Source organism: Martes martes (genome assembly GCF_963455335.1).
Source record: "Martes martes genome assembly, chromosome: 7".
Classification (NCBI taxonomy): Eukaryota; Metazoa; Chordata; class Mammalia; order Carnivora; family Mustelidae; genus Martes; species Martes martes.
In genome coordinates this window covers 130871713-131015095 of record NC_137894.1, presented here as the reverse complement: position 1 = coordinate 131015095, position 143383 = coordinate 130871713, and the positions used below count along the sequence as shown (strand labels likewise).

Genomic DNA, 143383 nt, shown 5'->3' with positions numbered 1-143383 from the left:
AAGTTGGAAGATTCATATTTCCCAAATTCAAAACTTACTACAAAAGCAACAATAATCAAGACAATGTGACACACACATAAGGATAGACATAAAGATCAACAGAATAGAAGAGTTCAGAAATGAACCCTCACATTTACAGTCAATTGAATTTCGACAAGGATGCCAAGAAAATTCAATGGGAGAAAGAATGATCTTTTCAACAAATGGTGTTGACACAACCAGATATCCACATGCAAAATAGTGAATTTGGATCCCTATGTCAAACCATACATAAATTGACTCAATTTATATGTATATATATATATATATATATATGTAGCTCTATACATAAAAGCTAAAATTACAGAACTCTTAGAAGAAAATACAGGAGTAGGGACACCTGGATGGCTCAGTTAGGTGGAGCATGCAACTCTTGATCTCCGGGTCACAAGTTCAAGCCCCACACTGGTCAGAGAGCTTACTTAAGAAAACAAAGACCAAAAAAAAAAAAAACCTAAAAACTTTTATGCATCAAAGGATACCATTGAAAAAAAAAATAGGGGCACCTGTCTGGCTCAGTCAGTAGAGCATGAAACTCTGTTGTTTTTTTTTTTTTTCTATCCAACAAGAAGCCATAACTTTATTAATGATAGAAACAGTACAAATTTCAAACCAAGCTGCAGTTCTTTTTTTTTTAAGACTTTATTTATTTACTTGACAGACAGAGACCACAAGCAGGCAGAGAGGCAGGTAGAGAGAGAGAGAAGGAAGCAGGCTCCCCGCTGAGCAGTGAGCCCGATGTGGGGCTCGATCCCAGGACCCTGAGATCATGACCTGAGCTGAAGTCAGAGGCCTTAACCCACTGAGCCACCCAAGTGCCCCTGCAGTTACTCTTTCCAAACACCAAATAAAGTCCTCCATTTCAGATGGTAACAATTACATTGTTAATTCCATAACAGCATTTACAATATCATTACTGTTGTTCTTCAGGGCTCAGATTACCTTTGCTCTGGACACATTTGCTTGTGTCATGATCAATCCTATGTCCTTAACCTCTACACCAGTTTCATCCACCTCTTCCTCCTCACTCGCCTTTTGTACGGCTGGAGTCTGTGTGTTTTCTTGAATGTCTGAGCCAGCTTCACCTTGAACTTTGACTTTCTCAGCAGCTGCTAGCTGTGCTCGCTGAGATAAATCCTGGATCTTGGCTTCCCCCCAAACCATGTAGGTATCAGAAGCTGGGCTCTTGTAGACATCTGGTTTTGTGACGACAGGGTATCCTTAGATTTCTGGATGGTAACTCTTGTAACCTCTGTTGCCTGTCGAAGACCCGTCTCGACATGGCCTTTTGTGCCTTCTTTTTGCTCTGGCTCTGCTCTGCTTTACTGACTGGTTCTTCATGGATTTCAGCGGCTGCTGCCAGCTGGGCTTGTTCTGTGGTTGCCTGTGTGGAATCCTGGGTTTTTTTTGTTTTTGTTTTTTTTAATGTTTATTTATTTATTTGACAGACAGAGATCACAAGGAGGCAGGGAGGCAGGCAGAGAGAGGGAGTGGAGGAAGCAGGCTTCCCTGCTGAACAGAGAGCCCAATGTGGGGCTCGATCCCAGGACCCTGGGATCATGACCTGAGCTGAAGGCAGAGGCTTTAACCCACTGAGCCACCCAGGTGCCCCTGGAATCCTGTTTTTTAAGCTCTGGTACTGATTCATCACTGTCAGATTCTGTTCCAGACCCTGTCTCAACCTGGGATGTGGCAACTCCTGCTCTGTAGCAGAGACAGTTTCTGTGGCTTCACCAGGCATTTTGTGCAGGGAATGTGGAACCAAGATGGCGGCAGAAAGTGAGCATGCGACTCTTACACTCAGGGTCGTGAGTTCAAGCTCCACACTGGGTGTGAAGCCTACTTTAAAAAAAAAAAATAAAAAATAATAAAAGGACAACTCACTGGGGCGCCTGGGTGGCTCAGTGGGTTAAAGCCTCTGCCTTTGGCTCAGGTCATGATCCCAGGGTCCTGGGATCGAGCCCCACATAGGGCTCTCTGCTCAGCAGGGAGCCTGCTTCCCTCTCTCTCTGCCTGCCTCTCTGCCTACTTGTGATCTCTCTCTGTGTGTCAAATAAATAAATAAGATCTTTTTTAAAAATTTTTTAATAAATAAATAAATAAATATTTTAAGAAATCCATGACAATCTTACAAAATGAAAAGAGTGCTATTTAAAGAATATGAGAATATGAAAAAAAATTAGAAATTCATATTAGAAAATATGAAGATTTCCTAGTAAAAAGCACAGAAGAAATGGGATAAGAATGAAGGAAACCACAGGCCAAATATGGGCAGACTACTCAAAAATGAACTGTTCAAAACAACCAACCAACCAAAAAAAAAAAACAAAAACTTTCTTAAAATGAACAAACACAGGGGTGCTTGGATGGTCCAGTTAGTTAAGAATCTGCCTTTGGCTGAGGTCATGATCCTGGGGTCCTGGGATTGAGCCCTGCATTGGGCTCCCTGCTCAAGGGGGTCAGTCTGCTTCTCCTTCTTCCCCTCCCCCTCCCCCTGCTCAAGTGTGCGCACACACACTCTCTCTCCCTCTCTCTCTCAAGTGAATAAAATCTTTTTTAAAAAAATGAACAAACACAAAGAGCAGGAAGGCTGTGTGTCCCAACTGCCTTGAGTAGGATTACTGTGTTAATTAGGTTGCACTAGGACTGAAATCTCAGTGGCTTAATATAACAAAGATTTATTTTTGTCACTGTCCTCATAATTTGAAGCAAGCTGGACTCCAATCTTCAAGCATTGACTTATGGATCCAGGCTTCTCCGATGTAGCCCTGCCATTTGGAACACCTAGGTTGGCTTCCAAAATTGCAATGGCAAGGAAAGAGAATAGGAAGTTGTTTTAGGACCAGCCCAGGGTGTATCATTTTAGCCCCCAACCCATTAGTAGAACTTAGTAATGCAAACCCAACAAAACTACAGAGGAGGCCGGGAAATACTGTTGTACTGTTTTCCAGAAGGAAGAGGAAATTCATCTGTAATGTTAGTTAATTTAAAAACGAGTTTCAGGATGGCTGTGGCACTGGGAACCAGTTCTGCAAACACCTGCTAACTGAGCTATAGGCCCTGAGGCAATGAACCTTTGGTGGCACTTGAGATCCATCCAATAAAATGTGAAGAATTGGCCAGGGAAGGTTTGAGTTATAAATATAGAGGCTTCAAAATCTCCATGGCAGACAGAGCAAGGGGCAGAAAAAAGAAAAAAGGCACCTCTGCCCAGGGGGGGCCTCTACTAAATACTCTTTCTTCCCCTCTCGCTGTTTAATAGATGTGTTACTACTCTTCGTTAAAATGTTGGTTACTTTTGTAATTTATTTATTTATTTGGCACACAGAGAGGGAGCACACAAGAGCATAAGCAGGAGGAGCAGCAGAAGGAGAGGGACAAGTCGACTTTTCCACTGAGCAGGGAGTCTGATGTGGGGCTTGGATTTCCGGACCCTGGGGTCATGACCTGAGCTGAAGGCAGACACTTAACCGACTGAGCCACCCAGGTACCCTACTTTTGTATTTTAAAATAAAACATTTAAGTCTTTATTTCTAGTTCCATTAAATCTATAACTTTCAAAGACAAAGACTTTAGTAACCCCTATGTTTTCCCGAATGCTTCCTTCCACTTTTCTTGTCTCCCAGAAAACTGTTAATGCTCCAAGAAGATAACTAATTTCTTATTAATTTCTGATTAAGCACCTTGCATACTGTTTAGAAAATAGAGTCTGCATCATTTCTACTCTTGGGACTTTACTGAACTTTTAAATCTTCTGCACATTGTCAACTTTTATACATATTCTGAGTATTTGAAAAAAATGTATTATCTATTGCAAGATTCTCTTCTCTTTCTCTGACTAATCAAATTTATTAATTATGTAATTTAAATCTACTATATCTTTCCTTATTGTTTATCTTAGATCTGTTAGTTTCTAGTAGGTCTCCTCTCCTAACCCTCTGTTTTTGAAAGGCAAAAGCCAATCAATCCCCATTTGCCAAAAAAGGAAATTTTCTCCATCCAACAGAGGGCAAGAAAGAAGTACAAAAGGCACACAGAGAAAGCACACAATAAAATGATAGAAATATCTGAATCTATCAGGAATCCATAATTATTGATGGATCAAACTTGCCTATTAACATAAATGGAATGCCAGGCTTGATTTTTTACTTTATTACAGTTATTTCTAGGGGACATACCAAATACTTAAAAGTATAAAAAAGGAAAAAAAAAAAGAAACAGATACACATGACAAATACTAACAAAAAAGAAAATTGATGTAGCTGTATTCATCAGTCCAAATAAATTCAAGATAAAACGAAAAAAAGTATTACTGTAAGTAAAGAAAAACATGATTTAAAAAAAAATTCAATTCACCAAGAATATATAACTCTAAACTTGTTGCATTTAATAAGATCACCTCAAAATGTAAATGATAATAGTATTTTAAGAAAATGCAGGAAGTTATTTTCCCACTCTGAGAGTATCTACATTTGAGTTTTCTCAAAAGCAGTCGCTGAACTACAAAATATTGTTGAAAGAAAATAAGGAAGACCTAAGTAAATAGAAAAACATCCCATCTCATGTATCAGAAGACTTAATATTAAGTCTTAATTAATTTAGTTTCTGTAACATGGCACTGTTCCCTGTTCTGGACTGAACTGTGGCTTCCCAGAATTCACGTGTTGAATTCTAATCCTCAGCACCTCAGAATGCGACTGTATTTATTTGGAGATAGGGCCTCTAAAGAGGTAGTTAAAGTAAATAAGGTCATATGAAGGGGCCCTAATCCAAGAGGACCGGTGTCCTTATAGAAAGAGATTAGGACACAAACATGCATGAGGGAAAACCATGTAAAGATACAAGAAGATGGTCATCCATAAGCCCAGAGAAAGTTCTGGAACAGATTCTTCCCTCCTGGTCCCCAGAAGAAAAGAACCCTGCTGACACCTTGTGATCTTGAATTTCTATCCTCCAGAACTATAGGAAATTAATTTCTGTTGTTCATGCCACCAGTCTCTGGGATTTGTTATAGTCACCCTGGCAGACTGCAAATTGATCTACAGACTCAATGCAATCTCTATCAAAATTCCAGCTGGCTTCTCGGCATAAATTGACAAGCTGATCCTAAAATTCCTATCGAAATTCAAGGGACCCAGAATCTTGAAAAAGAGTAAAGTTGGAAGATTCATATTTCCCAAATTCAAAACTTACTACAAAAGCAACAATAATCAAGACAATGTGACACACACATAAGGATAGACATAAAGATCAACAGAATAGAAGAGTCCAGAAATGAACCCTCACATTTACAGTCAATTGAATTTCGACAAGGATGCCAAGAAAATTCAATGGGAGAAAGAATGATCTTTTCAACAAATGGTGTTGACACAACCAGATATCCACATGCAAAATAGTGAATTTGGATCCCTATGTCAAACCATACATAAATTGACTCAATTTATATGTATATATATATATATATGTAGCTCTATACATAAAAGCTAAAATTACAGAACTCTTAGAAGAAAATACAGGAGTAGGGACACCTGGATGGCTCAGTTAGGTGGAGCATGCAACTCTTGATCTCCGGGTCACAAGTTCAAGCCCCACACTGGTCAGAGAGCTTACTTAAGAAAACAAAGACCAAAAAAAAAAAAACCTAAAAACTTTTATGCATCAAAGGATACCATTGAAAAAAAAATAGGGGCACCTGTCTGGCTCAGTCAGTAGAGCATGAAACTCTGTTGTTTTTTTTTTTTTTCTATCCAACAAGAAGCCATAACTTTATTAATGATAGAAACAGTACAAATTTCAAACCAAGCTGCAGTTATTTCTTTTTTTTTAAGACTTTATTTATTTACTTGACAGACAGAGACCACAAGCAGGCAGAGAGGCAGGTAGAGAGAGAGAGAAGGAAGCAGGCTCCCCGCTGAGCAGTGAGCCCGATGTGGGGCTCGATCCCAGGACCCTGAGATCATGACCTGAGCTGAAGTCAGAGGCCTTAACCCACTGAGCCACCCAAGTGCCCCTGCAGTTACTCTTTCCAAACACCAAATAAAGTCCTCCATTTCAGATGGTAACAATTACATTGTTAATTCCATAACAGCATTTACAATATCATTACTGTTGTTCTTCAGGGCTCAGATTACCTTTGCTCTGGACACATTTGCTTGTGTCATGATCAATCCTATGTCCTTAACCTCTACACCAGTTTCATCCACCTCTTCCTCCTCACTCGCCTTTTGTACGGCTGGAGTCTGTGTGTTTTCTTGAATGTCTGAGCCAGCTTCACCTTGAACTTTGACTTTCTCAGCAGCTGCTAGCTGTGCTCGCTGAGATAAATCCTGGATCTTGGCTTCCCCCCAAACCATGTAGGTATCAGAAGCTGGGCTCTTGCAGACATCTGGTTTTGTGACGACAGGGTATCCTTAGATTTCTGGATGGTAACTCTTGTAACCTCTGTTGCCTGTCGAAGACCCATCTCGACATGGCCTTTTGTGCCTTCTTTTTGCTCTGGCTCTGCTCTGCTTTACTGACTGGTTCTTCATGGATTTCAGCGGCTGCTGCCAGCTGGGCTTGTTCTGTGGTTGCCTGTGTGGAATCCTGGGTTTTTTTTGTTTTTGTTTTTTTTAATGTTTATTTATTTATTTGACAGACAGAGATCACAAGGAGGCAGGGAGGCAGGCAGAGAGAGGGAGTGGAGGAAGCAGGCTTCCCTGCTGAACAGAGAGCCCAATGTGGGGCTCGATCCCAGGACCCTGGGATCATGACCTGAGCTGAAGGCAGAGGCTTTAACCCACTGAGCCACCCAGGTGCCCCTGGAATCCTGTTTTTTAAGCTCTGGTACTGATTCATCACTGTCAGATTCTGTTCCAGACCCTGTCTCAACCTGGGATGTGGCAACTCCTGCTCTGTAGCAGAGACAGTTTCTGTGGCTTCACCAGGCATTTTGTGCAGGGAATGTGGAACCAAGATGGCGGCAGAAAGTGAGCATGCGACTCTTACACTCAGGGTCGTGAGTTCAAGCTCCACACTGGGTGTGAAGCCTACTTTAAAAAAAAAAAATAAAAAATAATAAAAGGACAACTCACTGGGGCGCCTGGGTGGCTCAGTGGGTTAAAGCCTCTGCCTTTGGCTCAGGTCATGATCCCAGGGTCCTGGGATCGAGCCCCACATAGGGCTCTCTGCTCAGCAGGGAGCCTGCTTCCCTCTCTCTCTGCCTGCCTCTCTGCCTACTTGTGATCTCTCTCTGTGTGTCAAATAAATAAATAAGATCTTTTTTAAAAATTTTTTAATAAATAAATAAATAAATATTTTAAGAAATCCATGACAATCTTACAAAATGAAAAGAGTGCTATTTAAAGAATATGAGAATATGAAAAAAAATTAGAAATTCATATTAGAAAATATGAAGATTTCCTAGTAAAAAGCACAGAAGAAATGGGATAAGAATGAAGGAAACCACAGGCCAAATATGGGCAGACTACTCAAAAATGAACTGTTCAAAACAACCAACCAACCAAAAAAAAAAAACAAAAACTTTCTTAAAATGAACAAACACAGGGGTGCTTGGATGGTCCAGTTAGTTAAGAATCTGCCTTTGGCTGAGGTCATGATCCTGGGGTCCTGGGATTGAGCCCTGCATTGGGCTCCCTGCTCAAGGGGGTCAGTCTGCTTCTCCTTCTTCCCCTCCCCCTCCCCCTGCTCAAGTGTGCGCACACACACTCTCTCTCCCTCTCTCTCTCAAGTGAATAAAATCTTTTTTAAAAAAATGAACAAACACAAAGAGCAGGAAGGCTGTGTGTCCCAACTGCCTTGAGTAGGATTACTATGTTATTTAGGTTGCACTAGGACTGAAATCTCAGTGGCTTAATATAACAAAGATTTATTTTTGTCACTGTCCTCATAATTTGAAGCAAGCTGGACTCCAATCTTCAAGCATTGACTTATGGATCCAGGCTTCTCCGATGTAGCCCTGCCATTTGGAACACCTAGGTTGGCTTCCAAAATTGCAATGGCAAGGAAAGAGAATAGGAAGTTGTTTTAGGACCAGCCCAGGGTGTATCATTTTAGCCCCCAACCCATTAGTAGAACTTAGTAATGCAAACCCAACAAAACTACAGAGGAGGCCGGGAAATACTGTTGTACTGTTTTCCAGAAGGAAGAGGAAATTCATCTGTAATGTTAGTTAATTTAAAAACGAGTTTCAGGATGGCTGTGGCACTGGGAACCAGTTCTGCAAACACCTGCTAACTGAGCTATAGGCCCTGAGGCAATGAACCTTTGGTGGCACTTGAGATCCATCCAATAAAATGTGAAGAATTGGCCAGGGAAGGTTTGAGTTATAAATATAGAGGCTTCAAAATCTCCATGGCAGACAGAGCAAGGGGCAGAAAAAAGAAAAAAGGCACCTCTGCCCAGGGGGGGCCTCTACTAAATACTCTTTCTTCCCCTCTCGCTGTTTAATAGATGTGTTACTACTCTTCGTTAAAATGTTGGTTACTTTTGTAATTTATTTATTTATTTGGCACACAGAGAGGGAGCACACAAGAGCATAAGCAGGAGGAGCAGCAGAAGGAGAGGGACAAGTCGACTTTTCCACTGAGCAGGGAGTCTGATGTGGGGCTTGGATTTCCGGACCCTGGGGTCATGACCTGAGCTGAAGGCAGACACTTAACCGACTGAGCCACCCAGGTACCCTACTTTTGTATTTTAAAATAAAACATTTAAGTCTTTATTTCTAGTTCCATTAAATCTATAACTTTCAAAGACAAAGACTTTAGTAACCCCTATGTTTTCCCGAATGCTTCCTTCCACTTTTCTTGTCTCCCAGAAAACTGTTAATGCTCCAAGAAGATAACTAATTTCTTATTAATTTCTGATTAAGCACCTTGCATACTGTTTAGAAAATAGAGTCTGCATCATTTCTACTCTTGGGACTTTACTGAACTTTTAAATCTTCTGCACATTGTCAACTTTTATACATATTCGAGTATTTGAAAAAAATGTATTATCTATTGCAAGATTCTCTTCTCTTTCTCTGACTAATCAAATTTATTAATTATGTAATTTAAATCTACTATATCTTTCCTTATTGTTTATCTTAGATCTGTTAGTTTCTAGTAGGTCTCCTCTCCTAACCCTCTGTTTTTGAAAGGCAAAAGCCAATCAATCCCCATTTGCCAAAAAAGGAAATTTTCTCCATCCAAAAGAGGGCAAGAAAGAAGTACAAAAGGCACACAGAGAAAGCACACAATAAAATGATAGAAATATCTGAATCTATCAGGAATCCATAATTATTGATGGATCAAACTTGCCTATTAACATAAATGGAATGCCAGGCTTGATTTTTTACTTTATTACAGTTATTTCTAGGGGACATACCAAATACTTAAAAGTATAAAAAAGGAAAAAAAAAAAGAAACAGATACACATGACAAATACTAACAAAAAAGAAAATTGATGTAGCTGTATTCATCAGTCCAAATAAATTCAAGATAAAACGAAAAAAAGTATTACTGTAAGTAAAGAAAAACATGATTTAAAAAAAAATTCAATTCACCAAGAATATATAACTCTAAACTTGTTGCATTTAATAAGATCACCTCAAAATGTAAATGATAATAGTATTTTAAGAAAATGCAGGAAGTTATTTTCCCACTCTGAGAGTATCTACATTTGAGTTTTCTCAAAAGCAGTCGCTGAACTACAAAATATTGTTGAAAGAAAATAAGGAAGACCTAAGTAAATAGAAAAACATCCCATCTCATGTATCAGAAGACTTAATATTAAGTCTTAATTAATTTAGTTTCTGTAACATGGCACTGTTCCCTGTTCTGGACTGAACTGTGGCTTCCCAGAATTCACGTGTTGAATTCTAATCCTCAGCACCTCAGAATGCGACTGTATTTATTTGGAGATAGGGCCTCTAAAGAGGTAGTTAAAGTAAATAAGGTCATATGAAGGGGCCCTAATCCAAGAGGACCGGTGTCCTTATAGAAAGAGATTAGGACACAAACATGCATGAGGGAAAACCATGTAAAGATACAAGAAGATGGTCATCCATAAGCCCAGAGAAAGTTCTGGAACAGATTCTTCCCTCCTGGTCCCCAGAAGAAAAGAACCCTGCTGACACCTTGTGATCTTGAATTTCTATCCTCCAGAACTATAGGAAATTAATTTCTGTTGTTCATGCCACCAGTCTCTGGGATTTGTTATAGTCACCCTGGCAGACTGCAAATTGATCTACAGACTCAATGCAATCTCTATCAAAATTCCAGCTGGCTTCTCGGCATAAATTGACAAGCTGATCCTAAAATTCCTATCGAAATTCAAGGGACCCAGAATCTTGAAAAAGAGTAAAGTTGGAAGATTCATATTTCCCAAATTCAAAACTTACTACAAAAGCAACAATAATCAAGACAATGTGACACACACATAAGGATAGACATAAAGATCAACAGAATAGAAGAGTTCAGAAATGAACCCTCACATTTACAGTCAATTGAATTTCGACAAGGATGCCAAGAAAATTCAATGGGAGAAAGAATGATCTTTTCAACAAATGGTGTTGACACAACCAGATATCCACATGCAAAATAGTGAATTTGGATCCCTATGTCAAACCATACATAAATTGACTCAATTTATATGTATATATATATATATATATATGTAGCTCTATACATAAAAGCTAAAATTACAGAACTCTTAGAAGAAAATACAGGAGTAGGGACACCTGGATGGCTCAGTTAGGTGGAGCATGCAACTCTTGATCTCCGGGTCACAAGTTCAAGCCCCACACTGGTCAGAGAGCTTACTTAAGAAAACAAAGACCAAAAAAAAAAAAAACCTAAAAACTTTTATGCATCAAAGGATACCATTGAAAAAAAAAATAGGGGCACCTGTCTGGCTCAGTCAGTAGAGCATGAAACTCTGTTGTTGTTTTTTTTTTTTCTATCCAACAAGAAGCCATAACTTTATTAATGATAGAAACAGTACAAATTTCAAACCAAGCTGCAGTTCTTTTTTTTTTAAGACTTTATTTATTTACTTGACAGACAGAGACCACAAGCAGGCAGAGAGGCAGGTAGAGAGAGAGAGAAGGAAGCAGGCCCCCCGCTGAGCAGTGAGCCCGATGTGGGGCTCGATCCCAGGACCCTGAGATCATGACCTGAGCTGAAGTCAGAGGCCTTAACCCACTGAGCCACCCAAGTGCCCCTGCAGTTACTCTTTCCAAACACCAAATAAAGTCCTCCATTTCAGATGGTAACAATTACATTGTTAATTCCATAACAGCATTTACAATATCATTACTGTTGTTCTTCAGGGCTCAGATTACCTTTGCTCTGGACACATTTGCTTGTGTCATGATCAATCCTATGTCCTTAACCTCTACACCAGTTTCATCCACCTCTTCCTCCTCACTCGCCTTTTGTACGGCTGGAGTCTGTGTGTTTTCTTGAATGTCTGAGCCAGCTTCACCTTGAACTTTGACTTTCTCAGCAGCTGCTAGCTGTGCTCGCTGAGATAAATCCTGGATCTTGGCTTCCCCCCAAACCATGTAGGTATCAGAAGCTGGGCTCTTGTAGACATCTGGTTTTGTGACGACAGGGTATCCTTAGATTTCTGGATGGTAACTCTTGTAACCTCTGTTGCCTGTCGAAGACCCGTCTCGACATGGCCTTTTGTGCCTTCTTTTTGCTCTGGCTCTGCTCTGCTTTACTGACTGGTTCTTCATGGATTTCAGCGGCTGCTGCCAGCTGGGCTTGTTCTGTGGTTGCCTGTGTGGAATCCTGGGTTTTTTTTGTTTTTGTTTTTTTTAATGTTTATTTATTTATTTGACAGACAGAGATCACAAGGAGGCAGGGAGGCAGGCAGAGAGAGGGAGTGGAGGAAGCAGGCTTCCCTGCTGAACAGAGAGCCCAATGTGGGGCTCGATCCCAGGACCCTGGGATCATGACCTGAGCTGAAGGCAGAGGCTTTAACCCACTGAGCCACCCAGGTGCCCCTGGAATCCTGTTTTTTAAGCTCTGGTACTGATTCATCACTGTCAGATTCTGTTCCAGACCCTGTCTCAACCTGGGATGTGGCAACTCCTGCTCTGTAGCAGAGACAGTTTCTGTGGCTTCACCAGGCATTTTGTGCAGGGAATGTGGAACCAAGATGGCGGCAGAACGTGAGCATGCGACTCTTACACTCAGGGTCGTGAGTTCAAGCTCCACACTGGGTGTGAAGCCTACTTTAAAAAAAAAAAATAAAAAATAATAAAAGGACAACTCACTGGGGCGCCTGGGTGGCTCAGTGGGTTAAAGCCTCTGCCTTTGGCTCAGGTCATGATCCCAGGGTCCTGGGATCGAGCCCCACATAGGGCTCTCTGCTCAGCAGGGAGCCTGCTTCCCTCTCTCTCTGCCTGCCTCTCTGCCTACTTGTGATCTCTCTCTGTGTGTCAAATAAATAAATAAGATCTTTTTTAAAAATTTTTTAATAAATAAATAAATAAATATTTTAAGAAATCCATGACAATCTTACAAAATGAAAAGAGTGCTATTTAAAGAATATGAGAATATGAAAAAAAATTAGAAATTCATATTAGAAAATATGAAGATTTCCTAGTAAAAAGCACAGAAGAAATGGGATAAGAATGAAGGAAACCACAGGCCAAATATGGGCAGACTACTCAAAAATGAACTGTTCAAAACAACCAACCAACCAAAAAAAAAAAACAAAAACTTTCTTAAAATGAACAAACACAGGGGTGCTTGGATGGTCCAGTTAGTTAAGAATCTGCCTTTGGCTGAGGTCATGATCCTGGGGTCCTGGGATTGAGCCCTGCATTGGGCTCCCTGCTCAAGGGGGTCAGTCTGCTTCTCCTTCTTCCCCTCCCCCTCCCCCTGCTCAAGTGTGCGCACACACACTCTCTCTCCCTCTCTCTCTCAAGTGAATAAAATCTTTTTTAAAAAAATGAACAAACACAAAGAGCAGGAAGGCTGTGTGTCCCAACTGCCTTGAGTAGGATTACTGTGTTAATTAGGTTGCACTAGGACTGAAATCTCAGTGGCTTAATATAACAAAGATTTATTTTTGTCACTGTCCTCATAATTTGAAGCAAGCTGGACTCCAATCTTCAAGCATTGACTTATGGATCCAGGCTTCTCCGATGTAGCCCTGCCATTTGGAACACCTAGGTTGGCTTCCAAAATTGCAATGGCAAGGAAAGAGAATAGGAAGTTGTTTTAGGACCAGCCCAGGGTGTATCATTTTAGCCCCCAACCCATTAGTAGAACTTAGTAATGCAAACCCAACAAAACTACAGAGGAGGCCGGGAAATACTGTTGTACTGTTTTCCAGAAGGAAGAGGAAATTCATCTGTAATGTTAGTTAATTTAAAAACGAGTTTCAGGATGGCTGTGGCACTGGGAACCAGTTCTGCAAACACCTGCTAACTGAGCTATAGGCCCTGAGGCAATGAACCTTTGGTGGCACTTGAGATCCATCCAATAAAATGTGAAGAATTGGCCAGGGAAGGTTTGAGTTATAAATATAGAGGCTTCAAAATCTCCATGGCAGACAGAGCAAGGGGCAGAAAAAAGAAAAAAGGCACCTCTGCCCAGGGGGGGCCTCTACTAAATACTCTTTCTTCCCCTCTCGCTGTTTAATAGATGTGTTACTACTCTTCGTTAAAATGTTGGTTACTTTTGTAATTTATTTATTTATTTGGCACACAGAGAGGGAGCACACAAGAGCATAAGCAGGAGGAGCAGCAGAAGGAGAGGGACAAGTCGACTTTTCCACTGAGCAGGGAGTCTGATGTGGGGCTTGGATTTCCGGACCCTGGGGTCATGACCTGAGCTGAAGGCAGACACTTAACCGACTGAGCCACCCAGGTACCCTACTTTTGTATTTTAAAATAAAACATTTAAGTCTTTATTTCTAGTTCCATTAAATCTATAACTTTCAAAGACAAAGACTTTAGTAACCCCTATGTTTTCCCGAATGCTTCCTTCCACTTTTCTTGTCTCCCAGAAAACTGTTAATGCTCCAAGAAGATAACTAATTTCTTATTAATTTCTGATTAAGCACCTTGCATACTGTTTAGAAAATAGAGTCTGCATCATTTCTACTCTTGGGACTTTACTGAACTTTTAAATCTTCTGCACATTGTCAACTTTTATACATATTCGAGTATTTGAAAAAAATGTATTATCTATTGCAAGATTCTCTTCTCTTTCTCTGACTAATCAAATTTATTAATTATGTAATTTAAATCTACTATATCTTTCCTTATTGTTTATCTTAGATCTGTTAGTTTCTAGTAGGTCTCCTCTCCTAACCCTCTGTTTTTGAAAGGCAAAAGCCAATCAATCCCCATTTGCCAAAAAAGGAAATTTTCTCCATCCAACAGAGGGCAAGAAAGAAGTACAAAAGGCACACAGAGAAAGCACACAATAAAATGATAGAAATATCTGAATCTATCAGGAATCCATAATTATTGATGGATCAAACTTGCCTATTAACATAAATGGAATGCCAGGCTTGATTTTTTACTTTATTACAGTTATTTCTAGGGGACATACCAAATACTTAAAAGTATAAAAAAGGAAAAAAAAAAAGAAACAGATACACATGACAAATACTAACAAAAAAGAAAATTGATGTAGCTGTATTCATCAGTCCAAATAAATTCAAGATAAAACGAAAAAAAGTATTACTGTAAGTAAAGAAAAACATGATTTAAAAAAAAATTCAATTCACCAAGAATATATAACTCTAAACTTGTTGCATTTAATAAGATCACCTCAAAATGTAAATGATAATAGTATTTTAAGAAAATGCAGGAAGTTATTTTCCCACTCTGAGAGTATCTACATTTGAGTTTTCTCAAAAGCAGTCGCTGAACTACAAAATATTGTTGAAAGAAAATAAGGAAGACCTAAGTAAATAGAAAAACATCCCATCTCATGTATCAGAAGACTTAATATTAAGTCTTAATTAATTTAGTTTCTGTAACATGGCACTGTTCCCTGTTCTGGACTGAACTGTGGCTTCCCAGAATTCACGTGTTGAATTCTAATCCTCAGCACCTCAGAATGCGACTGTATTTATTTGGAGATAGGGCCTCTAAAGAGGTAGTTAAAGTAAATAAGGTCATATGAAGGGGCCCTAATCCAAGAGGACCGGTGTCCTTATAGAAAGAGATTAGGACACAAACATGCATGAGGGAAAACCATGTAAAGATACAAGAAGATGGTCATCCATAAGCCCAGAGAAAGTTCTGGAACAGATTCTTCCCTCCTGGTCCCCAGAAGAAAAGAACCCTGCTGACACCTTGTGATCTTGAATTTCTATCCTCCAGAACTATAGGAAATTAATTTCTGTTGTTCATGCCACCAGTCTCTGGGATTTGTTATAGTCACCCTGGCAGACTGCAAATTGATCTACAGACTCAATGCAATCTCTATCAAAATTCCAGCTGGCTTCTCGGCATAAATTGACAAGCTGATCCTAAAATTCCTATCGAAATTCAAGGGACCCAGAATCTTGAAAAAGAGTAAAGTTGGAAGATTCATATTTCCCAAATTCAAAACTTACTACAAAAGCAACAATAATCAAGACAATGTGACACACACATAAGGATAGACATAAAGATCAACAGAATAGAAGAGTTCAGAAATGAACCCTCACATTTACAGTCAATTGAATTTCGACAAGGATGCCAAGAAAATTCAATGGGAGAAAGAATGATCTTTTCAACAAATGGTGTTGACACAACCAGATATCCACATGCAAAATAGTGAATTTGGATCCCTATGTCAAACCATACATAAATTGACTCAATTTATATGTATATATATATATATATATATGTAGCTCTATACATAAAAGCTAAAATTACAGAACTCTTAGAAGAAAATACAGGAGTAGGGACACCTGGATGGCTCAGTTAGGTGGAGCATGCAACTCTTGATCTCCGGGTCACAAGTTCAAGCCCCACACTGGTCAGAGAGCTTACTTAAGAAAACAAAGACCAAAAAAAAAAAAAACCTAAAAACTTTTATGCATCAAAGGATACCATTGAAAAAAAAAATAGGGGCACCTGTCTGGCTCAGTCAGTAGAGCATGAAACTCTGTTGTTTTTTTTTTTTTTTCTATCCAACAAGAAGCCATAACTTTATTAATGATAGAAACAGTACAAATTTCAAACCAAGCTGCAGTTCTTTTTTTTTTAAGACTTTATTTATTTACTTGACAGACAGAGACCACAAGCAGGCAGAGAGGCAGGTAGAGAGAGAGAGAAGGAAGCAGGCCCCCCGCTGAGCAGTGAGCCCGATGTGGGGCTCGATCCCAGGACCCTGAGATCATGACCTGAGCTGAAGTCAGAGGCCTTAACCCACTGAGCCACCCAAGTGCCCCTGCAGTTACTCTTTCCAAACACCAAATAAAGTCCTCCATTTCAGATGGTAACAATTACATTGTTAATTCCATAACAGCATTTACAATATCATTACTGTTGTTCTTCAGGGCTCAGATTACCTTTGCTCTGGACACATTTGCTTGTGTCATGATCAATCCTATGTCCTTAACCTCTACACCAGTTTCATCCACCTCTTCCTCCTCACTCGCCTTTTGTACGGCTGGAGTCTGTGTGTTTTCTTGAATGTCTGAGCCAGCTTCACCTTGAACTTTGACTTTCTCAGCAGCTGCTAGCTGTGCTCGCTGAGATAAATCCTGGATCTTGGCTTCCCCCCAAACCATGTAGGTATCAGAAGCTGGGCTCTTGTAGACATCTGGTTTTGTGACGACAGGGTATCCTTAGATTTCTGGATGGTAACTCTTGTAACCTCTGTTGCCTGTCGAAGACCCGTCTCGACATGGCCTTTTGTGCCTTCTTTTTGCTCTGGCTCTGCTCTGCTTTACTGACTGGTTCTTCATGGATTTCAGCGGCTGCTGCCAGCTGGGCTTGTTCTGTGGTTGCCTGTGTGGAATCCTGGGTTTTTTTTGTTTTTGTTTTTTTTAATGTTTATTTATTTATTTGACAGACAGAGATCACAAGGAGGCAGGGAGGCAGGCAGAGAGAGGGAGTGGAGGAAGCAGGCTTCCCTGCTGAACAGAGAGCCCAATGTGGGGCTCGATCCCAGGACCCTGGGATCATGACCTGAGCTGAAGGCAGAGGCTTTAACCCACTGAGCCACCCAGGTGCCCCTGGAATCCTGTTTTTTAAGCTCTGGTACTGATTCATCACTGTCAGATTCTGTTCCAGACCCTGTCTCAACCTGGGATGTGGCAACTCCTGCTCTGTAGCAGAGACAGTTTCTGTGGCTTCACCAGGCATTTTGTGCAGGGAATGTGGAACCAAGATGGCGGCAGAACGTGAGCATGCGACTCTTACACTCAGGGTCGTGAGTTCAAGCTCCACACTGGGTGTGAAGCCTACTTTAAAAAAAAAAAATAAAAAATAATAAAAGGACAACTCACTGGGGCGCCTGGGTGGCTCAGTGGGTTAAAGCCTCTGCCTTTGGCTCAGGTCATGATCCCAGGGTCCTGGGATCGAGCCCCACATAGGGCTCTCTGCTCAGCAGGGAGCCTGCTTCCCTCTCTCTCTGCCTGCCTCTCTGCCTACTTGTGATCTCTCTCTGTGTGTCAAATAAATAAATAAGATCTTTTTTAAAAATTTTTTAATAAATAAATAAATAAATATTTTAAGAAATCCATGACAATCTTACAAAATGAAAAGAGTGCTATTTAAAGAATATGAGAATATGAAAAAAAATTAGAAATTCATATTAGAAAATATGAAGATTTCCTAGTAAAAAGCACAGAAGAAATGGGATAAGAATGAAGGAAACCACAGGCCAAATATGGGCAGACTACTCAAAAATGAACTGTTCAAAACAACCAACCAACCAAAAAAAAAAAACAAAAACTTTCTTAAAATGAACAAACACAGGGGTGCTTGGATGGTCCAGTTAGTTAAGAATCTGCCTTTGGCTGAGGTCATGATCCTGGGGTCCTGGGATTGAGCCCTGCATTGGGCTCCCTGCTCAAGGGGGTCAGTCTGCTTCTCCTTCTTCCCCTCCCCCTCCCCCTGCTCAAGTGTGCGCACACACACTCTCTCTCCCTCTCTCTCTCAAGTGAATAAAATCTTTTTTAAAAAAATGAACAAACACAAAGAGCAGGAAGGCTGTGTGTCCCAACTGCCTTGAGTAGGATTACTATGTTATTTAGGTTGCACTAGGACTGAAATCTCAGTGGCTTAATATAACAAAGATTTATTTTTGTCACTGTCCTCATAATTTGAAGCAAGTTGGACTCCAATCTTCAAGCATTGACTTATGGATCCAGGCTTCTCCGATGTAGCCCTGCCATTTGGAACACCTAGGTTGGCTTCCAAAATTGCAATGGCAAGGAAAGAGAATAGGAAGTTGTTTTAGGACCAGCCCAGGGTGTATCATTTTAGCCCCCAACCCATTAGTAGAACTTAGTAATGCAAACCCAACAAAACTACAGAGGAGGCCGGGAAATACTGTTGTACTGTTTTCCAGAAGGAAGAGGAAATTCATCTGTAATGTTAGTTAATTTAAAAACGAGTTTCAGGATGGCTGTGGCACTGGGAACCAGTTCTGCAAACACCTGCTAACTGAGCTATAGGCCCTGAGGCAATGAACCTTTGGTGGCACTTGAGATCCATCCAATAAAATGTGAAGAATTGGCCAGGGAAGGTTTGAGTTATAAATATAGAGGCTTCAAAATCTCCATGGCAGACAGAGCAAGGGGCAGAAAAAAGAAAAAAGGCACCTCTGCCCAGGGGGGGCCTCTACTAAATACTCTTTCTTCCCCTCTCGCTGTTTAATAGATGTGTTACTACTCTTCGTTAAAATGTTGGTTACTTTTGTAATTTATTTATTTATTTGGCACACAGAGAGGGAGCACACAAGAGCATAAGCAGGAGGAGCAGCAGAAGGAGAGGGACAAGTCGACTTTTCCACTGAGCAGGGAGTCTGATGTGGGGCTTGGATTTCCGGACCCTGGGGTCATGACCTGAGCTGAAGGCAGACACTTAACCGACTGAGCCACCCAGGTACCCTACTTTTGTATTTTAAAATAAAACATTTAAGTCTTTATTTCTAGTTCCATTAAATCTATAACTTTCAAAGACAAAGACTTTAGTAACCCCTATGTTTTCCCGAATGCTTCCTTCCACTTTTCTTGTCTCCCAGAAAACTGTTAATGCTCCAAGAAGATAACTAATTTCTTATTAATTTCTGATTAAGCACCTTGCATACTGTTTAGAAAATAGAGTCTGCATCATTTCTACTCTTGGGACTTTACTGAACTTTTAAATCTTCTGCACATTGTCAACTTTTATACATATTCTGAGTATTTGAAAAAAATGTATTATCTATTGCAAGATTCTCTTCTCTTTCTCTGACTAATCAAATTTATTAATTATGTAATTTAAATCTACTATATCTTTCCTTATTGTTTATCTTAGATCTGTTAGTTTCTAGTAGGTCTCCTCTCCTAACCCTCTGTTTTTGAAAGGCAAAAGCCAATCAATCCCCATTTGCCAAAAAAGGAAATTTTCTCCATCCAACAGAGGGCAAGAAAGAAGTACAAAAGGCACACAGAGAAAGCACACAATAAAATGATAGAAATATCTGAATCTATCAGGAATCCATAATTATTGATGGATCAAACTTGCCTATTAACATAAATGGAATGCCAGGCTTGATTTTTTACTTTATTACAGTTATTTCTAGGGGACATACCAAATACTTAAAAGTATAAAAAAGGAAAAAAAAAAAAGAAACAGATACACATGACAAATACTAACAAAAAAGAAAATTGATGTAGCTGTATTCATCAGTCCAAATAAATTCAAGATAAAACGAAAAAAAGTATTACTGTAAGTAAAGAAAAACATGACTTAAAAAAAAATTCAATTCACCAAGAATATATAACTCTAAACTTGTTGCATTTAATAAGATCACCTCAAAATGTAAATGATAATAGTATTTTAAGAAAATGCAGGAAGTTATTTTCCCACTCTGAGAGTATCTACATTTGAGTTTTCTCAAAAGCAGTCGCTGAACTACAAAATATTGTTGAAAGAAAATAAGGAAGACCTAAGTAAATAGAAAAACATCCCATCTCATGTATCAGAAGACTTAATATTAAGTCTTAATTAATTTAGTTTCTGTAACATGGCACTGTTCCCTGTTCTGGACTGAACTGTGGCTTCCCAGAATTCACGTGTTGAATTCTAATCCTCAGCACCTCAGAATGCGACTGTATTTATTTGGAGATAGGGCCTCTAAAGAGGTAGTTAAAGTAAATAAGGTCATATGAAGGGGCCCTAATCCAAGAGGACCGGTGTCCTTATAGAAAGAGATTAGGACACAAACATGCATGAGGGAAAACCATGTAAAGATACAAGAAGATGGTCATCCATAAGCCCAGAGAAAGTTCTGGAACAGATTCTTCCCTCCTGGTCCCCAGAAGAAAAGAACCCTGCTGACACCTTGTGATCTTGAATTTCTATCCTCCAGAACTATAGGAAATTAATTTCTGTTGTTCATGCCACCAGTCTCTGGGATTTGTTATAGTCACCCTGGCAGACTGCAAATTGATCTACAGACTCAATGCAATCTCTATCAAAATTCCAGCTGGCTTCTCGGCATAAATTGACAAGCTGATCCTAAAATTCCTATCGAAATTCAAGGGACCCAGAATCTTGAAAAAGAGTAAAGTTGGAAGATTCATATTTCCCAAATTCAAAACTTACTACAAAAGCAACAATAATCAAGACAATGTGACACACACATAAGGATAGACATAAAGATCAACAGAATAGAAGAGTTCAGAAATGAACCCTCACATTTACAGTCAATTGAATTTCGACAAGGATGCCAAGAAAATTCAATGGGAGAAAGAATGATCTTTTCAACAAATGGTGTTGACACAACCAGATATCCACATGCAAAATAGTGAATTTGGATCCCTATGTCAAACCATACATAAATTGACTCAATTTATATGTATATATATATATATATATATGTAGCTCTATACATAAAAGCTAAAATTACAGAACTCTTAGAAGAAAATACAGGAGTAGGGACACCTGGATGGCTCAGTTAGGTGGAGCATGCAACTCTTGATCTCCGGGTCACAAGTTCAAGCCCCACACTGGTCAGAGAGCTTACTTAAGAAAACAAAGACCAAAAAAAAAAAAAACCTAAAAACTTTTATGCATCAAAGGATACCATTGAAAAAAAAAATAGGGGCACCTGTCTGGCTCAGTCAGTAGAGCATGAAACTCTGTTGTTTTTTTTTTTTTTCTATCCAACAAGAAGCCATAACTTTATTAATGATAGAAACAGTACAAATTTCAAACCAAGCTGCAGTTCTTTTTTTTTTAAGACTTTATTTATTTACTTGACAGACAGAGACCACAAGCAGGCAGAGAGGCAGGTAGAGAGAGAGAGAGAAGGAAGCAGGCCCCCCGCTGAGCAGTGAGCCCGATGTGGGGCTCGATCCCAGGACCCTGAGATCATGACCTGAGCTGAAGTCAGAGGCCTTAACCCACTGAGCCACCCAAGTGCCCCTGCAGTTACTCTTTCCAAACACCAAATAAAGTCCTCCATTTCAGATGGTAACAATTACATTGTTAATTCCATAACAGCATTTACAATATCATTACTGTTGTTCTTCAGGGCTCAGATTACCTTTGCTCTGGACACATTTGCTTGTGTCATGATCAATCCTATGTCCTTAACCTCTACACCAGTTTCATCCACCTCTTCCTCCTCACTCGCCTTTTGTACGGCTGGAGTCTGTGTGTTTTCTTGAATGTCTGAGCCAGCTTCACCTTGAACTTTGACTTTCTCAGCAGCTGCTAGCTGTGCTCGCTGAGATAAATCCTGGATCTTGGCTTCCCCCCAAACCATGTAGGTATCAGAAGCTGGGCTCTTGTAGACATCTGGTTTTGTGACGACAGGGTATCCTTAGATTTCTGGATGGTAACTCTTGTAACCTCTGTTGCCTGTCGAAGACCCGTCTCGACATGGCCTTTTGTGCCTTCTTTTTGCTCTGGCTCTGCTCTGCTTTACTGACTGGTTCTTCATGGATTTCAGCGGCTGCTGCCAGCTGGGCTTGTTCTGTGGTTGCCTGTGTGGAATCCTGGGTTTTTTTTGTTTTTGTTTTTTTTAATGTTTATTTATTTATTTGACAGACAGAGATCACAAGGAGGCAGGGAGGCAGGCAGAGAGAGGGAGTGGAGGAAGCAGGCTTCCCTGCTGAACAGAGAGCCCAATGTGGGGCTCGATCCCAGGACCCTGGGATCATGACCTGAGCTGAAGGCAGAGGCTTTAACCCACTGAGCCACCCAGGTGCCCCTGGAATCCTGTTTTTTAAGCTCTGGTACTGATTCATCACTGTCAGATTCTGTTCCAGACCCTGTCTCAACCTGGGATGTGGCAACTCCTGCTCTGTAGCAGAGACAGTTTCTGTGGCTTCACCAGGCATTTTGTGCAGGGAATGTGGAACCAAGATGGCGGCAGAACGTGAGCATGCGACTCTTACACTCAGGGTCGTGAGTTCAAGCTCCACACTGGGTGTGAAGCCTACTTTAAAAAAAAAAAATAAAAAATAATAAAAGGACAACTCACTGGGGCGCCTGGGTGGCTCAGTGGGTTAAAGCCTCTGCCTTTGGCTCAGGTCATGATCCCAGGGTCCTGGGATCGAGCCCCACATAGGGCTCTCTGCTCAGCAGGGAGCCTGCTTCCCTCTCTCTCTGCCTGCCTCTCTGCCTACTTGTGATCTCTCTCTGTGTGTCAAATAAATAAATAAGATCTTTTTTAAAAATTTTTTAATAAATAAATAAATAAATATTTTAAGAAATCCATGACAATCTTACAAAATGAAAAGAGTGCTATTTAAAGAATATGAGAATATGAAAAAAAATTAGAAATTCATATTAGAAAATATGAAGATTTCCTAGTAAAAAGCACAGAAGAAATGGGATAAGAATGAAGGAAACCACAGGCCAAATATGGGCAGACTACTCAAAAATGAACTGTTCAAAACAACCAACCAACCAAAAAAAAAAAAACAAAAACTTTCTTAAAATGAACAAACACAGGGGTGCTTGGATGGTCCAGTTAGTTAAGAATCTGCCTTTGGCTGAGGTCATGATCCTGGGGTCCTGGGATTGAGCCCTGCATTGGGCTCCCTGCTCAAGGGGGTCAGTCTGCTTCTCCTTCTTCCCCTCCCCCTCCCCCTCCCCCTGCTCAAGTGTGCGCACACACACTCTCTCTCCCTCTCTCTCTCAAGTGAATAAAATCTTTTTTAAAAAAATGAACAAACACAAAGAGCAGGAAGGCTGTGTGTCCCAACTGCCTTGAGTAGGATTACTGTGTTAATTAGGTTGCACTAGGACTGAAATCTCAGTGGCTTAATATAACAAAGATTTATTTTTGTCACTGTCCTCATAATTTGAAGCAAGTTGGACTCCAATCTTCAAGCATTGACTTATGGATCCAGGCTTCTCCGATGTAGCCCTGCCATTTGGAACACCTAGGTTGGCTTCCAAAATTGCAATGGCAAGGAAAGAGAATAGGAAGTTGTTTTAGGACCAGCCCAGGGTGTATCATTTTAGCCCCCAACCCATTAGTAGAACTTAGTAATGCAAACCCAACAAAACTACAGAGGAGGCCGGGAAATACTGTTGTACTGTTTTCCAGAAGGAAGAGGAAATTCATCTGTAATGTTAGTTAATTTAAAAACGAGTTTCAGGATGGCTGTGGCACTGGGAACCAGTTCTGCAAACACCTGCTAACTGAGCTATAGGCCCTGAGGCAATGAACCTTTGGTGGCACTTGAGATCCATCCAATAAAATGTGAAGAATTGGCCAGGGAAGGTTTGAGTTATAAATATAGAGGCTTCAAAATCTCCATGGCAGACAGAGCAAGGGGCAGAAAAAAGAAAAAAGGCACCTCTGCCCAGGGGGGGCCTCTACTAAATACTCTTTCTTCCCCTCTCGCTGTTTAATAGATGTGTTACTACTCTTCGTTAAAATGTTGGTTACTTTTGTAATTTATTTATTTATTTGGCACACAGAGAGGGAGCACACAAGAGCATAAGCAGGAGGAGCAGCAGAAGGAGAGGGACAAGTCGACTTTTCCACTGAGCAGGGAGTCTGATGTGGGGCTTGGATTTCCGGACCCTGGGGTCATGACCTGAGCTGAAGGCAGACACTTAACCGACTGAGCCACCCAGGTACCCTACTTTTGTATTTTAAAATAAAACATTTAAGTCTTTATTTCTAGTTCCATTAAATCTATAACTTTCAAAGACAAAGACTTTAGTAACCCCTATGTTTTCCCGAATGCTTCCTTCCACTTTTCTTGTCTCCCAGAAAACTGTTAATGCTCCAAGAAGATAACTAATTTCTTATTAATTTCTGATTAAGCACCTTGCATACTGTTTAGAAAATAGAGTCTGCGTCATTTCTACTCTTGGGACTTTACTGAACTTTTAAATCTTCTGCACATTGTCAACTTTTATACATATTCGAGTATTTGAAAAAAATGTATTATCTATTGCAAGATTCTCTTCTCTTTCTCTGACTAATCAAATTTATTAATTATGTAATTTAAATCTACTATATCTTTCCTTATTGTTTATCTTAGATCTGTTAGTTTCTAGTAGGTCTCCTCTCCTAACCCTCTGTTTTTGAAAGGCAAAAGCCAATCAATCCCCATTTGCCAAAAAAGGAAATTTTCTCCATCCAACAGAGGGCAAGAAAGAAGTACAAAAGGCACACAGAGAAAGCACACAATAAAATGATAGAAATATCTGAATCTATCAGGAATCCATAATTATTGATGGATCAAACTTGCCTATTAACATAAATGGAATGCCAGGCTTGATTTTTTACTTTATTACAGTTATTTCTAGGGGACATACCAAATACTTAAAAGTATAAAAAAGGAAAAAAAAAAAGAAACAGATACACATGACAAATACTAACAAAAAAGAAAATTGATGTAGCTGTATTCATCAGTCCAAATAAATTCAAGATAAAACGAAAAAAAGTATTACTGTAAGTAAAGAAAAACATGATTTAAAAAAAAATTCAATTCACCAAGAATATATAACTCTAAACTTGTTGCATTTAATAAGATCACCTCAAAATGTAAATGATAATAGTATTTTAAGAAAATGCAGGAAGTTATTTTCCCACTCTGAGAGTATCTACATTTGAGTTTTCTCAAAAGCAGTCGCTGAACTACAAAATATTGTTGAAAGAAAATAAGGAAGACCTAAGTAAATAGAAAAACATCCCATCTCATGTATCAGAAGACTTAATATTAAGTCTTAATTAATTTAGTTTCTGTAACATGGCACTGTTCCCTGTTCTGGACTGAACTGTGGCTTCCCAGAATTCACGTGTTGAATTCTAATCCTCAGCACCTCAGAATGCGACTGTATTTATTTGGAGATAGGGCCTCTAAAGAGGTAGTTAAAGTAAATAAGGTCATATGAAGGGGCCCTAATCCAAGAGGACCGGTGTCCTTATAGAAAGAGATTAGGACACAAACATGCATGAGGGAAAACCATGTAAAGATACAAGAAGATGGTCATCCATAAGCCCAGAGAAAGTTCTGGAACAGATTCTTCCCTCCTGGTCCCCAGAAGAAAAGAACCCTGCTGACACCTTGTGATCTTGAATTTCTATCCTCCAGAACTATAGGAAATTAATTTCTGTTGTTCATGCCACCAGTCTCTGGGATTTGTTATAGTCACCCTGGCAGACTGCAAATTGATCTACAGACTCAATGCAATCTCTATCAAAATTCCAGCTGGCTTCTCGGCATAAATTGACAAGCTGATCCTAAAATTCCTATCGAAATTCAAGGGACCCAGAATCTTGAAAAAGAGTAAAGTTGGAAGATTCATATTTCCCAAATTCAAAACTTACTACAAAAGCAACAATAATCAAGACAATGTGACACACACATAAGGATAGACATAAAGATCAACAGAATAGAAGAGTCCAGAAATGAACCCTCACATTTACAGTCAATTGAATTTCGACAAGGATGCCAAGAAAATTCAATGGGAGAAAGAATGATCTTTTCAACAAATAGTGTTGACACAACCAGATATCCACATGCAAAATAGTGAATTTGGATCCCTATGTCAAACCATACATAAATTGACTCAATTTATATGTATATATATATATATATATATATATATATATATATATATATGTAGCTCTATACATAAAAGCTAAAATTACAGAACTCTTAGAAGAAAATACAGGAGTAGGGGCACCTGGATGGCTCAGTTAGGTGGAGCATGCAACTCTTGATCTCCGGGTCACAAGTTCAAGCCCCACACTGGTCAGAGAGCTTACTTAAGAAAACAAAGACCAAAAAAAAAAAAAAACCTAAAAACTTTTATGCATCAAAGGATACCATTGAAAAAAAAATAGGGGCACCTGTCTGGCTCAGTCAGTAGAGCATGAAACTCTGTTGTTTTTTTTTTTTTCTATCCAACAAGAAGCCATAACTTTATTAATGATAGAAACAGTACAAATTTCAAACCAAGCTGCAGTTATTTCTTTTTTTTTAAGACTTTATTTATTTACTTGACAGACAGAGACCACAAGCAGGCAGAGAGGCAGGTAGAGAGAGAGAGAAGGAAGCAGGCTCCCCGCTGAGCAGTGAGCCCGATGTGGGGCTCGATCCCAGGACCCTGAGATCATGACCTGAGCTGAAGTCAGAGGCCTTAACCCACTGAGCCACCCAAGTGCCCCTGCAGTTACTCTTTCCAAACACCAAATAAAGTCCTCCATTTCAGATGGTAACAATTACATTGTTAATTCCATAACAGCATTTACAATATCATTACTGTTGTTCTTCAGGGCTCAGATTACCTTTGCTCTGGACACATTTGCTTGTGTCATGATCAATCCTATGTCCTTAACCTCTACACCAGTTTCATCCACCTCTTCCTCCTCACTCACCTTTTGTACAGCTGGAGTCTGTGTTTTCTTGAATGTCTGAGCCAGCTTCACCTTGAACTTTGACTTTCTCAGCAGCTGCTAGCTGTGCTCGCTGAGATAAATCCTGGATCTTGGCTTCCCCCCAAACCACGTAGGTATCAGAAGCTGGGCTCTTGCAGACATCTGGTTTTGTGACGACAGGGTATCCTTAGATTTCTGGATGGTAACTCTTGTAACCTCTGTTGCCTGTCGAAGACCCGTCTCGACATGGCCTTTTGTGCCTTCTTTTTGCTCTGGCTCTGCTCTGCTTTACTGACTGGTTCTTCATGGATTTCAGCGGCTGCTGCCAGCTGGGCTTGTTCTGTGGTTGCCTGTGTGGAATCCTGGGGTTTTTTTTTTGTTTGTTTTGTTTTTTTAATGTTTATTTATTTATTTGACAGACAGAGATCACAAGGAGGCAGGGAGGCAGGCAGAGAGAGGGAGTGGAGGAAGCAGGCTTCCCTGCTGAACAGAGAGCCCAATGTGGGGCTCGATCCCAGGACCCTGGGATCATGACCTGAGCCGAAGGCAGAGGCTTTAACCCACTGAGCCACCCAGGTGCCCCTGGAATCCTGTTTTTTAAGCTCTGGTACTGATTCATCACTGTCAGATTCTGTTCCAGACCCTGTCTCAACCTGGGATGTGGCAACTCCTGCTCTGTAGCAGAGACAGTTTCTGTGGCTTCACCAGGCATTTTGTGCAGGGAATGTGGAACCAAGATGACGGCAGAAAGTGAGCATGCGACTCTTACACTCAGGGTCGTGAGTTCAAGCTCCACACTGGGTGTGAAGCCTACTTTAAAAAAAAAAATAATAAATAATAAAAGGACAACTCACTGGGGCGCCTGGGTGGCTCAGTTGGTTAAGCAACTGCCTTCCGCTCAGGTCATGATCCTGGAGTCCCGGGATCGAGTCCCACATCGGGCTCCCAGCTCTGCGGAGAGTCTGCTTCTCCCTCTGACCTTCTCCCTCTCATGCTCGTGCTCTCTCTCTCTCAAATAAATAAAATCTTAAAAAAAAAAAAATATTGGAGACTCTTCATTGTTGCTGCTTAAAAAAAAAAAAAAAAGTCTCCATTTGGGACACCTGGATGGCTAGTCAGTTGAGCGTCTGCCTTCGGCTCAGGTCCTGATCCCAGGGTTCTGGGATTGAGGCCCTCATGGGGCTCCTTGCTCAGCGGGGAGCCTGCTTCTCCCTCTGCCTCTGCTGCTCCCCCAGCTTGTGCGCGCTCTCTCACAAAATTTTTTTTAATTCTTAAAAAAAAAAAAAATCTCCATACATATGTCAGGAGTGAAAAGAGAGCCATAAGTATAAGCAACTTTGTTAAAGGTTAAATATTGGAACATTACAAGTGATTATTCTGTCTCCCTTCAGTGTTGACACCACTATCACTACTGTCAGGGAGTAAGAATTCCTGTCCCATCATAGGTCCTTCTAACTGGACTAGGAATCAAATTGACGAGAGACAGATTAACAGGAGAGAATCAAATCTGATAGCATATGCACAGGAAATCCACACAGACATGGAAATTCCCAAGACAGGCAAAACGAGGTATGAACATCATCCTGAACTAGGGAGAAAAGGTTAGGGGTCTAGGACTTCGAAGGGAAGGAATGCAGCTCACAGGGCAATAAGAAGAGAAGATGTTTGATAATTAGATGTTTGCCCTGCCATACAGATGTGTCACTCCGATATAGTTTATCTCTGTTAATAACCCTTATTCTGGGAAAGACCCTCAATTTAGATTCCTCCATGTAGTTAAGGGAAGGGCAAAAGTTGCTCTTGAGCCTGCAGGGTCTCAATTACCTTCAGCTCAAAATAATCTAGCCAAAGTGGCCCATCAGTCCCCAGGCTACCATCATCCTCCACAAAATCTCTGTGATGATTTTCATGTGTGTCTTTTCACATATTCTGCTTTAACATTCATATGTATACCAATAAAAAAATGTGTTTTGCTGCATAAATGTCATTTTATTTTATTTTACTTTTTTAAAAGATTTTATTTATTTATCTGACAGGCAGAGATCACAAGTAGGCAGAGAGAGAGAGGAGGAAGCAGGCTCCCTGCTGAACAGAGAACCTGATGCGGGGCTCCATCCCAGGACCCTGAGATCATGACCTGAACCAAAGGCAGGGGCTTTAACCCACTGAGCCACCCAGGAGCCCCATAAATATTTTAAAGATACTGATTTTACAAAACAAATAAGTGGTGGGAAGAGGCAGCTTTTACTTGACACAAATCTGATCCCACAGCAGCACATGGAAGTGACAGTGGTTTTAGTCCAAGAGGAAGGGGAGCAGTTGGGAAAGGAAATATGCTTCCAGGGCACCAATTTTATGCCACACATTTAATCCTCACAACTCTGGGAGGCAAATGAAAGAATATGTGCAAACACAGACCTTGTTCAAAGTTTTTTTCTTTTTTTTTTTTTTAAGATTTTATTTCTTTACTTGACAGACACAGCGAGAAAGGGAACACAAGCAGGGGGAGTGGGAGAAGGAGATTCAGGCTTTCCTCTGAGCAAGGAGCCTCATACAGGGCTATATCCAAGGACCCCGGGATCATGACCTTAACTAAGGCAGATGCTTAATGACTGAGCCACCCAGGAGCCCCTGTTCACACTGTTTTAAAGCAAATGTAATCTGCTGGAGTCAGTGATTAACACTTGTATAGCCAAAGAAAGATGACTGTGATAGCAGTCTGAAACACTTCTCCCTAACAATGAAAAGTCAGATATTTACATATTGGGCATTATACACTAGCAAGGTTGTTTCTCATAATTAAGTAGGAAGGCTTAGAAATTGATGGTTACATCCGTGGACCTTAAGATTAAACTTCCGGAGCGGAGATGTCTTCAAGGAAATATTTTCAAATAACATTTGGAAACATATTTACAAAATTATAGAAAAAGAACAGGAAGATTATTAAGATGTAAACATGGCAACTGGATCTTTTTTCTTAATATGGATTACGAGTTAACGTTATTTATATTTCCCTTCCTCTTCTGTTTTATCATTGAATTTTCTAAATCGCTACATTACAGAGAATCCTGCCTCAGATTGAGACTGCACCTAAGTAAATAAAATGTGATCTTAAGAAAAAGCTCTTAGAGGGGCGCCTGGGTGGCTCAGTGGGTTAAGCCTCTGACTTCAGCTCAGGTCATGATCTCAGGGTCCTGGGATCAAGCCCTGCATCGGGCTCTCTGCTCAGCAGGGAGCCTGCTTCCTCTTCTCTCTCTCTCTCTCTCTCTCTCTCTGCCTGTCTCTCTGCCTACTTGTGATCTCTCTCTGTCAAATAAATAAATAAAATCTTTAAAAAAAAGCTCTTAGTAAAGGTGCTAACTAGAGGGGCTTGTGGTCTCTCTGGCTCTGCCAAGCCAGGAGTAAACCAGAAGTCAATTTTTTGAGAGCCAAAAGAAAAAGGTATGAAAGAGTCGAAGATTGTTTGTTTTTACGTGAAGAAAATTTGGTGCCTATAGTTTCTAGTCTCCACACACCTCAGTGGGCTCAGGAATGCCTCCTCCGCCCTTGGCCAAAGGTAATAGCGGGCTCGGGGGTTTCTCTTTGTTTCTCTTTGTACCGCTGATTGTGCTTTCTGTATGCTTTCCTCAGCACAGGGACTAGAACCACCAGACTGGTTTAACGATACTCTCCAAGGTAATTTCTTCACTGTTTATCATGCTGGAATACTCAGTGTCCTCAGAGATCCTGGAGCAGGTTCCTGAGAGAACCTCAGGACAGAAACAAAAAGATGGTAAGAGTGTGGGTGACTGTGTCCCTTGTAGACTGGGCCTTGCAGCAGAAACAGGGAGGAGAGGAGCCCCTCCTTAATCCCTTCTGAAATAAGATGGATGTAGAAACAAATGGGGGAAATAACATTTTAGTGTAGAGGTAGAACAGAATAAAAGTGCCACAGGGACAGTATTATACAAGGATGGGACAAACCACATCTAACTTAGGTGGGGAGGACTTAAGAGAAGTGGCATTTCAGAAGGGAGCTGAAGTATAGGTAGGATTTAAAATTGGCTTATGGGGGCGCCTGGGTGGCTCAGAGGGTTAAAGCCTCTGCCTTTGGCTTGGGTCATGGTCCCGGGGTCCTGGAATCAAGCCTCGCATCAGGCTCTGTGCTTGGCAGGGACCCTGCTTCCCGCCCCCTCTCTCTGCCTGTCTCTCTGCCTACTTGTGATCTCTGTCTGTCAAATAAATAAATAAAATCTTTAAAAAATAAAAATAAAATAAATAGAAATATATTTATTTATATTTATTTATAAATATAAATTTATATATAAACATATATATTTATGTATTATATATTCTATATTTATGTATTACATATAAATATATAGTATATATAAATAAGTATAAATTTATAAATAAAAATTAAAAAATAAAATAGAATAAACATATTTAAGGAAATATATGTTTATTGTAGAAATTTAGAAAATATGGAAAAGTATAAAGAAGTCAAAAGGCAGGAAGCTATATTTAGTTACTCACTACCAAAATGTACAGTATGGAAAGGGGGACAGGAAATAACTCTAATGAAGAAGCGTAACAAACACTACCTTAGCCAGGTGAATATCAGGGATAAATTGTGTTGATGCCACGTAACCTTGGTATGACCGATGTGTTGAAAGTGGCACTTCACCTCTGCAATCTTCCTCCCAAGAACCCTTAATCCTAGTCTCGTCATGAGAAAAGCTTCAAGCAAGCCCAAATTAAGAGACATTCTGCAAAATACCTAACCACAATACTCACAACTGTCAAGGTCATGAAAAACAAAAAGTCTGAAAAACTGTCATAGCCAAGAAGAGCCTACGGAGACATGACTAACTGTAATATGATATCCTAGATGGGATACTTGAACAGAAAAAGGAAAATGGGGGAAACTAAGGAAACAGGACAGAATATGGAGTTTAGTTAATACTAATATATCAGTATTGGCTCATTAGTTGTGACAAATGAGCCAAACTACTGTAAGATACTAACAAAAGGGGAAAGTGGGTGCTGGGTATACAGAAACTGTAATTTTGCAACTTCTTTGTAAACTGAAAAGTATTTTAAAATAAAAGGTTTTGGGGCGCCTGGGTGGCTCAGTGGGTTAAGCCTCTGCCTTCGGCTCAGGTCATGATCCCAGGGTCCTGGGATCGAGCCCCGCATCGGGCTCTCTGCTCAGTGGAGAGCCTGCTTCCCCCTCTCTCTCTGCCTGCCTTTCCGCCTACTTGTGATCTCTATATGTCAAATAAATAAAAAATATTAAAAAAAAAATAAACGGTTTGGGGCATCTGGGTGGCTCAATCATTAAGTGTCTGCCTTTGGCTCAGGTCATGATCCCGGGGTCCTAGGATCCGCCTGCATGGGGTTTCCCACTCAGTGGGAAGTCTGCTTCTCCCTCTCACACTTACCCTGCTGGTGTTCTTTCTCTTACGGTCTCTCTCTCTGTCAAATAAATAAACAAAATCTTAAAAAAAAATAAAAGGTTTAAGTATTTAAAAGAGAAAGCATAATTAAAATTTTAGTATACTTCATTTTCTTCTTTTTTTCTATATATGTATGTGTATTCATATTTAACCTTGTATATAGATTTTTTTTAAAGATTTTATTTATTTATTTGACAGAGCACAAGTAGGCAGAGAGGCAGGCAGAGAGAGAAGGGAGGAAGCAGTCTCCCTGCTGAGCAGAGAGCCCGATGCGGGGCTCGATCCCAGGACCCTGGGATCATGACCTGAGCCCAAGGCAGAGGCTTTAACCCACTGAGCCACCCAGGCACCCCTTGTGTATAGATTTTTATCCTGCTTTTCTCTGACTTAACGTCATACACTGGGCATGATACCAAACTTTCTGAATGTTGACAGTATTTTATAATCCATAATTACTTAAGTGGTTTTCAATTTTTGGATATCTAGGTTATAAAAACAAGTTAGCTGTAATGATTAGAGTTGTGATGATTATCTTTGTAAATTCATTTCCATGTAGATCTCAGACTGTTTCCTTGGGATGTAGACTTCCCTGTTAACTCAAGAAAGAGTAAGGCTGGAAATATAAGTTTCTCCTTTAAGGATAATAAATAAGTTCTGTAGAGTTTAAAAGAAAATTCTAGTTCAGCAAGTTTATAGTTTAAAGGAAAAAAGTTGCACAGTTAATTTATTTCCTAGCATCTCTGTATAGGAAGCTATTGGTCACTACTTGACTAACATTTTGCTTTTATTTTTTTTTAAGTTATTTTTAAAAATTAATTAATTTGGCGGAGAGAGAGAGCGAACAATTTTTTTCTTTTTTTTTTTTTTAAGATTTTTATTTATTTATTTATTTGCAAGAAAGAGAGCCTGGCTCAGCGCGGTTGGGGGGGGAGGCAGGCGGTTGGGGAGGACAGAGTTATGGGGAGGGGCAGAGGCAGAGGAGAAGCAGAATCCCTGCCCCACCGAGCACGGAGCCCAATGTGGGGCTCTATTCCAGGACTCTGCAATATGACCTGAGCCAAAGCAGATGCTTGAGTAACTGACGCACTCAGGTGCCCCATGCCCCATCCCAATCATATACGTAATGCATATCTTGTTTGTTTAATCAGTATCTTTGACGATAATGGTACCTTGTAAATCTGACACAGTGTATGAAGTAGTCTCAGTGCCAAATTCTACAATCCTCAATAAAACTTATTTTTTAATTTCTATAAAGTGAGATTTTTCCCTGTGAGAACTGGCCCAAGTCTAGGTTTAAAAATCACAGTTCTTGGTGAGGGGAAGGTGGCAGACTAGAAGGACCCTGAGATCACTCTGTCTCAGGTTTACAACTATGTATCATTCACATCCAAATCACTAAACCAGAGGGCCATCAAAAGACTGGCAGAACAAACTCCGCAACCAAATATAGAGAAGCTGTACCCAGAAGGTTAGGGGGGCCAGATATGCAGAGGGAGGCTGCTTGCAGTAGGGAGGCAGCTGGGTGTGCAGAGCGGGTGGAGAAACAGGGCCTTGCACCATTCCCTGTAAGCTTTGGCTTTGAAAAGCAGAGGGGCTGAATTCTTTGAGTTTGTTTAATGAAGGGGACCTGGGGCCTGGAGTTTTAAAAGTCAGCTGACTCGGCACTTCCACCCAAGAGGCCAAGTGATAGCTGGGTTGCTGCCCCTAAAACACAGCCTGCACAGAGAGGCAACATAAAAACAGCATACTGTACAACGCCAGAGAGCAAATGGGGGACATACTGACTTCGCAGCATGTTGGGGGATCTGGAAAACAAGGAAGCTGGCGGGCACCATTTTCATCCCCCAGCCCCCGGCATAAACACAGGGCCATCTGCGGGAGGCAGGGCTGCGCAGAGCTGGTACCTCACCTGCTAGCAGTGTACCACACAGTCGCCTGCTCCAAGCCTACCCCCTTGGCCCCGAACTCGAGACAAATGTTAAAACTGCACACCGGTCCCGCTCAGCTGCAGGGTCCACAGCTGCTGCCCTGAGCTGCCTCCAGCTGGTGCGGGGCACCCAGCCCCTGCTGTGTGCTGTTTCCAGCTGTGCAAGCTGCCACCAGGCACCCCAAGCCAGCCTTGCCCACTGCCCCACTGGGAGCCAGTCTCTTACTCCTGGCCACGTCCACACCTGGCCGGTAGCCACAGCAGCGCTTCGGGGCACTTCAGGGGATCTTCCATAGGACTAGTGGCCCAGCACAAATTTTGCCACGACCTCCTCCAGCACTCAAGTTCCCTGGTGGGCACGCACCCTCGGAACTGGCCTGAGTCTCACTAACATTACACAGAGGAAGTGCAGCTCCAAACAGGCAGAGAGTCAGCGCAGATGACTGTATTGAAAGGACAAGTGACTCAACACAACAGCAGGGGGAAAGCCACACACATAGGATACGCTCCTTGCCGGGTTCTGCTGAACAGGGGACGCTGCACTGCAGGGCACTCCAGACCTCTTCTTCATGAAGTCACTACTTTCAAGAACAAAAGACATAGCTGACTTTCTTAACAGAGAAACAGACACAGAGAGGCAGCAAAATGAGAAGACAGAAATTTATCCCAAATGAAAGAAGAGGACAAGGGCCATGGTCAGAGATCTACATGAAATGGATATAAGTAACATGCCTGGTAGAGAATTTAAAGCAATGATCATAATGATACTCACTGGACTTGAGAAAAGAGTAGAAGATGTGAGCGATAAGGAATAACTTAGCAGAGTTAAAGAACTCAGTATACAAAATGAGGAGCTTGATTGATGGAATGGACAGCAGGATGGAAGAGGCAAAGGAAGGAATTAGTGACCTAAGGAGAGCGAGTAATGGAAAGTAACTAGGCGGAACAAAGGGAGAAAAAAGAATTACGCAAAAGGAGAATAGACTTAGGGAACTCAGTAACTCCATCAAACATAGTAACATTCGTATTCTAGGAGTCTCAGAAGAAAAGAGAAAAAAGGGGGCAGAAAACTTATTTGAAGAAATAATGGACGAAAACCTCCCTAATCTGGGGAAGGAAAGAGATATCCAGATCTAGGAGGCACAGAGATCTCCTATCAAAATCAACAAAAGCAGACCCACACCAAGATATAATTAAACTGGCAAAATACAGTGATGAAAGATTTTAAAAGCAGCAACGCAGGGACAACTGGGTGGCTCAGTCGGTTAAGCGCCTGCCTTCAGCTCAGATCATGATTCCGGGGTACTACGGGGAACAAACTGATGGTTACCAGAGGGGACGTGGGTGGGTGGGTGGGGGTAACTAGATGATGGGGATTAAGGAGTGCATCTGTCATGATGAGCACTGGGTGATGCATAGAATTGTACAATCACTATATTGAAAATAACACCGTACATTAACTAGCTGGAATTAAAATAAAAACTTTTTAAAAATAACAAAAATAGGGGTGCCTGGGTGACTCAGTGGGTTAAAGCCTCTACCTTCGGCTCAGGTCATGATCTCAGGGTCCTGGGATCGAGCCCCACAACAGGCTCTCTGCTCAGCAGGGAGCCTGCTTCTCTCTCTCTCTCTCTCTCTCTCTGTGTGTGTCTCTGCCTGCCTCTCTGCCTACTTGTGATCTGTCTGTCAAATAAATAAATATAAATAAAAATAAGAAAAATAAAAGAAATGATAGCTATCTTTCAGTTACAAAGACTGACAGAGCCCATATAAGGCGAGACAAAGAGAATGCAGGCATTAATGAAGGAATCTATTCAGATTTATGAACGAGAATCAGCCAGTCAGTTGAGCATGAATCAGTATAGGCTCAAACACTCAGAGCAAGGTGAGAGACTGCTCTTTTCCCCTACTACAGTAAAAAATACTTCTGGAGTATCTGACTGAGGAATAAGTTTATTTCCTGGATATCACATTATTAATTACATTAAAACCTCACTGAAGGGGGAGCCTGGGTGGCTCAGTGGGTTAAAGCCTCTGTCTTCAGCTCAGGTCATGATCCCGGGGTCCTGGGATCGAGCCCCGCATCAGGCTCTCTGCTCAGCAGGGAGCCTGCTTCCTCCTCTCTCTCTGCCCCCCACCCCCACCCCGTCTACTTGTGATCTCTGTCTGTCAAATACATAAATAAAATCTTTAAAAAAAAAGAAAAAAAGAAAACCTAACTGAAGTATGAGTAAAGTATGAATGGAGACACAGCTTCCTATTCTGACACAGTGTCCTTCAGGGTGACCTGGACTGAGCAGTTGTAACAGAGCCAGAGTTGCAAGCATACATGTAATTTTGATTTGAAAATTTTTTTCTTTTCTTTTTCTTTTCTTTTTCTGCAAAGTGAGTGACAATAAGTCAGATCTCAAAGTGGAGAAATACTACATGAGCAAAATGTGGTCTCATTTTTGGGCATCTGGGTGGCTCCGTGGGTTGAGCTTCTGCCTTCGGCTTGGGTCATGATCTCAGGGTCCTGGGATCGAGCCCCACATCTGGCTCTCTGCTCAGTGGGAAGCCTGCAACCCCCCCACCACCACCTCTCTGCCTACTTGTAATCTCGCTCTGTCAAATAAATAAATAAAAATCTTTTTTAAAAATGTGGTGTCATTTTTATATGTTAAAGTTCCATGCCATCCCCTAGCAAGTCCATGAAGTGACAAGAAGTTATATGTGTACGATGGGTTAGCAAGGAGATTCTCCACCAATAAACTTTGTTTCTGAGCTGGAATGTGATCCTCTGTGGCAGTACAGAAATTCTCTCAGAAATTCTTTGGGCAATAAACAGTGCTCCAGAGCAAAAACCCTTTTCTAGGAGAACTTCTATGTGGAAAAAGATTAGGTTCAGGGAAATTTATTTCTGCTTCAAAACTATTCTGACATAAAAAAAAACCCTGCACAAATATTTTCTTTTGATGTGTAAGCCTCACATGATTTGAGACATGGGAGAGATGGCTCCAAGAGGAAGCTTCTTTGTTTCTTTTTTTTTAAGATTTTATTTATTTGTATGTCACAGAGAGAGATCACAAGTAGGCAGAGAGGCAGGCAGAGAGAGAGGAGGAAGCAGGCTCCCCACTGAGCAGAGAGCCAGATGTGGGGCTTGATCCCAGGACCCTGAGATCATGACCCTAGCTGAAGGCAGAAGCCCAACCCACGGAGCCGCCCAGATGCCCCACTTCTTCTTCTTCTTCTTTTTTTTTAAGATTTTGTTTATTTGAGAGAGAGCGAGAGAGAGCATGAGCAGGGTGGAAGTACAAAGAGAGAGGGAGAAGCAGACTCCCCACTGACCAGGGAGCCTGATGCAAGACTTGATCCCAGGACCCCAGGATCATGACCTGAGCTGAAAGCAGAAGCTTAACCAACTGTGCCATCCAGGTGCCCAACCTATCTCTCTCTTCTTATAAAGAACCTTCTGTAAAGTTAAAAGAGAAAGAATCCATAATAACCACATAATCTCTATATAATTATAGATACATAAATAGATAATAGATAGACATAAATATTTGTCTCAATGTAAATTAAATTCTCCTAAAATTCTAAATGAAACAATAAAAAAGCAGTTCATATTTAAAAAGAATTGGGGCACCTGGCTGGCTCAGTGGGAAGAATGTGAGCCTCTTGATCTCGGGGTCATGAGTGTGAGCCCCACATTGGGTATAGAGATTACTTATATGAATAAAACTTAAAAAAAAAAGAAAAAGAAAAAGAAATGGGGCGCCTGGGTGGCTCAGTGGGTTGAAGCCTCTGTCTTCAGCTCAGGTCATGATCCCAGGATTCTGGGATCGAGCCCCACATTAGGCTCTCTGCATAGCAGAAAGCCTCCTTCCTCCTCTCTCTCTCTGCCTGCCTCTCTGCCTACTTGTGATCTCTGTGTGTCAAATAAATAAATAAAATCTTAAAAGAAAAAAAGAGTACATCTAGAAATGCATTTAAACCCTGGTCTTGATGTAGTAGTAAGGTTTTGAAGGAGCTGACAGCCTACTCAAAAAAGCCTACATCCTTCCCCTCGATTGTTAACAATGTGTAAGTAGAGGCGGGCGCCTGGGTGGCTCAGTGGGTTAAAGCCTCTACCTTCGGCTCAGGTCATGATCTCGGGGTCCTGGGATTGAGCCTGCTCAGCAGGAAGACTGCTTCCCTTCCTCTCTCTCTGCCTGCCTCTCTGCCCACTTGTGATCTCTGTCCGTCAAATGTATAAATAAAATCTTAAAAAAAACACAAAAACCGACGTGTAAGTAATTTGCCATTCTTCCCTTCCTTTTTCCTCTCTTTATTTCTCTCTTTCCACTATTTCCTATAAAGAGGATAAGTGGTAGTTAAGTTTGAGGGAGTCAAAGTAATATATGAAAAAAATAGTTATATGTGAAGTTTTGACTGCACCAGGGTTGGGGGCCCTGACCCCCATGTTGTTCAAGGGTCAACATGGGGGTCATAGATGTATGTGCATTAATATATATGTGTTTTAGGTCTGGCAAGATGGAGTTGATGAAGGAAGGTATAAAACAAGAGGAAATAAACATATTTGTCTCTGCTCTCCTGCTCCAGCACAAAGCTCCTAAACCCTTGAAAATCCCTAATAAAAGCACTAGGAGCATCTGTTGTTTTATTGAGGTGACTCTGGGTGGACTTCTGTATATAGACTGGCCACCAAAAAGACCAAGTCATGATTAGAAGCTTGGAATTTTCTGCCCCATCCCTCATCCTCCAGAGAGAAAGGGGCTAGAAATTGAGTTAAGTATTGACCATCCCGAGGTGAGGAAGTCTCCATAAAATCCCAATAGTACAAGATTTTTAGGGCTTCCAGGTCGGTGAACTCATCCATACTGGGAGTGGACACATATTCCAAACTCCTGTGCTCAGAATCCTCCCAGACCTCACCCCATGTACCTCATCATCTATCTGGCTATTCCTCTATCTCCTTTATCATATCCTATAATAAACTGGTAAATGCACATGTTTCCCTGAGTCCTGCTCTAGCAAATTAATTGAACCTGAGGAGGGGGTTGTGGGAATGTCCGATTTGTAGCCAAATCGGATAAAGTTGTGGGTAACCCGGGGCCCTACCACTTGGAATGGGCATCTGAAATTGGCCCAAGCTCCTAACCTATGAGATTCGACACTACCTCTAGGTGGCAGAATGAATTAAATTATAGGACACCCAGCTTGTATCACAGAAAATCACTTACTGCGGGGGAAAAACCTCTACACATTTAGACACCAGGAGTGTCAGAAGTGAAGTGCTCTGTGTGAGTCGTAAAGCAGATACACAGGAAAGGCAAGACATCGGATGAGAACTATAGGTTCTCATGTGCAAAAGGCATTTTAGGAAGTGGAAGTAACAGGCCTAGGGACTCCGTGGTGGAAAAAGTCAAGCACGTTCAAGTACAGGTAGTTCCTGGCAGAGTATAGGGTACAGATAACACAGCAGTATGTGAAAACTACAAAGGCAGGAGCATGCCGTGTGGCAGGCGGCCTTAAACGGATTGAATTAGGGAAAGGGAGACCTTAAGGATTTGCGAGGGAAATGGTATGGCTGACATTGTATTTTAGAAAATACAGTGTGCAGAGAGTGGACCTCTCAAGGAGAGTGGACCCTATCTTACACACTTTACGGGATCTCATACTTTCTTGGAACTTCCTAGTTAGACCCAAAAGACAGAGGGAAGGAGGAGGACTGTTCCCTTTCCTAAAAGAGATTTCTTCCTGAGCGGCAGCTGGAAGCCCATTCTGCATGGACATCAGGATGGATCTGGAGAGGCTCCAGGGCAGGCGCTAAAGTAAACCACATTCTAGGACGGGGCAGTGCTCTTCAGCCTTCTCCATCCCTTTAGAGGCCACTGACTGCACTACACGTAGCTAACTAGATCACCTGACTGAACACGCAGCACCAACCTCTCCCTGTCTGTGTCCCTGCCCCTACTTACGTACATAAGATCTCCCTTGAGCCAAGCGGCAGCACCTTTTGCTTAAAGACATTCACAGTCCTGTAGCAATAGGATACAGCAACACCTATGGTACAGAAATGGTTTGCTGAGATAAAGCTCATACATATTACTCCAATCCAGTGGTGAAACTTAACCATGTTTTGGTGCCATGCCTGTCCAAACTTCCCTGAGCATGCCCATACTGGGCACGGATCCCCATTTAGAATGCACAGGGTTCAGGGCTTGACAACCCTTACAGAGCACTCAGCCTGGGAAAGTTCCTCACAGCTGGCCAGGCAAAGGACCACAAGGCAGAAGCCATAAGGCAGGCCACAAGGCAGAGTTTCAACCTATGTTGTATTCTTTTGACCCTTGCCGTTATACAATGTATGGTTATCTTCAAAAAGTACAATACTTAAAGCTTGTTCTAAGTAAATGCCAAGTTCCAAACTTGAGTCAGTCAAAGCCCTCCTTATACCTTATGGGACCTATTCCCCACTTTCAGAAATTCGGTTTGATGAATGTTGAATTCCACGGTACCACAGGGGCTCAAATTACTTATTCACTTCCTGACTATCAATTAGTCTTTTTTTTTTTAAGATTTTTTTTTCAAAGATTTTACTTATTTATTTGAGCGAGAGAGAGAGAGAGAGAGCGAGCGCACAGGAGGAAGAGGGGCAGAGGGAGAGGGAGAAGCAGATTCCCTGCTGAGCAGGGAGCCCTGAAGATCTGGGGCTCCATCCCAGGACCCTGAGATCATGACCTGTGCTGAAGGCAGAGGCTTAACCCACTGAGTTACCCAGGTGCCCCTTAAGTTTTTTAAGTAATCTCTACGCCTAACTCGGGCCTCAAATGCAACCCCAACATCAAGTGTCACACGCTCCTCCAACTGAGCCAGCCAGGCCCCCCTCAATTACTCTTTATTAGCTATTTGATTAGTTAATACTATTTTTCATTTTCAACCTATGCAAAATATCAAAATGCGTTTTTCATTGTGAAATATACAGAAAAGTGCCTTAAACAAATATATCACTAATGAATACATTTAAAGAGAACATCCATGTAACCAACACCCATGATCAATATGTAGCTGTTTTTAAAATTCTGAACACCCTCTTTTCCTAAAAAAAAAAAAAAAAAAAAAAAAAAAAACAACTTACATTCAGCAGAATAATGCTGGAAAATCACTGAAAGAAAACTATCCATAGGGGCACCTGGGTGGCTCAGTGGGTTAAGCCTCTGCCTTTGGCTCGGGTCGTGATCTCAGGGTCCTGGGATCGAGCCCCACATCGGGCTCTCTGCTCAGCGGGGAGCCTGCTTCCCCCTCTCTCTCTGCCTGCTTCTCTGCCTATTTGTGATCTCTGTCTGTCAAATGGATAAATAAAATCTTTAAAAAAAAAAAGAAAAGAAAAGAAAACTCTCTATAAATAAACATTCCCTGCATCAAAAAATTCCAAGAATTACAAAGTCTATAGGAACTTGGCTAATCAAATAATATAGTACTAATTCAATCAGTATAAAATTGAAAGGTTTTTGAATCTATAATAATAAATTCACCCTCGTGGAACAGCAAACTTTAAAGGAGGCCACTAATTGAGAACTGTGGGGAAAAAATAGTGGGAGAGCTAAGCTCATTGGATTTTTAAGGATGTGTGAACTGTCAAACTGTTGTAATTTCTTGGATACTCATGGAAAACATTTTTTCTTACTTTTATAGTAAAGTTTGTCGCTATCCAATACTTTGTTTCTACATTTTATCGTAGTCTTGTGGTGATGATACCACAGAATTTTGAGTTTACTTCATTTCCTGACTATAAAGAAAAAATTAGATGATTCCATGACTGATATAGATAAGTGATTCTTCAGCCCCACAAGCGGCTGCCCAGCACTCTTGGATGGCTCTGCATCAGCTCTGCTGAGTGTGAGGACAGACTTACTGACAAGAATACAATACCTTCCATATACCTGTGTGGATTCATCTGGAATAGGTTCTAGGTTCTGGCCTCACTCCCCATTTCAGCAACATCTATTTGTTCGCGCTCTGTCTCAACACTCATTACTATTCCAGCAACAACAAAATTTCTGGGTTTACCTTATCTCACTTGTGAGGGAAGCACAACTTTACCTCTGCCCTCTTGGGGCTTCCACCCGAGCCTGAGAATTAAAGTGACTAAGACAGATTAACAAAAGAAAAGTGTATGGGGCACCTGGGTGGCTCAGTCCTTAAGTGTCTGCCTTGGGCTCAGGTCATGATCCCAGGGTTCTGGGATCCAGTCCTGCATTCAGCCCCGCATGGGGCTCCCTCCTCCGGGGGAAGCCTGTTCTCCCTCTCCCACTCCTCCTGCTTGTGTTCCCTCTCTCATTGTATCTCTGTCAAAAAAATAAATAAAATTGGGGCTCCTGGCGGCTCCGTGGGTTGAGCCTCTGCTTTGGCTCAGGTCATGATCTCAGGGTCCTGAGATTGAGCCCCACATTGGGCTGTCTGCTCAGCCTCCTCTCTCTCTGCCTGCCTCTCTGCCTATCTATGATCTCTTCTCTCTCTCTCTCTGTGTCAAATAAATAAAAAATAAAAATAAAAATTGTATAAACAATAAATAAATAAATAAGATCTTTTAAAAAAAAGAAAAGAAAAGCATACCAGTTTGATTTTTAAGGGTACAAGAAGTCTTTACAAGAAAAGGAAGACCCAAAGAAGTGGCAAAAGCCTAAGAACTTACACATAAGATTGAACAGAGTGCCAATTGTGAAAAAGTAAGATATATGAGGAAACTAAAGAAGGAGAAGTATTTTATTTTTTTTTAAAGATTTTATTTATTTATTTGTCAGAGAGAGTGAGCACAGGCAGACAGAGAGGCAGGCAGAGGCAGAGGGAGAAGCAGGCTCCCTGCTGAGCAAAGAGCCCGATGTGGGACTCGATCCCAGGACGCTGGGATCATGACCGGAGCCAAAGGCAGCCGCTTAACCAACTGAGCCACCCAGGCGTCCCAGAAGGAGAAGTATTTTAATCAAATCTCGTGCAGACTTCTCTCAGCCTTGCGTCCTGCCTCTGGTATTCAGACTGCTTCTTTCCCGCTGCTAAGGGAGGGTGATTCTCACCGAGGAGTTTCAGGGGAAAGAGGGGACGAGGGCCTTTCTTGCACCTGCTGCTTGTGCAGGCCGAGAAAATTAAGGCCATCCCACCTCAGGGTTAGCATTAGCGCAAGTACAGCCATCTTCGCTTTGACAGCCATCTCAGGCCCAAGGGCTGAACTTTCCCCTACTTTACTTTAGTTCCAGGGACCCCCACCCTGCTTTAGTTCTAAGAAAGTACCCCACCCTGCAACACCCCGGCAACAGCTAATCAGCTTACTGCAGAAAAGTGTGAAACTTCTCCTCCCCCGCCCCAAGCCTCTTGAAATGACCCATAAAAACCCCTGCCTTAACTAGCCTCGGGGTCCAAGTCCCTACTCTGCTGCCTCGGGTATACTTGGGCCCAAGCTTAAGCTTGTCAAATAAACCCTCATGTGATTACATCGGTGTTGGCTCCTTGGTGGTCTCTCAGACGCGAAAACTCGGGCATAACACTGCTTTTCCAGTGTCTTTAGCTCAAAATAAGCAATATATATTTGGGGAAAGCCTCCCATGATCCCCTTCTCTTGACTTATTTCCATAGTGTTTTCTCTCATCCGTATTCAATTTTGAGAACTGAGGATAAACTGAAGGAGAATTTTCATCTCGCAGTGAAATAGTGCTATGTGCTTAATTTCTTGTTTCCTAACATATTTTCTAACGTCAAATTCTCTGTTCAAATCTAAAAACACAAGTTTTCTCAAAGTCAACCTCCAAATGCCTTAATTAGTTCCATTAATAGTCGTAACTCTTATTAATCCCCTTTTCTTTTTCTAAATTAAAAAAATTTCCTTTTTTGCCTTAACTTCTAAAAGCCGTCAATACCATAATGGGTCTGCCCTCCATTGCTCTCAAGGATATTGTCAAGTACCTACCCAGCAAACACCACCCTTCTCCCTTTTATAAGAATTCCTGATCTTTATTCAGATATCATCCATTTGCCACAGCTATGGGCTTCAGGGAACTTTAACTCCACCCTGAATGCAAGAGCCATGATGATGATCCCTGTTTGGTTTAAGCCAATCTCAACATTCCATTCAGTGAACAGTATGTGATTTAGGTCACATACTTGCAGATCTGAATGTTCTCTCCCACTAAACAGGAACGAAGAAGTATGACGCCCCAAGCATTCGGGCAGCCACTTTATGACATGAATGGCAGAGCAGACACAAGAAAACAGTGCTTGTTGTCATCCTTGAGCTTCTAGATCAGTCAAATATGAAACCAGACCTATTCCTATTTCCCATACAATAACTTTCCTTATTTTGTTAAAAAAGAGTATTTTTTAAGATTTTTTAAAAATTATTATTTATTTGACAGAGATCACAAGTAGGCAGAGAGGCAGACAGAGAGAGAGAGAGAGAGGGAAGCAGGCCCCCCCACTGAGCAGAGACCCCGATGTGGGACTCGATCCCAGGACCCTGAGACCATGACCTGAGCCGAAGGCAGTGGCTTAACCCACTGAGCCACCCAGGTGCCCAAAAAAGAGTATTTTTAGAGCAGTTTTAGGTTCACAGTAAAACTGAAAAGAACATACAGAGATTTCCCATATGACCCCTGTGCCTATACAGCCTCCCCTAATACCAATAACCCCCACCAGTGTTCTGCGTTTGTTACCACTGATAAACTACACTGATCAGGGGCACCTGGGTGGCTCAGTCAGTAAAGCATCTGCCTTCAGCTCAGGTCATGCTCCCAGGGTCCTGGAATTGAGTCCAGCATGGGGCTCCTTGCTCAGCAGGGAGCCTGCTTCTCCTTCTGCCTGTGGCTGCCCCTGCTTGTACGTGCTCTCTCTCTCTCTCTCTCTCTCTCTCTGATAAATAAATAAATAAAATCTTAAAAAAAAAAAAAGGCAAAACTACATTGATCCATTACCCGAAGTCCTTAGTTTACATTAAGTTTGACCTTGGGTATTGTACAGTCTATGGCTTTAGACAACTGTACAATAACATGAGTCCACCATTACGGTATACAAAATAGTTCCACTGCCCTAAAAATCCTCTGTGCTTCACCTGTTCATTCCTCCCTCCCGTGCAACCCCTAGCAAGCACAGATCTTTTTGCCGTGTTTGCCTTTTCCGGGATGTCAGAGAGTTGGAATCATACTGATGAAGTCCTAGAACCTAGGTGAGTTTCGGTGGGGTGAGGTCCGGAGCCGATGACCAAGAAAGAATTCTTGAGACATCTTTGGTGCAAAATGGTGGTTTATTAAAGCATGGGGACAGGACCCGTGGGCAGGAAGAGCTGCTGCCCCAGGGATGTGAGGAGTGGCTGGTTATATACACAGGAGTTAGGTAGGTGAGGACAAAGGGGGTGTTCAGAAGGGCTATCAGGGTAAAGAAGACTATCAGGATATTGAAGTCCTGGTTACTATCAAGCCAAGGCCATTTTCCCTGTAATGAGGCACTAACATAAATACAATTGGGAGTCTCCTGGTGGAATGTCGCATTCCTGCTATCAAGCGTCCTTGTTAGTGAGATTTAGGTTTAGAAGAAATTTAACTTTATTTACTTATCCTTCTACCTCAGCCTCCTTCAGTTTTTATGGAGGGGAGGATGACGTTAGGGCTTGAGGAACTGAGTTCTGTGCCTCTGGAAATTGGGCTATTGATAAGGTAACTTCTTTGTTGTAAATCTCAAGGACATTTGTAAACCAAGGGAGACTCCTGCCTTGCAGGATTGTGATCTCTGCAAGTTAACTATTTGTTTCTCTTTTAGGGCAGTTAGAGGTGCCTGAGGAATGTCACATATATTACCGAGGGGAGGGGAGCGGGTGGAGAGGGGGTGCAAGGTGCCAGCTTTTGCTTTGTCCTCAGCCAGCCTCCTGCTCCCTCATCAATACTGTACATAGCCTTTTCAGATGGGCTTTTCATTTAGTTCTTCCATGTCTTTTCATAGGTTGGTAACTCGTTTCTTTTCTTTCTTTCTTTTTTTTTTTTTTTGCTGAGTAACATGTCATAGTCTGGAAGTACCAAAGTTTGTTTATCCCCTGACCTACTGAAGGACACCTTGGTTGCTTCAAACTTTGGCAAGTTATGCATCAAGCTAGTGTACACATCCATGGGCAGGTTTTTGTGTGGATGTAAGTTTTCATCATCTTTGGTTTTCATTATCATCCTCCTGATACCAGGAGGATCATATGGTAAAGTATGTCTAATTTTATAAGAGACTGCCAAATTATCTTCCTAGGTGTCTATACTACTTTTCATTCCCAGGAGTAATGAATGAGAGTTCTTGTATTCCACATCCGTGCTAGTGCTCGGTGGTGTGTGTGTTCTGCATCTTGGACATGCTAACAGATGTTGTAGGGGACCTGGACAGACTACCTCCCAATGTACCACAATGGCATACTGATTATTTCTAACTAAAACTATTTTATTTTTAAGATTTTATTTGTTTATTTGACAGAGAGCTAGATAGAGAGCCCAAGGAGGGGGAGCAGCAAATAGGTGGAGAGGGAGAAACAGGCTCCCGATCCCAGGACCCTGGGATCATGAGCTGAGCAAAAGGCTGATGCTTACCTGACTGCCACCCAGGCACCGCTCAGCAAAACTATTTAAAAAAAAAAAAAAACAGTCTGTGCCAGGAGGGCCCTCAGAATCGTCTCTGTCCCCCTGAAAGCAGGAAATAAATCACCCAGGTGAAAGGCACCCTCCCTGTACCAAGAAGTAAAGAAACATCCTTATAACCAGAGATAGGAAATTTAGAGCTGAGAAGGCTGTATAAACCAGCTGTGGGGTGCCTGGGTGGCTCAGTGGCCTAAAGCCTCTGCCTTCGGCTCGGGTCATGATCTCGGGGTCCTGGGATCGAGCCCCGCATCGGGCTCTCTCCTCCGTGGGGAGCCTGTTTCCTCCTCTCTCTGCCTCTCTGCCTACTTGTGGCCTCTATCTCTGTCAAATAAATCAATAAAATCTTAAAAAACAAAACAAAACAAAAAACCCAGCTGTATAGGCCACTTTTAGGCAATCAAATGGAGCAAAAAACACCTGAGCTGGAAGGGCCCAAGTGACTACGGGGCTGAAGGCAAACAGGCCTATCAGGTGACCCACCTCAAAATATCCATAAGCCCTAGCTGACCAAGGGGCTACTTACAACCAGGCACAGCTACCAAAAAAGGAAAATTGTGTACATTCTCCTTCAGTCCCCCACCTTAACTACAGCCCATGCCCCCACCCTGTCCTGGCAGACAGTCTCTCCCATGCTGACCCACTCTCTGCTTCTTTGACGTTTATTCAGTAAACTTCTGTCTCCTTTGTTCTGCCTGGGGTGAATTCCTTCACCCCTGTCTCTGGGTGGCTGGCCTCCACCCGATGAGACTGCCCCACACCACCTTTGTTATCATTTGCTAATTGACTACTTTAGCCTAAATTCTGTTCGGAACTTCTTCCTGATTTAAGCTCCCAAAGACAAGTTTTCTTTGTCCTGTCAATTCCTCACAAATGTGTTGTCTCTTTGCCTAAGATGTATAAAGACTGCTTGCCATAAAGATAATTTAAAAAAAAAAAAAAAAAGACAGCCTTGGGGCGCCTGGGTGGCTCAGTGGATTAAAGCCTCTGCCTTCGGCTCAGGTCATGATCCCAGGGTCCTGGGATCGAGCCCCCTATCGGGCTCTCTGCTTGGTGGGAAGCCTGCTTCTCCCTCTCCCACTCCGCCTGCTTGTGTTCCCTCTCTGGCTGTGTCTCTCTGTGTCAAATAAGTAAAATTTTTAAAAGTAAACAAATAAATAAACAAACCAGTTTGAGTGGATTTTGGTTACTTGCCATCAAAAGAAGCCCAAGTACTATAAATTCACGGACATGGCTATAGACTTCTTAAAAGACCAACTGGATTCTGGAGGGAATAAAAGTTTAACTGTTAAAAATAAAGCCATCCAAGTATAGCATTAGGGAAAAATAAAAGAGAGAAATTGTAATAATAATCATACATAGGAGAAGGTATTCCTTAGCATAACAAAATCCCGACTTGTTAAAAAGAAAAACACAGGCCTAAAACGGTGTCACTGAGTCACCAAACCTGGGGCTCAATACCTAACCTAACGGCAATTCCAACCTCTCCCAGCTAGCAGTCTCAACTGTTCAGTTGAAATTTTCTGAGCTTGTCAGCGAGGAGGAATCTGACATAAGGCCATCCCCCAAAGGAAGATGAGATAATCTGCAGCATAAAACTTCCTGATCTCCCCGCCAAGGAAGGGCCTGCCTGAAACAATCCTTTCTTTTCTTTGGCTAATATCTTCTTGTTCCACCCCCCTTCCTAGAAAAATCTTCCATTTGGTACAAATCCTCTGAGCTCCCCTCTACTTCTTAGATGAGATGCTGCCCAATTTATGGATTGTGCTCAGTAAAGTCACTTAGATCTTCAAGTTTCTGGGAGGCCTGGGGGGCTCCGTTGGTTAAGCCCCTGTCTTAAGCTTAGGTCGGGATCCCAGGGTTCTGGACTCAAGTCCTGCATCAGTCTGCTGCTTCCTCTGCTTGCCACTTGCCCGGCTTGCGCTTGCATGTTTTCTCTCTCTCTCTCTCTCTCTCTGAGAAACTAAACAAACAAATAAATAAAACCCTTTAAAAAGGGGGGGGTGTTAGATCTTCAAATTTCTTTGTTTGAATTTTGGTTTTTAACCAAAGGAAAAGACCAAGAGATTAAACATCATACAATGTGAAGATACGACAAAAGAAAATTTGAAAAATAAGTTACAGAATAGGAGAAAATACAACACAAAATCGACAGGTGACAGACAAAGGCCTTCTACAAGCCAATAAGAAATTTGGCCAAAAGATGTGAGGTGACGCTCTCTGAAGGTAAAATACAAATTAATAATAAAAGTAGGAAATAATACTGGCGCAACTTGATGGACCAAATTCATAACCTGTCTTCTCCCAAATTCCTTTAAAGGAAAGGAAAGACACTTTTTTAGAGATTGTATTTTTAAGTAATCTTTACACCCACTGTGGGGCTCAAATTCAAAACCCCAAGATCAAGGGCTGCACACGCCATCTTCTGAGCCAGCCATTAAGCAACACACTTTTGGTTTCAGCTCAGGTCATGATCTCAGGGTCATGAGATCTTGGGCTCCAAGCTCAGAGCAGTCTGCCTGAGATTCTCTCCCTCTCCCTCTGTCCCTCCTGCTTGGGCTCTCATGCTCACTCTAAAATAAATAAATAGGGCGCCTGGGTGGCTCAGTGGGTTAAGCCTCTGCGTTCGGCTCCCTCATCTGGCTCTCTGCTCAGCAGGGAGCCTGCTTCCCTCTCTCTCTGCCTGCCTCTCTGCCTACTTGTGATCTCTCTCTGTGTGTCAAATAAATAAATAAAATCTTTTTTAAAAAAATGAACAAACACAAAGAGCAGGAAGGCTGTGTGTCCCAACTGCCTTGAGTAGGATTACTGTGTTAATTAGGTTGCACTAGGACTGAAATCTCAGTGGCTTAATATAACAAAGATTTATTTTTGTCACTGTCCTCATAATTTGAAGCAAGTTGGACACCAATCTTCAAGCATTGACTTACGGATCCAGGCTTCTCCGATGTAGCCCTGCCATTTGGAACACCTAGGTTGGCTTCCAAAATTGCAATGGCAAGGAAAGAGAATAGGACGTTGTTTTAGGACCAGCCCAGGGTGTATCATTTTAGCCCCCAACCCATTAGTAGAACTTAGTAATGCAAACCCAACAAAACTACAGAGGAGGCCGGGAAATACTGTTGTACTGTTTTCCAGAAGGAAGAGGAAATTCATCTGTAATGTTAGTTAATTTAAAAACGAGTTTCAGGATGGCTGTGGCACTGGGAACCAGTTCTGCAAACACCTGCTAACTGAGCTATAGGCCCTGAGGCAATGAACCTTTGGTGGCACTTGAGATCCATCCAATAAAATGTGAAGAATTGGCCAGGGAAGGTTTGAGTTATAAATATAGAGGCTTCAAAATCTCCATGGCAGACAGAGCAAGGGGCAGAAAAAAGAAAAAAGGCACCTCTGCCCAGGGGGGGCCTCTACTAAATACTCTTTCTTCCCCTCTCGCTGTTTAATAGATGTGTTACTACTCTTCGTTAAAATGTTGGTTACTTTTGTAATTTATTTATTTATTTGGCACACAGAGAGGGAGCACACAAGAGCATAAGCAGGAGGAGCAGCAGAAGGAGAGGGACAAGTCGACTTTTCCACTGAGCAGGGAGTCTGATGTGGGGCTTGGATTTCCGGACCCTGGGGTCATGACCTGAGCTGAAGGCAGACACTTAACCGACTGAGCCACCCAGGTACCCTACTTTTGTATTTTAAAATAAAACATTTAAGTCTTTATTTCTAGTTCCATTAAATCTATAACTTTCAAAGACAAAGACTTTAGTAACCCCTATGTTTTCCCGAATGCTTCCTTCCACTTTTCTTGTCTCCCAGAAAACTGTTAATGCTCCAAGAAGATAACTAATTTCTTATTAATTTCTGATTAAGCACCTTGCATACTGTTTAGAAAATAGAGTCTGCATCATTTCTACTCTTGGGACTTTACTGAACTTTTAAATCTTCTGCACATTGTCAACTTTTATACATATTCTGAGTATTTGAAAAAAATGTATTATCTATTGCAAGATTCTCTTCTCTTTCTCTGACTAATCAAATTTATTAATTATGTAATTTAAATCTACTATATCTTTCCTTATTGTTTATCTTAGATCTGTTAGTTTCTAGTAGGTCTCCTCTCCTAACCCTCTGTTTTTGAAAGGCAAAAGCCAATCAATCCCCATTTGCCAAAAAAGGAAATTTTCTCCATCCAACAGAGGGCAAGAAAGAAGTACAAAAGGCACACAGAGAAAGCACACAATAAAATGATAGAAATATCTGAATCTATCAGGAATCCATAATTATTGATGGATCAAACTTGCCTATTAACATAAATGGAATGCCAGGCTTGATTTTTTACTTTATTACAGTTATTTCTAGGGGACATACCAAATACTTAAAAGTATAAAAAAGGAAAAAAAAAAAGAAACAGATACACATGACAAATACTAACAAAAAAGAAAATTGATGTAGCTGTATTCATCAGTCCAAATAAATTCAAGATAAAACGAAAAAAAGTATTACTGTAAGTAAAGAAAAACATGATTTAAAAAAAAATTCAATTCACCAAGAATATATAACTCTAAACTTGTTGCATTTAATAAGATCACCTCAAAATGTAAATGATAATAGTATTTTAAGAAAATGCAGGAAGTTATTTTCCCACTCTGAGAGTATCTACATTTGAGTTTTCTCAAAAGCAGTCGCTGAACTACAAAATATTGTTGAAAGAAAATAAGGAAGACCTAAGTAAATAGAAAAACATCCCATCTCATGTATCAGAAGACTTAATATTAAGTCTTAATTAATTTAGTTTCTGTAACATGGCACTGTTCCCTGTTCTGGACTGAACTGTGGCTTCCCAGAATTCACGTGTTGAATTCTAATCCTCAGCACCTCAGAATGCGACTGTATTTATTTGGAGATAGGGCCTCTAAAGAGGTAGTTAAAGTAAATAAGGTCATATGAAGGGGCCCTAATCCAAGAGGACCGGTGTCCTTATAGAAAGAGATTAGGACACAAACATGCATGAGGGAAAACCATGTAAAGATACAAGAAGATGGTCATCCATAAGCCCAGAGAAAGTTCTGGAACAGATTCTTCCCTCCTGGTCCCCAGAAGAAAAGAACCCTGCTGACACCTTGTGATCTTGAATTTCTATCCTCCAGAACTATAGGAAATTAATTTCTGTTGTTCATGCCACCAGTCTCTGGGATTTGTTATAGTCACCCTGGCAGACTGCAAATTGATCTACAGACTCAATGCAATCTCTATCAAAATTCCAGCTGGCTTCTCGGCATAAATTGACAAGCTGATCCTAAAATTCCTATCGAAATTCAAGGGACCCAGAATCTTGAAAAAGAGTAAAGTTGGAAGATTCATATTTCCCAAATTCAAAACTTACTACAAAAGCAACAATAATCAAGACAATGTGACACACACATAAGGATAGACATAAAGATCAACAGAATAGAAGAGTCCAGAAATGAACCCTCACATTTACAGTCAATTGAATTTCGACAAGGATGCCAAGAAAATTCAATGGGAGAAAGAATGATCTTTTCAACAAATGGTGTTGACACAACCAGATATCCACATGCAAAATAGTGAATTTGGATCCCTATGTCAAACCATACATAAATTGACTCAATTTATATGTATATATATATATATATATATATATATGTAGCTCTATACATAAAAGCTAAAATTACAGAACTCTTAGAAGAAAATACAGGAGTAGGGGCACCTGGATGGCTCAGTTAGGTGGAGCATGCAACTCTTGATCTCCGGGTCACAAGTTCAAGCCCCACAATGGTCAGAGAGCTTACTTAAGAAAACAAAGACCAAAAAAAAAAAAAAACCTAAAAACTTTTATGCATCAAAGGATACCATTGAAAAAAAAATAGGGGCACCTGTCTGGCTCAGTCAGTAGAGCATGAAACTCTGTTGTTGTTTTTTTTTTCTATCCAACAAGAAGCCATAACTTTATTAATGATAGAAACAGTACAAATTTCAAACCAAGCTGCAGTTATTTCTTTTTTTTTAAGACTTTATTTATTTACTTGACAGACAGAGACCACAAGCAGGCAGAGAGGCAGGTAGAGAGAGAGAGAAGGAAGCAGGCTCCCCGCTGAGCAGTGAGCCCGATGTGGGGCTCGATCCCAGGACCCTGAGATCATGACCTGAGCTGAAGTCAGAGGCCTTAACCCACTGAGCCACCCAAGTGCCCCTGCAGTTACTCTTTCCAAACACCAAATAAAGTCCTCCATTTCAGATGGTAACAATTACATTGTTAATTCCATAACAGCATTTACAATATCATTACTGTTGTTCTTCAGGGCTCAGATTACCTTTGCTCTGGACACATTTGCTTGTGTCATGATCAATCCTATGTCCTTAACCTCTACACCAGTTTCATCCACCTCTTCCTCCTCACTCACCTTTTGTACAGCTGGAGTCTGTGTGTTTTCTTGAATGTCTGAGCCAGCTTCACCTTGAACTTTGACTTTCTCAGCAGCTGCTAGCTGTGCTCGCTGAGATAAATCCTGGATCTTGGCTTCCCCCCAAACCATGTAGGTATCAGAAGCTGGGCTCTTGTAGACATCTGGTTTTGTGACGACAGGGTATCCTTAGATTTCTGGATGGTAACTCTTGTAACCTCTGTTGCCTGTCGAAGACCCGTCTCGACATGGCCTTTTGTGCCTTCTTTTTGCTCTGGCTCTGCTCTGCTTTACTGACTGGTTCTTCATGGATTTCAGCGGCTGCTGCCAGCTGGGCTTGTTCTGTGGTTGCCTGTGTGGAATCCTGGGGTTTTTTTTTTGTTTGTTTTGTTTTTTTGATGTTTATTTATTTATTTGACAGACAGAGATCACAAGGAGGCAGGGAGGCAGGCAGAGAGAGGGAGTGGAGGAAGCAGGCTTCCCTGCTGAACAGAGAGCCCAATGTGGGGCTCGATCCCAGGACCCTGGGATCATGACCTGAGCCGAAGGCAGAGGCTTTAACCCACTGAGCCACCCAGGTGCCCCTGGAATCCTGTTTTTTAAGCTCTGGTACTGATTCATCACTGTCAGATTCTGTTCCAGACCCTGTCTCAACCTGGGATGTGGCAACTCCTGCTCTGTAGCAGAGACAGTTTCTGTGGCTTCACCAGGCATTTTGTGCAGGGAATGTGGAACCAAGATGGCGGCAGAAAGTGAGCATGCGGCTCTTACACTCAGGGTCGTGAGTTCAAGCTCCACACTGGGTGTGAAGCCTACTTTAAAAAAAAAAAAATAATAAATAATAAAAGGACAACTCACTGGGGCGCCTGGGTGGCTCAGTGGGTTAAAGCCTCTGCCTTTGGCTCAGGTCATGATCCCAGGGTCCTGGGATCGAGCCCCATATCGGGCTCTCTGCTTAGCCTACTCTCCTCTCTCTCTGCCTACCTCTCTGTCTACTTGTGATCTCTTTCTGTCAAATAAATAAATAAAATCTTTAAAAAAATAAAGGACAACTCACAGAATGGGAGAAGATATTTGTCAATCATATATTTCATAAGAGACTTGTATGTACAATATATAAAGAACTCTTTTGACTCACTAATAGACAGTGAGTCACTGTCTTTTGACTCACTAAAAAGACAATCCAACTTAAAAAAAATAGGACAAGAATCTAAATAGACATTTCTCCAAAGATATACAACAGTCAAGAAGTACATGAAAGGCTACTCAACGTCATTAGCCACCAAGGAAATGCAAATCAAAACTACAAAGAGGGCGCCTGGGTGGCTCAGTGGGTTAAAGCCTCTGCTTTTGGCTCAGGTCATGATCTCAGGGTCCTGGGATCGAGTTCCGCATCGGGCTCTCTGCTCAGCAGGGAGCCTGCTTCCTCCTCTCTCTCTGCCTGCCTGTGGGCCTACTTGTGATCTCTCTCTGGCAAACAAATAAAAACTTTAAAAAAAAACTACAAAGAGACTATTCCTCACTAGGATGTCTAAAGACAGATAACCAGATAATAACCTGTGCTTGCAAAGATGTGGAGTAATTGGAACTCTTATAAACTGCTGTGGGATTTCAAATGGGACTTTGGGAAAAATGGTCTGGCAGCTCCTCAAAAGGTTTAACATAGAGTTGCCATAAGACCCATCCATTCTATTCCTCCATATACAGAAAAATGAAAACATAGGTCTGCAAGTTGCAGAACAGTACATTAGTATGTTCACACTCCCATATGCTTACATACTGCAAACACACAGGAAAAAATCAAGATGTGTGCACCTACCTCCAAGGGAAAAGGGGAACTGGAAAGAGAAGAGATTCTATCATTTCCCATTTTAAACTTTCAGTATTGCTTACCTCTGTTTCAAAAAATATGTATTTTTTTCTCTAAAAAATCTTTCTTTTGATTTTTCTTATACACAGCAGTTTAAAAAGCAATATGCAAAACTAGGGCAATTATCTGGAGACCATGAGAAATGAAACACGTGGGCTTTGACTCTGGCCATTCCCTTTTGCTTCACATACTTAAGACTTCCGTATACGCTATCATGTTTGATCCTCTATGAGAGACTTCTACTGTGTTACAAACAAGAACTCTGAAACCCAGAGGAAAAAAACAAAAAAACAAAAAAACACTTGTTGGAGGCTACAGAACTGGTTAATAAAGCCAGAGGTAGAACTCTGATTACACCTTGCCACAATGCTGCTGCTCACCCCTGAGTTCCACATTTGGAGTCAGTCGAGGCTCTGTCACTTATTAGATCACTTCAGAGCTTAATATTCTCCAAGCCTCAAGATCCTCCTCAGCCATATTCGAAAAAGACTCCCAGCTTTTGGTGAACGTATTGAATTTTGTAGGTAAAGCATTTGGTACTGATAAAAGAGTAGCTATTATTGTTGTATGTATAAATAAAACACCGGGCATCTCTTAACATTATATCTATACTGCTTCTAGGGTCACATTCAAAAGGTTGACTTTTAGTGTCTACTAAGGCTAAACACATGCATTCCCTATTATACGGCAATCCCGCTCTCAGATAAATACCCCAACTGAAATGCACACTTATGTTCATCAAAAGAAGGTTCTTTTTTTTAATTTTTTTTATTTTAATAAACATATATTTTTATCCCCAGGGGTACAGGTCTGTGAATCGCCGGGTTTACACATTTCACAGCACTCATCATAGCACATACCCTCCCCAATGTCCATTTCCCCACCACCCTCTCCCGTCCCCCCTCCCCCCAGCAACCCTCAGTCTGTTTCTTGAGATTGAGTCTTTTATGGTTTGTCTCCCTCCCAATCCCATCTTTTCATTTTTTCTTTTCCTACCTCCCCCCAACCCCCGCCCCGCCTTGCATCTCCACTTCCTCATATCGAAGAGATCATATGATAGTTGTCTTTCTCCGATTGACTTATTTAAAAGAAGGTTCTTGAATGTTCATAGCACTATAGTCCCAATCTGAGAACTGTCAAATGCCCATTGGTAGTGAAGTTGACAAACACTTGCCTTATCACAAAATGGAACACCACTTAGCAATGATAATAAATGATACACAACTATACCCAACAATACACAGGAATCTCAGAAACAATGTCGAGGGAAGGCAGACAGACACCGAAGACGACGCACCGAAGGACTCAGTCCCATAAAATACTTCATTTTGTTGGAAGAGGACAGAGTAACTTTGGGGACAGGGGAAATGCCCGGAGCAGAAATGAGGGTGGCTGCTGGCGAGCTGGGAATGAGGTTTCTGGGTTCCTGTGCTTGATTACAAAAGTATGTTCCCATTGTAAAAATTCATTGGACTGCACGCTTAGGGTCTGCGCACTTTTTGTACGTATGTTATAAATCACTAAAAGTTAAAAAAAAAATCTGCCCTTTTCCGTGGAGGCCAAATTCTTGGAATTCTGCCTAAACTCATTTAGTTCTCGTTTTACCACGAATCGACTACTCAGAATCGATTACCCAACTTTGACTCCCAAGGCAGACAACCGCTAGAGGGAGGGCAGCGTTCCGGAAGCGGGTTCAGGGCCACGCCCAGTTTCCAGCTCGCCCCGCACGCCCCACGCGAGCTGGAAAGATGACCCGCTGCTTTAACTTCAGGCGAGTCCCGGCTGCGCAGGCCCCGGGATCGGAAGCGCCCGGACGCGGTTCCACCACCCACCGTTCCTGCGCCAGTGGACGCCTGACCCGGTCGGGCCTGCGAAGCGCACTCGGCCGCCCCGGACCAGACTTCGGCCGGGAGCGACCTGCGCCTTTCTTGCTCCAGGTCCGGACGGCAGCCGCGCGCAGCCGGGATGGTGACGGTGGTCCTGGAGCCCGCGGGCCGCTGCAGCTGGGACGAGCCCGTGCGCATCACTGTGCGCGGCCTGGCCCCGCGACAGCCCGTCACGCTGCGCGCGTCCCTGCGCGACGAGAAGGGCGCGCTCTTCCGGGCCCACGCGCGGTACGAAGCCGACGCCGGCGGCCTCCTGGACCTGGCGCGCGCGCCCGCGCTGGGCGGCAGCTTCGTGGGGCTCGAGCCCATGGGTCTATTCTGGGCCATGGAGCCGGATAAGCCGCTTTGGCGGTTTGTGAAGCGGGACGTGCAGACGCCCTTCGCCGTGGAGCTGGAGGTGCTCGACGGCCACGAGCCCGACGCGGAGCGTGTCTTGGGCCGGACGGTGCACGAGCGCCACTTTCTACGGCCGGGCGTGCGGCGGGAGCCGGTGCGCGCGGGCCGGGTGCGCGCCACGCTCTTCTTGCCCCCTGGTGAGTTTGGGGTCCTAGGGGGCGCGGGGCTGGCTGCCCTGGCATCCAGTGATTTCCGGTACAGGCAGAATTAGGACAGAGACGCTGACAATGAGGAAGCCAGTAGCCAAACAACCAAAATGGAGTATTTTGACGTGTTGGCCTCTGTTATGCGTTTTGCTTGCATTATATCGTTTAATCTCCATAATATCTCAATGAGGTGAGTACTGTTATTCCGCAGGCTAAAGAAAAGGGGTGTCAGGATGGGTAGGTATGTGGGCCACTTTGTTACCAATAAACTACAGATCTCATCAGCCCTATCAATCAAGAAAGCTATTGCCTTGTCACCCCTCTATAGTGCCCTGGGTACACTGGGCCTCCTCTCCACTTCTTCATGCCTCACTGTACCACGGATTACACTTCAGACTCTACCGACTTTCTCACCTGAAGCCATCTCTGGATATTTATTTTTCTTTCCTCTCTCTAAATAGACATCTGAAATATTGGTAGACACACACACAAAACCAAGGGTCAATGCAACACAACCTAAAGCTTTATTTCAAGATTCCTGGTTTTATGTCCAGTCCCCTAACAGAACGCTATGAATCAACACCATCTAAAACGTGAAATCCCTCCTTCCATGATGTAGTCAATAATGAAAGACTTAATTACTCTCCTTGATAACTGAACAGTCTTAGAACCTTGTAGATAATTTATAGAATCATATGGAGGATAAATTCATTGATGTGAAGGTACCTTGTAGATTTTCCTTCTAAGGTATTTGTATTCCTTTTGCATAGTAACTCAGGGAGCTGTGTCTTTTTCCCTTTGATTCATAGGAACCCACTAAATAGAAAGATCTCTAAAAGGAAAGCAAATGATTTAAATTCTATAATACCTTTCCTTTATATTGTTCTCTTCTCTAGGACCTGGACCTTTCCCAGGGATCATTGACATCTTTGGATTTGGAGGGGGCCTGTTGGAATATCGAGCAAGCCTTTTGGCTGGTCATGGTTTTGCCACGTTGGCTCTAGCTTATTATAACTTTGAAGATCTCTCCAAGGAAATTGACAGCATACACCTGGAGTACTTCGAAGAAGCCCTGGGCTACATGCTTCAACACTCCAAGGTTCTTCTAATGTCCTTTATTGTATCATTCTCTCTAGAAATACATCCAGAGAGGGTGTCACTTTGCACTCACCTGTGCCAGGTCCCCTGTTGCTGCTCGACTCTTCCTTCACAGAGATTTCTTTTGGAGATTTCCTTGGCTTTAAGTGCCTAATCACACTTTCTGTCAGATGGCTTAGTAAGGCAGAATTAATCATAAAAATCCATGTGAGGTTTTATTTAAAGGAATTATTCGGGAATTTGCATTTGTTATGCAAAATGACTTTCTAATTCATTAGTTTTACATGTCTTTTTAAGAAGATTTTATTTATTTGACACACAGAGAGCACAAGTAGGCAGAGTGGCAGGTAGAGGGAGAGGGAGAAGCAGGCTCCCCGCTGAGTAGGAAGCCTGATGTAGGACTCAGTCCTAGGACCCTGGGGTCATGACCTGAGCCAAAGGCAACCGCTTAACCGACTGAGCCACCCAGGCATCCCTTTACATGCCTTTTTAAAAAAAGATTGATTTATTCATTTGAGAGAGAAAACTTGAGCAGAGGGAAGAGGCAGAGAGAGAGGGAGAAGCAGACTCCTTGCTGAGCAGGGGAATCCCATCCCAGGACCCTGAGATCATTACCAGAGCTGAAGGCAGACACTTAACAGGCTACCCAGGCACCCCTACATGTTTTTAAAATTTTTTAAATTTTATATTTATTTATTTATTTTTTATAAGATTTTATTTATTTATTTGACAGAGACAGCGAGAGAGGGAACACAAGCAGGGGGAGTGGGAGAAGGAGAAGCAGGCTTCCCACAGAGCAAGGAGCCCGATCTCAGGACTCTGGGATCATGACCAGAGCTGAAGGCAGATGCCTAACCAACTGAGCCACCCAGGAGCCCCTAATTTTTTAAATTTTAATTTCAGTATAGTTAACATACAGTGTCATATTACTTTCAGGTGTACAATATAGGGAGTCTACAGCTCATCACAAGTACAATCCTTAATCCCCATCACCTATTTAATCCATCCCCCATCCACCACCCCTCTGGGAATCATCAGTTTGTTCTCTAGAGTTAAGAGTCTGTTTCTTGATTTCTCTTTTTTTTCCTTTCTTCATTTGTTTTTTCTCTTAAATTCCACATATGAGTGAAATCATTATATTTGTCATTCTCTAACTTATTTCACTTAGCCTTATACTCTAGTTCTATCTTGTTGCAAATGGCAAGATTTCATTCTTTTTTATGGCTGAATAATATTCCTGTGTGTGTGTGATCTTTATCCATTCATCTGTTGATGCACACTCAGGCTGCTTCCATATCTTGGCTATTGTAAATAATGCTGCTATAAACATAGGGCTGTGTGCATCCCTTTGAGTTAGTGTTTTTGTATTTTGGGGGTAAATACCCAGTAGTGTGATTACTGGATTGGAGGGTAGTTCTATTTTTAACTTTTGAGGAACCTCTATACTGTTTTTCACAGTGGCTGCACCAGTTTGCATTCCTACCAACAGTACACGAGTGTTCCTTTTTCTCCACATCCTCGCCAACACTTGCTTCTTGTGTTGTTTATTTTAGCCATTCTGATGGGTGTGAGGCACTGTCTCATTGTAGTTTTGATTTGCATGTACCTGATGATGAGTAATGTTGAACATCTTTTTTTAAAGATTTTTTTTAAAAGTTGAGAGAGAGAGAGAGAGAGTGCATGCAAGAGTGGAATGAGCAGGGGGAGGGGCAAAGGGAGAGGGAGAAGCCGACTCCCCTCTGAGCAGGGAGCCTGAAGCAGGGCTCAATCCCAGGACCCTGAGATCATGACCTGAGCCAACATCAAGAGTTGGACACTTAACCCATTGAACCACCCAGGGGCCTTGGGTGTTGAGTTTTGTAAGTTCTTTTAAAATTTTGGATACTAACACTTTATCAGATACGTCATTTGCAAATATCTTTTCCCATTCCTTAGGTTGTCTTTTAGTTTTGTTGATTGTTTACTTTTCTGTGCAGACTCTGATTTTTTAATCTTTAATTTTTTTTTTTAGAGAGTTTATTTATTTATTTGACAGACAGAGATCACAGGCAGGCAGAGAGAGAGGTAGAAGCAGGCTCCCTGCCGAGCAGAGAGCCCGATGCGGGGCTCAATCCTAGGACCTGGGATCATGACCTGAGCCGAAGGCAGAGGCTTTAACCCACTGAGCCACCCAGGCGTCCCTAATCTTTAATTTTCTGATATCAGTGTGTTCTCAGATTTTGATCAGAACTTGCCCACACATTTCAGAAGCTAAGAACTACTTAATTTGATCTGAAGTCTTACTTGGTTTCTGTAATCATTTGCCAGTGTATGTAGATGGGGTCGGTGAGTCATTCACTTAGAACAGAACTTGGTTCTACACAGTTAGATACATTGGCACATTGAGACTCAGATCATGCCCACCTGAATGAAGACCTGAACTTGACAGGCTCCATGACTCAGCATTGGTTGATAGTGGTTGATAGTCTGGAACATTTGTAATAAATATCCAGACTTGCCAGTGAGTTCACAATTCATTTGCCATGTGTTCACTCAGATATTTTTTATGTGGGAAGAAACTCCTGTCGGCTGAGCTTGACACCCTTGTGGCCAATTCACAAATTAAAGTTAGCATCTCTAGTTATGTTAAAATGTTTTAATAGTTAATACCTTTATTTCATAATCCAAAATTAAGAGTCGTGTGTGCTACCAACTGAGCCAACCAGGAGCTCCGTATTTTTTTTCTGTCAGCCTCTAAAGGGACGGCTACTTCCCAGCCCCCATTTTCCCTCTACCCTCAGCTTAACTCAGACCCAAAGTATCAACACTCATTAGGTGAACTGATGTTGATGAAAAATATTCCCATCACTGTAGAACATTTTTCTATGAGATGTGTTCTTGACTCTTCTTTCTTCTTTCCTTCCAGGTAAAGGGCCCAGGCATTGGGCTTCTGGGCATTTCTTTAGGAGCTGATATTTGTCTTTCCATGGCCTCATATTTGAAAAACATCTCAGCCACAGTTTCCATCAACGGATCCGGGTTCAGTGGAAACAGACCCATACAGTACAAGCAGACTTATATCCCACCATTGAACCATGATTTTAGAAGACTCAAGGTAGCCTTCTCAGGCCTCCTGGACATTGTGGATATACGAAATGATGTTATAGGAAGGCATGAGAACCCCAGCATGATTCCAATAGAGAAGGCCCAGGGGCCCATCCTCTTCATCGTTGGTCAGGATGACCATAACTGGAGGAGTGAGTTATATGCCCAAATAGCCTCTGAACGGTTACAGGCCCGTGGAAAGGAAAAACCCCAGATCCTCTCTTATCCTGGGACTGGGCATAATATTGAGCCTCCTTACTTCCCCCTATGCCCCGCTTCTGTTCACAAATTACTGAACAAACCTATAATCTGGGGTGGGGAGCCCAGGGCTCATGCTAGGGCTCAGGAAGATTCTTGGAAACAAATTCTAACCTTTTTCTGCAAACATCTTGGAGGTACCCAGAATATAGCTTCCCCTAAATTGTAATGTGTTGGTCTGTTACTGACATGAGAAATTCAAGGTCAGATTCTGGTTTTCAGTAATCATATGTGAAGCAGTTGTCCCCTGGATGATGTTAAATTCATGTCGTGGGTATTAATGATGTACTTTAGGTTACATTTTTAATACATTATGTTCTCATTAATTTTACCAATGTAACACATGCCTATTATAGAAGATTCAGTGAGAGATATACAAAACAAAGAGTAAAAAGCATCCCATCTTTAAAATTTGTATTTTCTTCTAGATTTTACTGAACATTTTAAGCCATGGATGAAATTTAAAGTTGAACAAATGCTAGGTTACTTTTTTCTTTTTCTTTTTTTTTTTAAGAATCATTGTGGGAGGGCGCCTGGGTGGCTCAGTGGGTTAAGCCTCTGCCTTCGGCTCAGGTCATGATCTCAGGGTCCTGGGATGGAGTCCCACATTAGGCTCTCTCTGCTTATGGGGAGCCTGCTTCCCCCCCCCTGCCTACTTGTGATCTCTCTCTGTCAAATAAATAAATAAAAATCTTAAAAAAAAAAATCACTGTGGGAGAATTGCCATCCAGTGTTTGTTACTGGTTCGAATACTGGTAGCAGAGTAAAATTTTCATTGGTCAAATCTTACAGAGAAGTGTTGGTGTAAGGAAGCCAGGCTGACCTTTTCCTCATGGAGATCAGAGAAGAATGCTCTGAGAGGAGGGGTTGGGGTAAAGAAGGGGGAGCATCCCCAGAATAGTTAAGTCTAAACTCTGTTTCAGTGATGAATGACCATGACTATTTTCCTGCTTCCTGGGTTTAAGAATAGACTTTGGAAAACCATAGTGTGACAGTCTTAGAGGCCTCATTGCTCATTTTCTTTGAGGGCCACAAAGCATTGCGTAAGTGTATCTAAAGAGATAAAAGTGGACCGTTGTTCCAAAACTGACAAAGACATCAAGCCACATGAAATTCAAGAAGCACTATGTCTTAGCGTGGGCTGCTATAACAAAATACCATAGACTGCGTGGCTGAAACAACAGACATTTATTTTTTTCTGGAGGCTGGGAAGTCTAAGATCAAGATTCCGGCAGATTCAGTTCCTGGTAATGGACTTTTTCTGGTTTACAGATGGCTGCCTTCTCCCCATGTCCTCCTATGGCAAAGAAAGAGAGCGCTGGCTTCTCTTCCTCTTTTTATAAGGGCACTAATTCCATCATGGCGGGGGGCTCGTTCTCATGCCCTCGTGTAAACCTAATAACATCCCAAAGGCCCCACCTTCAAATGCCACCACATTGTGGGTTGGGATTTCAAAATACGAATTTTCAGGTAACGCATTCAGTTCATAACAACGATAAACTTAAAGCAAGTATAAAGAATAGTGTACCTATCACAGAAAAATTATTTGTAGCAGTTTGTAACACAGCCATGAACCCTTTGACATTTATTCCACCAAGAGGTGTCTTCTCTCAAGAAGAGAAATGTCTTCTCTCAAATCTGGATGTGCTTCCGTTTCAGTCAGTTGTGTGGAGCGTAACTAGTACTATGTCACTTCAGAGGCTAGATCATAAAATGCTATGAAGATCCCACCTTTTCAGGGTGCCTGGGTGGCTCAGAGGGTTAAAGCCTCTGCCTTCAGCTCAGGTCATGATCCCAGAATCCTGGGATCGAGCACCACATCAGGCTCTCTGCTCAGCAGGGAGCCTGCTCCCCCCCACCTCCCCCCCCCACCTGCCTCTCTGCCTACTTGTGATCTCTGTCAAATAAATAAATAAATAAGATCCTGCCTTTTCTGCTGGGAACATTTGCTTTTGGAGCCCTGAGGCACCTTAGGAAGTCTGACTACTTTGAGGCTGTGATAATGTGAGGAAGCCGAAAAATACATGGAGAGGCCAACTGTAGACATCTCCTGTGATACTCCCAGTGGAGCCCAGCCTTCGAGTTATTTCCACCCAGGCACCAGATATGTGAGTGAAAAACCTCCAGATTATTCTAGGTTCTAGCCATTTATAATCTTGCAAAGGCTTCAGATATCTGAAGCAGAGAAGAACTGTACCTGTCAAGCCCTGTCCAAACTGTGTATCTGTGAGCAAATGATTGTTACTTCAAAACATTGTGTGAGAATGTTTTGGGGTTATGTTTCAGTTAGCTATTGCTGTGAACAAACTACCTCAAAAACGTGGTGGCTTAAAACAGTAACCAGTTGGGATGCCTGGGTGTCTCAGTTGGTTGAGCACCCAACTCTTGATTTCAGCTCAAGTCCTGATCTCGGGGCCGTGAGACCGAGCAATTGTCCGACTCCACACCAAGCGTGGAACCTACTTAACATTCTCTCTTCCTCTCCCTCTGCCCCTCCCCACTGTGTTTGCATACTCTCTCTAAAAAAAGCTGGGTGGGGAGAGAAGGGAAATAGTAACTCTTTATTTTTCTCACTCACATGGCAAGGAGGTTGGTAGTGACTATCATCCGAGAATTCAGACAGTCCTGTGAGTTAGAAAGGTTTCCCAATTTCTCTCCACATGGGTTTTTTTCACTGGCTACTTGGGCTTGGACCCAAGAGTGAGCATCCCAAGAGAGCAAGGCAAAATTGCATGGCATTCTTTTGAACTAGTCTCGTAAGCTACATAGTATTGCTCTTGCCATAATCTATTGGTCAAGGCAGTCCCAGAGCCTCACCCAAGTTCAAGGAGAGCATAGAGTCCACCTCTTAAAGGAGAGTGGCAAGGTTCTAGGACAATATAGGATGGGGAACATTGTAATCATTTTTTGAAAATCTGCCTTCTGGCCACAGTGGTTCACGTTCCTCCCACAGACAGAATACACCCATTCCTCTTTCAAGACTCCTCAAAACTCTCATTCTGTGACAGTGTCATGCGCAGGCTCAAGGTCTAAGATTGTGTCATCTGTGTCACATCCAGGTACAGACGAGACTCCTCACATAGAGTTCTTGGGTATAGCTCCTCAAGTATCATTCTCAAAGTGAAAACCTGTTAACTAAAGAAACAACTACACACACACACACACACACACACACAGAATACAATGGTGGGAGAGGTGTAAGATAACTTACATTCTTGTTCAAAAATGGGGGAAGTGGGAGGCACATGGACAATAGTCACTGCCCCCTAGCGATTTTGAAATCAGAGAACATTTTGCCAATTTTTGGTGCTCATTAACCTTCTGTAAGTTGTTCTTTGTAGCTCTTGGTTCTGCCCTCTGAGTTAAAACCTTTATTTTCCATAAAACGAATGCGTAACTCCAAAGCCACCTCAGTCCGCTTCCTAGACGATAAAGATCAGGAGTCCAAAGTTCTGTTCTTCTCTGCACTCTTTGTATTTAGTTCAAATTTGTGGTGCTACCAGAACAATTCTCTTAAGAACTATGTGGGTTTTCTAAAAACCTTAGTGAGGTTCACTTTTATTACATAAAACACACCACTGTAAATCTATTTGAGGGGCACCTGGGTGGCTCAGTCATTAAGCGTCTGCCTTCAGCTCAGGTCATGATCCCAGGGTCCTGGGATCGAGGCCACATGGGGTTCCCTGCTCAGTGGGAAGCCTGCTTTTCCCTCTCCTACTTCCCTTGCTTGTCCTCCCTCTCTTACTATGTTTCTCTGTCAAATACATAAATAAAATCTTTAGCTAACTAACTAACTAACTAACTAAATATATATATCCGAGGCAAGAAATTCTCAACCTGGTGCTTCCTGTGAAGATGCTGAGGGTAACACCCTTAAGCTCCTGGGTGGCTCAGTCATTAAGCGTCTGCCTTCCGGGAAACTTTCCCTCTCCGATTCCCCCTGCTGGTGTTCCTGTTCTCACTCTCTTTGTCAAATAAATAAATAAAATCTTAAAAAAAAAAATTCTTTGAATCTATTATTTCATAGGATCTGCTGGGGACACCTTAAAATCTTCAGAGGGGCCTTTTCTTGGTTGGAAATGTTCTATGAAGCACAACCTTGAATCTTTCTGAGGTCTTCACAAAGGATCCCCCATAGACCCACCCTGGATTTGCCTTTGGTCTAAGACCTGTCTTAATTAAAGACTAATTTACCCTACGGGGAGGCTGGGAAAGAGAAATAGTATTATTGTCAAGTCCTGGTTCCTTCACATGTAAGAGTTCATTCTTTTTTTTTTTTTTTTTAAGATTTCATTTATTTATTTGACACACAGAGAGAGAGATCACAAGTAGGCAGAGAGGCAGGCAGAGGGAGAGGGGGAAGCAGACTCCCCGCCGAGCAGAAAGCCTGATGCGGGGCTCGATCCCAAGACCCTGGGATCATGACCTGAGCCGAAGGCAGAGGCTTAACCCACTGAGCCACCCAGGCGCCCCAAGAGTTCATTCTTTAATCCTTTCTCTTGCATTTTTATCATAGGCAGCAGCAGAAGCCAGATGGCACTCTCAGTATTCTGCTGGGAAATCCCCTCAGCCAGATTATTGAATGCATTTAGGTATATTTTCCATTTTTCACTTTATTGCCAAGTGTCAGTGTTGCATTCAGCTTCCAGTAAGTTTTTATTGCTTTCCTGTAGGCCCTCAATAATCACCTCCATGGGGTCCTCTAGGCTTTCACTAACAGTCTCCCAGAAGCCCTTCCAGCTTCCGCCTGCCACCTAGTCCTAAAGGCAACTGTGATTCCTGTGTACATGGGCATGGCCAGAGACTGCTTGAGTTTTCTCAAAGCATGGTGTCTGACTTTCAAGAATGAACATCCCGGGGCACCTGGGTGGCTCAGTGGGTTAAACCGCTGCCTTCAGCTCAGGTCATGATCCCAGGGTCCTAGGATCGAGCCCCACATTGGGCTTTCTGCTCAGCAGGGAGCCTGCTTTCCTTCCTCTCTCTGCCTGCCTCTCTACCTACTTGTGATCTCTGTCTGTCAAATAAATAAATAAAAAAAAAAAAAATCTAAAAAAAAAAAAAAAAAAAAAAAAAAAAAAAAAAAAAAGAATGAACATCCCAAGAGAGGATGGCAGAAACGCATGGCATTTTTTATGACCTCGCTTTGGAAGTCACATAGCATCACTTCAGCTGTACTCTCTTGTTTGAGGTAAACACAAAAAGGTGCAAGGAAAGTGGACTCTTACCCTCCTGATAAGGGAATTGCAAGATTCCCAGAAGAGCATCTGAGATGGGAGTTACTGTTGCAGTGATCTTTGCAATCTGTCCACAGAACTGTTTGTTCTGTAGGAACGCTACTGAAAAGAAAGCTAAAGATTAAAAAACCTTGCCAGCAGCCACAGAAAAAAGACAACCTTCAAAGGAACAACACTCAATCTAACAACGGACTTAAACACAGCAATAATGGAAATTATTGGAATACTGGAATACCTTCAAAGCGTTGACAGAAAATATGTGACAACCTAGAAGCCTATACTAGAAGAAGAGATGCTTAAGTATGAAAGCATTTATATTTCATAAAGGTTATTGAAAAAAGTTAATGAAATCAGAATTAAGTCATTTTCAGAAAAATATAAATTGAGATAATATAGCATATCTGCAATAAAGGAAAAACTAAAGAGTATTCTTCAAGCACAAGGAAAATGATTCCAGGGGAGAGCATACAGATGAAGGAAGAAATGGAATATAATGAAGAGGCTAAATATGTAGATAAGTCTAAACAAATATATATATATATTTTTTTAAATAATTTTATTTATTTTTTTATAAACATATAATGTATTATTAGCCCCAGGGGTACAGGTCTGTGAATCGCCAGATTTACACACTTCACAGCACTCACCATAGCACATACTCTCCCCAGTGTCCATAACCCCACCACCCTCTCCCTACCCCCCTCCCCCTGGCAACCCTCAGTTTGTTTTGTGAGATTAAGAGTCTCTTATGGTTGGGGTGCCTGGGTGGCTCAGCAGGTTAAAGCCTTTGCCATCGGCTCAGGTCATGATCCTGGGGTCCTGGGATTGGGCCCCCGCATCTGGCTCTCTGCTCGGTGGGGAGCCTGCTTCCTCCTCTCTCTTTGTCTGCCTGCCTCTCTGCCTACTTGTGATCTCTATCTGCCAGATGAATAAATAAAATCTTTAAAAAAAAAAAAAAGAGTCTCTTATGGTTAAACAAATATATTTTTAAAGATTTTATTTATTTATTTGAAAGAGGGAGTGGGCAGGGAGAGGGAGAAGCAGGCTCCCTGCTGAGCAGGGAGCCCAATATGGGGCTTGATCGCAGGACCCCAGGATCATGACCTGAGCCTAAGGCACTCTTCACCAACTGAGCCACCTAGGCGCCCCAATAAATATTTGCAAATAATATACTATGTAGTTTAAAATACACATAGAATTAAATTGCATATGTAGGAAGGAAATAAGTGGAGTGGAATCGTTCTAAGATCACTGCATTTTTCACAAGGTGGTAAAAATATTTTTATCTAATGTTAATAAATCAAGAGTTATTACCATAAGCTAATACAGGAGGTAAATGGAATAATTTTTAAAGTTTTTTTTTTTTAAGATTTTATTTATTTATTTGACAGACAGAGATCACAAGTAGGCAGAGAGGCAGGCAGAGAGGGAGAGGGAAACAGGCTCCCTGCTGAGCAGAGAGCCCAATGCGGGGCTCGATCCCAGGACCCTGGGATCATGACCGGAGCCGAAAGCAGAGGTCTTAACCCACTGAGCCACCCAGGCGCCTCTGGAATAATTTTTATATGAAGTTTTTATTTATTATTTAATTAGAGAAAGAGAGCACAGATGTGAGTAGGGAGAGGGGTAGAGGGAAAGGGAGAGAGAGATTCTCAACCAGACTCCACGGTGAGCACAGGGCTTGATGTGGGACTTGACCCCATGCCCTCGAGATCATGACCTGAGCTAAAATTAAGAGTTATCATTTAACAAACTGAGCCACCCAGGCACCCCGAATAATATTTATTTATTTATTTACTTTTAAAGATTTTTATTTGGGGCACCTGGGTGGCTCAGGGGTTAAGCCTCTGCCTTCGGCTGGGGTCATGATCTCAGGGTCCTGGAATCGAGTTCCACATCGGGCTCTCTGCTCCTCTGGGAGCTTGCTTCTCCCTCTCTCTCGGCCTGCCTCTCTGCCCACTTGTGATCTCTCTGTCAAATGAATATATAAAATCTTTAAAAAAAAAAAAAAAAGATTTTTATTTATTTATTTGAGAGAGAGAGATCACAAGTGGGCAGAGAGGCAGGCCGAGAGAGAGGGGGAAGCAGGTTCCCTGATAAGCAGAGAGCCTGATGTGGGGCTCAATCCCAGGACCCTGGGATCATGACCTAAGCTGAAGGCAGAGGCTTAACCTACTAAGCCACCCAGTCACCCCGAATAATTTTTAAAAAGCTAAAATAAGATTTTAAAAAATAGAATAAGCAGGGTAGAAAATATATAATAATTTAAACTCAAACGGATATATCAGTAATTACATTAAACATAAATGGACTATACATCCCAGTAGAGAACAAAATGTATCAGGCTGATTTTCCTAGTATGTTCAATTTTCTGCTCTAAAAAATGGGTTTAAATCATATATAGTATTGATTTCCTGTCAGAGAGTAAGAGATGGACACTTTAACCTCAAGTGAGAGTAGGTATATGTACAGGGTATAAAGTAAATGTATAAAATAACAGAATTATGACAGTTAAACCTTGTTCTAAGAATTTGTCATCAATGAATAATGAAATAAAATCTCACTGAAAATTAAAATCCGTTTAACCAATATGTTTAAACTCTGTATCTCCTATGTATATTCAAAATGGATTTATATTAGGTATTAATAATATGGCATTTACTTTGTCAAGGTGAAATAAATCTGCTGAGTACCTTGTTGAAAAGAACTCCAAAAGAAGCCTTTTATTTTCCGCTGTTGCCTTCAGTCACTCAACTTTACTCAAAAAATATTTACTGAAACGCTGCTACGTGGCAGGCAATGTTCTAAGCTCCTGGCAAAAATGAACAAAGATAACAAAATCTTTGCTATCAAGAGCATTTATTCCAGTTGGGAAGTGAGAAAATAAAACGATAAATGCTGTGAAGAATTAAAAAAATAAGATTAGAGCATGACGAGAGAGGTGATATTTTAAATAGACTGGTGAAGGAAGACATATTTGAATAGGTAGTCTTTGAGCAGACACCTGACTGATGAGGGAGTGAGTCAAACTTCAGGCAGACGGCATTTAAATAGGCAAGGCTTCTGAATAGTCCTTTCCCCAAAGAAAATATACAAATTGCTGATAAGCACATGAGAAGATGTTCAGTATCATCAGAAAAATCCAAATTAAAGCCACAATGAGATACCACTTCTCACCACTAGAATTGCTATAATGAAAAAGAGGGATAACCGGCTGGCCCAGTAGGTAGAGCATGTGACTCCTGATCTTGGGGTTGTGAGATCGAGCCCCATGTGGGGCGTGAAGCCTACTTTTAAAAAAGAGAGATAAAATCAAGTGTTGGTGAGGATGTGGAGAAAGTGGGTACAGGGTTTCTCTCTGGGGTGATAAAATTGTTCTTGAATTAGTAGTGGTAGTGGTTGCACATCCTTGTGAAGACGCTAAAACCACCGAATTGTACACTTTAAATAGGTGAGTTGTATGGCATATAAATAAATCATACTACATAAAGATGTTTTTCTTTTAAGGAGAATACTTAGCCTTTAGCTAAATAAAAACTTAACTTCGATCAAGTAAAAAAAGTAAATGTTTTATGTAAGATTCAAAAATTGGTAAAAGTAAAAAATATGCTATTTAAAGATACAAACAAGGACGCCTGGGTGGCTCAGTTGGTTAAGAGGCTGCCTTCGGCTCAGGTCATGATCTCAGCGTCTTGGGATCGAGTCCCACATGGGGCTCCTTGCTGGGCGGGGAAGCCTGCTTCTCCCTCTGCCTCTGCCTGCCATTCTGCCTGCCTGTGCTCACTCTTTCGCTCTCTCGCTCTCTCTCACAAATAAATAAATAAAATCTTTAAAATAAATAAATAAATAAAGATACAAACGTGGGGCGCCTGGGTGGCTCAGTCAGTTACATGTCCAACTCTTTTTTTTTCTTTTTTAAGATTTTATTTATTTATTTGACAGAGAGAGACACAGCAAGAGAGGGAACACAAGCCTGGAACTGTATGAGCTTTGGCACTGGTTAAAGTAAATATTCCATAGTCACTGTGTATTACAAGTCAATAAGGGTGTTTCTACTAGTTCCTAGTAATTCTTGCTGGTAGGTCCAAGTTTTTACATGCTATTCTTCATGATTTGAGCATAAGACATTCTTCTAAGACCGAGCAAATGACATTCAGTTTATCCAAGGATGTTATCACCTCCTAGACAAGTTCAAGGTCCTATGGTAGAGATTCCAGATGTTCTAATTAGAGACCACAGTCAAGATGCAAAGGACCACCAGTGGAAACAATGCTACGTAGTCTAAATCTATGTAGTCCATTGGGTAGGCCAGAATTAGTTTGTGCTGCTGGAAGAAACACTGATAGGACATTAGGCAGGAAAGACAATTCCAGTTAGCAGGACCTGAGTCTGACTGATATGGACAATATTACAATAAAAAACTGTGATATTATGAGAGGAAAGTCTATCTGAGGAGAAGATTTAGAGTTTAAAGTTTAGGGTAAAAAGATGAGGGATGAGAGCATGGTCTTCTGGCTGTTTTTCCTGGGTTTTCAAGAAATCAGAACAGGCAGGGAGCATTCAGCAAGTCTCTCCCCAGACCAGATTCTCTTGTTTTCTCAGGATGTTGAAGGGCAAATTTATTTAGTCCTCCATAGATCACCTCAAACTTACCCAGTAATAAAGGTAAAAGAAGAAGGCTTCCAAGGGCCAATGAATAGACACACTGTAGAGAAGAGACCCAATGACTCACCAGAAATCCAGCTCTCACTATAATATACAACCAGACTTCTGGAAAAATCTATGTTGGCTACTAGGATCATAGGATAAAGGCAAAGGACGTTCAGACTGACCAGGCCAAATTGGGGGAGAGGAGGTCTCACAGTGAGCACTTACCTCTGAATACGATGTTCCGAGAGTTAGACGCTGTTTCTGTGTTTGATGAGATTATGGAGATTACCATGATCCTTGTATGGGATGTCAGAGAACAACGGCAGTCTTGGAGACCTATAACAGAAGGAATCAGGAATGATTAAAGAGGCCACCTCAATCAGCCTGAGGCAGGCTGCCCCAGTTGCCCAAACGATCTGCTTTTCACTAAAATGCAAAGAAACTGGCATTCCTATTTTCTCAAAGATTGACATCCTGCTCTTCAAAAGTTAGAAGCAGAGCTACTGCAGGGCATGGATGGTGTTAGTGGTGAATAGCCAGAGAACTGGGCAACTAGAAAATGTATTTCTGTGGGGTGTCTGGAGGGCTCAGTAGGTAGAGCATGCAACCATTGGGGCTGCAAGTTCGAGCCCCATATTGGGTGTAGAGATTAGTTAAAATCCTTTAAGGGCACCTGGCTGGCTTAGTCAGTTAATCATCTGCCTTTGGCTCAGGTCATGATCCCAGTTCCTGGGATAGAATCCCACTTCGGGCTCCCTGCTCAAGGGGAGCCTGCTTCTCCCTCTCCCCCTCCCCCTGCTCAGACTCTCACGTGCTCTCTTGCTCTCAAATAAATAAAAATCTTAAAAAAATAAAATCCTTTAAAGAATGTATTTCTGTGAGCCAGTGTTTCGTTCTGTTTGTAGAACTGTTTCTTTGTTAAACTATCTGGTCATTGCTTACTAGTGATTTAATAAAATTACAGCAGTAAGTGATGTAGCACCTGGAAAAGTTAATCTCTCAAACTCCCCATAACAGCCGCCACTCGGCAACACTCTTGGCAAACACTCACCATAATTTCTGTAATTCAAAGTTCTGGGAACTGAGCCATGAGCAGGCTGACCAGGCTAAGAATAAAGCTGTTTTTGTATCCAGACAGCAAGTAGCTACTTTGAAAACTATGCTTTCCATTTAATCTCTCTGAATATAGGGAACTTTTCTTTAAAGACTAAGGATGAGGCCCCTCAAAGGGAGAGACAAGTGGCCCCCATGTCCTTTCTCTCTAGACCTGTTACAATATCAGATTCCTCTGGAGAAATCATATGCCTGAGTCCAGATGCTTTGGACAAGGGAAATATTCAAGTATTTTGGGAGATTTAGATACAGGATCAGAGATCATGCAAATTCTTGGAAACCTCAATTAAATGGGAAAGACTAAATGTTCAAGGATATGGAGGAAGAAGGGTCTGAGGTTGACAGGTTTTACTAACTCCACAAGTGGGACAGAGAAGATCAAAGGTATCCTTTTTGATGGTTTCATCACTCCCTAATACTGTTTTATTTTATTTGTTTTGTTTTGTTTGTTTAATAAACCTTTTATTCTGAAATAATTTTAGACCAACAGAAATGTTGTAAAACTTGCACAGGGTTCCCTATGCCATTCCTTCCCCCTTTCTTTTTTTTAAGATTTTATTTATTTATTTGACAGACAGAGATCACAAGTAGACAGAGAGGCAGAGAGAGGGGGAAGCAGGCTCCCCATCGAGCAGAGAGCCCGATGCGGGGCTTGATCCCAGGACCCTGGGATCATGACCTGAGCAGAAGGCAGAGGATTTAACCCACTGAGCCACCCAGGTGCCCCAGAGAGAGAAGCAGGCACCCCACTGAGCAGAGAGCCCGATGCGAGGCTCGATGCGGGCTCGATCCCAGGACTCTGGGATCAGGACCTGAGCCTAAGGCAGACGCTTAACTGACTGAGCCACCCAGGCGCCCCACTCCTTCCCTTTTCTTAATGCTAGCACCTTACATAACAATACCGCAAATATCAAAGTCAGGAAGTGAACACTGATAGAATAGTATGCAACCATGAGAGTATAACTGCAATTAAGTTATTGCTATCTTGAAGAAAGGACTTTACTCAAATGGGATGTATACTTGCTGCTAAAAAATGGAAATGTGGAGCTCTCTTGTCCCACCAAAACTGTCAGCAGGCAACAGTACCAGGCTACATCATGAGTGAAATCACAGCTGATAGCGGAGTAACTGGGAATCCATCCCCACTTTCGACCTTTTCCCCTTCAACTCTCAGTTGGGTTACTGGAAAAGTAGATGGATCTCAGATGTCAACTGAGGATTACAAGAAACTAATGCAATGGATCTGTAACTGTTTTTCTATGGGAAGATCTTTCTAAATCATCCCTGACTGGGGGGTGCCCGGGTGGCTCAGTTGGTTAAGCATCTGCCTTTGGCTCAGGTCATGATCCCAGGATTCGGGGATTGAGCAAGCCCCCAAGTTGAGCTCCCCACTCAGCAGGGGGTCTGCTTCCCCCTCTCCCTCTGCCTGCAGCTCTGCCTACTTGTGCCGTTAAATAAATCAAATCTTTAAAAAAAAAAAAAAATCATCCCTGGGGCGCTGGGGTGGCTCAGTAGTTGGATGTCTGCCTTCGGCTCAGGTCGTGATCCTGGGGACCTGGGGATGCTTCTCCGTCTCCCACTCCCCTGCTTGTGATCCCTGTCTCGCTGTATCTCTCTGTCAAATAAATAAATAAAATCTTTTAAAAAAATCATCCTTGATTGTTATCCTTTTACTGACCTTGATAGGGCATTGTTTTCATTTTTTTTTTTTAAAGATTTTATTTATTTATTTGACAGAGGGGGAGAGAGAGAGAGAGAGAGAGATGGTGAGAGAGAGAGCAAGGGGAAGAGCAAGCAGAGGGAGAGGAAGAAGCAGGAACCCTGCTGAGCAAGGAGCCTGATGGGATGTAGGCTGTTCCCACAACGACACTGGGATCATGCCCTGAGCTGAAGGCAGACGCTTAACCTACTGATCTACCCAGATGCCCCTGGGGCATTGTCTTTTAATCCCAATTTTTTTTTTTTTTTTTTTTTTTTACATTTTAGACATCAACAACAGTTTGCCGTCACTTGGTGGCCAGTGATTTACCTTTACAGTCTTGCCTACAAAATATTTCAACTCTCTAACATTTGAAATAATCTGTTAAGGTGATATTTAAACAGGTGTCCTAAGCCTAACTGGGATAGTGAAATTACTCATATTGATGGCATCCTGTTAGGTGATAATGAAGTAAAATTTCTGAACTTTAGCCTTTCCCTACTGAGTTAATAACAAAAAGTCAGTGGGCTATTACACATGGAAGAGGTCAGGGGCCTGCTCAGACGGAAACCTTTCTGGGAGTGTAATCATTTAGGGGGTAACCTGAGAGATTCTACCCTACATCAGGCAAAGGCTATCCATAAAGTTCCTACCCCTAAAATAGGGGCACAAAAATTAATTTTTATGTTTAATATTGGAGATAGTAAGCCACATATCCGGTATTAAGCTACAGCTACTTCAGCAAGTCACTAGGCAAATATTAGAATTTGTAGGAAACCACCCCTCTTTCTTACAGCAGCCAACTCTTTTTCAGATTATGGGTAACCCACCCTGTCAGCAGACCTGTAAAGTACTTATTTCTTCCATGGAGTTCCTAAGTGCAGAATTCCCTACAGGAAGGCATTTTGAATGGCCCAGCCCAGGCCTCCACGTCTTTTTTTTTTTTTTTAAGAATTTATTCATCCATTTGATAGAGACATAAAGAGCACGCTCAAGTAGGGGGAGAGAGAAAAACAGGCTTCCCCATAGCAGGGAGCCCGCCGAGGGGGTTGATCCCAGGACCCCCAGGCCTCCTTCTTTGCTGCTTTTCCCTCATGTGCCTGGGAGCCATTTCTGTGCCTCTTCACAACAACCCAGGTAACAGGGAAGGGAGAGGTAGAAGTCACTTTTTTCTTTGCCTTTCTGAAGCCTAAGTGCAGATTTCATTTTTCAAATTTCTTTCTTTTGGGGGCACCTGGGTGACTCAGTCCTTAGGCATCTGCCTTCAGCTCAGGTCATGACCCCAGGGTCCTGGGATGGAACCCAATATCGGGATCCCTGCTCAGCAGGAAGCCTGCTTCTCCCTCTCCCACTCCCCCTGCTTGTGTTCGCTCTCTCGCTGTCTGTCAAACACATAAAATCTTAAAAAAAAAAAAAAAATTCTTTCTCTCTCTCTCTCTCTCTCTCTTTGGGTGGGCAGCAGAGGGAGAGGGAGAATCTCAAGCAGGCTCCACACCCAGCATGGAGCCTGATGTGGGGATTGATCTCATAACCCTAGGATTATGACCTGGCTAAAATCAAGAGCCGGACACTTAACCTACTAAGTCACCCAGGTGCCCCTGAGTGCCGATGTCAGTTGTGCCGGTGGCTGCAGCAGGCCAGGTAAGTTCTTTGTAAGCTGAGTGTTCCTGGATTGAGCACAGCCAATAAAAAATACAGTGTTCCTGGCTGTGCTCAATCCAGGAACACTGTATTTTTTATTTTTTAAGAAAGATTTTATTTATTTATTTATTTATTTACTTGAGAGAGAAAGAACACCAAGAGGGAGAGGGAGAAGCAAACACCCTGCTGAGCAGAGAGACCAACCCGGAGCTTGATCCCAGCACCAGAATCAGGACACGAGAGGAAAGCAAATGTTTAACCAACTGAGCCATCCAGGGGCCCCAGCCTGCAACACTTTAAACAACAGGCATTTAAAATACTCCACAGCAGTTACTTCAGGGGTAGAGAGGTCGAAACTCACTGAACTCTGAGATCTGGGACCTAGTCTGGCTTCTTTTTGTTCAGTTTATAACTATGTGTTGAGCTTCCACTCGCTGGGCATCTTCTGTGCGCTCCAACCAGTAGGCTGAGCTGAATGGTTGGGTTTAGCTAACGAAACGCACTGGCAAAAATGTGAAGGTCGAGGGGCGCCTGGGTGGCTCAGGGGGTTAAAGCCTATGTTTCAGCTTGGGTCATGATCCCAGTGTCCTGGGATCAAGCCCCGCATCAGGTCGGGCTCTCTGCTCAGCAGGGAGCCTGCTTCCCCTTCTCCTGTCTCTCTTTCTGCCTACTTGTGATCTCTGTCAAGTTAATAAATAAAATCTTAAAAAAAAAAAAAAAAACGTGAAGTGGGAGAGAAGAGTGAGGTCAAGGTATTTCTTCTCTCCCCACTCCTCCTAATTCACCTTGGATTGCCTTCCTCCCGCCACCCTGGCTACACCATCCTGCCAGGCACCCCTCTGCCCTTGAGCCTTCTGCACCCAAGGTTCTGCACCCAACCTTGTTTGTGTTTTAACCTTGCCGATGACTCTGGAAATAGTCCTCTTATGGAACTCTCCACAAATTACGCAATTGGGAAGTGCCACTTGTTTCCTGCCAGAACTCTGACACAACTCAACACGGAGACTGTCAGTGACCAGATCTGTGAATTAAAAAGTAAAACTCCAGGGACACCTGGGTGGCTCAGTTGGTTAAGCAGCTGCCTTCGGCTCAGGTCATGATCCCAGTGTCCTGGGATCAAGTCCCACATCGGGCTCCTTGCCCCACAGGGAGCCTGCTTCTCCCTCTGCCACTCTGTCTGCCTATGCTCGCTCGCGCTCTCTCTCTCTCTGACAAATAAATAAATAAAATCTTTAAAAAAAAAAAAAAAAGTAAAACTCCAGGGGCACATGGGTGACTCAGTCAGTTAAGGGTCTGCCTTCAGCTGGGGTCCTGATCCCAAAGTTCTGGGATCAAGCCTCCCATCAGGCTCCCTGCTCCCCAAGAAGCATGCTACCTCTCCCTCTGCCTGCCCCTTCCCCTGCTAATGCGCGCGCTCTCTCTCTAAAAAAACAGATCTCAAGAAAAGCAAAACTCTTACAGAGCACTTGCTATACAGTTTGATCCGTGCAGTGTTTCTACATACGGTAGCCCACATATTCATCACAATATGCCTTTTACAGACAAAGAGGCTGAAGTCAGAGCCCTAATTACATACCTTGCTAAGAAAGGATCACCAGGATATTAAGGAGCAGGATCAGACCGGAATTCAGGTAAATCTCACTCCATCAACATTTTACCTGCTCTGGAAGCACCCTTGGTACCCTTGACTCTGGGGGAAAGGCTCTGGAAAGGACTGAGGCAAAGGAAGGATTAGGCTGTTTCTCCACTGATCTCTGAATTACAATCACCTGGGATGCTTTCTACAACTCCAGATTCTTGGAGCGGCCATTGTCTTTCCCCATCTCAGCCGCCTTTGTACCTCTATTCCACACTTACTGCGCCAGATTGCAGAATCAATAATGAACTCCTAATTTAGCAGCTACTTACTTCCGACCAGACACTAGTGGATTTGCACAAACACTAGGAGACCTCACACAGCGGCTGAGAGTGTTCCACGTGCGTCCAACAGGCGAAGTGCAAAGGTTCCAAAGTCAATTGCTTCCCAGGGAGGTGGAGAGACGCCTGGATGGACACGTGACTGGAGAGCCTGCACTCCTCGGTTCAGCAGCAATCAGGATGGCTGCGACCTTGATCCTGAAGCCCGCGGGCCGCTGCGGCTGGGACAAGCCCGTGCGCATCGCCGTGCGCGGCCTGGCCCCGCGACAGCCCGTCACGCTGCGCGCGTCCCTGCGCGACGAGAAGGGCGCGCTCTTCCGGGCCCACGCGCGGTACGAAGCCGACGCCGGCGGCCTCCTGGACCTGGCGCGCGCGCCCGCGCTGGGCGGCAGCTTCGTGGGGCTCGAGCCCATGGGGCTGTTCTGGGCCCTGGAGCCCGAGAAGCCCCTGGTGCGGCTCGTGAAGCGGGACGTGCAGACGCCCTTCGCAGTGGACCTGGAGGTGGTCGACGGCCACGAGCCCGACGCGGGGCGTGTCCTGGGCCGGGCGGTGCACGAGCGCGACTTCCTGCGGCCGGGCATGCGGCGGGAGCCGGTGCGCGCGGGCCGGGTGCGCGCCGCGCTCTTCCTGCCCCCAGGTGAGCGCCCGGGGTCTCAGGCTGTTCTGGAGAACCGGGGTGGGGGAGTCCCGGGACCCTGGGGGGCCTCTTGGCTGGCCCGGGGAACCACGTGATTGAGGACTTTTCCTGAACTGGTCCGCACACTCCAGAGTCTATCATGGATTCTGGATGGAAGTTTTTTTTCTCTTTAAGTTTCATGGCACTTCCTAGAGTCACTGCCACTCCTTAGCTGTACGCTAAAATGTGCATTCAACATGCACAAAAAGTGCATTTATTTCAAGTGCGAGCCAGGCGGCTGTGTTTCAGATGCCAGTATTAGGTAAGGACTTACGCCGCTGTGGGAGAGATCTCGGCCTCTTTCCAAGGAAGCTAAACGCCACGGGTAGAGGCAGTGCTCCCTAATCCTAAAAAAAAAAAAAAAACGATGGCCACCTTCTCCTATCATGAACAGTCTGTCAGTGATTCTTTTTTTTTTTTTTTAAGATTTTATTTATTTAATGAGAGAGAGAGAGAGAGTGCACAGAAACAGCAGTGAGGAGCAGAGGGAGAAGAGGACTACCTGCTGGGCAAGGGAGCCCAAAGTTGTGGGATCCCATCTCAGGACCCTTAACCAACTGAGCCCCCCAGGCACCTGTCACTGATTCTTAAAAACTTAAAAAATATATATATATTTTATTTTATTATTTGACAGAGAGCACAAGCAGGAGAAGCAGCAGGCAGAGAGATAGCGAGAAGCAGGCTCCAAGCTGAGCAGGGAGCCTGATGCAGGGCTTGATCCCAGGACACTGGGATCCTGACCTGAACTGAAGGCACATGCTTAATGACTAAGCCAGGCAGGCATCCCTGTCAGTGAGTACTAATGTGGGATGCTCTTCTCCCACCCCCAGGGGCATTTGGCAATATCTGGAGACATTTTTGGTTGTCACAACTGAAGGGGTGGGAGGGGATATTACTGGTTTCGAGTGGGTAGGGGCCAGAGAGGTTACTAAACGTTCACAATGCACAGGGCAGCCCACACAACAAAGAAAAATCATGCTCAAAATGTCTATGGTGCTGGGGTTGAGAAACCCTAGTCTAAGTAAAAAGGTGCTTACTAGGTAAAATGGGCCTGGAAACAAGACCCCTGACCCAACTCTCAGAATCAAATTCCCGACTGAAACCCCTCCTATATAGAAATGCTGGAGTTGCCACATCTCACAGAATCCCTAAACAATTCCTTCATTCTCCAAAACAGGAGTCCCTGCTTTATTCTTATGGTGCATCAGCAATTCATGACCTTAACTAGAGGCTGCACACCCAACCTTGAACTCCTGCTGCTGCAGTAGGATTTAACACAACTCTCTGTGCATATTCCTAGAGGTTTGCCCAGAGATACAGTAGGAGCTCAATAAATTGCACCAACTGATTGAATAAGAATCTCCCCCTGGGGGGCGCCTGGGGGGCTCAGTGGATTAAGACTCGCCTTGGGTTCAGGTCATGGTCTCGGGGTCCTGGGATGGAGCCCCATGTAGGGCTCTCTGCTCAGCGGGGAGCCTGCTTCCCCACGAAGCACCCCCCGCCCCGGCCTACTTGTGATTTCTCTCTCTCTCTGTGTCAAATAAATATATAAATAAATAAATCTTTAAAAAAAAAAAAAAAAAGAGGGGCACCTGGGTGGCTCAGTGGGTTGAAGCCTCTGCCTTCGGCTCGGGTCATGATCCGGGGGTCCTGGGATCGAGCAGCATCTGCTCGGTGGTGAGTCTGCTTCCACCTCTCTCTCTGCCTGCCTGTCCTCCTACTTGTGATCTATCTGTCAAATAAATAAGTTTTTTAAAAAAATCATTAAAAAAAAAAAAAAAAGCATCTCCCCCCGGGGTATCTGGGTGGTTTGGTTAGTTAAATGACCAGCTTTTGATTTCAGCTCAGGTCATAATCTCAGGTCATGATCTCAGAACGCCTGCTTGAGAATCTTTCCCTCTCCCTCTGCCCCTTCTACTGTTCCCTTGAGTGTGTGCTCACTCACTCTCTCTCTGAAATAAATAAAAGCTTAAATAGATTTAAAAAGAATCTCCACCCAAAAAACCTTTCACCACCCATCAGGGCATCTGATATTCCAGTCAAGTCAATCTTCCTTTAACTATTACAATGTCTACTAACTATGTGGTCCATTTAAAAATTGTTCTCTGTCTCAAAATCTTTTGTAGGGGCGTCTTGGTGGCTCAGTCAGTTAAGCCTCTGCCTTCAGCTCAGGTCATGATCCCAGGGTGCTGGGATCCAGCCCCGCATTGGGCTCCCTGCTCCCTCCCCGCATTGGGGAAGCCTGCTTCTCCCTCTCCCACTGCCCTGCTTGTATTCCCTCTCTTTCTGTGTCTCTCTGTCAAACGAATAAATAAAATCTTTTAATAAAAAGGCTTTTGTAAATAATGTAAAAGAATTTAATCATTTAACAAATATGTATTAAGTCAAGGACATGCTACATACTGGGGCGGAATAGATATCAAAGTCAGACGTGGTCCTCACTGTACTTAGAGCCTAATAAAGGACCCAGGTGAGTATACTTGCACTTGCAGATGTGGCAAGTGCTGTGATAGGGGAAGTAAAGGCCCAGGGTGCTGGTGGGAACGGATAAAATGCTATCTGACTCAACTCAGCCTGGAGGGAGATCTGGGAAGTCTACTTCTCCCTTCTAGGAAGGGAGATCTAAATGTAGGTTTGAAAACTGAGGGGTCAACCAGGTCATATAAACTAAAGAGGGGAGGAGAATAGTGTGTACCACTTTCAAGAGCCAAAAAGAACAGCACATGTAGGGATGGTTTTATTTAAGGCTGGACCGGAGAGTGCAAGGACATTGGGGAATATATCTAATAAACTCTTATGAGTGTAGAGCATTTTACAGCTCTCCAAGAATTCTCGAATAGGATTTTTTTTTTTTTTGCGAAAAATATTGTGGGAAATGTACATTTCATCATATGCTATTTCTTTTTTTTTTTTTTAAAGGATTTTATTTATTTGGCAGAGAGAGGTCACAAGTAGGCGGAGAGGCAGGCAGAGAGAGAGGGGGAAGCAGGCTCTCTGCCGAGCAGAGAGCCCAATGCGGGGCTCGATCCCAGGACCCTGAGATCATGACCTGAGTTGAAGGCAGAGGCTTAACCCACTGAGCCACCCAGGCGCCCCCATCATATGCTATTTCTAATTTGGTATATCTACATATGAAAATATGTGAAAATTTCTGGAGAAAATAAAACATCGTGTTCCCCCTCCTTTCTCCCTGAAGGTTACTAAAAGAGCAAAAAAAAAGCAAAATTTTAAAAAGGGTCCTTTTTCTACCCACTCCCCCACCCTGAACTTTCCCTGCTTCAGAAACTTCTCTTTGCTGGCTGCCAAAGTCTGAAACTCAGCCTTTGGGAGTCTAAAGCTCCTTATGATTTGTGATGCTTCTAGGTGCAGGACCCTTCCCTGGGATCATTGATCTCTTTGGAACTGGTGGTGGCCTTTGTGAATACCGGGCCAGCCTCCTGGCTGGACATGGTTTCGCTGTGCTTGCTTTGGCTTACTTCAGATTTGAAGACCTCCCCAAGCATTTGGAAGATATGCACCTGGAGTACTTTGAAGAAGCTGTGAACTTCATGCTGCAGCATCCACAGGTGGGTTCTGCTGCTTGCCTGGCTGCAGAGGAGAGGGAGTAGAGCAAAATCCCTACCAGGACACAGGGGCATAGAAGGATGTCATGACACACCAAAGTTCCTTCAAAAGTTACTAGGATGGGGGCACCTGGGTGGCTCAGTGGGTTAAAGCCTCTGCCTTCGGCTCAGGTCATGATCTCAGCGTCCTGGGATCGAGCCCCGCATCAGGCTCTCTGCTCAGCAGGGAGCCTGCTTCCTCCTCTCTCTCTGCCTGCCTCTCTGCCTACTTGTGTTCTCTGTCTGTCAAATAAATAAATAAAATCTTAAAAAAAAAAAAAAGTTACTAGGATGATTATTTTCATTTCTACCCATCTTTCTCCAATCTCTTAAGACTCAACTGTTTATTTCCCTTTAATTCTTGATCATAATTCAGAGGGCTCTACTAAAATGTTAGTAACTTTAAATTCTGATTCTCCATCTACCACCACACGGCCTTATAATCCTGAATAAAGCAACTGTTTTCTCTGAGATTCAGCTTTTTTCATTTATAAGGCTATTCTAAATGTACAGAGGAAAACATTTGACTATGACTATTTTAGGACATTTGAAAAGGGAGTATATTTGATGATATTAAGGAATCATTAATTTTGTTAAGTGCGATGATGGTATTGTGTTTTTAGAGAGAAAGTTCTTATCTGAGACTGGAAAAAATAATCAGAACATTTTGGTATGATTATAAATGAATACATACTCTTCAGCTATATAGACTCAAACCCAAATCTTCTAATGTTAAGTAATAAAATGTTCTGTCAGCTCTGTAGGGTACTCTAACTCTGCCAGAATCCAGGGAATGGTCTCTTAGCGAGTTGCTAAAACCTAGATGATCTTGAACTGTGATTATTGGTTTATTAGAGGAGATAAGGCCCCAGGCAAAAAGAAGAGACCAGTATATGCTATCAGTTCTGCCCTTAGACCTAGGCAAGAGGGGCTTCTGTCCTGGGCCTTTTGTTTTAGATGGCCACACTCTGGCCTTCCTTTGGGCTGCATCCCTCCCCACAGGGTGAGGAGTCCAAGGGACCCAGGCAGTGTATCCACCTGGAATTCGTGTCCCTTACAGACACACACACACACACACACACCCTATGCCATTGTGATCTGGAGCCCCCAGAATTCTTTGCCAAATAGCACTGATCCTGCTATTGATCCAGGCCCTATGTCTCTTCTCTGAGCTATCAATGTGAACACACCTAGGCCTTAAACATGTAAGCTGCAGTGTCCACATATGTGTGTGAGAAGCCTCTCAAGGTGCATGATGGACCTAGGGACAGGAAAAGAAGGAAGGTGGGCCAGGGATGGAGGACTGGGACTGGCTCTCCCCCAGGCCACATCCCAGTACAGAACTTCAAGGACCCCCAAGCTTTCAGATTTTCTGTTATGGAGGTATATTTATGAAGGGGGAGCAAAAAATATATTTGAAGAGTTTGTTGATTTGATTTATAACTTTTAAACATTCAGATATGGGGCGTATGGGTCTCTGTGTGTACTCTTGACCCAGTCGCCATGAATATTAGTGGAAGGCCTGTGTACTAGGAAATCAATTGATTTGCTTCTTACAAGACACAGTTGAGCTTTGTGGGTTGTTGCATAAGGAAAGAAAGTGAATGACATTTAAGGAAGCTACCTAGAGAATATAAAAATCACCATTTATGTCCTCCACTTACAAATAATGGGCTTGTTCTGTTTCTCTTCTTCAGGTGAAAGGCCCTAATGTTGGGCTTCTTGGCTTCTCCAAAGGAGGTGACCTGTGTCTCTCAATGGCCTCTTTCTTGAAGGGCATCACAGCCACCGTCCTTATCAATTCCTGTGTGGCCAACACAATAGCTCCTCTGCATTACAAGGATATGATTATTCCCAGTCTTGGCAGTGACCCAGGGAGATGTACAATTAATGAGTCGGGACTTTTGCATTTTGTGGATGTTTGGGACAACCCACTGGAGGAACCCAATCGCCCAAGTATTATTCCATTGGAAAGGGCCCAGGGGCCCTTCCTGTTCATTGTTGGCTTGGATGATCAAAACTGGAAGAGTGAGGTCTATGCTCAGATAGCCTCTGAACGGTTAGAAGCCCATGGGAAAGACAGACCCCAGATAATCTGCTACCCAGGAACTGGTCATTGTATTGATCCACCTTATTTTCCTCCTTGTAGAGCTTCTGTACATACAGTGTTAGGCAAAGCAATAGTCCATGGAGGTGAGCCAAAGGCTCAATCAAGGGCACAGGTAGATGCCTGGCAGCAAATTCAAACTTTCTTCCATAAACATCTCAGTGGTAAAGAATCTGCCCAGTCCAGCAAAATATAACATTGTAGTCATCGTAGACCAGATACTATTAATGAAAATCTAATTCATAGGGGCGCCTGGGTGGCTCAGTTGTTAAGCACCTGCCTTCGGCTCGGGTCATGATCCCAGGGTCCTGGGATCAAGCCCCACATCGGGCTCCCTGCTCTGCAGGAAGCCTGCTTCTCCCTCTCCCTGTGCTGCTCCCCCTGCTTGTGTTCCCTCTCTCGCTGTGTCTCTGTCTGTCCAATAAATAAATAAAATCTTTTTAAAGAATCTAATTCATAGGACATGTATGGGGTTTTCCAAAGCACATAGGAAACTTTTGGCAACTAAATAATTATCTTAGCTTCTGGTCAGGTCATATTGGATTCCCAGACTTTGGAACCCTCCTTTCTTCACTGCCACACCTTTCTCTGCTGAACTTTCCCTACCATATAGGCTTAACTGTGATCTTATCCATAGGATCAATCTTAACTTGAAGTAGAAGAAATGTGAGAATTACCTGCCCAACTCTTAATTGCTGGTCTACCTTTGACCTGTGTTCTGGTTTTGAAGACTGAGCTTCTCTGTATTGCTAAGAGTTCTATATACCTGGGGCACCTGGGTGGCTCAATGGGTTAAAGCCTCTGTCTTTGGAGCAGCATATTGGGCTCTCTGCCCAGCAGGGAGCCTGCTTCCTCCTCTCTTTCTCTCTGCCTGCCTTTTTGCCTTCTTGTGATCTCTGTCTGTCAAATAAATAAATAAACACAATATTTAAAAATCTTTCAAAATGCTCGCTTCGGCAGCACATATACTAAAAATCTTTCAAAAAATTTATCAATTTATCTTTTAAAAAACATAACATGTAGGGACGTCTGTGTGTCTCAGTCCGTTAAGCTTCTGTCTTTGGCTGAGGTCATGCTCCCAAGATCCTGGGATCAGGTCCCACGTCAGGCTCATTGCTCAACAGGGTGCCTGCTTTTGGCTCTGCTTGCTGTTCTCCCTGCTTGTGCTCGCTCACTTGATCTCTCTCTCTCTGTGACAAATAAATAAAATCATTTTTAAAAGTTAAAAAAAAAAACGTAACATTTAAATTTCATGAGGGAGAAGTAATGGATCCTACAAAATCTAAGTGGGGATTCCAACTTGACAGATCCTAAGAGAGAGGGAATAAGTGCCTTTCAGGTGCCTTCCAACTCTGAGATTCTCAGAGGTGCTGGATTCCAGAACTTTGGACTTGTTCTTGCATTCTGAGGTTGGACATGATAGTCACAGATTAAATTTAACACTCTTAACTTATTACCCAGTTCCAGGCTTCTCACAGGGCTCATTACAGTTACCAACTTGGAGTGTATCTTTCCAGAACCATTTTATATGCACATACATGCAAATATTTGTTTGAACGTAAAAAATTATGGTTTTGTGAGTCCCGGGGCTTTTTCTTGAAAACAAGGACAGTCATGATGTAATTTTTTTCTGCATATAAAAACACATTTTTAATACTTGGGCCAGGCCCCAAGACAACGATTATTTCCATAGTGTATACATCTGTAGCGCTGCCTCATCTACAACGTTTAAGCTTTAACCTTGACAGTTTTTCTTAATCCCAGGCAAAAAAAATTTCAAGGAAGGAATTTGGCCAAAAGCTATTACATGTAGCCTCCTTCAACTAGGTTTAGGGAATTGTGACCCCTGGTGGCCAGGGAGGGACTTTAAAGAAAGAGACCGGCCAGCATTCTGTCAGGTCAGTAACTTCTCTCCCTCGCCGCAGCGAGAAGTAGGCTGGGGAGGAGCTCCTGGCTCTTTTAAGCCGTCCCACGACGAGGATTCCCAAAGCATGACCGACCCCGGGTCTTCCTAAGTCGCCTCTTCTTGCAGCATTTTGCTGAGCGGAGTCCCAGGGACCCGCCCAGGGCCCTCGGGCCCTCCGGACCCGCGAACGTCCCCCTGGGCCCGGCCCCGCCCCGCCCAGCCCCGCCCGCCCGGGCCGGGACCAGTGACTCTCCCTCCAGCCGCCTCCCGGCCGCGGGTCTTGCGCGGGAACCAAAGCCGCGAAGATCTCAGGGTCATGCGGAGGGCTGCCCAGGCGTGCTCGGAACCCCCAGCATCCCCCTCCTGCCCCGGAGGTCGATGTCCACATCGACCCTTCACTCCCAGAAGTCCTCGACCCTGACCGTCACGCCTGAGACTGGGCTGGCCGACGAGCCCCTGGACATTAAAGTGAAAGGCTTAGGCCCGAGGGAGCGGGTGACCCTGCGGGCGTCGGCCGTCAGCTACCGAGGCCGCCTCTTCCACTCGCTGGCCCACTACGACGAGGACGGCCGCGGGGGCTTGGACCTGGCCAGGGACCCGGCTCTGGGGGGCGACTTCACGGGCGTGGAGCCCGTGGGGCTCCTGTGGAGCCTCACGCCGCTCGGCTCCGAGGATCCCTGCTTCAGCCAGGGGCCGAGGGGCGTGATGAAAAGCCCGCTCAAAGTGGAGGTGACCGGTGTCGTTGGGCCCGGCGCTGGGCCCGGCGCTGGGCCCGGCGCTGGCCTCCGCTCAGGTGCATCGCTGGTTCTCCAGCCCCGAGCTGCGCCGTGCTCGGCTGCAGGCCGGCCGCCTGCGGGGCGTCTTCTTGCTGCCCCCAGGTGCGTGAGGTCTTTTCGGCAGAGGGCTTCGCATGCATTTGGGAAATCGATTTAGGAAAGCCGGCTTGCTTTGCTGGCCAGTTTATCTCCTGAAAACAAGACGAGCGCCTTAATTCCTTTATTTTGTCCCCCTAGACTCCAGGTGGGACAGTCACTCTCCTAAATGGTGACTGGGATTTAAATTACATCTGCTCGGGAACCTCTATTCTGCCAGCTGCCGCCCCCTTTAAGCTCCTAGTGCTGCCCGCGCTATTCCTTGCGAGCATCTTTGCTATAGTAAGCATAACGCTGCGCTTCAGTTTCTAGCCTTAAGTATTTTGTTTACCTCTGTAGTGGGCGGAGCTTTGTGTTAATTTGACTTGTCCAGTTATTCCTTGTAAAAATGACGAGAATAGTGGATAGGGATCTTTCACTGGTATCGGTTCAAGCTCCAACGTAATTGAAGTCCTATTACATATATTGTTCACTTTTTTTATATACTGGTTTTACGTTAGGATGCAGATGACCTTTCTTTTTTTTAAGGATTTTATTTATTTATTTATTTATTTATTTATTTATTTATTTGACAGACAGAGATCACAAGTAGGCAGAGAGGCAGGCAGAGAGAGAAGAAGGGAAGCAGGCTCCCCGCGGAGCAGAGAGCCCATGCGGGACTCCATCCCGGGACCCTGAGATCATGACCCCAGCCGAAGGCAGAGGCTTTAACCCACTGAGCCACCTAGGCGCTCCCAGATGACCTTTTTGTTGGTATTTTCAAACATACTCTGATTGCTTGGAGACATGCATCATGATGAAGAGACTGTTCTGTTGCTCATTTCATAGATCAAAGAACCATTTATTTTACAGATGAGAAAACGGAGGCTTAACGTGTTTTAACCAAATCACACAGCTAGATGGTGCTAAAATCAGGACGTAGTCAAATTCTTCGAGAGCCACACTCATACCGCAAACGGGCTGACTGAATGAGTGAAATAGGTTTTTGTTTTTAAAAAACTAGTCTGGCTTATTTTCTACTCTCACTCTCGGGATCCTTAGGAATAATTAACAATCTTTCAAATGAGAGATTTAAAACATTTCATAGTTGAGGGTGAGTGGCTTTTTCTTTTCTTTCTTTCTTTTTTTTAAAGAGTCTAAAAGGTAGTAGCAGGTTTACATACTGGGGATCAAATTGCTGAATTGAAACAAAATAAGCAAATTCTCAGTTATTTTAATGTGGTAAACCTGTGGTTGGAAAAACCTATTGCTGGAATATTTGGAGGTTCTATGCATTATGTCTTTTTCATGGTTTGCTTTAGGCTTTCTGAAAGTAATCTTGAATCCTGAGATGCTTGAGGTTTATCTAATTTTAAAAAGAGCAGATCAAGATATGTCAAGATATCTGAATGTTAAGATCATACTGTAAAAACCGCTACCTAAACATATACACCCTGGCTTTCACTTTGTTACTTAGGTGTGCCTTAATTTCTTTCTAGATTTGAAAATTTAGAGTGGCCTTTGGCACTGGAATTTTAGATCTCTTAGTTTGGTTTATATTCTGATGTTCTTGGCTCTCAATCCATTTTTATAGATTTATCTGGGACTTTTATTGGAATAACACAGAAGAGTATATCTGAAAAATACTAGGAGGGAATTGGCTGAGACATTCTTCTCTTGGTGAATGAATAAGGTAACCTACCACAGGAATGTTGAAAGAGGACATCAACATTAGGAGGGAATAGTTTGACACTTTACTCTCTTTCCACTGTGAGGGAGCAAGAATTCACTGTCCTCTTCAAAGTCCTTCTAGCTGGATTAAGAATCAAATTAACATGAGACAGATTAACAGGAGAAAACGAAACTTAGTTTTTTATATACGGGGAATCCACACAGACATGGAAATTCCAAAGACAGTCAGGCAAAACGAAGTATATATGTCATCCTGAACTAAGGAGAAAAGGTTTGGGGTCTAGGACTTTGAAGGGAAGGAGTGCGGTCACAGGGCAATAAGAAGACCAGATGTTTAGAAATTAGATTTTTGCCCTGCCAAATAGATGGCACTCAGATAAAATTTATCTCTGCTGGTAAACCTCATTCTGGAAAATACCCCTAACTTAGATTTTGTCATGTCATTCAGGGAGGGCAAACGTTTCTCTTGAGCCTGCAGGGTCTCAATTGCCTTCAGCTCAAGATAACCCCCATGCCAAAGTGGCATATTCTGAGGGTGACTCTCCTGAGCTCCTTCGAATTCAAAATAATCTTTATATACCAAGTGGTTAATCTAGGGACAGCCTGCCTTTGGCACCAACATCACACAAATTGTTCATTTTATATCACACCATCATTAGACCTTTAAAAATAGCAAAACTTGGTTTATTAAGGGATTTTGGTGACTTTGTATCTTAAGCTCACTGAGAACTGAAAAGGCCTTTTAAAGTTGGACTTTTTTTCAGTGAGGTATCATACTGTCACAACTCGAGACTGCCAGAACTATTTGCTTAGATTAATCAGGATTCACACTTCAAACCAAAACATTTTCCATATCTTTGGTGCAAAATTCCGTATTTTTTTCCATTTCCAAGTGATTTTCTCATAGTGAAAAAAGATAAAAACATTCTTACATTTGTAGCTTCAAAATAGCCAAAACAAGTATCTATTTCAACCACAACAATAAACCTTTTTAAGCCAAAACAGATTCCCCCCCCCAACGCAACTAGGTGAATACTTTAAAAGAGAAAAAAATACTTAAACAATTTTTAAAGTTAAAAAATAGTAAGAATTTTTAAAAATATAAATTATACAATTAGGATTTGCTTCAGAAAATGTTAGCTAGGTATCATAGTCCATTAAATGTCCTGTCATCTAATCCCAGATTAATCCTCTTTCCTGGTTTATAGGAGATGGTCCTTTTCCTGGTGTGATTGATATGTTTGGTGATGGAGGATTAAATGAATCTCGAGCTAGTCCCCTGGCTTGTCGAGGTTTTGCTACTCTGGCTTTGCCATTTTATGGCTATGAAGATCTACCTCCAATCATGAAGGACTTAAATTTAGATTACTTTGAGGAGGCAGCTAAATTTGCACAAAGTCACCCGAAGGTGAGTGGGATTGTAGAGAGAAATGTATTTAAAATTAACTCCTTAGGGCCAGGAGAGAGTGAATAAAGAAAAGTGGTACTAATGGGCTGGAAAACATCTATAACAAATACCTGTTGAATGAACTAATGAGTGGATAAATAAATGAATAAATAAGCTATCTGATACATACATACATAAATGGTTTTCTTTATCTAGGGCTTTCCAATGCCATTAACAGTCATGCTTTCTCTCTCTCTCTCTCTGTCTCTCTCCTTGTCTGTCTTCTTTCTCTTCAGTCTCTAGGTTAAAGGTCCAAACATTGGCGTGATTCGTTCTGGCAGAGGGGCTGAGTTGGCATTTTCCATGGCTAGCTTTCTCCCTATTAAATACAGCTGCCGTTGTAAGCATCAATGGCTGCATCTCTAACACAACTACTTCCCTTTCATGCGGTAGATGCATCCTGCTAGGACTGCCTTTTAACCGAGATAAAATCTCTGCTATGGGTTCAGGGCTTTACCATGTTAAAGCAACACTGGAGGACCCCTTGGACCCAGCCGACCGGGCAAGCCGCATCCCCCTTGAAGAAGCCAGTGCCCATTTCCTTTTCCTAGTTGGAGAGGATGACAGGCATTGGAAGAGTCCTGTTTATGCGGACATAGCTGTGAAGCACCTCACAGGGCACGGGAAGACAAATTTCACTCTTTTAAGCTACCCTAACGCTGGCCATAGAAGAGATCTCCCTTACAGCCCCCTTTTCTCTGTATCCCTGGATCCTGTGTTGGGAGTGCCTGTTTTGGGAGGTGGACAGCTCAAAGCTCATGCTGTTGCTCAGATTGAGTCTTGGAAGAAGATCTTGGAATTTTTGCACTTGCATCTAGGGTAAAGTCTAACAAACTAGAAGTTTAAGTTTAGAGTATGTGCAGAACGAATTAAGGGCTAGATTGAATATTTTTAGCAAGTGGTGACTGAAATCTGGACTTCTCAGGGGAATCTGCAAGCTTTTAAAAGAAGTCAGAATACTTGCTTCAAGTTCATCAGAACCTGTAACTTTGGCTAATATCCATGTTTCTCCAATTTTGGTTCATTTGAGCTTGAACTCAATGTAATTGCTAAGTGAAAACCAGTTTCCAATCTGTCATTTACCCACCCTTCCCACCTACCCTCCTTGTTACCTGTACTTCCAAAGGTTTTTAAAAACTGGTGTATGGGGCACCTGGGTAGCTCAGATGTTTGGACATCTGCCTTCGGCTCAGGTCATGATCCCTGGGTCCTGATTGAGTCCTACATCGAGCTCCCTGCTCAGTGGGGAGCCTGCTTCTCCCTCTGCCTCTCTCTCTCTCTGACTCTCATGAATGAATAAAATCTTTTTAGAAAACTGATAAAAATGATAATTACTTTGCTATTATGTGCCCCAGAGATTATAAGACTGTTTTGAACAGGCCTGAATACATAAATGTAGGTCCCTGGTTTAATGATGAGGAGCCACTGGACCATGATAACTTTCTCATAATAGAGGCTGGAGTGAATTCTAACAAGATGACTCAGAGACTAATTTGTGGTGAGACTAAAGTCATAGAATCCTTTCTGTTGTTAATCAGGTTTTGATTTTTTTTTTTTCTGGTTGCCACCTGTTCTAGGATCTTTAAAGAAAGTTAGACATCCTAAAATACTTGCTTTAAAACTGCTGACCAATTACTGAGAAACACTGATTCTTTACAGTTCCTCTATCTCTGTGTTTCTACTTTAAAAAACTTTTCTTCACGCTTTGCTTCAAAAACATATTTAAAAATAGGCACATTCCAGTTCTTCTCCCGAGCTGATAATGACAGAAGTAGACAATGTTAACTATCTGAGGTAAAGACTCGGTTCATCCCTTCTACTTTCCACCACCCTCACTAAAACTTTAATTGCAATTTATGGATGAGTCTTAACTTACTAAAATAATTTTAACTGAAGTCTGAGATTTGATTTTAAACTTTAAAAATACTTGTGGAGGAGCGCCTGGGTGGCTCAGTGAGTTGGGCCTCTGCGTTCGGCTCAGGTCATGGTCTCAGGGTCCTGGGATCGAGTCCCACATCAGGCTCTGCTCAGCAGAGAGCCTGCTTCCCCCTCTCTCTCTGCCTGCCTCTCTGCCTACTTGTGCTCTCTCTGTCAAATAAAGAAATAAATAAATAAATCTTTAAAAATATGTGTGGAATTAGAAGATGTTAAAAGTTCTCATAATGAACTTTCAGTTTAGTGTTTTTTTCTTCCACATAATTGAAGGGCAATATTAAAGTATTAATTATCAGCCTTTGATTTTGGTTGATCAGTGGATCCTGTGGTCAGAACTATATTTTGGGCTCTTGGCAGAAGATGAAGTGTTGTCACCCTAATTTGTAGTATTAATAGTTTCCCTCCCCCAAATTAACATTATTTTTAAAACATAATACATGTTTCAAATTCTTAACATCAAAAGAAAGTATATGTGTCATACTTTATATATACCTAAATACATATGTACTACCTCCTGGTTTTTGGGTTATTCATGTAAGATTTTTTTTTTTAAAGACTTCATTTGAGAGAAAGCAAGTGCACAAGGGGGAAGGGCAGAGCAGAGCCCTTTGGGGGCTCCTATCTCAGGGCTCTGGGATCATGACCTGAGCCAAAGACAGAAGTTTAACTTACACAAAACCCATCCATGTAAGATTTTTTTTTTTTTTAAATTCTTTTAAACAGCCAAAAACATAGGGGAGAAATTGGCTTTTTATCAAATAACTATAATGAGAATAATAATCTGAGAAACTGACTATTGGAATTTGTTACAAAGCTCATTCCTATTTGAACTGATAAACCTTTTTTTTTTTAAGATTTTATTTATTTATTTGACAGAGAGAGAGAGATCACAAGCAGGCAAAGAGGCAGGCAGAGAGAGAGGAAGGGAAGCAGGCTCCCCACTGAGCAGAGAGCCCGATTTGGGGCTCGATCCCAGGACCCCGAGATCATGACCCAAGCCGAAGGCAGTGGCCCAACCCACCGAGCCACCCAGGCGCCCCTGAACTGATAAACCTTTTGACTGTATAAATAACCTTAACAATTAATGACTCTCCTAAGCTTTAAATTCTTAAATTTTTTTTAAATTTTCAGGTATGTGACTTTTAGCTATTTTGCTCAATCTCTAATCATCTGGTAAATGTGACATTTTCTTTCTCTTTTATTCAACCCACATTCTTGTTCAGAAAATTAAAGATTCCTTAACATATTTGGTGGCTACCATTCACACTATTTTACCTTTACTTTTCAACGAGTCTGCCAGATTTTCTGAATTTGGGGAAACTGTTTCAATAGTAGTTTTAATCTTTCTCTCAACTTTGTTCTAGGCCGGCAGGAAGAGCAAGGAGATCCAAAGCCGTAGGCTCTGGTGAACAGCTTTTTGGATCTATTTTGCCATTTTGTAGGACTCAAAAGAACTAAGAAAGGATCCAAGTTCTATAATTCTTTCTTTTCCTGTGTGAATGGTTTTAACCTTTGAGAATCTGAAACTCAGCACATTTCTGCTTATATAGTGGTAAATCGTTTATTTTGAGGTAAATAAGACATATTCATAGTCAAAGTTTCCTCCTCCGATGATGAGGAGGAAGTCAAAGTAACATTCTGAACAAGCATGAAGATGGAATTGATTCACTAGTGGTATTTTACCTTTAATGCCAATGCCTTATGATGTAATCCACAGTTTTGAGCAAAAGGCATACTCTATTAGGTTATAAAATATGTCCAAGGATTAAATTCCCATTTCAGCCACATCAGCAAAACTGGTGGATGTTTTGGCAGCCAGGATAAATTCTAGTTTGGAGAGGTGTGGTAGTATGGAGATCTGAAACAAAACAAAACAAAACACTACAAGCAAAAAGCCTAGATATGTTATGAATACCCATTTTATTTTTTTTTAAGTTTTAAAAAAGATTTTATTTATTTATTTGTCAGAGAAATAACGAGCAAGGGGAGTGGTAGGCAGAGGGAGAAGCAGGCTCCCCACTGAGCAAGGAACCCGATGCAGGACTACATCCCAGGACCCTGGGATCTTTTCCTGGGCCAAAGGCAGATGCTTAACTGACTGAGCCACCCAGACGCCCCTATGAATACCCATTTTAATTTTCTTTAATAAACAATTTAGTATTTCCTGTTTTTTAAAAAAAATATGATTCAATTACCTTTATCAAAATGGAATTTATTTGTTATTTCAAAATTAAAAATATCCACATTACAGGGGCTCCTGGGTAGCTTGGTTGGTTAAGGGTCAAACTCTTGATCTTAGCTCAGGTCTTGATCTCAGGGTCATGAGTTCAAGTCCCATGTTGGCCTCCATGCCTGTGTGGAGCCTAGCCTATCCACAAAAGAAAAATAATAATTAAATTAAATATAAATAAATAAATAAATAAATATTCACCTTCCAGAATAGAATAATCAGAAAATAGAGAAAAATTAATAGATCTAAAAAATAAATCAGATAATTTAAATATTAAATTCAAGTAATATTTAAATTAATTTTTAAATTAGATATTAAATAATCGAATAGTTAAAAATTTATTATATATATATATTCACATTCCAGAATAGAATAATCAGAAAATAGAGAAGCAAAATGAACACCATATTAGTCTTCTCAGGCTGCCATAGTAGAATACCACAGACCAGGTGGCTTAAAGAACAGAAATTTATTTCCTCACAGTACAGGAGGCTGAAATTCCAAAATCAAGATGCCAACAGTGTTAGTTTTGGGTGAGGCTTCTCTCTTTGACTTGCAGGTGACCATCTTCTTACCGTGTCCTTGGATGACCTTTCCTCTGTGACCACCACTCCTAGCATGTTTATTCGTCTTCTAAGGACACTAGTTATATTGGATTAGGGTCCCACTCTTATGGCCTCGTTTAACTGAAATTACCTCCTTAACAGCCCTCTTTCCAAGTACAGTCACAGTGGACTTAGAGCTTCAACATATGAATTTGAGTGGGGAGGACACAATTCAATCTGCAGCAAACATTAGACTCCCATAATATTCTTTTAGATATATGTTTGTATAAATGTGGGTACAGTATATAATTTTTTTAGATTTATTAGAGAGAGTGTGTGTGCTTAAGTGGGAGCAGGGGCAGAGGGAGAAGGAGAGGGAGAAAATCCCAAGCAGGCTCCATGCCCAGGATGAGATCCACCCCACCAGATCATGACTGGAGTCAAAATCGAGAGTCAGAGGCGTAACGGATTGAGCCATCCAGGTATCCCTGCAGTATATCTTTTTGTTTGTTTTGTTTAAGATTTATTTATTTATTTATTTGACAGACAGAGATCACAAGTAGGCAGAGAGGCAGGCAGAGAGAGGGGGGGAAGCAGGCTCCCTGCTGAGCAGAGAGCCTGATGGGGGGCTCGATTCCAGGACACTAAGATCATGACCTGAGCCAAAGGCAGAGGCTTAACCCACTGAGCCACCCAGGTGCCCCCAGTATATCATTTTTAAGAAGATTATACCAACTATTTTGTTTGGTAACTTTCATTTTAAATTAGTACATCATGACTGCATGTGAATAGATGCATTTCAACAACTTTTTAAAAAAAGGATTTTATTCATTTATTTGACAGAGAGAGAGAGCGCAAGTGAGCAGAGAGGCAGGCAGAGGGAGAAGGAGAAGCAGGCTCCACCGTGAGCAAGGAGCCCAACATGGGGCTGGATCCCAGGATCCTGGGATCATGACCTGAGCCAAAATCAAGAGTCGGAAGCTTAACTGACGGAGCCACCCAGGAATCCCATTTCAGCAACATTCTTTTTTCTTTTTTTTAAAGATTTTATTTATTTATTTGACAGAGATCACAAGTATGCAAAAAGACAGGCAGAGGCAGAGAGAGGAGGAAGCAGGCTCCCTGCTGAGCAGAGAGCCCAATATGCTGCTCTATCCCAGGATCCTGGGATCATGACCTGAGCCAAAGGCAAAGGCTTTAACCCACTCAGCCACCCAGGCGCCCCTTTCAGCAACTTTTTTTTTTTTTTAAAGATTATGTATTTATTTATTTGACAGAGAAATCACAAGTAGGCAGAGAGGCAGATAGAGAGGGAGAAGCAGGCTCCCTGATGAGCAGAGAGCCCAATGTGGGGCTCGATCCCAGGACTCTAGGATCATGACCTGAGCGGAAGGCAGAGGCTTAACCCACTGAGCCACCCAGGTGCCCCATTCAGCAACATTTTTAATGGAAGTATATTATTTCATTGTTTGGAGGTTTGATAATACCAATTTTTTTCCCCTTGACATTTGGGTTATTTTACTTTTTGCTATTAAAACCTGGAGCATAAATCTCTGTGCACTTGTCTGATTATTTCTTCAAGATGAAGTCCTAGAAGCCCAACTGCTGGGTCACAGAGGTGCACACGACTTTAAAGCTTTTCATACTATTACCAACAGCTCTCCACAAAGGCTGGGTCAGTTATAAAGAGCAGTGTATATACGCAACCGCATTTCTCCATACCCCTAGCAACTCAGTATTTTTACAGCTTTTGTCTAATTTAATAGGAGGAGAGGAGGGGAAGACATCTCGGTCATCTAAAACGACCGTTTTATGCTTTCATTCGCCTCTGGCTCCATGGAGGGATTGGGGAAAGGCAACCGAGGAAATTCAGCTGAATTTAGTTTCAGTCATAAAAAGAACAACAACAACAACAACAACAAAAAGAATTTAGTTTCGGTCGAACTACAGATGAATTACAACAGGTGATAAAGACAAGGATGCGGGTGGGCAATCTGCGGGAGAAGGGAATTTTTAAAGTTATTTACGGGAAGGGCAATTTTATAGCGAGGTTTTCAACTTTAGGCAGGCACGTCACTGCAGATCGAGTGAAACTGCTTTCGGTAGAAAGCATCTCCTGACCACCCCGCACGGCGAAGCTCTCGCATCCTGCGAGAGCCCAGCAGCCCCGCCGCAGATGCTGGGAAGCGAGCAGCTGACCCGCGGGAGGACCGAGGCGGCTGCCGGGCGGTCCCACAATGCCCCGCACGCGCCACCCGGAGGGCGGAGAGAAAGGACCACTGCCGGGGGTGGGATCCACGGAGGGCTCCGAGAAGTGCGCACGCGCACTGACCGCGGCGGGCCCTAGCAACCAGAGCAGTGACAGTAGCAACGGCCGGAATGGTGAGTACCCTCTAGGCCTCGTAGTCAAAGAGGAGAGGAGACTGGAGGGGGAAAAGGGTGACTGTGGAGTGCTGAGGGTCGGGGCGCTTCTCGGGCAGCGGAAGGAAGCCGGTCACCGGCGCTAGCTCCGCAGTCAGAGGCCTGAGGCGAAAGAGAAGCCCCCGCACCGGGTGGTCTGGGGCGCGGGCGGCCTGGGGCAGATGGGAGGTTGGGTTCGTGTGGAGGGACTCTGACAGAGAAAGAGAGCGCCAAGAGCAGGAACTTCTCGAAAAAGAGCGGATTAGAGTGGGAAAGGTGATGAAGGCGGAGTGTGAATAGGGATTTTTCTGTACATAGCAGTCATTTCCCCCCTGGCGAGACGGGGCGCGGGGAGCTGGTTATGAGAGGCGTGTGTGTGACCCCGACTGCCGCGGTACTCCTTACCTGTGAGGTGCCCGGGTTGTCCTCTGAATGGCTGTAAGTGCTCTTCTTAGGTAGCACTGTAAAGCCCATTCGGATAGACTGTATTAGGAGATGTTTCTCAAGTTTAAGTATGCATAAGTATAGTCGGCTGAAGACTGAGCTTGCTGGAATGCAGATTATGAATTCTTAATGCAGTGGGATTCGGGAATGTGCATTTCGACGGTGCACCTCAAGTGATTCTAAAATTGGAGGGCGTCCCGGCATACTTTGAGAAATACTGCTACCTGAGATTTGAAATCTCCCCGTGATCTATCCAATCAAAGACCTTTATGAAGGAGTGATTTTACTTACCGATGCTCCTCAACTCCTCCTTAAAATGTGCAGTGTTGGGACACCTGGGTGGCTCAGTGGGTTAAGCCCCTGCCTTCAGCCCAGGTCATGATCCCAGGTTCCTGGGAGTAAGTCCCACATCAGGCTCCTTGCTCGGCAAGGAGCCTGCTTCTCTCTCTGCCTCTGCCTGACACTTTGCCTGCTTGTCCTCGCTCTCTGTCTCTGTCTCTCTCTCTCTCTGACAAATAAATAAATAAATAAAATCCTAAAACAAGAGAAAAAAGGTTTAAAAAAATGTGCAGTGTTGCTTACAGATTTGGTAGTTCCATCTAGCAGTTTGAAAAGTGATGTTGTTGGTTGATTACAGAGTCAAAGCTGTTTAGCAACCTATGTGATTGTCCTGTCGGGTGGAGGTGTTTATGAAGAATAAGTACAATTGGTTGTCTTTGTTTTGTGATGCCAGTGCTGTGTAAGTGGGCAGAAATTGAGGCCAGGAAATTGAAATGATGACAAAGTCATGCTTGCCTTCAACCACAGGATTAAATACCACTTTTAAAAGTAGTTTTCCCGCACACTTTCCTTACTTTATGCTACAGGCATTTAGCTGAAAACCACTACCAAAGAAAGTAAAAAGTTCTGGAGCCTAGGTTTATATTCAGGTGAAGAAATAATCAGCCCTAAACAATTTTGAAAGCATGATCCATGAGAATTACTGAAAATCTTCAAATAGAGAATCAGAACCAGTAATTAGATGAAGCTAGCTAAGGCTGGAAACCGGTAGGTCCAGAGCCCTCCAGAAATCAGGCCAGCATAGTTTTTTCGATGAACAATACGTTAGCCTCCGGGGCGCCTGGGTGGGTCAGTCGGTTAAGCATTTGCCTTCCTCTCAGGTCATGATCCCCCAGTCCTGGGATCAAGCCTGCTCTTGTGTTGTTGCTCTCTCTCTCAAATAAATAAATAAATATCTTTTTTTTAAAAATATCTTTATTTTTTTAAAAAGCTGCCTTAGCTTCCATTGTCTTTACATGATTGTATTTCACATCAAAACCCACATTTATGGCCTCTGTAAAAAAAATCAGAAATATCATATTTCACCACTGGATACATTTTCACCCTATTTTTGTATTATAAAATATGGTGGTGTTGTATAATTGGCAGCATCTTTACTTTCTTAGTAAAGGGTGTTATTTTCAGTAATGGAGTTTTAATATTTGGAGGGATCTTGTCCTAAGTCCCCCATGCCAGCTGTTTTCTAATGCCAGAGGTAAGGTTTTTCTCTTTATGTGGCCAGCTTTACCCATTAAAGATGTCCACTGGTCCTTTAGGCATTTCAGTTTTTGACTTCTATCTGTAGGGGAGCTAGTAACCTCATAAACCAACCTGTAGACAGCCAGATTGCTTCCAGTTTGAAAGTATTATTAGATGTATCTTTTCATGGCCCTATACAAGGATTTTTTTGAAAATCTGCCCAGCAGTGGGATTTCCGAGTCATAGGGCCTCTGCATACTTAATTTCCCTAGGTATTGTCAGACTGCTTTCCAGAAGTCTGCTAGTTTGTTTTGTTTTGTTTTGTTTTGATTTTAAGTAAGGTTTACCCCCAACGTGGGTCTTGAACTCACCACCCTGAGATCAAGAGTTGCATGCTCTGCTGACCGAGTAAGCCAGCCACCTCCGTCTCTACTAGTTTTTACTTCCTTCAGTACTGCCTGAGAGTTCTACAATCTCACCAAATTTCTCACCTTTGCCAATCTGAGGATGTATTTTGGTATTCCATTGTTTTACTCTGCATTCCTCTGATTTTCAGTGAGTTCCAGTACCTCATGATATTGTTAGTCATTTGGATTTCAATTTCTGTTAATTCTCTGTTTATATTTGTTTTGCTAACTTTTCCCATTTTTTGTTTTTTTTTTTAATTTTAGGAGTTCCCTCTATATTCTCTATTAGTCTTTTGTTAGTTTTATGTTAAAAATCTCTTCTCCCCGCTTTCTGTTAGCTCTCTCAACAATGTTCTTCACTTGCTGAATTAATTCCCTTTGTTCTATTTCTCGGTTTGTTCTATTATATTTTCTATGTAAATGATCATGTGTGCATAGTGCGTTTTATTTCTTCCTTTAAATCATTCCAATTTGTATTTCTTTTATTATAACATTGGTAAAGATCTCTTGTACCATGTTAAACAACAGCAGTGATAGTAGGGATCTTTGATGTATTGGGGATCTTAAAGAGAAGACTTCTAGTGTTATCTTCCCAATTTGCTCTTCTTTCCACCTTATTTAAAATATACATACTTTACACACATAAACATACTCCCTGATACCTCTTCCAAATTCAGCGTTTTTGTTTTTGTTTTTGTATTTTCTTTTTCCTTAGTAATTGTCACTTTCTAATATACTATAAAATGTATTTATTTAATATATTATTTACCATGTGTCTCCCGCCTGTGGATGTAAGTTACAGAAGGCGGGAATCTTTGTTTTGTCTCTTGATATATCCCAAGCATGTAAAAGTATGTTTGGTATACAGTAGACACTTAATGAATATTTGCTGAAATGAATGGATTTCTTCATTAAGTCTGGCGTTTACGGTAGCTTTTTGGTATGTGGCTTTTATGAAGTAAAGAATTTCCTTGTAACTCTTAGTTGAGAGCTTTTTTTTTTTTTTTAAGATTTTATTTATTTATTTGACAGACAGAGACCACAAGTAGGCAAGAGAGGCAAGCAAGGAGAGAGAGGAGGAAGCAGGCTCTCCACGGAGCAGAGAGCCCGATGTGGGGCTCGATTCCAGGACCCCGGGATCACAGCCCGAGCCGAAAACAGAGGCCTTAACCCACTGAGCCACCCAGGCACCCAGTTGAGAGCTTTTAATGTTAGATGTAGAATGTTTTGGTTTTTTTTTTAAGATTTTATTTATTGAGAGAGAGAGAGAGAGAGCGCGCACAAGCAGGGGGAGCTGCAGGGAGAGGGAGAGGGGGAGGGAGAAGCAGGCTGTGGGAGAGGAGGGGCTCTTTCCCAGGGTCTAGGGATCATGACCTGAGCTGAAGGGAGACTCTTAACTGACTGAGCCACCCAGGTGCCCCAGATGTACAACTATTTTATAACATACTTTTTCCTCACTTACTGAAATAAATGTGATTTTTTTCCCCTTTAATCCATAAATAGATGATTTACATTTATAGGGTTTTTTGGTTAAACAATCCTTATGCTCCTGGGATCAGCCATTCTTGACCACGATTATTATTCACCATTGGCTTTGGAGATCTAATGTCGTATCTAGGATTTTCAAATCTGTGTTGAGAAGTAAGGAGGGCCTCTTAGCTGGTTATGACATCAAGGTTATTCTAGCCTCATAAAATAAATTGGCAGCTTTCCCTCCTTTTCTGGTTTCTGAAACAACTTGTCTAACAGAGAATATCTGTTCCTTGAAACCTTGTTAGGATTTACTTGTAAAATTATCTAGGCTTGGAGATGTAGAAGAAAAGGATAAGGGTAAATCTCTGGTTATCTTTTTTTTTTTTTTAAGATTTTTAAAATTTATTTATTTAACAGAGAGAGATCACAGTAGACAGAGAGGCAGGCAGAGAGAGAAAGAGGGAAGCAGTCTCCCCGCCGAGCAGAGAGCCCGATGCGGGACTCGATCCCAGGACCCCGAGATCATGACCTGAGCCGAAGGCAACGGCTCAACCCACTGAGCCACCCAGGCGCCCCTCTGGTTATCTTTTTAACATTGAAAATAATTATTGGTCTATTCAGATTTTCTGATTCTTCCTGTGACAGTTGGACACTTTTGTGTTTTTTCTAGAAATGCATTCTTTGTCTAGGTTTTCAAACCACCATATGTTTGCTTATGACATTTTATTTTTAAATCTTTGTGGTATCTGTTATTTCCTCTGATTCTCTGTTTTCGTCATACAGCCCTCTTTTTGCTCAGTCAGGCTTGCTAGAGATTTAGGAACCAGCTTTTAGTTTTGTTAATCTTTTTTCTTCAGGTCTGTTTTTCATTGACTTATTCCTTTGTATTTCCCTTAGCCTTCTTTGTGTTTGCAACGACGTGCTTTTTCAAATATCTCTAATACTTCGCTTGTTTTCTGTTTCTTATTTTCTCTGAATTTTTGAAATAGATAAATATATTTGAAACTATAAGTTTCCTTTTAAATGTTATATTCCTCAAATGTTTATATTTCTTCTTTTATCTTTTTTGTTTTACTGTAGTTTATAGTTTACTTTTTAACCCAAGGATTATTTGTTACTATGTCCTTGCTTTCTAGATGTCATGGTATATACAATTGAGCACCATAGGTCTGAACTGTACCGATCCATTTATATGCAGATTTTTTTCCAATAAATACACTGCAATGCTGTAAATGTATTTCCTCTTATGATTTCTTTTATTTTTCTTTTTTAAAAATTTATTTGAGAGAGAACACATGAGTCTGGGGAGGGGCTGAGAGGGAGGGAGAATCTTGAGCAGACTCCACGCTGAGCCCAATATGGGGCTTGATCTCACCACCCTGACTGAGATCATGGCCAGAGCCAAAACTAAGAGTCGGATGCTTAACCTACTGAGCCACCCAGGTACCCCTCTTATGGTTTTCGTAATAACATTTTCTTTTTTGTAGTTTACTTTATTGTAAGAATACAGTATATAATGCATGTGACGAGCAAAATGTGCATTAATCCAATGTTTATGTTATTGGTAAGGCTTCTGGTTGATAGTAGGCTTTTAGTAGTTTTTGGCAAGTCAGAAGTTATACTCGGATTTTTTACTGTGTTGTGGGTTTGGGGCAGGGGAGGTTGGTGTCCCTAATGCCTGTCTTGTTGGAGAGTTAACTGTACTTTTAAACTTTTCCTTTTGTTATTGCTTAGAATTTTTTAAAAATATTTTATTTATTTATTTGACAGCCAGAGATCACAAGTAGGCATAGAGGAAGGCAGGCAGAGAGAGAGGAGGAAGCAGGCTCCCCATGGAGCAGAGAGCCTGACGTGGGACTCGATCCCAGAACCCTGGGACCAGGACCAGGGCCGAAGGCAGAGGCTTCAACCCACTAAGCCATCCAGGCGCCCCTGCTTAGGATTTTTTCTAAATGAACTTTAGCAGTAATCAAAGGATGTCTCCCTTTTCTCACATTTAAAGGTTTTTTTGTTTGTTTGGTTTTTTGTGTTTTTTTTTTTAGATTTTTATTTATTTATTTGACAGAGAGAGATCACGAGTAGGCAGAGAGGCAGGCAGAGAGAGAGGAGGAAGCAGGCTCCCCGCTGAGCAGAGAGCCCGATGCGGGGCTCGATCCCAGGACCCTGGGACCATGACTTGAGCCGAAGGCAGAGGCTTTAACCCACTGAGCCACCCAGGCGCCCCACTCACATTTAAAGTTTTAAATGTGCAATGTTGTTTTATGTTTTAAGAAATAAAAATAATAAAATAATAAAAATAATGTTTATGTTTTAAGAAATAAAAATAAGTAGTTGGAATTGAATCATGACAAGTAATTTCTTATCACTTAGAATTTTTATTTTGTGCCTATCGACAAAGTTCTTTTAAATGTATTTGGGCATGTAGGTTTTTATCGTAAGTCATTATTTGCAAACATAAAAAAGAATATATGGTTATGAAATAGATTGGTTAATATTTTTCTAGATCATCACCACTGCTACCTGCCACAGTAATTGTAGATTGTTCCTGGTTGTAAAATGCATCCAAATTTCAAAGATGTTAAAACGTAAAAGATCTTGATCTTAGAATCAATGAAATAAGATCTATTTTTTAAATGTTATTTTAAAGATTTTATTTATTTATTTGACACAGAGAGAGATCACAAGTAGGCAGAGAGAGAGGGAAGCAGGCTCCCCACTGAGCAAAGAGTCCGAGGCAGGGCTTGATCCCAGGACCCTGAGATCAGGACCTGAGCCAAAGGCAGAGGCTTAACCCACTGAGCCACCCAGGTGCCCCATAAGATCTATTTTAATATCAAATGTTGAAAACTGTATCTTTTTTATAAACCAATTGGGAGAGAAGTATATGGGCATTACATCATGATTTCCTTAATTTCTCTGAGAGGCATTTAAATAAATCATCCTGATTTGAGGAAATTAAAACACTTGGTTTGCATGTAAGGTCTCAAAGAAAGAAGTTAATCTTTTCAATGGTAGATGCTGAGGCTAGTAATCATTGCGTGGAAATTGAATCACCAAATCATACCAATAAAGATACTCTTGTTTCTTCTCCTTTTAAGGCAAAAGCAACAACAATCAAAGAAGCTCTGGCCAGATGGGTGAGTGTATGAATTTTTACCTCTTTTAGAAACCATACAAGAATTATTGGATAGTTATTTAAATCTGACCATTCAGTACAAGGAATGTTTGTGATACTGGAACTATTTAACTGTCTTGACTGTGGCAGTGGGTACATGAACCTATATAGGTGATAAAATTTATACATTTAATACACACATACAAATACATTCACACTTGTGTATAAATGAGTACTAGTAAAACTGGGAAAGTCTGATCAAAATCAGTGGATTATATCAATATCAATATCCTACATGTCCCATCAGTGGGTAAATGGATAAAGAAAATTATATATCTACAGAGTAGAATATTACTCAGCCACAAAAAAAGAAGGAAATCCTTCCATTTACAACATGGGCAGTCGTTGAGTGCATTATGCAAAGTGACATAAGTCAGACAGAGAATGACATATACTCTGTGATCTCACACATATGTGAAATCTAAAAAAGCTGAACCCGGAAATGAAGAGTAGAATGGTCATTGCCGGGGATTTGGGTGTGGGGGAAATGGGGAGATGTTGGTCAAAGGGTATAAACATCCAGTTATAAGGCAAGTTCTGGGGATCTGATATACGGCATGGTGACTACAGTTAATAATATTGCCTTGTATACTTGAAAGTTGCTAAGAGAGTGGATGTTAAATTTTCTTAGCACCCCCCCCCAAAAAAAATTAGATGATGGATATGTTAGCTAACCTAATTGTGTTAATCATTTCACGGTATATACATGTATCAGATCATCACCTTAAACTTATACAGTGTTACATGTCAATAACGCTTGAAAAAATACTAAGGTATATATTAACATAAGAAAGGAAACTGCATTATAAAAAACATGAATTGAATATAAACTATAGATATTTTGAATAAAGCATTCTATAAAGTTTGAACAGTTGTAATTCAGCATCCTAAATAGAATTTCCTTAGAGTATTGACATAGCTCCTCAATTTCTATGCCCAGTGATAACTTTTTTGGTGGATATTATCAATAGTATTTTATATAATGTATGTCTTTGCTTTTGAGGCTGAGCTTTGAATCAAAAGTCTTTCAGGAAAAAAGAAAATCTTTCAGGAGACTTGTGTCTAGGGAAAATAGGGTGGATAGGATAATGAAATATTTGAATTCTTGTTTTGGTGCTTATAAACTTCTCTGTACTTCGCATTTAAAAATTCATTTCTGTTTGGTTAATGAACAATCTGTTTTCTTACAGAAGAAAAGTAAATATGGAATAAGCTTAATATTAGATTAGATTTTCTTTGAATTAGATTTTAGGACTTAATTTACTTATAATAAGTGGTTGCTTTTTTGTTTTGGGTTGTAGGTTCTATTTCTAGATTATATTGTGGCCATAAATCTTTGACTTTAAGATTATTTGAAGACATTAAGCTCGTTCTTTCACTGATTAACCTAACATTTATTCAGGATCTACTATGTATCAGTTGCCCTCTCATAACCTACAAATGTATGACACAAAAATAAGTACTGAGTGTATGTGTATTAGATCTTTTTCTTTCAACGTACTGTGTATTTTCTTTTTTGTTGTTTTTTTAATTGTGTATTTTCTAGTATTGACATGTTACAATTTGAATTTTAAAAATAAGTCTCTGTATGTCTGATAGTGCACTGTTATAGAAAATGCAGGAAAGCAAAGGAAATGATCCTGCACTTTAGGAGCTTCCTGTTTTGTTGGAGAGAGAGAACTAACTTTAAGTATTGAGGTACTTTGAAAATATTATTAGGCAACATATATTGGTAATATTAAATTGTGTACATAGTACTGAAAATCTAAGATAGAATTTAGTAGTAAATTAATATAGAGTAAATTATTATCTTTGACTTCGGCTGTGTTGTAAGGATGACATCTTCCTGAATTCTTGGTATTTTAGAGCTCTATCTCAGACTGAACTGTGTACAGAAAAAACAAGAACAGGGACACCTGGGTGGCTCAGTCGGTAAAGTGTCTGCCTTTGCCTCAGGTCATAATCCCAGGGTCCTGGGATGGAGTCACGGCATCAGATTCCTTGGTCCATTGAAAGCCTGCTTCTCCCTCTGTCTGCCGCTCCCCCTGCTTTACTCTTTCTCTCTGGCAAATGAATAAATAAAATTAAAAGAAAAAGAAAAAGCAAGACAAGATGACAAAATAGTTGATCTTACAGATCTAAATCTGATATTTAAGAAAAGGGTGCTTAGGGACAAAGAACAACTCTTCCCAAGAAAATGTTGTTATTGTTGTGTTTTTGCTTATTGATAGACTCTTAAAGGATTTTTAAAAAAAGATTTTGTTTATTTATTTGTCAGAGGGAGAGAGAGAGAGTGCAAGCACAAGCAGGGGGAGAGGCAGGCAAAGGGAGAAGCAGGCTGTCCGCTGAGCAAGGAGCCCAATGGGGGACTCGATCCTGGGACCCTGCTATCATGACCTGAGCTGAAGGCAGATGCTTAACTGACTGAGCCATTCAGGTGTGCTGACGCTTAAAGGATTTTGTTTTATTTTATTTTAAAGATTTTATATATTGATTTATTTGTCAGAGAGTACAAGCAGGGGGAGCAGCAGGCAGAGGGAGGAAGCAGGCTCCCCGCTGAGCAAGGAGCCTGATGTGGGACTGATCCCAGGGTGCTGGGATCATGACCTGAGCTGGAGGCAGATGCTTAACCCACTGAGCCACCCAGGCATCCCAAGGATTTTAAATGTTACAGAAATGAAAGTTATTTTCTTTCCTCCTCCCTTCCACTTGGTTGGGACCCAACAATAAATGATCTGAACTGGCCATGTAGAAGCCCAGTTCTCAGGGTCAGTTAGTAAATGTCAGTAAGTGAATTGTAAAGAATGCAGAGTTATAAAATTCTAATAATTGTTTTGAAATAAACTTTGAAAAGCCTTAGGGTAGTCTGTACTTTTTTAGTTCTGTGTTACAATCAGGTTTCACTTTCTTCCAAACTAATTTTTGTCATAGGAAGAGAAAACCAGTCAGAAGCCATCCGAAGCCAAAGAGATTAAGCTTTATGCTCAGATTCCCCCTATAGAGAAGATGGATGCCTCCTTGTCCACACTTGCTAATTGCGAGTAAGTCCTCTTGTCTTTTTTCCCTTTCTTTTCTAAATACACAAACCGGAAAAAATGTGTTTGTTTCCTATGATCTTCATTTCTCTTTTTTTGTTTGTTTGGTTAATGCAGTTCCCCCTTTGGCAAGGCCAAATGTAAGAGATTACTTTTTTATGGGACTACTAATAAAATAACCCTGAACAATGTAGTATTTTTTTCCAGTAAAATTTGTATAATGTGCCTGGAGAATAGAAGTTTCCTTGTCTCTTGGGAGAAACTAAATAACACAGTAATACTATTATTCTGCCATAAAATCTAATAGTTTCTCTTATAAAATTAGCCAGTCAGCACTATACTTACCAGAGGACTAAGAGATACTGCTTTAAAATTTTTTTTCAAATTATAAAAATACATTGTAAAACATCTAGAAAATACAAAAAGCACAAAGGAAAGAATTAATATTAACCAAAATTGTACCACCTTTTGAGAACCAATATTAGCATTCTGATATAGAGCCTTCTAATTTTTTTTCCTAATTGGGATCAAACTATACTTATTATTTTGTAATTCTATTTTCCCATGACTTTAAGTACCAAATCTATATTAATTCCTCTTAACTTCCTTTTTTTTTTTAGATTTTTTTTTTTTTTAATTTGAGAGAGAGAGCAGGAGAAGTGGAGAATCAGAGAGAGAAGCAGACTCCCTGCTGAGCAGGGAGCCCCATACAGGACTTGATCCTAGGACTCATCCTCTTAACTTATTTTCTAAATACTCTACGTACTTTTTAGCAAGTTCTGTGGCAGATTTGAGGCAGTTAAACCATGACACCCGTGACCATGCTCTCTGGCAGCAGTGTCTCTTCTCAGAGCTGTAGAATATTGTAGAATCAGCTGGGGTTCTTTCTGCTTTCTCCACCCTGTGTGTTTCGAAGTGTAGTACTAACGTAAGAATCTCCTTATACAGGAGATAAGCCCCATCCCAATTTACAGAAACAAAATAGCTACTGACGAGACCTAGGAATCTTTTTTTTTTTTTAAAGAGTGTATTCATTTATTTGACAGAGACAGTGAGAGAGGGAACATAAGCAGCGGGAGCGGGAGAGGGAGAAGCAGGCTCCCCATTGAGCAGGGAGCCTGATGTGGGGCTCGATCCCAGAACCCTGGGATCATGATCTGAGCCGAAGGCAGATGCTTAACAACTGAGCCACTCATGCACCCCAATCTGTATTTATAATAAGCAACTTGAGTATCTCTTAGACACATAATTTGTGAACCCATGCATTAAACTAGTATCTGTCTTTGGAATGAAAGGGAAAAGCAAACATACTTAGTTATTGTATGCAACTTGTCCTTTATGATGACAGCACAATATATTATATAAAATTCCATCTTAGGTTTGTTTGTTTTTTTTTAATATTTTATTTATTTATTTGACAGACAGAGATCACAAGTATGCAGAGAGGCAGGCAGAGAGAGAGAAGGAAGTAGGTTTCCTGCTGAGCAGAGAGCCCGATGCGGGACTCGATCCCAGGACCCTGGGATCATGACCTGAGCCGAAAGCAGAGGCTTTAACCCACTGAGCCACCCAGGTTCCCTTTTTTTGTTTTTTTTGTTTTGTTTTGTTTTGCTTCAAAAGCATGATTTCAAAGAGCACTGTTTCAAAATGGTCAGATATCTTTTTTTTTTTTTTAAAGATTTTATTTATTTATTTGGCAGATCACAAGTAGGCAGAGAGGCAGGCAGAGAGAGAAGGGAGGAAGCAGGCTCCCTGCTGAGCAGAGAACCCGATGCGGGGCTCGATCTCAGCATGCTGGGATCATGACCTGAGCTGAAGGCAGCGGCTTTAACCCACTGAGCCACCCAGGCACCCCGGTCAGATATCTTTTTATCATAAAGCCATCTCAAAGGCAAACATTTGAGAAGGTTTTGTACCTAGTACCAGAGTACTAGGAAACTGCTTGGAAAGAGTCAGCCTGTTTGTATTTTTGCTGACAATCTCTTTGGGCAGGTTGCCTAGACACCAATTAAAGAACTCATCCCCAATCACATTCCCAGATTTAAGGCACTCCATTTTCCACTGGTAGTAGTCAGGAGTTGGGGATTATTGGAAAATATACAGATTTGACCAATAATTTACACTGTACAGTAGTTGCTTTTATAAAAAAAAAATTCTTCTTCAAGTCATATCAGAAAGGATAAGATCACATGTTTTAGAGTCAGTTTTGGAGGGATTTAAATTAGATTCTGCCTCTTTCTGGCTATGTAATATTAAGCAAATTGCTTAACATCTTTGTACCTCAGTTTACTCATTTGTAAAATGTGGGTGACAATAATAGTACTTATTTCACAGGATTGTTGTGATGGTTAAAACAGTTTATGTAAAGTACTTGGAAGAGTACGAGCACAGATTGTGTTCAATTAAATTAGCTTTTATTATATTTTTTGCATGTAGTAAACTAAAATATTAAATATTTTTGTCAAGAAAGGATGACTAATTTTTTTTTTTTAAGATTTTCTTTATTTATTTGTCAGAGAGAGAGAGGGAGAGAGAGTGAGCGAGCACAGGCAGAGGCAGAGAGAAGCAGGCTCCCTGACAAGCAAGGAGCCCGATGTGGGACTCGATCCCAGGACACTAGGATCATGACCTGAGCAGAAGGCAGCTGCTTAACCAACTGAGCCACCCAGACGTCCCAAGAAAGGATGACTAATTAAAAAAAAAAGGAAAGAAGGGATGACTAAGAATGTGTCGTTATATCCCTGTAAAATATTTTTTTCTTTTCTTTCTTATTTTTTCGGTAAGTAGGCTCCACACCCACTGTGGAGCCCAATGCAGGGCCTGAACTCATGACTCTGAGATCAAGACCTGAGCTGAGGTCAACAGTCAGAGGCTCAACCAACTGAGACACCGAGGCACCCCTAATTTTTTTTTTTATATAACTGAATTATGAGTAGAAAAAATCTAGACAAATATATACAAACCATTTAAAGTAGTTCTCTCTGGGGGAATCTGTGGAGTGGTTAGGGTTACGTATGACTTCCTCAGTATACATTTCTGAATGATTTAACACACAAGCAAATAAATATCTTTGCACATGCATATATATCGTTCTGCTTTTTATCAAAAGGAATCATATAAAATGTATTGTTCTGCTAGGTGGTTTTTGACTTGAGCTCACATCATGGACATCTTCCCAAGCTGGTTTCTGGAGCCCAGTTTCATTTGTAGTAGTGACAGCATAGTTTTCCATTATCTATCCCTCAGTTGCCTGATGCTTACAGATTTTTCCCCATTTTTTTGCTATTACAATAATACACTAAATAATCTAGCTTATAGATCTGTTGGCATTGGTATTAGCATTTCTAGGATGTGTTCCTAGAAATGAATTACTGGGTCAAAGAACACATGCATTTAAAAAATTTAATGGGTAACATCAAATTACCTTCAGAAAGTTTTTTTTTTAATTTTCTACAATAAATATGTATTAACTTCTGTAATCAAGAAAAAAGTATGAGGATTGGTTTCAAAATGAAAGAATACATGCCATGTCTGAGAGGGAAAAAAAGGATTCTGTGTAAAAAGAAAACATGACTTAAATATTATCTTGTATGGGCACTTGATTCATTTCTGATACACTATTTATTTAGTTAGTTTTCTGATATACCATTTAAAATTGTTTTGTATTAATTCAAGTTTTCCTTTGTTCTTTTTAAGGAAGCTTTCACTGTCTACAAACTGCATTGAAAAAATTGCCAACCTCAATGGCTTAAGTAAGTGATCCACAGTGACAGATGGTTCTTGGATTTTCTTGTTATTGGAATAAACATTCCAGAGACACTATGTAATCCCAGAAACTGGCACCTGTTTTAACCACAGTAATTGTCAGATGGCAGAGAGAGTATATCAACCATGTGTCTTAAATGCGGTCATCCAAAGAACATTAGAACACGAGATCTGAACATTTTAAAGATATTTTAAAGCTTTTTTAGGGTTAGAATTAAATGGAAGAATTAGATTTTTTAATTATATATTTTTCAAATCTGCCTTGTGTTTAATACTTGTAATATTTAAATTTTAATTCCTCACCATCATTGTTTTTGTTGTACTCCTTATCTGTCTTTTTTTTTTTTTTTAAGATTTTATTTATTATTTGACAGAGAGAGACACAGCGAGAGAGGGAACACAAGCAGGGGTAGTGGGAGAGGGAGAAGCCTGCTTCCCGCAGAGCAGGCAGCCGGATTCAGGGCTGGATGCGGGGCTAAATGCAGGGCTGGATCCCAGGACCCTAGGATCATGACCTGAGCCGAAGGCATGACATGAGCCACCCAGATACCCCACAAATAAGCATTTTTAAAGCAAATCACAATCTAACTCTTTAAAAGTTTGAAAGCAAAAGATTTTAAAATACTAATTTATTTGATTTCATTTTTAATCCTTTGTGGAGTGAGGCGGGCTATACATAGATATGTTCCTATTTTCTTTTCTTTTTTTTTTTTTTAAAGATTTTATTTATTTACTTGACAGACAGATCACAAGTAGGCAGAGAGGCAGGCAGAGAGAGAAGGGAGGAAGCAGGCTCCCCACTGAGCAGAGAGCCCAACGCGGGGCTCGATCCCAGGACGCTGGGACCATGACCCGAGCCGAAGGCAGCGGCTTTAACCCACTGAGCCACCCAGGTGCCCCGATATGTTCCTATTTTCTAATGTGAGTCCTTATGCTATAGTAGATTTCAAATATATATGCTTCCAAATTTAAAGTTCAAATCTTCTTTACTTATTTTATCCCGGAAGTATTTTTCCTAGCCAGCAATTTAAAACCATGCATTCAAAATAGCTGACCATTTGTAAATTTCATGTTGTCATGATGTGAAATTATAGTTGTAGTGTTTACCTTAGATGATAGGTAAGTCAATTTCCTACTTGAATACCACTTTTTATTAATACAGCGTTTCTTACTCATTAGATAAGTATATTTATTATATAAAGTTTATTAACACTTCATTATACTAGATTTACAACAGCTGTAGTATAATTCTCATAAACGAATAACTGTGTTTTTTTTTCCCCACTGCAGAAAACTTGAGGATATTGTCTTTAGGAAGAAACAACATAAAGAACTTAAATGGACTGGTAGGTTGTTATTTATTTCTTTAAAAAAGCATGCACTTCTTTCCTTAATATACAAGCAATATTTGTCCATTGCAGAAACTTTACTAAATAGAAAAGCAACTATGAAAGGTACCTGTAGATCACTTACAGTTTAAATATTGGTAACTTTTTTTAAAGATTTATTTATTTATTTGAGGGAGACAGAGTGTGCAGGGGAAGGGGCAGAGGGAGATGGAGAGCTGAGGTGGGGCTCAATCGTGACCCTGAGCACGACCTGACCCCAAACCGAGAGTCGGATGCTTAACGGACTACACCACCCAGGCACCTCATAAATATTGCTGACGTTTTGATTGTCATCTTTCTTGCATTTTTTTCTATTCTTTGATGTAGAAAATGCAACCATACTATACATATTGTTTTGGATTTTTTTTTTTTACTTAATTTGTAAAGATGAATTTTTTCATGTTACTCATTCATTTAACAAATTCATTTAGTATATTTCCTGAATGCCTACTTTAAGCCAGGTGCTGTTCTGGGCATCAGAGATACAGAAAAATATGAAATGAAGTCCTTGCTGCCCTAGAACTTCTATTACAGTAGAGGGAGGCAGACTAGAAAATATTTGTAGAGTACATGAACAATAGACTATATAATATGGGTGGTGATGAAGGCAATGAAGAAAAACAAAACATACAAAAGCATAGGTGGTTGGGAAATGAGGATGTAAGCTCTAGAGCTGACCAAGGGACTCGTGTTCCAGACTGAGGTGGGACAGCAAAGGTAGATGTCCTGAAACCGAATGTGCTTGACATGCTTGAGTAAGAGCAGAAGAGGTGAATGAGGCGGGGGCAGGGGGAAATTGTCCTGCCCTGAGGTAGGAAGCCAGGAACCAGACCACATGGGGCCTTATAGGTCATAATAAGATTTTGGATTTTTTTTCCAAATGGCTTGAGTAGTCATTGGAGGTTTTTGATCAGAGGATGTAACTTAAGTTGTTCCGTTGTTTTTTTTTGTTTTTTTTTCTTAAATATTTTATTTATTTGAGAGAGCATGCCTGTGTGCACACATGCAGGGGGAGGGACAGAGGGAGAGGAAGAGAAGCAGACTCCCTGCGGAGCACAGAGCCTGTCGCAGGGCTTAATCTCATGACCCTGAAATATGACCTGAGCCGAAATCAAGAGTTGGACACTTAACTCACTGACCTACCCAGGTGCCCCGTAACTCAAGTTTTTAAAATAATTTTCAACCATACCCTTTTTAAATAACAGTGTAATATTCTGTTTTACTGATTTACCATAATTTAAGTCAGTTACTTATTACTCATTATTTCTAGTTTGGAGTTGTTATCATAAGTGCTATTATAAATGACCTTTTAGCTATATTATTACACATATCTGTGAGTAATTCTTTGGATAAAGTCCTTGAAATGGAATTGCTGCGTCAAAAAGTATAAATTTCTTTTAAGGGTTCTATATAGCATATTATCAGGTTACCCTTTGGAAAGTTTGAAGCAATTTATATTCCTACCAGTAATGTATCAGGGCTCCTATTTCCCCTTGCGAAACTTGGGCATTTAAAATTTTTTAAGTTTTTGACACTGTATTTTATTCGTATATTTATTGGCCATTTGAATTTCCTTGCAAAGAAGTTGAGATGAAACAATACTGTAAAACTAGGCAATTTCAGGAATGACAAAGCCAATGTCTTTTTCTTGTATCTGTTCCCCAAAAGACAATAATTTTTTAATTTGTTTTAGATCTTATGTGTTTATTTTAGACAGAGAGAGAGAGAGCTAGCGTGAGCAGAGGGGAGGGGAAGTGGGAGAGGGAGAAGCCGACTCCCCATGGAGCAGGGAGCCCGATGTGGGGCTCCACCCCAGGACCCTGGGATCATGACCTGCACTGAAGGCAGAAGCTTATCCACTGAGCCACCCAGGTCCCCCAACAATAATTTTTTAAAAAGTGTTTATTGTTAAATAATTTATCAACATTCTGAAATTTTTAAAAAGATTTTATTTTTATTTATTTGTCAGAGAGAGAGAGAAAGAGCGAGCACAGGCAGGGGAAAGGCAAGCAGAGGGAGAAACAGGCTCCCCACCGAGCAAGGGGCCTGATAGTGGGGCTCCATCCCAGGACCCTGGGATCATGACCTAAGCCGAAGGCAGATGCTTAACTGACTGAGCCACGTAGGCATCCCGACAGTCCGAAATTTTTTATGACTCTGGCCTTCTCCTCGCACTCCCCCACTAAGTCTAGCTTGTGCTTCGCAAGAACAAGCAGGGATGAATCTACGGAGCTTCTCGACAATAACCTCACCAAACCAGACGTGCTGAAGTGGCCGTCCCCTCGTTGCAGAGGCCACTATAATACCTGAACAGGAGTCAGTGTTCAGAGCTGTGATTTTGGAATTATCTTGAAATGTCTTTACTCACCCACATGAAGTGTTACTAATAAACTTACAAAGTACTTGGAAATTCTTAGAAATTACATTCTGGAGTTAAATAAAGGAAGTTTTCTCCCTCAAAATAATAACCAGTAGATGAATTGTGTGCTTGCTAGTTGGATATGATAAGTGAAATCCATTAAAGATCTGTGAAATGAAATTGTTTTTGATGTTCTAAATGATTCGCAAATTTAAAGCAATTTTGCCTTCTTTCCATTCTTCTGGGCCCTGGATGGTAAAAATGTCAAGTATAGAGACATTATTCATAATGGGTGCAATGCTAATTTGTCAACAGAAGTTCAGAATTTATTATATTTCAAGCTAAACATTACTTTGAATTATCTGTAAAGGAAGAGTTTGCAAGTAAACATGCTCCAAAATTCTGGGAATCAATACGCCAGATGCTTGATGTTCCCCAGGTTTTCGCAGAACACCAGATTCTCAAGCACTGCTATAGCATATACCTTCTCCCATGAAATATAATATATACCTAGAAACCACAAAGAAATTATGAATATAGGATTAAAGCCATGTGTAGAGATATTATCTAGCTGAACCATCACTTGCTTAGATCTCTTCACTTTCCATAGACATCTATCAATACCACCCAGCAGTTTTCTTCCCAGGGTGTGTGTGTGTGTGTGTGTATGTGTACATATATGTGTATGTGTATATACCATGTATACATCAAACATTTTACCAATCCAAAAGTTTTACTACTTATGCATAGACGAAAGGCAAATAAGTTGCATAGGGATACAGAGGCCAGGCTTCAGGCAGGTTCACATACTAACTGATTTATTCACCTAGACACACCAGCCTCAAAGCATGAGTTTGCACAGCTGCCTCAGTAAGTTACAGATGACTAATGTGTGAAACCTGGATTGTTAAATCAAAGGAAAGGAGTCCATTTAAAAGGACTCAGGAAAGCTAACATGGTACATCGCAAGCCCATTTGTATATGTGATCGGCCTCTGCCTTCCTTTCAGATCTCATTCCATGTTACTCTTCATAGTTGGTAATCTTCAGCCACTGGTCATTCTCCTCCTTGAACACACCAAGTCTGTTCCCACCTGAAGACCCCCGTACTTGCTATTTCTTCGGCCTTATCAACTCTATTCCTTTGGATTTCTACATCACTGGCCTTCACACTTCAGCCTGGATGTCTCCTCCACAGAAGCGTTCCAGCTGCCATATATCAAGTTGCCCTCTAGGCAGTAACTCTCACCACTTACAGTTTTCTTCATCTTCCTTGTTATTATCTGAAATTTCCATTTGTTTATTCTCTGTCATGTCACACACACACACACACACACACGCACACACACTCGAGTCCTAACGAGTACACCTGTTTTGTTCATCGCATCTATGTTAGTGCTTGATACGTGTAGTAGGCACTCTGTAAACATTTACTGAGTGACTCAATATGTTTCTAATTACAGAAACTATTAGGTTACCTTTTTAATTCTAAGAGTAATATACATTAATTATAAAAAACAAATCAAGCATTTCATAAATACATGAAATACACTTTGAAAGTCTTTCCTCTTTATACCTATAGGTATCTGTGTGTGTGTGCGTGCGTGTGTGTGTGTATGTTATATATATTTGTACTGATAATATACAGGCCATATTTTTTCTGCTTTTTCATTCATCAGTATATCAGGGATATCCTTCCATGTCAAAACATGAAGATTTAATGTATTTTTTTTAAGATTTATTTTATTTATTTTAGAGAGAGCATGTGCTGGAGGAGGGGCGGAGGGAGAGAAGAGGGAAAGAAGCAGACTCCTCGGTGAGCATGGAGCCCAATGCGGGGCTCGATCTCACGGCCTCGAGATCATGACCTGAGCCCAAATCAAGAGTGGGATGCTTAACCGACTGAGCCACCCAGGCACCCCAGTGCATTATCATTTTCTTTAAGGATTGTGTTTATTTATTTGAGAGAGAGACAGATAGAGATCTCACACAAGTTGGGGGGTGGGGGCAGAGGGAGAAGCAGACTCCTGGCTGAGCAGGGAGCCTGACATGGGACTCAATCCCAGGACCCTGGGATCATGACCTGAGCCCAAGGCAGACACTTAACTGAGTCCCCAGTGCATTATTTTTTTAATAGCTTATAGTTTTACAGTTTCAGTATATAACAATGCATTTATTCCTTATACTGCTGAGTGTTCATATTATTTGTTTCAGGAAGGGGCATTTTTTTTTTTTTGCTATTACAAATCATGCTGCTGTGAACATCTTCACACATATATCCTTCAACAGTTATTTGAATGTTTATATAGGCTAGATTGCTATAAGTAGAAATGCTGAGAATATTTGTGCACATTTAAATTTTTGGTAGGTACCTCAAATTGCTCTTACAATGCTAGTGCCAGTTTCTACTTCCATCAATGGTATATGGGTGAGGATTATCCCCTCCACCCTCAATATTCATGAGTATTATCCCTATTTTTAATATGATAAAATATGATAAGCAAAAATGGAGTACTCTGGTGGTGGTGGTGTTGTTTTCAAAGATTTTATTTATTTATTTGACAGACAGAGATCACAAGTAGGCAGAGGAGCAGGCAGAGAGAGAGGGGGAAGCGGGCTTCCTGCTGAGCAGAGAGCCCGATTCGGGACTCAATCCCAGGATCCTGAGATCACGACCTAAGCCGAAGGCAGCAGCTCACACTGCCTACTCCTCTCCCTGCTTGTGCTCTCTCTTTCTTTCTCTTTCTCTGACAAATAAATAAGTAAAATAAATAAACAAAACAAAACACTGTTGCTGAGACCAGTAGTTTGTAGTAGCTATCACAGTCTTCAGTATGTTTTTTTTTTTTAAGATTTATTAATTTATTTGACAGAGAGAGAGAGATCACAAGTAGGCAGAGAGGCAGGCAGAGAGAGAGAGGGAAGCAGGCTCCCTGCCGAGCAGAGAACCCAATTCGGGACTCAATCCCAGGATCCTGAGATTATGATGTGAGCCAAAGGCAGAGGCTTAAGCCCCTGAGCCACCCAGGCACCCAGTATGTATTTACTTTTTCCCAGCTATTCCACATCTAAGAGTTTTTCATGCTCATGTATATGAGCAAAGATGTTAGACCAAATATATTATTTGCAACATAGCTTGTATAAAAAGCTGCAACACTCTAGGTGTCTGTCAGTTGTAGATGAGCTACATTAAATAAATAAATAAATACCATATCAAGGGGAAAATGAGGAAGGACTTACCTATACATGGTGGGTAGAATAATTTTCAAGGTATATTGTCAAGTGAAAAAAAGCAATGTGTGTATGTATATAGATAGATAGGTAGATAGGTAGATAGATAGATATATCTATATATAATATTTCTAGTGATAACTGTTACCTCTGCAGAAAGGAAGAGGTGTGAGATGTGAAACACTTTTCTTTTTATGCTTTTTTTGTAGTGTTCGGGGTTTTTTGTTCATTTGTTTTGGTTTGTGGTTATTTTGTATGTTACTCTTTACTCAAAAAATAATCTAATGATTCCCCCCTAAAATACAAGCAAATATTTGTTTACCCATGTTTATAGCAGCTGTATTCACAATAGCCAAAAGATGGAAGCAACCCAAGCGTACCTCTATGGATGAATAGATAAACAAAAAAGAAAATGATGGAAGAGCGGCAGAGGGTAGGAGGACGAAGTTGGATGGGGTAGAGAACTTGGCCAAAATAGTCAAATCTAGGCAATCTGATTGCAGATTCCACACTTCAATTTAATGCAAAGAGTTTTGAGATTTTTTTTTAAGATTTTATTTTTAAGTAATCTCTACACCCAAAATAGGGCTCAAACCCACCTTCCGAGATCAAGAACCACATGCTTCTATGACTGAGCCAGCCAAGGACCCCAGTTTTCAGAATTATTGAATGTATTTTCTCTTAGTTTGTCCCTTGTCTTTCTACTTTATTTGTAGTAGTCAAGTGGAAATTTAAAATTTGTCAAATTTACTCATCAAATTTTATGAGTTCTATGTTTTGTATCTTATATAGAAGGTCTTCTAGATTATAAAATAGTCACATTTTCTTCTAGTACTTCTATAGTTTTTTAAGTGTAAAATTTTAAAGTTTATATATTTAGTCCATCTGGAGTTTATTTTTATATATTTCATCAGGCAGGTATCAAACCTTATTTTTTTTTCCTTTAAATGGTTAGCCATATATTGAAAAATCTCTTTTTCCCACTGTAAATGCCACCTACCAAACTCTATATATGCATGGGTGGGTTCCTGGATGGCCAACTTTCTATTTGTTGTTTTACTTATATACTCCAGCTCCAATATGCTGGTTTAGTTTTCTTTAGCTTTATAATATACTTTGATATCTATTTGGATAGGTCCTCTTTCTTTGTTCAAAATGCTTGTTGGATTTTCTTAAATATTTACTCTCCAAGAGAAACTTGAAAATCAGTTTATCAAGTTCACAAAAATAAATTCCCATTGGAAGTCTTAGAACTACATTGAATTTATAGATTGATTTGGAGAAAGTTGATATCTTTATAATAATGAGGCTTCCCTTACAGGCAGATTTAGTCAGACTTTTTAATGTCTTTTAGTAGAATTTTAGTTTTAGTTCCTGTAAGACCTGTACATTTCTTACAAAAGTGTATTCCTGGGGTGCCTGGGTGGCTCAGTCATTAAGCATCTACCTTCGGCTCAGGTCGTGATATCAGGGTCCAGAGATCGAGCCCGCTTTGGGCTCCCTGCTCGGCAGGAAGCCTGCTTCTCCCTCTCCCACTCCCCCTGCTTGTGTTTCCTCTCTCCCGGTCTCTCTCTGTCAAATAAATAAAATCTTTTTAAAAATGTATTCCTAGATAATTTATAGTTTTTTTTAAAAGATTTTATCTATTTACTCAAGAGAGAGGAAGTGAGAGAGAGCACAAACAGGGGTAGGGGCAGAGGGAGAGGAAGAAGCAGGGTCCCCGCTGAGCAAGGGGCCCGATGCGGGACTCGATCCCAGGACCCTGGGATCATGACCAGAGCTGAAGGCCCATGCTTAACTGACTGAGCCACCCAGGTAACCCTAATTTATAGTTTTTGTTGCTATGATGGATGAGGTAATTTCTCTCTAATCACTTCCTGTTTATAATATAAAAGCTATTTTTTGTATATTTATAATCAATTGCCTGCAAACAGTTCTTAACTGTTTATGAATCAGATCTTCTTAAAGACTTCTAAGCAACATTGTTATCTGAATTCATTACTTTATATAAAAAGCAAACACTAAATCATCATCATCATCATTTTATGTAGTCCAGAATGGAGGTTTTTGTAGCACTTCATTAAGCTCTTCCCATTCCTACAACTTCCAACGTAATACTATTTATGGAAGACACTTATTTTTTGTTTGTTTGTTTTCAATACTCGTAATTTCATACTTTGTTGATCTCAAAGAATTATAAACTTTAATAGTTGAAAGGGATATAAGAGAACTTCTTGTCCAACCTCCTCATTTCCTTTCCTTTTTTTTAAAGTGTTGCAAAATACACATAACATAAAATTTACCATGGTAATGATTGGTATTAAGTATATTTGTATTATTGTACAACCATCAATGCTATCCATCTCCAAAACTCTTTTCAGCTGGTAAAACTGCACTTCTGTACCCACTGAACAATAACTCCTTGTCCCCTCCCCTCAGCTCTAAAACCCCATTCTGTTTTCTGGGTCTGTGAATGTGACTACTATCCATACCTCATGTAAATGGAATCATACAGTATTTGTCTTCATGTGACTGGCTTATTTCACTTAGCATAATATCCTCAAAGCTCATTTATGTATAGCGTGTATCAGAATTTCTTTCCATTTTAGGGATGAATAATATTCTTTTGTATGTATATACCATATTTTGTTTTGTTTATCCATTCATCCATCAATGGATACTTGAGTTGTTTCCACCCTTTGACTATTATAAATAATGCTGCTGTGAACATGGGTATCCAAATATCTCTTCAAAACTCTGCTTCCAGTTCTTTTGGGTATATGCTCAGAAATGGGAATGCCAGGATGCCTGGGTGGCTCAGCTGGTTAAGTGTCTGCCTTCAGCTCAGGTCATGATACTAGGGTACTGGGATGGAGTCCTATATCAGGGTCCTTGCTTAGCGGGAAGCCTGCTTCTCCCTCTGCCCACCACTCCCCCTGCTTGTGCTCTCTCTCTCTCTCTCTTTCTGGCAAATAAATAAATAAAATCTTAAAAAAAAAAAAAAAAGGAATGGAAATTCTAGATCACATATTTTTAATTTTTGGAGGAACCACCAAACTGTTCTGTAGTATAGTAGCTGTACCATTTTACGTTCCCTACACTATTGCACAAGGGCTCCAATTTCTTCCTGTACTCACCAACACTTGTTATTTTCCATTTGCCTGATAGTAGCCATCCTGATGAGTGTGAAATGGTGTCTCAATATGCCAACCTCCTTATTTTACAGAGTAAGAAACTAGGAGGAGGAATGATTTGTTCACATGCAGAAGCAGACCAGTTTGCTAAGTACCTGTTTACTCAATATCCGGTTCTCCAAAGAGCCAGTGCACTTAATGACAGATTTCACTGAACTGATCTATACCAGTTTAGCCAGGTTTGCTGGTTCATAGTCACCAGATTGCTTCCCTAAAATCTTATCATTATTACCTACATAAAAGTATATAGAAAATTGTGTTTCAACACCTTGAAAATTTTTCTTTAAGGTTTCATTTGGTCTTAATATACAGCTGTTTCATCTCAGCTGTGTTTTTGTCAGTCCATCTTTGTAGAATTTCAGTTTCATAATTTAGACACTAATCACTTCTCAAATAATTAGAACACATAAAAACAGTAATCTAATTGAGCTGGTTAGCAAATCCTTCCATTTACGGAAGCACAATAGACAGTGGAATAGATTGAAAATAATTTGAAAGAACCATGCTCTGGGCATCCCAAATCTATACATTTGTAAGTCAGTATACATAAGAAACTCTCATTCCACAAAGTCATATTGCCAAGCAAAGAAAAGTCCCCAAGTGCACTGCAATTCAGCAGTGGTAAAACAGCTACATCCAAATGGCTGAAAACTAAACTAAAACTTAATTAGTACTTGGATGAATAAAACATCACAGACATCTTCAAAAGTTATCCTAGCTAAAGAAATTTCTACCCTATCTAAAATGAATTGCTGTAATTTATAAGTAGTTGAACAGTTTTTCAGCAGATCAGTAAAAGAGTAAATTCAACAAATTGGCTCTTGGAGAACTGATCCAGTTGGCTATGTGAAATTGACCAAGAGCCCTCACTTGCACAGGTAAAACAAAACTAACTAAGCAGCAGAACCCAGAATTGAGCCTAAATCTTCTAATCCATATTTAGTCAGTGTTTTTCCTGCTACCTCACACTTTCTAAATTGGAGACATGAGATGAATGGAGATGCGGTGAGATGAAAATATAAGCAATACATTTTCAATTATTTGAAGACTGATTGCCCTCTTCTGAAAGATAGGCTATATTAGGTCCTTTGGGAGAATATACCAGAAAACTGCTAGATGAGGGGGTTTGGTTAAATCACAAAGTTCTGATACATGAATGAAGTTGAAAGTTCAAAGTTGAAACTATGATGAATTGTGGGAGTTGGAATGACACACAGACTAATTCAGGCCACTCCCTTCTTGGCTTCCCCCTGCTTCCACCAGTATGGAAAATGCATTAAGGATATTTATCCAGGGTACACTTATTTTCTTTGGGGTCTTTGAAGGGAAAATTACCAGGACATAGACCTAGACCCCACAGTCTAGATGTTACCACGTAGTTGTAGGTAAATTCTTTTGGGATAAGAGGGAATTGAGCATATAATTGATCCTGCCTAGCACTTTTTTTAGTGGGGGGACGGGCAGGGAGAGAGGGAGAGAGAGAATCCCTAGCAGGCTTCATGCCCAGCAAGGAACCTGATACGTGATTTGATCTCACAACCCTGAGATCATGACCTGAGCCGAAATCAAGAGTCGGGCACTTAACCAATTGAGCCACCCAGGTGCCCCTCATTTCTTTTTTTTTAAAGAGAAATAATCATTATATTTGTCTTATGTCTATAAAAGAAGGAAGAGTCTTTGTACCACCACTGATTATATCTAGCATTTAAAGCAGAATTTTTTTTTAAGATTTTATTTATTTATTTGATAGACAGAGATTACAAGTAGTCAGAGAGGCAGGAAGGGAGAGAGGAGGAAGCAGGCTCACCGCTGAGCAGGAGTTCGATGTGGGGCTTGATCTCAGGACCCTGAGACCACGACCTGAGCCGAAGGCAAAAGCTTTAACCCACTGAGCCACCCAGGCACCCCTATATCTAACATTTAAGAGCCAGTATGATCTTTATATCATAATGGAAAGACTATGGGTTTTAAGCTGAATTTTATACATCAAAATAAGAGGAAAAAATAAATTTTGTTTATTTTATATAAAGTAAGAGGAATTGATGGATAAATAGTGGATGGCTAGATGGACAGATATGTGATAGGAAAGGGATAGTAGAATGTTAATGGTAGAGTCTGGGTAGTAGATGCATAGATACTTGCTGTAAGATTCTTTTAACTTCTTGTGTTTGAAAGTTTCTGTAGTAAATACTGAAACAAAAAACCCTGAAATTTAGACCTAGCTTTATTATTTGATAGCATTGTGATCTTAGAAAATGCCTTTAAGCTCTCTATAATAGAAATCAAGTAACCTGCTTTGCCTATCTTAAATGTTATAAGGATCAAATAATAAAATGTACGGGGAAATAATTTGAAATCTATACAGTTCAATAAAAGTGACAAAATATTGCTGTTATTTCCCCTTTTGATATTTCAGTAGCTATTCTTAGATCAGTTTGAAGAGAGGAAGAAAATGTTATACTTGCTTTTTAATGAGAAAAAAACTCCCACATAACCTTCAGCTCTCCTGCCAGTGGCCAGGTGTGTTTCAGTTCTCTCTGAAGGCCATTGTCTTTATGTTTATAAGAAAGGGGACAGAGGAAAAGTTTTTTAAAAAGCTTGACATTTAAAAATAAGCTTGTAAACCAAATTGCTTTCATTTTCAGGAAGCAGTAGGGGACACATTAGAAGAACTATGGATCTCCTACAATTTTATTGAGAAGTTGAAAGGGATCCATGTAATGAAGAAATTGAAGATTCTCTACATGTCTAATAACCTCGTGAAAGACTGGGGTAAGCTGAAGCTGGCTCTTCACTGGCTCTTCTACCTCTTATTTATGGAAAATCGCCCAAATAGAGAACAAGATGCAAAATGGGGACATTTCTTTATATGCACACAGGGGAATAGCTATAGGAGTTCCAGTCTTTCAGCTGAATGCGTGAAATTTACATTTAAATATTTACTTAAAGTGATTATAATTGAATAGATCCTGGTCCTATTCATCATGGAAAAAAATTATTGTCCAAAAGCTGAATGGAATCAGGGGTTTGTTTTTTTTTTTTAATTTTTTTTTAAGATTTTATTTATTTGACACAGAGAGAGAGAGCACAAGCAGAGGGAGCAGCAGGTAGAGGGAGAGGGAGAATCAGGCTCTCCACTGAGCAGGGAACCTGATACAGGGCTCAATCCCAGGACCCTGCGATCATGACCCGAGCCAAAGGCAGCCACATAACCGACTGAGCCACTCAGGCATCTTGCAATAATCTTAAATAAAGTCTTTCTTTCCTGTCTAACTTTTGAATGGAACCAGTTTAAATTTAATAATTCTTGGATGGAAGATGTATTTGCCATCTATATGACTTTGTTTTCTTTTTTTGTTTTGTTTTCTTTTTTCTTTTAAAGATTTTATTTATTTATTTGACAGATAATCACAAGTAGGCAGAGAGTCAGGCAGAGAAGCAGGCTCTCTGCTGAGCAGAGAGCCCGATGCAGGGCTCAATCCCAGGACCCTGGGACCATGACCTGAGCTGAAGGCAGAGGCTTTAACCCACTGAGCCACCCAGGCGCCCCGACTTCGTTTTCTTATAGTGTATTATTCATTCAGCATTTACTAAAGCCCTGTTCAGTGTTATGAACTATGCCAGGCTCTTGAGATACATAGTTGAATAGGACACTGCCCCTGCCTTCAAGGAATTCACAACTTAGTGGGAAAGAGTGGTTTATAAGCTAATAATTATAAAACTGTGTAATGAGTTCTTCCATAGGTGTGTGAATGCAGTGCCTTGAAAATTCAAAGATGAGGGGTGCTTGGATGGCTTGGTCAGTTAAGCACTGGAGTCTTGGTTTCAGCTCAGGTCATGATCTCCTGGTTGTGAGATCAAGCCCTGCAGGATCCGTGCTCAGCAGGGAGTCTCTTTAAGACTGTCTCCCTCTCCCTCTGTCCCTCCACCCACTCTCTCTATATATAAAATAAATAAATAAATCTTTAAAAAAAATAATTCAAAGATGAGGGGCACCTGGGTGGCTCAGTCGGTTAAGCTTCCAACTCTTGATTTCAGCTCAGGTCATGATCTCAGGGTCGTGGGTTTGAGCCCCACATCAGGCTCCACGCTCAAAAGAGAGTCTGCTTGAGATTCTCTGTCTCCCTCTCCCTCTGCTCCCTCCTATACACACTCTCTCTCTTTCTCTCAAATAAATCTTTTTTAAAAATTTTTAAAATTATTTACTTACTTATTTATTTATTTTGATTTGACAGACAGAGATCACATGTAGGCAGAGAGGCAGGCAGAGAGAGGGGGGGAAGAAGGCTCCCTGCTGAGCAGAGAGCCCGATGCAGGGCTTGATCCCAGGACCCTGGGATCATGACCTGAGCTGAAGGCAGAGGCTTTAACCCACTGAGCCACCCAGGTGCCCCTCAAATAAATAAATCTTTTTTAAAAAAAGAACTCGAAGATGAGGGAATGGGTAGAGACAAAAGCAGTTTGACTTAACCCACACTGATGCAGTACAGCATAGAGAAGACCTGTTACTGTCTTTGTGATTCTGAACTTCATCTCCTTTTCTTACCCCATCCTTAGGCTAGGAAAAAGAAGAGGTATGTCTTCTTTTTCCTTCCCTTTCCATAATGTCTTCAGAGAATGACTTCATATGGTGTAATTTCCCTTACTTTCTTCAAAATCTTTTTTTTTAATATTTTATTTATTTATTTGACAGAGAGAGATCACAAGTAGGCAGAGAGGCAGGCTGAGAGAGAGAGAGGAAAGCAGGCTCCCCGCTGAGCAGAGAGCCCGATGTGGGACTTGATCCCAGGACCCCGAGATCATGACCTGAGCCGAAGGCAGCGGCTTAACCCACTGAGCCACCCAGGTGCCCCCTTTCTTCAAAATCTTAACCAACAAATCATTCTGAACGATTTGTCCCAAACTGAGGGTTCCGAATAGTCACAAACACATGCTAGAGTTCAACCCCAAAAATCGTAACAGGAGAACTTGCCATTTCAATATGGAATGTGTTCTTTGTACTTGTAGCTGAATTTGTGAAGCTGGCAGAATTGCCATGCCTGGAAGACCTGGTGTTTGTAGGCAATCCCTTGGAAGAGAAACATTCTGCTGATGGAAACTGGATTGAAGAGGCCACCAAGAGAGTTCCCAAACTGAAAAAGCTGGATGGTGAGTGACTCTGGACGAGTTTGGGACAATGCTTTTTAGGTATAAGGATTGAATTTGTGACATGGAATAATGAAAAGGAACAAAACTAAAAAAGAAATAGCTTGTCTCTAATCTCCAAAGCCATTTCATTCCCTAGGAAATTTTACAGTCTGGGGTCGATCCAGGGTGAGATGAAAACCTTCTAGCATACTGAGACTGATATAAAGTCATCCCTAGACCAGAAAATTTTAGGAAAGCTGGTCTTGTTCTCAAGTCAGGTATTATTTTGCAGGATAACTGGACATAAATGGTAAGCAGTCGCTTTTTCACAACTGGACCAAAATTGTAGTTTTCGCTCTACCCCCACCCTCTAAGTGTAGTTAACCAATATTTAAGATAGGTGTCAATGTTTGTAGATATCCCTGACTTATTGGGTTCAAATTCCAGTTCTCCCACTTAATAGCTTTTTCGTCATCATGCTAGTTGATTTCACCAAATCTTTTTCTTTTATAAACTAAAAACTGGAAATGATAATAGTCCCAGACTTCTCTGGATCTTACCTCCTCCCAGGAAGCCAGGCAAGGATCCCAACTGTTCCAGAATCCACAGACTTCTCTCTTTTGTGCCAGCCCAGGGAAATAACCTTTCTAATCTGAAGAGAATCACTATCCCCCTCCTTTATTTCCACATCATTCTGCATCTTCTCACAAACTGTCTTCCAGGAATCTTCTTAGGCCTTTCAAAGACAAAAGCCAGTAAGTCTGACAGTCTTTCTCTACTTTCCACATGCCCCTGTAGCAGTGATCCAGAGCCAACTAGGCTACCTGATTGAATGGAGGGAAAGAAAAATATTTAGAAGAAACAAATAAGCAATATCTAGCTACATATCATCATCATCATCATCATCATCATCCCATGTACCAAATACATATTTGCCCTATTGTCTTTTTTTTTAAGATTTTTTAAAAATTTATTTGACAGAGAGAGATCACAAGTAGGCAGAGAGGCAGGCAGAGAGAGAGGAAGGGAAGCAGGCTCCCCGCCGAGAAGAGAGCCCGATGTGGGAGTCGATCCCAGGACCGTGAGATCGTGACCTGAGCTGAAGGCAGAGGCTTTAACCCACTGAGCCACCCAAGCGCGCTGCCCTATTGTCTTTAGCACCATACCCATACTGATAGTCACATCCAGATCAGAAGGACCTAGCTGTCTGAGGTTGAGGCTTCCTTGTCCCTCAGCCCTTCTCTTCTCTCTTTACCACCCCCGCTGCCTTGTCATTCTATCCTTCCTATGTTCTTTGTCTCCCCATCGCTCCCCCACTCCCTCTTTCAGAGCCTCACTACGCAACCCTTTTATCCACCCCAGCTTACTGCAGTGGTTGTTCTTAAATGGGGCCGCACCCCTATGAAGATATCGGATATTTTAGAATCTCTGGGGAGAGAGTGAAGAGGTCTCTATTGTTTGAAAAATTTCACAGGTGATTCCGGTATGCCTCCCTGGAAGATATTTGCTCATCTGTCCTCCAGTTGAGAATTATTGATGTGAAAAGCTCTTAACTATCTATTTTCCTATTCCAGAAAGTTTTAGCAGCTTGACTGACATTTAATTGACACACAGTTAACTGCACATATTTCAAGTGTGTAATTTGTACATTTTGTTATACATATACACCTCTGAAACCATCACCACAATTAAGATAATGAATATATGATGGTGACTATGGTTAACAGTACTGTCTTACAGCAACTTGAAAGTTGCTTAGAGAGTGGATCTTAAAAGTTCTCACCACACACACACACACACACACACACACACAGAAGTACTTATGTAAGGTGATGAATGTATTAACTAACATTATGGTAATGAGTCCATAAAATATTTGTATATCAAATCATCAGGTTCATACCTTAAACTTACCCAGTGCTATCTCAGTCATATCTCAATAAAGCTGGGGAAAAAAAGATAATAAACATATGCATCACCTCCAGAAGTATCTTTGTAATCCCTCCCTCCTGGCCATCATTGCCTCCCGAGGCAATCACTGATTGCTTTCTGTCTCTGTAGATTAGTTTGAATTTTCTAGAGTTTTATATCAATGGAATCGTGCAGAATGTTCTTTTCTTTTTCTCTGGGTGCATACGTAGGGGTAAAGTGACAGACTTGTGGAGAGGTACAGGAATAATTGGGAAGAGGCAAACAGGTTTCTAAGATACTGGTAATGTTCTATTTCCTAAATTGGTAGTGGGTATATAATCATTAGCTTTATTACCCCTTATTTATATTGCATTTGTATGTATGAATATTTCATAATTAAACAATAAAATAGAAAAAAGGGGGTAGAGGGGCGCCTGGGTGGCTCAGTGGGTTAAGCCGCTGCCTTCGGCTCAGGTCATGATCTCAGAGTCCTGGGATTGAGTCCCGCATAGGGCTCTCTGCTCAGCGGGGAGCCTGCTTCCCTCTCTCTCTCTCTCTCTCTGCCTGCCTCTCTGCCTACTTGTGATCTCTCTCTGTCAAATAAATAAATAAAATCTTTTTTTTAAAAAAGGGGGGGGTAGGGACGTTAGAGTCTTGAACTTTAGCTTTTTAATGTTCACCTTTGGTTGGATTCTAGAAACCATTTAAAGTCATTTGTCTTCTTTCAGGATCGCATATAGGAAATAAAACCCTTCCCTTAAAGATGGAACAGAACCCCCCATGTAGACCTTGAATAGACCAAGCCACATTTTAGGGTTTTGGACCAAGTATTGATCTCAAGCCAATCTGAACAGCCCCTAGGAGAACCAGCTTGGTCTACCCTAGTAGGATAGACCAGAACAGAGACAGCTACAGCTGCTAATTTGCCCACTTTTGCTTCTCTTCTGTTGCTTTTAAGCAGAACTAGGGAATCTTAAAAAGCTAAAATGAAAAGGATAATGCCAAATATTATTGGGATGTGGAGAACTGGAACTCTCAGACCTTGCCAGGTGGTAATGTAACTTGGTATAACCACTTTAGAAAACTGGCATTATCTATGAAAGCTCTACATACATATCCATTATGACCCCACTTTTCCTCCTAGCTATACACCCAAAAGAAAAGGATACGTATGTTTACCAAATGACGTCTATGAGAATGTTCATAGCAGCACTATTTTAATAGCTATGAATTGGAAACAACCCAAATGCCCATCAACAATAGAATAAATTATGACATATTCATACAATGTAATATTAAACAGCAATAAGAAAGAATGAACTACAAATTTCACGCAGTATAGATGGGTCATGCAAGCATAATGTTGAGTAACAGAAGCCAGACACAGAATGTATATTATGCCATCCTGTTCATATCAATTTCAAAAACAGGCAAAATAACCTGTGGTTTTGGACATTAGGATAGAATATGCCTTTTGTGGGGGATAGTGAATGAAAGGGGGCCTGAGGAAGTTTTGGCGGTTCTAATAATGTTCTCTACCTAATCTGGTGCTGATTACCAGATGTGTTCACTTTCTGTATATTTATTGATCTGTACACTTATGTAATTTGTGTACTTTGGATGTTATACTCCAATAACACATTCACTCTCCCCCTGCGAAAAGATGCTGTGGGGAGTACAGAGGGATGAAACTCTGCTTGCTGACATAAAGAACATAAATGTTCATTACGGAGGGATCACAGAGGAAGAGGCACTGGAATTGGTTTCTTATTAAGGGTGGGGTTTAGATGGAAGGAGATTTGTGGGGTGGGGGGACATTCCAAAATGGAGGAACTCTGTTGAACAAGGCTCCAGGGGTAAGAGTGTGCACGGTGAGTTTGGGAGACAGTGAATTGATCAGTTTAGCTGGTGCAGAAGGTGACTGGCTGAGGAATTAAGACAGAACAGTGGATCGAGATCAAATTGTGGGCAGGCTTCAAATGCCAGTGCTCAGAAATGTGTGGCCCTTGGCCCAGTGACGGCCTGCAGATGTGTCCCCCCCCCCAATTTGTTCCTATTGTTTAATATTTGGGAGAATAATATAAAAATTCAGATTTCTGGCAACACTGGGATTGTATATTTTATTGTGAAAAATGAAGAATATTTCTTTGTGTTTAACATACAAAGTTTTTACTGTGGATAGGGCTTTATTTTTCTGCCTGGCACCTGTAACCATTTTATTTGCAACTCTGCATTTGGGGAGCCATATTCATAAGTACTTGTATTAATCCATTTGAGAATTTCCCTGAAGGGCTTTTTGGATAATTTGAAATTAAAGAGATTATTGTATGAGATTATTTTTATTATGGCACACTTCCTGGCGTCTCATAGTTTCTCAACTTAACAGGAAAATATTTTCATTTAGAATTTTAACAATCTTTTGAGAATGACCAGAAATAATTTTCTTTTTCATTTTAGGTACCCCAGTAATTAAAGAGGATGAGGAAGAAGATAACTAACACCACGTTTTCTGCTTTGTGTTAACTTATTTAAATGTCATAAGAACAATAGATAAGTTTTGTATAATTGTCTATTTTAAAGATTCTGTGTGGGGCAAAAGGTTCTTCAGATAAAACAAATCTCTCATTGCTATCTTTTTTTTAAACCTATTGAGTGTTTCTCCCCCCAAACAGTAACACCAACTTCACACATCCTAGTACTTTTTTTAGAAACTCAAATTCTCAATTTTTGTCTTTAGTCCCAGTTATGTACTATGTGGCCCCATCTACAAAACTTTTATAGACCAGTCATTTTTAACAACAAAGAACAACAAATACCGTTCTTTATTCAGTTTGTTTAGGGTTGGTTTTTTTTTTCAGTCCAGGCATTTAAATATATATACTTAACTTTTGAATCTGTAAACCATCTTTCCTGAAGGTCCAAGTCCTTATGACTCAGAAGCACAAATGTGTTATGCCTTTGGTTCAGAAGGCACCACAGTGACAGGAAGGGTTCCTCTTAGAAGAAATACAGAGCAGTCCTAGAACAAAGATTCCCAAAGTCCAATTGGAAAAGCTGTGGTGAAAAAGGAAAAATTAATATCTTGGAGGCCTTATAGCCCATGTTATATTTACTTATTTGTTTTTCTAAAAAAATGTGTACATTGTCAACTGGAATTTAGCTTGTGTTTGCATGCCTGGCCACTTGAGTCACTGTGCACAGTCAGTCATGCTGTGATCCGAGTCAGTGGTAAAAATGACGGCCATGATCATTCCTTTGACCACTACTGTGGTCATGTTATTCATGTGGACCTGACTTTAGGCACACTTTTTGGTTTATAGTCCCTTATATGTTATATAAGGGAATATATGTAAACAGTAGTTATATTTGAATTCCTAGGGTAAATATTGGCTATTCATATATATCAAAATTTTCTCCAATAACTTTGTTGACCCTCATGTTGGGAGAAGTGGTTGCTATAAATAAGGATATAGAACTTAAAAGACTGCATCTGATACCTTTCAGTAGATTAAATTTAGAATCTCAAAATATATTTTTAGAACGTTTCTAAGTTAGACAGCTCTTAAAATGAATTATGTAAGTGATTTTGGAGGGAAAAGAGAAGAGATATTTCATTATGGGATCCCAGGCAAATGGCAATATTTTTGAAGATTGCCTTCTCTATGAAGCATGGTAGGTGACTTAACCTCAAAATTGCAAAGCAATAGTTGGATACAGAGCTTAGAATTTGTAAGGAAAAAAAATAATCTTTTTGGAAAGTACAAGGTATAGTAGTCAGTAACCAGAGGAAGTTCATAGCAAGTCATGACTGAATCACAGATTGCAGAAAAGAAGTCAGAGGCGCTCTGCCAAATTGTGCCTAAAGTCCCTCAACCAGAGACTGATTCTTCTTTCCCCATTTACTTGTGTAAAATCAGTCAGACGGGAGAGTCATTTTTTTAAAAAGTGATTGCATAGTCCCAGGTTTCAGAAAATTTCAGCTATCATTTAAATAGGAATTACATGATTTCTCTGAGTCACTCTGATCTAAAGGGACCACTGCTTTGACAATCAATACTAAGTATAAACAGCAAAGGAAAAATGAGTCCAACACTTTTTTTAGCTTCCTTTTTGTTCTTCCTCATAATCTGATAGGAAGAAATCTTTACTCTGGCTTATACATTCAAAGCCTTTGGGTACTTCTTTTGTGAACTGTAGACAATGAGTATTCCCCGTGGTGATGTTTAAGTCCCCCAAACTAGGAGGGAAGACGATCTTCTTCGGTTGTAGTTTACACTTCACCCAGTAGGCAAGCTTGAAGCCATTTTACGATGTATGGTTATATTTTCAAAAGTTACTCTGGAAGTGAATGTAATAGGAAGGGATGACTTCATATTGAATCTGTAAAATGGCTTACAGTGTTGGTGTGTGGTTTTCTGAATTCTATAATATAGAAACTAATTTTCTCTGCTTCTTGTTTCTTAATGTCTTTAATCACTGATAGTTCTCAAAGAAATGAAAGGTGCTTTTCTGTGTCCATTTCACACAAAATTCATATTTAGTTTCAACAAATATTTGAATGACTTCTATGCATCCTTTTCATGGAGTTAAAACCAGAATCCATGCCATTAGAAAATGGAAGATAGGATGTATGAGTATGTTCTGAACATTCTCTCCAATCATTCCTTAAATCATCCTTTACTGTTGCAAATTTAGCTGATATTAAATCCCTTTGGTTTATGGACTAGATACTTGACCTACTTGGAATGGCTTCTCTTTGTGCTCCTGGTTTAAAGCATTATGCCATTTTAGTGGCTCATTTAAATTTCTTCTATTCTCATAATGATGGTAGAGCTCTAGAATCAGTTCAGTATTTTAATTTTTCACAGGTAACTTGATTTTAGTCTACAAAGAATTCAACTTTTCTGTGTTCCCTAACTCTAAGCTTATGGGTATATTACCTGGTCAAGACCTTGAAAGGTTTTTGTGTTCTCTGTTCATAGGATTTTATTCCTTTAAATCAGAGTTTCTCAGTCTTGGCCCTATTAACATGTTGGGTTGGATGATGTTGTCCTGTGTATTACAGGAAGTTTAACAACATATCTGGCTTCTTCTTACTAGATGCCAGTAGAACCCCCTGCTTAGTTGTAACAACCACAGATGTCTTCAGACATTACCATCTGTCCGTTCTGGCAGGGGCATAGGAGCAAATCTGCCCCTGATGAAGAACCAGTGCTTTATACTAACATTCCTTTTGTCCAGGATGCATTATTTTCACTCCGTAGTCATATATGCCACCTGAGTTATTATATGCTAGAAGGTGTCATATTTAATAATCATGGGTGGAATGAAAATGGTCCTTGGTGTTTTTCTCTTTGGTAATGGTCATTTTAATAATTTTCATATAACACTAGAAACTCAGGGCTGGAAGGTTCAACTTAGAGTTTTCAGCAGGGTCTCAACTTCTGTTTCTTAGCACTCTTGCTTTTCTTAGGACAGTAATTATTAACCTACCTCTCTCTCTTACTCTAACAGAACTCAACTTCATGGTAGATTTTTCTTTATCTCTAAAGTTGAACTTTCTGAGTGTGCTTTTAGAAAATGGATCATTCTTTAAGTGTTCATTCTTTAAATGTTCCTTCATTGTCCACTAATGCATAGAATTTTCCAGACTGTAGCAGTAATTAAATACAGAAAAGTATTATATAAAATTTGGCAAAATTTGGTAATCAGATGTGAAAGTTAGCTGGTGTAGACACCAATTTTGAATGTGATCAGAGGAATGTCTGATCATGATAGTTGGTCACTAACTCGGTATGGTTATAAGATACTTAAATGTGGTTCTTGTGAGGAAAAAGAAATTTTGGCTTGAATAGATGCTTCTTCTTATACCTTTTACCAGAGGTCTGAAGTAGAGTAACAAGGAATAAGAAATGAATCTTAACTGTTGACTTATTCTCAAAATCAGTGATGTGTAAGTGGAATGGAGGATTGTTATCTCTCTGACCCAGAATCTTCTACCTGGGTTTTTCTTAGGACTAAATGGAAGAAGTGTAGGGTCTAGAAAGGTTGGATTTAGTCATTAGCTTTTAAAAATTGATGTGTGTGGGGGGAGGAGGACTGTCAAAGTATCGATCATATGAGTAGTTAGTGTCTCTCTGACCGCAGTCTGTCAGTTTGTGAAGACTTTACTTTGTAAGTATTGGTAAAGGGAGAAAACTAACTGCTGAACTGAAAGTTATTCTTTAACTGAAATTAATTCCTTTGGCACACATTTTCTTTATTTAGGCTGTTTAATGGGTCTGTGAATAATTAATATAAAGCAAGATTCAGTGTAGTGGATTTGGTGCTTCCATCACAGCTAACTTGACCGTATTCCTTTATCTTCACTCCAGCATGAGGTTTTTGTTTTTGTTTTTGTAAAACCATAAAATAGGTGCAATAAAAAAAAAGGGGGTGTGTTTAAAAAAAAAATCACTGAACTTTTAGAAATCCCACATCTAAATCTCTATCCCTGCCTTTTTATAAGCTAATGACTACAAAGGAAGTAAACTGAAAGAAAAAAATGAGACGGAGTCTTACTTTTTTTCTAAACTAAGAAAAATTTTCTCTTGCCACTTGGAGAAGTCATAACTGGATTCCAGTAAATTTCCCATATTGGGCTAAAATAGAGGGGAACCAGCCAACCAAATTCTGATCCAGCAAATTTAACAAGGGAGTGGGGGAGAGTGAACTATTTTGCAGTAGATTTGCACTTTAAAATTATAAACTGGATGTTGGTGGAAAGTACTCCCAAAGGGCAGATAGGTAAATACCTAGCCTGCACGTGGATATCGGAGAATCCAACTTCGTCCTTGCTCGTTTCTAAGCCCACCTGCGCAGTAGTTGTCTGTTGACATAATCAGAGTCAGGATTTCCCTGTGTCTCTCGTTGTCATCTTCATTGGTGTCATCTTCCACATCCGCTACATTGACGGTCGTCCCTCTGGGGAATGTGTCAAGTAGAATTCTCTCGGAATCGAAACTTCGTGAGTTATCTTTCCCACATCTAGGTTTGCAAAATTAATTTAGATGTTGGTTAAATTAAGTTGTGGCTCGTGTTACAAGGATGGGAAGTTCTTTTCTTCTTGGATCTGTCACAGGGTACCTGCCTCTGAGGTGCTATCGCCTAGAGGGATCAATTCCATCAGAAGACTGGAGAGTCAGTAGCTATGGAGAATACACATATAGCTAGCTACTTCTCCCAGGGTGTCAGTCATGATAACGAGCATCATTCCAGAATCTTTGGCTTCTAGAACCAACTCCATTCTGAAGAACATTTTAACATCTATTAATACTTCGGTAATAATCTTTTATATGCAGGAATTTTGTAGCATGACTTTATGACTAAACTTATTGTGTTAAATTATTTAGAAATGTTGAGTTTCTGAATGTTATTTTGTGAGACATGTTTTGAAATAGTAATAAATTGTGTTATTTTATAAAAAAAAAATTTGTATCTTTTTTGGTTATATGACCCCTTAGTTTTAGCTAGTACAGAGCAACGACGTGAACGTCCAATGACATTCAATTCTGAAGAAATTTGGTCTTTGGATCAAACATTCCACACAGCTTGTGTGCATGTGTATGAGAGAAGGGGGGGAGAGATTGACTCATTTCTTTATGCTTTTTTTTTTCCCCTGTAGTTCACCACCAATGACAGTCTCCTCTCCCAGTTTTGTAAGTCTTCACCATAAGTTCTCTGGGCACCGTTTCAATGATTAGTATCTTGGAAAGAGTGCTTCCCAAGACAGCAAGTTACTACTGCACGTGACAAGTCCTAGTCTTCTCCTCACTAGTGGTATAGGAGGTTAAGATTGGTTAACAGGCCCCTGATGTGTGGTCTGGAATAATCTGACATTGGCCAGCCCCTTTGTGATACACAAGAAATAGGGAAGAGCCGTAACATTATATGCTGTCTCAGCACATATTCTGCGCTATTGGCTGAATATAATTTTGGTCTCAGAGTGGTACTGTAGTGCAGTTTCTACTTCTTTATTCCACAGTTCTTTGGTTTTAAGGATGTTTCTTGCTGCTGTCCTTTAAAAAGCAGATTTTAGTTTCTGAGCCTATAAAGAGAAAACCTTAATTCAGATTAGAAACAGCTCATTACTTTTAGTTCATTATTTTCTAGACTAAAGGGTGGATGTCCAGAATCCTGACATGTATACTGTTATATGTATTGTATTAAATATATATGTATGTATATGTAGATATATAATTGTTATATATAATAAAAGAATCCTAAGTGATAACCCTCCTTTCTAAAACTCTGCAGCTATAAGAAGGTGTATCCCTATGTACAGATGTAGAAGGATGCCTGCAACATTGGGTGAAAAAAATGAACTCATTATTTTTGTTATGAATGTAGTATGTGTGGGTGAGAATGTGTGTATATGTGTGGTGGCCGGTTGGTGTGAAGTGGCAGTGGGAGCACATGTGTGTGTATGTGTGGAGAGACGGGAACGTATGGTTGGGGTGGAGACTGCTGCAGTGTATGCATGGGGGTGGGATACGATGGAGTGCTGGGGGGAAGGTGGGAGTGAATGTGTGTGTACAGGTAAGAGTCGAAGAAGTAAGTGGGGTGCGTGTACCCAGTGCCATGCCGCCAAGATGATGGGAATGAGTTGGGGAGTGGAGGAATGAGGTCATGTTTGGTGGGGGAAGCGAAGACTCGGTATCTGTTGTGAGGGTCAAATATGTGGAGATCTCTGGAGAGAAGATTGTGAGTGTGGAACCGACCTGACATGGCAGATGTGGACATAAGAGAGTGTACAGAAAAATCTGTTAGACTGTATACCGGTATTAGCCTTTATAAATAATTTTTTGCCTTATGATTGTTAAATAGATTGGCTACTTTTAAAGCCTTGTTACTAGGGGAAAACCCCACTGAACTCTTCTGTTCATGTAACCATTTCTGGATTTATTGGGATCTCAAGACAAAACATCTTCAGTCACTGATTCTCTGCAGTCAAACATGTTTTTAAACTGTCCCTGTTTATACCCTTTTCATATAAAAGGGCTGCTATAAATCTGAAACATTCATTTTAAACATTTTAAACATTTTAAACAGGTATGAGGAATTATTCCTGTAGCAAAACATTTTTAGCTGAAAAGGGGTTTAAAAGGGGAGAAAAAGCATTGCTAGATAACATCCTGAGCCTCATTTCAGGATTTCCTAACATCGTATAGTAAGTTAATATTTACTTATGTCTATTTAGCCTTCTAACATTTGCCCGTTAGAAAACGTGCAAAAATGGAATACATCAAAAAGTTCTGCAATTTAAACTTATATAGTATGCTATAAAGCTTAAAGATAAAGTAACTGGTTTGATTTTTTTTTTTAGTGACATGGGGAAGTCTTCCTAAGAGAATATAGAGCTTAATTACAATGAGATTTTGTATACATGTCAGAAAAACAAGACAACAGAATTTTTTTAAATTCTTTTATTCATTTACATGTATTTTGATAACTTCAAATTTAGAACACTTAGAATCAGCATGAACAAGAACTACTATTCAATGACAAATATTTGAAATGGGGGAACAGATACTGTAACCGGTTCTTATTAACCTCCCCCATGCAATTTATATCTGTATCTTGTACAGAGAAAAACTGATTTACATAATTCTAGAACTGCAGTATTTTTCTAACACCCCATTCCATAGTCTCAGAATACTCTTCAATTAAACTGATCCAGATGTTTCAAGATGAAAAGCAAGAAATTCGCTTTGTTTGAATAACTAAATAGCATCTAATTAAGCCACATTTCTTTCCATTAATGTAAATGAGGTGCAATTTACTGTAAACACAAAAAACATTACATGGTATTAGTAACAACGACTCCGGTATTTACTGAACACTTCTCGTGTTTGCCAGGCCCTGCGCTGAACATCTGAACATGCAATTTCACATTTAATTGCCTCAACGGGAAGTGTCACGAATTCACATGTTTTTTTACAACTGAAGTTTGCCACAAGGACAGCTTGCACTGAGCACCTGCGGACAGGTCTGTACTCGGCACTGCAGCCAGTACCACTCCCTTGGAGCAGCGCAGGGTGCTCACTGGCGAGGCGGTACTAATGTTACACGAATACCCAGGCCTGACTCCCCCCGCCCCCCCCAAAACAAGAGAACATGGCGAAGTCTTTACAACTAAGAGACACACCTGTAAGATAGCACAGAGACAAGGAAAGCGGCTGTGATCTACATCTGCACTACAGCCCCACTCCTGGGCCTCAGAAGTGCCCCTCCAGGCCTAACTGCAGGAGGGCGACCTCAGCCTCCTCCTCCTCCTCCTTGGCCTCCTCCTCCCGGATCTGCACCAGCAGCTGGAAGAGGTTAGGGGCAGGCCCTTCCCCAGCCCCCGTCAGCCACAGCTGCCTTCGGATGGCCCCGCTGTGGTTGGCCCCTGCAATGACCTGCTCCAGGCGGGCCTGGTTCACGTTATCTTTATCTATGGCCCCCTTCTCCACCACCTTCTGCAGAAGAGGCTCCAGACGAATGACATAGGCAGACAACTTCTCTCCCGGGTTCTGATAAGTGTTCAGAAATCTGACCTGCGCATCCCTAGAGCTCTCCACACTGCCAAACACCTGCTCGAGCGCCTTCAGGCATTCGGCAGTGGTTATGGAAGGGTTGTTAGTCTTGAGGATGCGGATGACATCAGCAGCAGGGCCTCTAAGACTCTCCATCAATCGCCGCCTCTTTTCTAAATCAGACACCTGCCACTCCTCTAAGACCTCATGAGTGTGTTCCAGCCAGGGATCAAAGGTCTCCTCCCCAGGCCCCGGGATGTCCCTCCCCGAGAACAGCGTCAGCTTCTTGTACCATATGGACTCAACAAGAGGCTGAATAACGTTATCCAAAATATAGTTTAGCATCTCTGCTGGCATATCTGGGCCTGGGGCCGGAGCGGGGTTCTGAAAGCCAAGGACGCGGGCAACATCTTGCACGGTCCACCCCTCTCTCGCTAGGAAGAGGTGCAACCTTTCTAAAAACTCAGCATCGGAAGTCGGGGGTTTAAAGACCACTTTCCAGACCCCTCCTTTCCCCGGCATCTCCCTGGGGATCGCGGCATAATCAACAGCGCCAGTGAGCTCTAACAAGGCTGCTTTCGCATTCTCTTCCCTCCAAAACATTCTCCCAAGCACTCGATAGGGCACCTGGGGCATCGCAGCCTGGAGGGTCTCCTCGATTTCAGCCTCATCACAGTTCACTGGGATCCCCCAGACCAGCAGGGCTCTCTGGGAGTTCACATCCATCCCCCTGCACCAGTCTTCCAACAGTGTCATCGCCATTTTCCCAACTATCACGGGCCCCAATTCTATAAATACGGATTAGGCTGTGTCTGCCTGTGCTCTAGGACTCAGAACAGATGCCGATACTCGCCCCAATATGCCCGAGGGAGGCAAGCTTCACGCGATCACAGTTAACAAATGACACCAGACTCCTGCTCTTGTCCTTTCGCTGCCCGCCCCGCAAGTCAGTCCGTCGGCTCGTTCTCGGAGCGAAGCCTCGGGGAGGCTGAGGCAGTCGGTCACGCGTCCGCCGCCACCTTGCGTCTCCGGTCGGGGTCCGCAGCCGGGGTCTCCACGCGTAGGCAGGGGGTCGCGTCGCGGCGCAGAAGGCGAGGAGCGAGGGCGGGTGGCCAAGGCTGGAACCGCGGGGCTGGAGGGGCGCCGGGGTGTGGCCGCGGGGCGTGGCCGCCTTCTCCCTGCAGCCGGGGCGCCGGGCACCCGCTGCACCTCCCGGGAGACGATCCAGCGGCGTTCGCGGTCGGAGGCCGGCCTTCAGGCGGAGGAGCGGCTGCTTTGCAGACGAGGGCTGTGTGTCCCCGAAGGAATAGACAGTTCTGAGGTCTCGGCGGCGGCGAGGCCAGCCCGCAAGCGGCTTCTTTGAAGACGCGGTGATGGCTCCAGGCGGCGAGGGCGGCTGAGGACCGAGGACACAGGCCAGGCCGCGGACGCGCCAGAAGGACGGGGAAACGACACTGCAGGCGGCGGAGGCAGGGGCGGGCAGGAGCAGCCGTGCGCCGGCTGCAACCGGCTGCGGCGGTGTGGCGCAGCTCGGCCACCAGGTCGTCCGACCCACAGCCCTCGGAGGCGTTCCTGCCGCAGTGGGGGGCGGGGCCGGCTCCGGGAGCGCCTTTCCGCGTCGTCCCGCCCCCGCGGCTGAGCGTAGCCATGGCAACGGCGGCCTTGAGGACGCGAGTTCCGCGCGCTCCCTGGTTGGCGGGGGTCGAACGGTTGCCATGGTGCTAGCCAGGCGCTCCGGGCACGGCTTACTCTGAAGGCGCATTTCCTTTTTCACATTTTCTAGAATTTTTTTTTTTTTTTTTTTTTTTTTGTAAACAAAGCACCGTGTTTAAAAAAAAATCTAATTCAGGAGTGGAGTGAAGGTGACGTCGGTCAAGGCAGCCTGGCCTACAGCTGCGTAGGAAAAATACCGTCTTGAGCGCTGCGGCTTCGCTTGTGCCACCTGATTGCCTTCTGCACGCTCCGTACTTCATCTCCATGAAACTAACACGTGGGAAGTGTGCCTTGTACATATTTTTGTGTGAGACACTGAGTTGAGACTTTTCCTTGTCTAAAATTTTGTAAAAATATCTGTATCTTTTCAGGAATCTTTGTAGCCAGGCAAACGCTAGCTGCTTGTTTTTCCCGTCCTGGCATCGTTTGACAAAGAGGTGATAAAAGAGAATCTTTTGTGGTTCAAAACTGTCAAGTAATCCCCTGCAAGCAAAACGGGGCCACCCAACCTCAATCCCGGGCGGTGAAAATCTCCCCAAAAGAACACAGCATTCAACTCTGAATTTTTAAAACCTTATTTAATAAAAGGTTTAAAGATACAGAAGAACATTCAAAAGTAAATAAGTTACATAGGTACATTACAATCACATCCGCAAGATTTACTTTAGTGTGTTATTTTTTTTTTTTTATAAAAAGCACACAAAAAATAAAATCTTCAGTCTGGTCTATCACAACTGTACAGCAAGAGGTAATATTTATATATATATATATACACTATTTTAATATGTAACAGTCTTTTTAAAAAAGGGTGCCACAGGCAGCAAACACACAAAAGGCAGTGTCTGATCATTTTTTTCCCAAAATAAAAGGAATATACTTATTTATATGCTATTAAAATATTTGTACAATAATTACAGACTGTCAAGGCTGTTCCTGTGCTGTCCCCTCCAAACAAGGCCTTCAACTTAGAGACAAATGAGGGAAAGTTGAAACAGCTGCAAATTGTTAGAGGCAAATATTAACACAGCAAAATATGGGGAGGACATACAATCGTTTTATAAAAATATGCATACTTCCTGTAAACCTAAGGAGTTAGGCTTGCCAGTCTGGTAATAAATACCATTCAAAAAAAGACAGCCCCAGGGAAAATATATTTAAATAGCTGAGGCTTGAGTATGTGTTGTATTCCTCCTTCATCTTAACATCTGGCACATGAGAAGAAAGAGGTCAGGTCACTGAGGCAGTTAAATAGAGGGGATCTCTTTAGACATAAGCAACATACAACCTCTATGTCAGGGGTAGGGGGGCGGCAGAAGGTATGAGGGTGTACCTTAGCTGTGAGGGGGGCTGCTGAAGGCTTGGAGGACAGTGTGCTGAAGCACAGTCTCCTTGGGCGGGTAAGAGACCTCAGAAATGGTCTGGAACACAGGCACTAGGTTAGTTTCATGCCCTTAGCTAAGTGTAGATGGAGACTGGAAGATGGATATGGGAGATGGTGTGGGGAGGGCATCAGAAAGCCGGAGGTGTTTGTCATTTAACTTCTTAAAGCAAACAGCTCTGAATAGAAGACAGTAAGAAAAAGAATTAACAAAAGACGAGCCGATTGTGTTCACAGGGAGAAAGCACCATAAAGGATATACCTGTCCCAACTCCTATGGCTGCACCTACTTTGTTCGCAGGTCACTTGGAACAATGGCATCTGCCCGCTACACGTTTTAACTTTCACCAAATATTCTAGGTATGACTCCATCATGGAGCATGAGCCCTTCTAAAATACAGTGTCTGGTGGGATTAATACAGAGGTACCAGCTTGATTTTCTCCACCAACATTTACTCAGTCTGGTTTCTATGAGCTTAGAAGAGGAGAATCACTCTAAACGATGGGTTCCTCTTACCATGTGTCTACAGAGGGGCCTGAAACTAAATACTACCGAAATAGAAAAAACCTCGGGAAACATAAGTAGCACTTTGGGGCGAAGCTGCGAAGGCACTCTTATTACACAAGTGATTGAGAAGACAGCCTAAATTTGCCACCCTCCTGTTTCCGGAGGGTATACCAGATTTTTGCAGTCTTGGGACCTTGAAGAAGCCTTTGTGGGAAATGATTGGGAACTTGAAGATCTAGGTAACTTCCTGGAGTCTGGCAGGGAGAATTTTGTTACTCCCATCGCTGGGGTCCTGAAGAACCTTATTAATGCATAAATGAATGCTGAAAAACGCCTGTTAGTGC

The 143383-nt window shown here is 41.6% G+C and overlaps 4 protein-coding genes, 1 long non-coding RNA gene and 7 pseudogenes across 16 annotated transcripts in view; 3 read left to right on the top strand and 9 right to left on the bottom strand.

The window, feature by feature from the left end:
* Positions 1 to 29038, top strand: part of LOC308345318 (acyl-coenzyme A thioesterase 1) — a 49826-nt gene extending 20788 nt beyond the window's left edge. For both annotated transcript variants that reach the window (XM_080807357.1, XM_080807358.1), the window contains exon 4: positions 27962 to 29038. The gene's annotated coding sequence lies outside the window, so the exon portion shown is untranslated. The remainder of the gene's footprint in view (positions 1 to 27961) is intronic.
* LOC308346145 (nascent polypeptide-associated complex subunit alpha-like) lies at positions 916 to 1780 on the bottom strand (annotated as a pseudogene). Its single transcript has 2 exons — positions 1659 to 1780; positions 916 to 1435 (listed from the first exon to the last, which is right to left on the bottom strand). The product of its transcript is annotated as a nascent polypeptide-associated complex subunit alpha-like (transcript).
* LOC308345320 (nascent polypeptide-associated complex subunit alpha-like) lies at positions 6105 to 6969 on the bottom strand (annotated as a pseudogene). The gene is made up of 2 exons: positions 6848 to 6969; positions 6105 to 6624 (listed from the first exon to the last, which is right to left on the bottom strand). The product of its transcript is annotated as a nascent polypeptide-associated complex subunit alpha-like (transcript).
* Positions 11297 to 12161, bottom strand: LOC308346387 (nascent polypeptide-associated complex subunit alpha-like; annotated as a pseudogene). The gene is made up of 2 exons: positions 12040 to 12161; positions 11297 to 11816 (listed from the first exon to the last, which is right to left on the bottom strand). The product of its transcript is annotated as a nascent polypeptide-associated complex subunit alpha-like (transcript).
* LOC308346215 (nascent polypeptide-associated complex subunit alpha-like) lies at positions 16489 to 17353 on the bottom strand (annotated as a pseudogene). The gene is made up of 2 exons: positions 17232 to 17353; positions 16489 to 17008 (listed from the first exon to the last, which is right to left on the bottom strand). The product of its transcript is annotated as a nascent polypeptide-associated complex subunit alpha-like (transcript).
* On the bottom strand, positions 21684 to 22548 carry LOC308346020 (nascent polypeptide-associated complex subunit alpha-like; annotated as a pseudogene). Its single transcript has 2 exons — positions 22427 to 22548; positions 21684 to 22203 (listed from the first exon to the last, which is right to left on the bottom strand). The product of its transcript is annotated as a nascent polypeptide-associated complex subunit alpha-like (transcript).
* LOC308345319 (nascent polypeptide-associated complex subunit alpha-like) lies at positions 26904 to 27771 on the bottom strand (annotated as a pseudogene). The gene is made up of 2 exons: positions 27650 to 27771; positions 26904 to 27421 (listed from the first exon to the last, which is right to left on the bottom strand). The product of its transcript is annotated as a nascent polypeptide-associated complex subunit alpha-like (transcript).
* A 24281-nt stretch (positions 29039 to 53319) lies between the features above and the next one.
* LOC308345409 (nascent polypeptide-associated complex subunit alpha-like) lies at positions 53320 to 54189 on the bottom strand (annotated as a pseudogene). Its single transcript has 2 exons — positions 54068 to 54189; positions 53320 to 53839 (listed from the first exon to the last, which is right to left on the bottom strand). The product of its transcript is annotated as a nascent polypeptide-associated complex subunit alpha-like (transcript).
* A 1937-nt stretch (positions 54190 to 56126) lies between these two features.
* ACOT6 (acyl-CoA thioesterase 6) lies at positions 56127 to 85305 on the top strand. 4 transcript variants are annotated; one of them, XM_080807920.1, is made up of 4 exons: positions 56127 to 57571; positions 78912 to 79104; positions 82507 to 82709; positions 84443 to 85305. In XM_080807920.1, the coding sequence occupies exons 1-4, from the start codon at positions 57311 to 57313 to the stop codon at positions 85046 to 85048; spliced, it is 1263 nt and encodes a 420-aa protein (XP_080664046.1). In that variant the 5' UTR covers positions 56127 to 57310; the 3' UTR covers positions 85049 to 85305. The 4 variants fall into 4 exon arrangements, with proteins under 4 accessions (XP_080664046.1, XP_080664047.1, XP_080664044.1 ...); XM_080807921.1 differs by lacking the exon at positions 78912 to 79104 and having other exon boundaries at positions 56127 to 57764; XM_080807918.1 differs by lacking the exons at positions 78912 to 79104; positions 82507 to 82709; positions 84443 to 85305 and adding exons at positions 58670 to 58872; positions 61777 to 62938 and having other exon boundaries at positions 56127 to 57764.
* On the bottom strand, positions 71385 to 79022 carry LOC308345597. Its single transcript, XR_013967083.1, has 3 exons — positions 78459 to 79022; positions 72323 to 72433; positions 71385 to 71646 (listed from the first exon to the last, which is right to left on the bottom strand). It is a non-coding gene; the product is annotated as an uncharacterized lncRNA (long non-coding RNA).
* A 12417-nt stretch (positions 85306 to 97722) lies between the features above and the next one.
* Positions 97723 to 133333, top strand: DNAL1 (dynein axonemal light chain 1). Its single transcript, XM_080807917.1, has 8 exons — positions 97723 to 97840; positions 104799 to 104837; positions 107807 to 107916; positions 111607 to 111662; positions 112966 to 113021; positions 124492 to 124618; positions 126854 to 126994; positions 131342 to 133333. Exons 1-8 carry the CDS (start codon positions 97838 to 97840, stop codon positions 131380 to 131382), a joined length of 573 nt encoding a protein of 190 aa, XP_080664043.1. The 5' UTR covers positions 97723 to 97837; the 3' UTR covers positions 131383 to 133333.
* Positions 133334 to 139140: 5807 nt separating this feature from the next.
* PNMA1 (PNMA family member 1) lies at positions 139141 to 140202 on the bottom strand (the record flags this gene model as incomplete). The annotated part of the gene is made up of 1 exon (XM_080809764.1): positions 139141 to 140202. The coding sequence occupies one exon, from the start codon at positions 140200 to 140202 to the stop codon at positions 139141 to 139143; it is 1062 nt and encodes a 353-aa protein (XP_080665890.1).
* Positions 140203 to 143383: the final 3181 nt, after the last annotated feature.

Excerpts from the sequence above, each read along its gene's own strand:
- DNAL1 (XM_080807917.1), top strand. Across the intron at positions 111,663-112,965 it reads TGCCAACCTCAATGGCTTAA|AAAACTTGAGGATATTGTCT; the intron begins GTAAGTGATCCA and ends TCCCCACTGCAG. Across the intron at positions 113,022-124,491 it reads TAAAGAACTTAAATGGACTG|GAAGCAGTAGGGGACACATT; the intron begins GTAGGTTGTTAT and ends TTTCATTTTCAG.
- ACOT6 (XM_080807919.1), top strand. The coding sequence starts at position 78,648 with ATGGCTGCGACCTTGATCCTGAAGCCCGCGGGCCGCTGCGGCTGGGAC. Across the intron at positions 79,105-82,506 it reads CGCGCTCTTCCTGCCCCCAG|GTGCAGGACCCTTCCCTGGG; the intron begins GTGAGCGCCCGG and ends TGATGCTTCTAG. Across the intron at positions 82,710-84,442 it reads TCATGCTGCAGCATCCACAG|GTGAAAGGCCCTAATGTTGG; the intron begins GTGGGTTCTGCT and ends TCTCTTCTTCAG.